Source organism: Hyperoodon ampullatus, assembly GCF_949752795.1.
Source record: "Hyperoodon ampullatus genome assembly, chromosome: 3".
Lineage (NCBI taxonomy): Eukaryota > Metazoa > Chordata > Mammalia > Artiodactyla > Ziphiidae > Hyperoodon > Hyperoodon ampullatus.
In genome coordinates, this window is record NC_136916.1 from 56,729,158 (window position 1) to 56,871,892 (window position 142,735).

Below are 142,735 nucleotides of genomic sequence, written 5' to 3' on the forward strand. Positions count from 1 at the left end.
CGCCGGGGTCCATGTAGTCGCGGGCCGAGCGCGGACTGCGGCTCGGCGTGCGCGCGTTCCCCGCCGTCCCGCCCTGGCGAGCTCCCTCATGTTGCAGCCCTGCGGCGCCCCTTCGACGACAGGCTGTGCGCGGTCTGCACGGCGCCCGGCGGCAGAGCTTCATGTGGGGCTGCGGCCCGCGCAGCCGGCGCCTCGCTGAGGAAACGGACCCCCGGTAACCGGAGACCGCCTCCCCCCCCACCCCCGGCGCCAAAGGATATCGTATGTTCAGGTCCAAACGCTCGGGGCTGGTGCGGCGACTTTGGCGAAGTCGTGTGGTCCCCGACCGGGAGGAAGGTAGTGGCGGCGGCGGCGGCGGCGGCGGCGGCGACGAGGATGGGAGCGTGGGCAGCCGAGCTGAGCCGGCCCCGCGGGCACGAGAAGGCGGAGGCTGCGGCCGCCCCGAAGTCCGCCCGGTAGCCCTGAGGCGGCCCCGGGACGCGGTGGGACAGCGAGGCGCCCAGGGCGCTGGGAGGCGCCGGCGCGCAGGGGGCCCCCCGAGGCCCATGTCGGAGCCGGGGGCCGGCTCTGGGGGCTCCCCGCTGGACGTGGCGGAGCCGGGAGGCCGGGGCTGGCTGCCCGAAAGTGACTGCGAGACGGTGACCTGCTGTCTCTTCTCGGAGCGGGACGCCGCCGGCGCGCCCCGTGACGCCGGCGACCCCCTGGCCGGGGCGGCCCTGGAGCCGACGGGCGGCGGGCGGAGTCGCGAAGCCCGCTCGCGGCTGCTGCTGCTCGAGCAGGAGCTCAAGACGGTCACGTACTCGCTGCTGAAGCGGCTCAAGGAGCGCTCGCTGGACACGCTGCTGGAGGCGGTGGAGTCCCGCGGCGGCGTGCCGGGCGGCTGCGTGCTGGTGCCGCGCGCCGACCTCCGCCTGGGCGGCCAGCCCGCGCCGCCGCAGCTGCTGCTCGGCCGCCTCTTCCGCTGGCCCGACCTGCAGCACGCCGTGGAGCTCAAGCCCCTGTGCGGCTGCCACAGCTTCGCCGCCGCCGCCGACGGCCCCACCGTGTGCTGCAACCCCTACCACTTCAGCCGGCTCTGCGGGCCAGGTGAGCGCGCCGCGCCCGGCGGGCCCTCGGGGTTCACCTCCCGCCCCCTTCCGCGCCCTCCTGTCTCTCCTTGACACCTCTGGCGGGCGGGCGGAGCTGCGGGTGCTCCCCCGGGTGCCCCTGGAGCGTGGGAGCTCCCAGTGGAGGCGCCTCACGCTGGCAGGAGAGCCGGGGAGTGGGGATGTGGGCGCACGCGGCAACTTCATCTTAAGGCTCTGGCAAACTGAGAAGGGTGCGCGTTGGAGTTTTCTCTGTGCAGCTTCAGGGACCTGAGGCAGGCTCCAGCTTTCCAGACGGTGGAAGAGGAGGGCAGGCCTAGGAAAGGCCAAAGACTTGAGTGCCACCCCCCCACCCCAAGCCCATTTACCCCCAGTCCGTGCCCCGGCCTGTAGCATTTGTGTGCATGTGCCTGTACCTACGGTATATTATGCTTTGTCGTATCCAGGTAGATATATGTCGTGAAATTGGGTGTAGGCAATTCATGACTAGAGTCCAAAGTGTTTGTAGACTGTCCCACTTGTTCCTGTCTATACTTTGGAGCAAAGCTTTTGCGGGGTAACCCTTCTCAGAGTGGAGATCACCCTCTTGCCCTTTTGCCTCTTGATTGTTGCCAGCATCCCTTGGGTGTCAAATGCCAGGACCTTCTGTCATCATCATTCTCAATCCTGTGCCCAGCTTTTCTAGAGAGCCGAGGGTCCTGGAGGTGTCTAGGTAGGGAAGGAAGCTGGATATTTTAGTACTTTTGAGAACTGCCCCCCTTCTTTGTCCTCTTGGGATTTTTCTGCACACACCATCTACCCAGTCCTGCTTACCTGAGCAGGCCCTGGGTGCTGTAGCAGAGGTGAGGACAGAAGGAGACTCCAGGCAGGCCAGAAGCTTGCATCCTCACACACACACCCCCACCGCCCCCTTCCCTTGCACTGCAGGGATCACACATTTTTAGCCTGCAGCATCTTCTGGGTGTATGCATCTTAGGTGGTACTGGGGCTTCTGCAGGGATGGGACTCTCAGAGGGTTATAGACTGTTGGGTCTGGGCAGGCTCTGAGTTCCTCCGGCCTGGCTCCTCTGGAGAGAGGCAGCACCCAGCCTGGGGGCATTTAAGAAGGTCAGATCACACAGGTCTCCTGACTCCCGGCGTGGAAGGGGAGGGTGGGGCTAGAAGCACGGATTTGTCCCAGGTGTCTTGTTGGTGTCTGGGGTGGTGGCTGGAGGGGAAGGACGGGAAGGACGGGAAGGACAGTGCCTCAGTGGTGGTTCCTGAAGAGAGAGCACTGATGGGGCCTGGGGTGGGGAGAGGCAGCATTGATCTGGCTGCCCTGCGCCCCGCATGGTCAACTCCAGGCCTGATTCTCAAGGGCTTTGGGCAGTCGCTGGCCTGTGGCCCTCTGCGGGCTTTCTGTGCTCCTTGTTCCTTTTCTGACAGCTTTCCCTGGAAGTGGCTTTCTCCCCTCTTCCACCCTGGCTCCTCCCTGCGTCTGAGGAGGAGGGCCCTGTTTGTGGTTGCCCTGTCCCTGGTCCCGTTTTCAGGGGGAGAGAATTGGTGGGGGCCCCTCTGCTCTTCTAGAAGGCCCCGCTGGGCATTTTCTCTCTCACCACATCAGTCTGCTAGCGAGTATTTGTTGAGCACTTACTCTGTGCCAGGCAGCATGCTGGGTGCTGTAGTGGGGAGAGTGGAAATATGAGTAGGATCCATGCCCTTAAGAAACAGAATCTTCGGGTTGCGGCGGGGGGAGAGTTGGGACAGAGATGGGGGAAGCAGGGCCAGGCCAGAGGGTCTGAACTCTCAGAGCACTGTGGGGTGTGCATGTAACAGGAGCACCTCTAGGAGCCTCAGAGCTCTAACCTGGAGCGGGGCCTTGGAGGATGGATGGGTAAGGGGAGGTGGGTGTCGAGGGGGAGGAGGAGAGGGCCCGCTGGGAGTCAGGGTACCAGGCAGGCTCAGGTGTGAGGGTGGGAAGGGGTGGGGTAAAGAAAACTGGAGACAGGCAGGACCCACCCTGCCCGTACTCCTTGGGTAAGTCAGCTTGGGTCTTGGTTTGAGTTTGGTGGCCTTGAGCAGTTTTAAGTTGATGGGCAAACTGCAGTGGAATGGTTCTGACCCATAGACCTGGTCCTAGGCTCTGCCCTGCCGGTATCGACAAGTTGACCTTTGAGGAGAAACCTCTCGGTCTCTCTGTGGGTCAGTGGGGGCGGCTCTAGAAACGTTCTCCACCTCAAATTCCAGACTAAGCATTGGCACTTGACTCCTCTTCTCCTCCCAGGAGGAGGCGCTGTTGCGGGGACTGAGCCTGTTCTCCTGCTACTTCGTTAGCCCAAGCCCCGCCCCCCACAGCCCGTTCAAGCCACGCCGGGGGCCGTAGGGAGGACTGGTGGTCTGGGAAGAGTTTCCGGTAGGCACCAGGCTGATCCTCTTGCTCCATCCCCTGCCTGATGGCTTGGGCCGCCAGGACTGAGGACTGGGGGAGCCCTTTGCTGTCCACCCCACCGCCGCCTCCTGGCCGCCAGCCTGGCTCCCGGAGCTGGGCGGGTGCATAGCTGGAGCTCAGCCGTGCGCGTCCTGATAAGGAGACTGCTCCTTCCCGGGCTCTGGGGGAGAGGGCTGGGGCACTGGGGCAGGTACACCCATAGAGAGTACGCTGGAACACCCAGTGGGCCAACTGAGGGACACCCACCGGCCCCCCAGTGCCCCCCTGGCCCCCACAGGGATCCCTAGTGCGACGGCCCCTTTCTGGGCAGTGCGGCCCCCTGCTGTTCAGAGCAAACCCTGCTCCATCTTTCAACTTGCTTTGGGGCATTGGGGCCAATTCCCCTCTTTGGGCCTCTTTTCTCATCTGTAAAGCGAGGGAGTGGTGAACAGAATCTCTGAGGGTCTGCTGGGAGGATTCCAGGTGACACAGGCCCGCCTTCTCCCCCATGCTTGTCTCAGAAAGTGGGGTCCTGTGTGCCCAGCTCTGCCCTGGGCTTCCCGCTCCCGTGGGAGTCAGGCCCTAGCTTTCCCTCCCTCTGGTGTATCTTTCTGTCCCTGGAAAAGCCAGTTCGCTGAGCTTGGTGCCTATGTGGACGGAAATGTGGAGAAATACTTTAATCACAGTTCTAACTTGTGTTTATAGAGCTCCTTTCTCCCGAAAGTATCCATTAACTTTGGAATAAATCTCCTGCTCTTTGCTTCACCACTTTTTTTTTTCTGTAATTATATTCAGTAAATTACTATTATCCAAATTGCGCCAGGGAAAGAGAGACAGAGCGAGAGAGAACTTCTAAACGACTGGAGGAGGCCGCCTAGGAAAACACAGGGTTCCCAGGCCAGGACTATAGGAATTAGAATGGGCTAGAAAGTTTTCCTTTTATTTGGCCTGGCATTATCCCTTTGAAATGAGATCAATTTCAAGTTGGGCTTCCAAGCCCCCGCCCCGCCCCTCTGGCGGCCCCTCTGGCGGCCCCTCGGCCCTGCCCGCCCTGCTCCTCCGAGCTCCTCCTTGGAGGTGAGGAAGGGGTGATAATGTGCAGTTTGCCTCTTGCTGGCGCCAGCCTGCCGCGCTGTTTATCTGGCTGCCGGGGGAATCTGGGCAATTAGGCTCTGCCGGCCTTAAAGCACCAGGAGCTTCTCTTCTGCGTCTCCCACCCTGGGGCTTGGGGTTGAGCCTTCAGGTCCTGGGGCTGGAGGGGACAGGCACCCAGGAGGGCACCCCTTGGGAGGGTGAAAGCTGGGAGGCACAGGGAGGCGCATGGACCTTTCCTAAGCAAGATGCTAGGCTGTACAGATAGGGGTGGAAGGTAATGTCTTCAACTGAAAGGTTACCAGGCAGTGGGAGAGGTTGTGAACTCTTCTGGCTTTAGAATTAGGGTCTAGATCCCGAAAGGCTAACTACCCCCTGGGGGCTAACCAGAGCCTCATCTCTGCTGAGCTAAGCTGAGCTGCATTGGGCTGAGAGCGCTAGCCTTCTGGTACACTCGGCCCCTGGCTGACTGCTCTCACTTATGAAGGAAGTTGGAGGAGATTCCTGAAGTTGATGCCTGAGGCTGGCTGTCTGGGGGGGCTGGAGTTTCTGATCTCTCTTTCCCTCCCCTCCTCCCTCCCGCCCGCCTATGATCATTTCTTTCTGAGGGGCCTGCAGGGCTCTAAGAGTTCTCCCCTTAAAGTTTAGAGCACGTAAGTTATTATTTAGACATCAACACAACTTTTCTAAGTACTAAGATAGCTTCTAAGACGGGAGTGTGGTGACAGAGGGCCTGGAGGCAGCCTACGCTTTCTCTTCTGACCTTTTGTCCTACCTGAGTTCATGTCCTGGGGCTCCATCCTCCCAGATCTGTGGAGGGAGGGTGGATGTGTTGGAGTGAGGCCGAGGTGCCAGTTAAAGGTTCCTCAGTATTGTTCATAGCAGCGTTATTCCTGAGAGCCAAAAGGTGGAAACGGTCTGAATGTCCATTAGCTGACAGATGGATAAACAAAATGTGTGATATAGCCACCCAGTGGAATATCATTCAGCCATAAACAAGAATGAAGTACGATAGAAGTGACAGCATGGAAGAGCCTGGAAACCAGTATGCTAAGTGAAAGAAGCCAGACACAAAAGGCCTTCTGTTGTAGGAATCCATTTGTGTGAAACGTCCAGAATAGGCAAACCCATGAGGATAGACAGTAGATTTGTGGTTGCCTGAGGTTTGGGAGTTGGGGGAATAGGGACTGACTGTGAATGGGGCAGGGTTCCTTTTGGGGTGATGAAAATGTTCTGAAATTAGTTGGTGGTATTGGTCTCACAACTCTGAATGTACTAAGAACCATTGCATTGTATATTTTAAAAGAGTAGATCTTAGGGTATGTGAATGATAACTCTGTTGTCTTTTTTAAAAAGTAACTTGATGGTGGTCCTGAACTGGCCTCCCCCTTTGTTCAGCTGAAGTAGAATAACATCTCCTGCCTCCCTGTGTGGTCTTGGGTGGGCCCTTTACCTGCCTCAACCCCACTTGCCCCATCAGTTAAAATAAGAAATTGAGTTGGGGGGGACCTCTGACATTCTAAATCTCCGTGTCTTGGGGTGCAGTCTCTTTTTTACTTGCCTAGGATGGAAGTTGGTGATGTGCCTCCAATCTCTGTGCAGATCGTTTTGCTGGAACAAAGCGGGGTGTGGGTGCTGGTTAAGTCCCTCCTGAAGGCTTTGCAGTTCCTCACTGGCTGGTGTGTCTGATGTCCCAAGTCTGTAGATATGCTTTCTGTCTCACTCATGCATTAGAGCCCCCAGCCCAGGTGTGGGCATGGGTGGTGGGTGTCACTCAAGACCCAGGCGGCTCCTGTGAGGGAGGGGGATCTTCATGAGCTCTCCCCCCACCCTTTACAGGCCCCAGGTAAGCAGCCCCAGGCAGAGATGCTGGGGTTGATTACAGTGGCTTGACTCCAGCTTCCACAGCCCATTGCTGCCAGGTTTCACTTTGGGGGACAGATCTGGGGGCAGATGTCCAGAGCTCCCTACTATGTATGGCCTGGGCCTCAGCCAATTAGATGTTTGCAAGAGGAACCCGGACACAGGAGTTGCAGACCTTCTGATAAGTTAGTGGGGTAGTGGAAAGGACATGAGGCTGGGGGTCAGGATACCTAGCCTCCGGTTCTGCTTCTACACCAGCTCCCTGTCTGGCCCTCGAGGAGTCACTTCTACTCTTCAGGCCTCAGTCTTCTCCTCTGTACAGTGGGAGCGCTGGCTTCAATTCTCTTTCCCTGTGGAGCACTAGCCCTACCTGTATTTCGCCTCTTGTCCTGAGAGTCTGGTCTCTAGCCCCTCCAAGACTGGTGGATAAGGGGGCTCCTACTGAAGGCAAATAGCCCCCCTCCTTGAGTCTTGTTTGAGGTCTCCTTTGGGTCACCCTTTTGGCCCCATAGGTCCTCTTTCTCCACACTTTTGTCCACTGATGCCCCCAACTTTACCATTATCCTTGTCACCATTGTCTTTGTCCACATCTGTTTACTGAACACTTTCTGTGCATATGATGTACCAGACCCAGCTGGGATGAAGGGGTAGAAGATAGGGTTCCTCTTGACTGCCTGTCTCATTGGGGTGTAGAGCAGAGTCAGGCCTGGGCTCAAATCCCAGCTCCACCATGATTGGCTGGGGAACAGTGGGCAAGTCAGTCTTCTCATCTGTGAAATGGGAATGATAATGGTCATCTTATTTATTTTTAAGAAAGGAGGAAATGAAAATAGGCACCCAATGAGCATGATTAACCACTCTGTACCTAAGGTCCAAAAGAATAAAATACAGTGAATGAAATGGAAAGGTCCCAGCACAGAGAGAGACAGAGGGTACACATTCAGCAAATGTTTGCTTCGCTCCCAGTGGCTAATCCATGATTCATTTTCCTTCTCCCTAACTCCAGTCCACAAAAGATTCCCTGTTTTTAGACTCCAGCGCCTTCACTTTGTTGAACTCATTTCTAGCTGGAAAAGCCGGGGTGGGGAAGAGGTGAAGCTGCCTGCTCCTGCGACTAATTGTGCCTTATTATAATTGTGAAAAACACTTATTACCCCTTGTGTCATTCCTGATACCTGCCTAATAATAGTTATTACCACTTTACTACCACTGAGAGTTTGTTTTAGTTTGCGATTTGATGGTCTTTAGTTTCTTTTAAGGAAAATGAAGGGTCATTTCATTCGTGCAAATTGTTACTTAGTTAAGCAAATTGTTACTTCCCAGAAAGCAAGAGGCCTAAGGAATTCTTCTGAAGACAAAGTATATGTTTTTAAGGACAAGTATTTTAGGCAAATGAAAGGAAACCCAAAGAAAAATACCATAGACAATAAAGAATCGCAGAGGGTCTGAGCTGGAAGGCCACGGAGATTGTGTGTTCCACTCCTTCTCTTTACAGAGCGGGAGACTGAGGCCAAGAGCTGGCAGTGACTGGTTTAAGGTCTCCCAGCCGGGGAGCTGGATTTGGCTTCCTGGGTTCCAACCAATCATGTCCTCCTCCTTGCCCTGAAGGTCATTTGCTCTAATGTAGTTTGTTTGAAAGGGATCTCCTATGTCTATGTGGGCCTCTGCAGTCAGTCAGTTCTGACTAGAGTTGCCAAACTTAGCAAAGAAGATTACAGAATGCCCTGTTAAATTTGAATTTCAGATAAATAACACATAATATTTTAGTATAAGTATGTCCCAGATATTGCAAGGGACATACTTATGCTAAAAGTTTATGCCATGTGTATCCAAAATTGAGCTTTAGCCGAGCATCCTGTATTTTAACAGGCCACCTTAGCTTTGACTTTCCCTGTACCCCTGTTTCTCTCATTATAATAATAATAGTTACTGTTTGTGGAGGTATCTTCTGCAGTACCAAGAGCTGTCCTGAGCACTTTACATACATTATTTCCTTTTGCCCTCCTGGCAAACCTGGGAGGTCTCTATGATTATTGTCCCCATTTTAGAGCCGAGGAAACAGGCTCAGAGAGGTGAGGTAACTTGCCTGAGGTCACACAGCCAAAGGTGACAGAGCAGGGATTGAGCCAAGGTCTGTACCCCAAGTTTGTGGCTTTCCCTGTTGGGCAGTGCTGTTCTAGGGGACTGGGGCAGCAGAGGTGCTGGGTTCCTGGGAGCTGGGTTTATTATTTGAGGAAACCAATAATCAAAAGCATGTAGGACCCCCATGTGTGAACTCTCCCATCCCAGCAGTGACACGTTGTCTCCTGTCTTCCAGAATCACCGCCACCCCCCTACTCTCGGCTGTCTCCTCGCGACGAGTACAAGCCACTGGGTAAGTGTGTCCTCCTTCTGACCTTTGAGGAGGTGCCTCCTTCCCAGGCTCCCACAGGGCCCTGCCTCAGTGCTGAAGGGCCAGAGAAGGAGGGGAGGGAGGGATCACCAGCCTGGTTGCCTTTGAAATGTGGTGGGTGAAGTTTTACAAACACACCCCCAGTTGGGCCAGAGCCGACCCAGCCTTTGCAGTGCCTTTGCAGCGGGCTATTTACGTCTTGAAATTCCTCGCTCATCATTAACCTCTCTGTGACCTTTAACCATGGGCCTGTGGGAGACGAATGGGTTTCAGCTTCAACATCTTGTTGATGCTGGTGGGTTGATGTTTCTGTCTCTTTTCCTCTCCTTCCCTCCCAGCCTTACGTGGTTCTCCTTTGGTGTGTATTAATTAGCACTATGACACATAGGCTGAGCACGATCACTGTTGAGACGAGCTGTATGTCCGTCCCCCCACCACCCCGTCTTTTAAGCCAAGAAGTTCACCTGGGCAGAAACAACAGCTGGAATGTTTAGAAAGCAAGTGTCTTGGTACACCAAGCCCCTGGCATGGAGGGTACCCCTCAGTGGTAGTGTCTTTGTTGGCAGGGCCCATTCAGAGGTAGAACGTGTTTTCTGTAAAGCCTTGGGGCTAGATGAGCAGCCCGTACACTGGGGTAGATGCATGTGGTTTTAAAAGTAGAAATGGCTCATTTCCTGGCCCTCCTGGTTCCTCCAGTGGAGAATCCCAGTGGTGGGGTGAGTATGGCCTGAATAGTACCGGGAGAGTGACTTTGTGACCGTGGGACTCGAGCTTTAAAAGTCAGACGGTGTGGCACTGATGCTAACACATTCCACCAGTGACCACAAAAAGTGGGTTTTGTTTTGTTTTTGGTAAAGGCCTCTTCCCGGTAGCGTGTGTCAGCATCATCTGGGAGGTCACTTCTAAGTGTCATAAACTCTGAGGCATCCAGTCCAGTCTTCCTTCCAGGTCCCCCTGTGGAGACAGGAGTGCCCACCGGGTCCCTTCAGGAGTTTGTCCTTCTCAGTCTAGGAGGACAGAGGCTGTCCCATGACGGTGTATGAGTCAGTGGCTTAACGGCGGCAACTTCCTCGTTTTTTCTGAAGTACGGTCATACCGTGGATGGAGGAGCTTCATTTAGTTCTCTGGGGAACTGGAGCAGTCATCTGGTGGGACCCTGTCACTTGGTAGACAAGGAATCAGGCCGAAGGTCAGGGAGAACCGCCCAGCTGATGAGCAGTGGGGCTGAGGCGGAAACCCAGAGCAGCCCCTGTTCAGCTCCGCGGTTCCCCATCCTTCCCTCCCAGGCCCATCTCAGCTTTTTTTGTGTGTGTGTGGTACGCGGGCCTCTCACTGTTGTGGCCTCTCCCGTTGCGGAGCACAGGCTCCTGACACGCAGGCTCAGCAGCCATGGCTCACGGGCCCAGCCGCTCCGCAGCATGTGGGATCTTCCCGGACCCGGGCACGGACCCGTGTCCCCTGCATCGGCAGGTGAACTCTCAACCACTGCGCCACCAGGGAAGCCCAGCATTTTTTATGTTAACATAATTGCACTAGTCGCTTAGAAGATCCCTCATTCTAGTAGAGGAAAAGGAAAACCCTCAAACATTCTTAGTAAATGTAGCACTTGAGCTTGAATGTCAAGGATCATTGCCCCAAGGAATCGTGGGTCGGCCGGTTATAAAGCCACAAAAATCAGGACTCCATCCAGTGGGGCAAAGTGACCATTTGGAAATCAGCAGGTGTCCCGGTTATTTTACAAATGGGACAACTGCGACGGAGAAAGAGGAAGTGACACTTGCTGGTGGTCATACAGCTCAAGGGTCCGAAAATGACAGCCCACCATTTGTTTTTGTGTGGCTCTTGAGCTAAGAATGGTTTTTACTTTTTAAAATGGTTAAGAAAAAAAAAAAAAAACCACCGAAAGCAGAAGCATGTCTTTTGTGACATGTGAAAACTATATGAAATGCAAATTTCAGAGTCCATAACAAAGTTCTTCTGGAACCCAGCTGTACTGTCTGTGGCCACTTCCTCAGGACAGCAGCAGAGGTGGATAGTTGCAATGGAGATTGTAGGGCTCACAAAGCTGAAAATATTCACTACGGGGCCCTTTGCAGGCAAAGCTGGTGACCCCTGATTTTGCTGAGTAAGAGTGGAGGTGGGACTCGAACCTGGGGCTCCAGCTTCCAGATGGGGTTCCTCCTTGGGGCTCGAGCAGTGACCAAGGTTGGGAGTGTTCTTTTTCTACAGCAGCCTCGTAGGGCCTCACTAGAAGCACTAGATGTGAACGTTTGGAGAGTGCATGGCAGGGACTTATAGGTGCGAAGGATGGAAAACACCCATCACCCCCACTCCTGGAACGTTCATAAAGCTGTCTGTGTTGGCTCTACAGCGGTTCACTAAGAAACAGGGTTCAGCCTGGGGTGTTGCTACTTCGAACAATAGTGGCAGCAAGACTTGGGGCCTGAACACTTTGGGAAGATTAGGTCTGAAAAGCAAAGAGGTTCCCACTTAGGCATTGAGGTTATTATCTTCTTTTAAAGTGATTTTCCATCTGTCCCTATTTTCCTCCAAACATATTTGACCAGCAGATAATTTTTTCAGGCCCCGATAAATAGTCCGAGTTATTTTTTGTATTATTTTCTTTTCCTTGCATTGTTAGTTTTTCATAAACAAAAAGTCAGTTCACTTCTAAGCCACTGTGATCACATGAAACCAAAAAAACAAAATAAAACCCAGAACACCCAGTCAGCATCTGGCAAGTGGGAAACGAGAAAGAAAAAGAAAGAAAGAAAGAAAGAAAAAGGCCAAATTGTTTAACGTTTCATCTTCCCGCTCCCCAAGCCACGTGGTAGAAAGAAAAAATTCCTACAGGATCGAATGGAATTCTAGCTAGCTAGGGCCTAGGCTAACGGTTTTTGTGCCAGGATTCCCCAGCTTGGAGTGACTCTGCTAAGCCAGGTGGGACCAGCCGAGCCACATCTGGGTTGTGCTGGGTGAGAAGATGAAAGATACTACAAGCCTCACAGAAAGAACATGCCTTCCAACTCCTGGACAGACGTGTCCCTTAACGGGGACAACACCCCGTTGCTGGTAGCAGTGGCAGAGGCCCAGGAAGAACTTTCCAAGTCGGCCTGCCCCCCAAGGCATCCGCTTGTCCCGCTAATAGCTCAGTGTTCAAGAGAAAACGTGCAAAAGAATTTCCCTTCCCCATCTAAGTGCACTGCAGACAGGGGAAAACAAATAGCGCACGCCATGTGAGGTACTTAAAACTATTTAAACAACAATGAACGCCTTTAAAAAAAAAAAAAGAAAAGAAAAAAATAGTCTAGACATTGAAAGTTGCTCTGGGAGTGGGTTTGGATGTGAGGGTGGGGGAGGGGAGAGAGAAAAAAGTTAATCTGGGAGCAAATGCTTGAGCCCTTAATTAGAGGGGTGTAAGCGGGACAGAGTGAGGATGGCTGGTAACTTGTTAAAACAAAGTTTCCCCAGCTCCAGAGGGAGGAAGGAAGGAAGGAAGGAAGCAAGAAGGAACAACTTCAAGAATTTTAATGGTTGTAATTAAGTACAGCAGCTATGAATTGTTTAGGGGCTTAATTTAACCTTACCCAAGAAGGCTCCAAGTTACTACTTGCTCGGTCCCCTGAACTTGGGTTATTTCTGTGGCCAGAGCAATTGGAACTTTTTCAGGTGCCAGGGCTGCAGCAGTCAGCATTTTCCAGAAGAGTTCCAGGGTTGGCTGGCCTGGTCTCATGCGATAGTGGGACGGGGAGTGGCGGAAGAAAGTTGTGAGGGTCATGCTGCCTTGAGAAAGAAGAGAGGAACACCCCATAGCCAACTTAAGTTCTCTTTCTCTTTCCTCCTGTAGATCTATCTGATTCCACATTGTCTTACACTGAAACGGAGGCCACCAACTCCCTCATCACGGCTCCGGGTGAATTCTCAGGTTGGCATTTCTTTCTTCCCTGCATGTTGCCATTGTGTTGAACTTTATAGGAGGGGGACCAGTGGCAGGGGCCTGACGGAGGTCTTGTTGATGTCCCCCCTCCTTTTCTTTTCCCTGGGCCTCCCACCCCTCGAGGAGAAGACTGCCAGGGTCTTCATCACAGGTGTTCTTGGGGTTAAGAACAATCTGTATGAATGAGGCCTAAGGATGAGAACTTTTCAGGTGCCTGGCAATCCATGTTCTGACCAGTTTTCTCTTGTGGACATGATAAAAACCCAGCCCAGTTCTCCATCCTGATTTTGCAAGGGATCCTCTCCCCAGGCTGCTGAGAGGCAGCAAAATGGACGTGTTTGTTTACATTTGTCTTCTTGGGTTTCTCCTACTGTCCCTGCTCTGGGGAAGGACCGATGCGCAGGGTCAGAAGAGGGGGAAATGGAATGGGTAGAATGGTCATGGGGGAGAATCTAGCAAGCGAGGAGTTTTCCAGAGGCTGCTGCTTTCCGTGTCTCTCCCTGAGCACTGGGTGCTGGGCTAGGAAGCAGAGAGAACCCTGATTTGGAGCCTCCCCTACTTCCCACGTTTAAGACTTGGCCATAGGGACCCTCACATTCTGGGGAATACCTAAATCAAGCTTTCCTTGAGAAATGACATGTTGGTGGTGACCCGGGGGCTTCGAGGGCCAGGAGGGGCTCAAGTGCCGAGGTCTGTGGGGCCTTTTTTGAGCATGGCGGGCGGGTAGGGTGTGCTGTGAGGACAGCTGGGGCTTGTGGCCTGGCTCTGTGCTGCGTTGGGTGACAGCCCCTCGGGAGGGAGATGCTTCCCCAGCAGGCATGGCTGGATCTCTTTGAGAAGGCCTCTGTTTGCCTGCATCTGAGCTGTCCTCCCTGGACCCCACACCCTGTCATAATGGCAACAACAGTCATTGTAGCTATCTATTGAGTGTTTACTTTGGGCCACATCCTATACTCGGCCCCCTTTAGAATCATCATCTCAGAACAGCAGTAAAATGACTTGCCCAGGATCACGTAGGAGCAGAGCCATTTGCCACCATGTCACTGTGCTTCTGACCACTGTTCTGTCCCCCACTTCTCTGCAAGGGCTGGATGTACCTCCAGTGAACTTACTTCGCATGAAGCTCTGTCATTCCTGCTGTACTCTCCCCACGACTCTACGGGTGTCCCAGTGTTGGCTGCTCAGGGCTGCCTGTCCAGTCCCCGTGTCCAGAGCCCTTCCCCATCCGTTCCATGTTCCATCACAGCCGTGGGAGATCACAAGAGTATGTCTGTTTCGAAGATAGAGAAAATAGAAACCAGAGCAGGAGGTGACTTGCCCAGGGGTACAGTAGAGCTTATGGCGCAGCTGGTACTGGGGTCTAGGTCTTTTGGGTCCCACTTGCCTTCTGGCCTCTGGTGGCCCCTCTCATTGGCCCACTTTGTTTTCATCCCTGCCTTTTGGCCCTACTTGTTAAAATGTCTTTCCCTGAAAGACCTAACCAGATGAACACAAGAAGTGGACGTTTTAATCCATTCTTCTTCCTCTGTGCCTGTGTGGTTGGAAGCCACATATAATTTTGAAGCAAGAGGCTTAAAAGTATTTCTAAATGCATGATTCCATGTCCCTGCCAACCGCCAGAGCGTATTTAATTTAGATGGATTGCGCTGGCGTTGGTTGTATAGACAGATGGGTAGTTTTTCATCATCCCTTCCCCTCATTGTTAATGGCGGAAACTGCTGTGTGTGGAGGTGCCTTACAGGTTCATGGTATGTTCTCAGGTGTGATCTCTTTTGATCTCTGTCATCTCGGAGCTGGCCTGGTGTGTGACACAGGCTGGAAAGAGCAGACCCCAGAGCACCTGCAGGAGGCCCCTCCCTACATCTGGTTCCCAGGAGAGAGCACCCTCTGGAGGCTGGAAGGTCTCCGGAGACCCTGAGGCCATTAGGTTGGGCTGCCTTTGGGGCCCAGTGGGCCTGTGTTTGGGATTCCCACCCAGCTATCTGGGTGATACTGACTGGTGAGAAGGCCCTGATGTGATGCTCTTTACCGTGGATGAGGATTGCATGGCTCTCATGAGAAAATCTGGCATCCATTGCCTTGGGATTCTAAGGGACTGAAGGAACTGGGGAGGAAGTTTGGGATTTCCTTTTGGGGGTTGATTGGTCTGGGTTGCAGGTGGTCTTGGTAGGCATTCCCCATTGTAGTCATCCAGGCCCCTCCCAGGGATGGCGTGGGTCTCCTCCCACTCTGCGGACTCACAGTTCAGCTTTTCTAGCTTACTTGTGCCGTGGGGATCCCAGGACCGATGGCTTGGCCCTGCCCCTGCCTCCTGGATGCATGTAGAGCTGGGGCTGTGTGTGGCTGTCACCTTGGAGGACAGGCTCAGGGAGGGAGGCCCTACAGGGTGAGAAGAAGGCCCAGAGCTGTCTCAGTGGATGGTGAAGCAAGACTCATCCTGCAAAGATGGGAGGCAGGGCAGGAGGTGAGGTCAGAAAGGTGAGGAGCACAGGCAGGTAGAATGCATTGGGACAGACCAGGCGTTTGATGCTCAAGGACAGATCGTGAGGATGCTGATGCTGACATTTATTTATTTAACGTTGACATTCACTACTAAGCACTTTGCTGACTGCTGGTCATTCTTCATCTCGCTGACTCCTTATCACAACCCAGTGAGACACATTTGATTCCCCCTGTTTCAGAGGTGAGGAAACGGAGGCTCATGGCCAGGCCAGCTGCCCAAATTCCCAAACCGTAAGCGGCAGGCTTGGGGTGGGAGACTGAACGGTGTGACTGCGCAGCCTTCCACAGCGAGGATCCCCATCCTCCTCCCTGAGCCACACCTGGCAAGGTGGAGTGATCAAAAGGAGGCCAGGGACAGCCTGTCCTGATTGAAGTACTAGGGACAGGGCTGGGGCCTGGCAGGAGGCACAGGGCTCTGTGCTTCTCCGTGTCCCCACCGGGTGAACCTTGCCGACCACCCGGAGACCACCCGCAGCCCCCTCTGTCTCCCTGCATCCTGCGGGGGTGGGCAGCGCTGTCCCTGAGAGCCTGGCCTCTCTCAGCGTCTTGGGAGGGGGGTTGCTGGAGCAGGGTGTCTGCAGCTCTGGGACGGAGGCTGCCCTTATTTGTTTTGAACAATGACAATCCCAGCACCCGACCTGAGGCTGGCTATTTTTATCCAGCGCCAAGGTCTCTGTTTCACTTTCCCGTCCTGTTGCTGAGGCCACTTTAGGGGAAATGGGGGGATTTTGAGGCTTAGTCACAGCCAGGGCAGTTGAGGATGCATCGGTGGGCAGGGTGGGGGGCAGCAGGACAGGAGACTGTCTTGTTTCAGCCTTCTGCTGAATGCTTAACACCCTCTCATCTGATCTCTACGTCGGCTCCAAATGTCGATATGTGATCCCCACTAAACAGACATGAAAACTGAAGCTCAGCGGGGCAAGTGACTTCACCAAGATCACCCAGTAGGGGGCCAGAACATGGAGCTTCCACTAAGTAAAGACCCTTACACCTGGAGTCTTCAGTGGGATTTGGAAAAATTGAAAGCCTAGAAGTCCCTTTTTGGGGTGCCTTCACTTCAGGTCCTCGACACTCTGGTTTCCTGGCCTAACTGCTGCCCCTTGACTGTCTAAGGGGCATCCTCTTCCTCTCTGCAACATCTCCACCCCCACCCCCCATTCCCTTTATTTTGATTTAGTTTGCGGAGGAAAGCAAGATTAGCTGGTTAAATTCATACTGAGGTGTGAGTGGCTGGTGGGCAACTCTTCTTGGCAAATTAAAGGCAGGATATGCGATAATTCAAAGAAATTGCAGGATCAAGGGCCACATGGGAACAACCTCTCTGAGGGCTGGGTTCTCTTGGCTCCAGGCTAGAGGAACAGAATAAGCGTGACACAAGGAGCTTTTTGCCCTGGATGAGGTAGGAGGAGCTAGGCCAGGCTCAGTGCTGGGTGCTGAGTGAGCTCTGGGAGTTGACCAGGGCCCGAGGTGATGGGCTGCATTTAGAAGCCAGGCCTGCCTGACTCCAGTGCTGTGGGGCTGGAGCGTGGAGCACTGGGCGGACTTCTGTAGGAACCAGTATCTCCCCTCTAGTATCCTATTCTAGTGCCTATTGGATAACCATTCAAATGCTTTATTAAGCACCCACTGTATGCAAGACGTGGTGCAAGCTGCCTGTCATGGGGACCAGACAGTCCCTTTGTCTGACTTTGGTTGTGCGTACCAGTATCTCAGTCCTTAGAGCATGCTGGTTTCTTTAGAGTGTGAGTGAGGGCGAGCCCCTCACTTTGAAGAGAAGGCCCAGGAAGAAGAGGAGCTACTCAGGACAGTGTGGAGAGTTGGGGGCTCAGCTGGATGTAGGTATCTTTCCTCCACCAGCCAAACTCTCCTTAAGCTCCTCAAGGGCACAGATCATTCTCCAGGATTCGTGCATTCTGTAGATTGGCAGAGTTTGGGAACAGAGGCTCAGAGAGGTTAAGAGAGCCGCTGAGGGCCGCCCAGCAAGCATAGGAGGTGGAGCCAGGCCATAACCTAGATGGGTCCATGCTGCCCACCCACCTGCCACTTTTCCTCTCAGTGGTCCCTGAGGAGGTTCCCCTTTGTGGAACTGTGTGCTGTCTGATGTGTGTCAGTGCTCACAGAAGCCAGGAGAGGAGTGAGTTAGCGCTGTATCATTTCCTGCTGCTTCCCGATTCTAGGGCCCAAGCTTGCTCGCCTCAGAGACCCTGGTCCAGAACGACCGTAGAGCTCCCTCATTCTCCGAGGTCCTCAATTCAGCTCCGTCAGTGTGTGCTGAGCCTCTCTAGCAAGGTGGGCTGAAGAGCATGGGCTGCGCACCATTGGGCCCTGGGCTCAAGTCCCACCTCTGCCATTTCCTAGTTGTGGGGCTTTGGGGCAGCTGCTTAACCACTCCCACCCTTGGTTTTCTCACCTGTAAAATGAGGATGAAAATAACGTGTCACCTTATAGTGAGGGTGAAATGAGATGATGCCAAGTGAATCAGCCAAGGCTTGGCACACATGTGGCAGGTGTGGCCATTATGGTGTGCCAGGCACTGTGCTTGGGCTGGAAGCACAGAGATAAAAATTACATCATCTCTGCCCTCAAGGTACTCACAGACAGGTGAAGACACAAATAGTAATAATGAGAAGTAGAATAAGAGGCAGTAAAGAGAAAGAAGGGCTTAGTGACTGACTCTTGGTATGGTGGGGAGGTGACCCAGGAAGACTCCCTGGAGGAGGTGATATCCAAGTTGGGTATTATAGAATGAATAGGAATCTACCAAAGAGGCAAGGTTTGGGGGGTGGGAGATGCGGTCCAGGTAGAAGGAATATCAAGTGCAGAGGCCTGGAAGTGTGAAAACAGCCTGATATTGAGAAACCAAAGGAGGGTAGAGGGGTTGGGAAGCAAAGTACCTGACATTAGTGGGAGATGAGGCATGAGGAGGCCAAGGCCTGGGTAATATTTAAAAACAAAAACTTTCTGCTATAATATACAGAGTACACAAGTGTCCAGCTTGGTGAATTTTTACCAACTGATCACACCTGGGTGACAGGCAGGTCACGGATAACGTTGCTGTCAGATGACTGTGCTCAGTCCCAACATGTGACAGTGCTCAGAGCCTGTGGGTCTAGGGGTGCCACGTGTTGAGTGAGTGGTTTAGAAGAGAGAGTGGGAGGGCGGAGGGATTGAGTTTTAGCTGAAAAGAGGGTTCCATTTGGCTTTGGAGAGCAGGAAGGACGTTTTACCTGGAGTTTGGGGCAGATGGTGCCCTGACACTACTCGCCTTGAACCTAGGTAGGTCCCCATGGGTTAAGAGGTGGCTTTGGGTGTGGCCCACTCCTGCTCTGCCTACCCACTGGGTCAGGCTCCAGCTTAGAAATTTGTGGATGGGTTGCAGGACTAACGCTGGGCTCTTGGGACCAGCTTACCATTTCCAATTCCGAAATAGCCCCAGACTTCTTGCCTCCTCTTGGGGCGGGGGTGGGGAGAGGGCACACTCACCTCTGGTTCCTTGCATCATATCTCTGCCGTGTGTTTTTGTTTTTGTTGTAGCTTTGGTCAACAAAAGAAAAAAAAAAAACCTTCTTCCCTCCCTAAAACCTCCCAGGTATCTCACAGGGGGACCTGTTCTTCCTGGGCTGGTTGTTTGGAGCTGGAGGAGAGGTGGTGAGGGAGTCAAGGGCAGGAATGACAGAGGACCAGGCATTTGTGGAGGAGGCCTGGCCAACTTGTTTTGCCAAGAAGCACGTAGGGTGGTGAGCAGTGCACCTACGTGGGTTCCAGGCTTGGCCTTGACCTTTACCCTATGGTAAAGGTAAGCGCCTCACTCCCTAGTCTCAGTTTGCTCAGCTGTACATTGGGGCCATTGGGCCACTGATCTCAGGGGCCCCTTGATGCTTATGTGTTCCAGGCGGAGGGTACGAGCTCCTAGGCCTTGAGGGGTTGTACAGAGAGCTGGGGCTTCTGGCCTGCAGCATCTTAGCTTCTCATCATTGTCTCGAAGCCAAACTACAGCCTGGGACAAGGCCATGCAGAGGGAGGCGGGTTGGTGTACTGCCCCCTACCCCGGCAGCCCTGGTCCCAGAGTATGAAAACTTGGGGACTAGAGTGAGGGTACACTTAACCCATGACAAATCCAAGGCCCAGAGAAGGCGACTGATTCACCAGAGATCACACAGCTTTTGCATCCTCCGGGGTCCCTGACAAAGGATCCCAGGGCTGGTGTGTTTTCTGACCATAGGCTTTGGGGTGACAAGTCAGTGTACTGAGCACGTATTAAGAGCCTACTGCATGCCAGTGCAGCTGCTACAAAGTGAAGAAAGCCAGGACCTTCCCCTTTAGGAGCTGATAGTCTAGGAGGGAGAGGTAGACAACAAGCAAAGAATGGTGAATGATTTTGCTGAGTGCTGTGGAGATGTGGGCAAGCCTTAGCACCAGCACAGAAACAAGAGCAGGGGACTCTGTTGGGGTGGGAATAAGGTGTTCAGGGAAAGCTTCAAGGAGAAAGTGATTCTGAGTTGGGTTTTGCAGGATGAGTAGGAGTTCACCAGGAGGCCAACAGGATACAGATGGCCTGTCAGATAGAAGGAATGAATAGCTTGTGCAGAAGCAGAGAGGTATGCAAATAGCACTGTGTGTTGTGAGTTTATTTGTGGCTAGAAGGTTAATACGTGAGAGATGGGGAATAGGGTAAGATGAATCCAGAGATGATGTCCTAAATCTGGAGGAATGGACTGGAACCGAGAGGTAGTGGGTACTGGGCCCAGAGGACCTCTGGGATATACTTGGTACTGAAGGGGCTCTGGACCTCGCCTAGCATCCAGCACAGGGCCTAGCCAATAGCCAGAGGTCAACGTGGGATAAATGAATGAATGAATGGATTTTTGCCTGGGACAAAGAAATCTAGAAAAGAGAGAGAACACATAAAAATAAAGACAGATCATAACACATTTAATAATCAGATTTATGAATCCTCCCAACAACTCTATGAAGTAGCCAATTTTATTAGCCAAATTAAAGGAGAAGTAACTGTGGCTCAGAGAGTTTAAGTAACTTCCTAAGGTCTCCCAGCTAGAAAGCAGTGAAACTGGGATCAGACCCAGGCAGTCTGGCCCCTGTTGGGTTCCCCAGGGTCTGGCGAGGTACCCTCTCTGCCCCCTGGAAGATACAGTACCCCAATGGTTCTTGCTCTTCCGGGGCTTTTGTGTTCCTGGGTACCCGAGATTCGGCATGAACAACTGTCACCGGGTCCTAGAGAGACTCTGCTCATCGGATGGTTGCTGGATGAATACATGAGTAAATCAGTGAGATGGTGGGTGGATGGGCTTCTGAGTGGAGGCTGCTGGGCTGAGCGGGGAGCCCTGTGCCCGTCCAGGGCCGTGTGCCTCTGAGCTGGATGCAGATGGCCCCTACCCCTCACTCTGCCTCGGGTGGCCTACATCACCGGGGGAACCGGCAGGTTTTCTGAGGAGACCTGAAATTCCAGAAAATGCACTTGGTTGCATCCAGCCTAATCACAACCATCTGTCTGCCGGGCCCCATGGCTCGCCCTCCTCCTGTCCCCACTGGCACGCTTTCCCCGGGTGTCTGTAACAATTGGGAACTGCGCTCGAAAGTTTCCTTGTCAGGGTAGAGCACCTGTTGCCAAGAGCTCCTTCTTTGATGCAGAAAATATATCCCGAAGGTACTTTGTCAGATGTTTTTATATTAAACATTCTCCCTCCGTGGCCCTTGGCTGCCAAGGGAAGCGGAGATGCATCGCTTTTCCAGTTGTCCTTTGTGGAAAGAATTCCTGGTGTTCACGGGCCCTTCCCTTAGGCCCTCCCCTCCTCCCTCCACCCCCCCTCCCCCAGTCAGGGCCTGGCACCCCTAGCCTGAGAGGGTAAGGCCTGGGGGGCTGGCACCTCTGCAAAGCAGGGGCCGCCCTGGCCCGAGGGAGGGACGCTACCCTCACTCCGTGGTAGAAGTCTCTGGAAAAACAGAGGTCTCATGTCTGGAGCAGACATCAAAGGCACTGTCCCAGACTGCAAAGGTGAATCATCGCCGAGGCTTTAATTGATCTTTAAAAGGAGAGGGGGAAACTCAGAGATAGGAGCCTGGAAGCCATTTTAATCTGAGTCGTCCAGGGTAGCACCAGCTCTGGACAGAGCAGGGAGGAGCTGGGCTGCCAGGCCTTCTGTGCCAGGTCGGGGGAGAAGGTGGAGAGGTGGGCTCCCGTCACACAGTCACACAGCCTGAAATCGGGAAGGAAAGGGGCAGAGCCGGGAGCTGCATGGCTCCTGAGCAGCCTGGGGAAGCAGCGAAGCTGGCGGGAGGAGGCTTTGCTGGGGCAGACGGGGTGTGTTGGGAGAGGGATGGGGGCAGAGTGCAGCTTCTCTGGCTCCAGCCTCTTGGGGTGAAATGGGGCACCCAGCAGGCTGTTCATGTCAGGGTGTGTGTGCCCAGTAAGTCCCAGACTGTGTCCCCCCCCACCACATTCTACCCACATCCCCCAGCCCTCCTGTCCACCGCCTTACGTCCGGCACTGAGGGGACACGCTCCCCAGCCCCGTGTTAGGTCCCAGCCTTCCGCTCAGCAGCTGTGTGGTCTTCCGCAAACTGCACATCTGCTCTGGTCAGGTTCTGCCCTGCTGAGCCGAGGGATGTGCAGGGTCGCTCCCAGAGCTACCCGCAGGGTTACAGCAAAAGAGGCGACGGTGTTTCCAAGACAAGGCTGCTCTCAGAGGGCAGACGTTGGGAATGGGGTTTGTCGGGCTTGGCTGTGAGGGCAGGGCCTGGGTCATCCCCACCTAGCACCCAGCTCAGGGCCTGGCATGTGGTAGATGCTGGGATTGTTTTGTGATTCACAGAAGGCCCCCCACCCCCCCCAAAGAGTTTAAAACAAAATGGAACAGATTTCACAGAGTGGCTATGGCTTCTCCACGTCCCTGGACCCTCGGCTCATGTTGTCTGTCTCAAGTCCAAGGAGACCCTATTTGGTCTGGGGAGAGCCTTGTTTCTGGGACCTCTGCTGCTGTTTGACCTGGGAGAGGAGCTGAGAAGGGCAGGAGAGGGTCCAGGTGCTTGGGGAGACAGACCCCGTCTCCTCCAACCTGGCTGTCCAGCTGTGTCTTAGCTCCCTGCCCTCTTCCTCACAGGGCAAAGCCAGACAGAGCCCTGGGGGCTTCCTCTGAGTTGAAAGTTAGTGACACAGCGGGCCCGGGGGCCCAGGAGACCCAGGTCCCAGTCCTGGCTCTGTCCCACATCTCTTGGTCTCAACTTGCTTCCACTCAGCTTCTTTATCTGTGAAATGGTTCACTTGGTCTCACTCATTTGTTCTCAACCCTCTTGGCACGTTAGAGTGCCCTGAAGAGTTTTTAAAAAGCTCAGGCCCCACTCTAGAAATGGTTGGGGAGAGACTGGGCATCAGGGTTTTAAAAATTCCCCAGGCGATTCTAATGTGCAACCATGGCTAAGAACGCAGATCCAAATGGACCTAGAAGGGATCTAGAGCATCTGGGCCATCTTCCCCTCAAGACAGGAGCCTTAACTTGATCACTTCTGGGATGGGCATGCCCGACATCTTAAAGCAGCTGGATCCGTTTGTTGGCTGCCCGGCTCTAGGCCCATCAGCTACCACTCGTGTTCTGGGGGTTAGTGGTGGGAGAGCACCAGTGAGGTCACGTCTGACCCTCCCTCTGAAAGTCACCAGGTACCTACTCAGCCCAGCCTGGTGAAGTGGGAGTTGTGACCTCCAGTTTTCAGGGAAGAAAACTGAGTCTGGGATGTGGTTAAAGTGATGCTCAGAGACACTCAGCTAAAGGCAAGCGTCTGACCAGTGCCTCCATGAGAAGATTGCCATTTTCATCTTGTGCAGGAAAGTGGGCTCTCTGTGGTTGCTCACGAAAGCAGGGGACAGCCCCACCTGAGCCCTGAGTCCCTCTCCTTGCCCTGATGCCTCCCTTGGGTCTGAACAGCTTTGCAAAAAAAAATAAAATAAGCCACTTAGCCCTGCCCAGGTCTGCTTCTAGACCTTGGAGTAGGATGTGGAGTGAGGAATATGAATGACAAGGGGATGCTCGTGAACTCAAGAGGGCAAGGGTGAAAAGCCCAGACCTTGGAGCCAGACAGACCTGTGACTTAAATCACTTAGCCTCGGGCTTCCTGGTGGCTCAGTGATTAAGAAGCCACCTGCCAATGCAGGGAACACAGGTTCGAGCCCTGGTCCGGGAAGATCCCACGTGCCGCGGAGCAACTAAGCCCGTGCGCCACAACTACTGACCCGTGTGCCACAGCTACAGAGCCCGCACGCCACAGCTACTGAAGACTGCATGCCTAGAGTCTGTGCTCCACAACAAGAGAAGCCACCACAATGAGAAGCCCGCACACCGCAACGAAGAGTAGCCCCCGCTCGCCACAACTAGAGAAAGCCTGCACACAGCAACGAAGACCCAACACAGTCAAAAATAAATTAATTAATTAAAAAAAAATCACTCAGCCTCCCTTTTGCAGCCTTGCCTCACTCCACTTCTGACAAGTGGGCTGGGCAGCACCTCATGGATGCCATGGAGATCCCATATGTACCACAGGTAGCAAGGTAGCTGAGGCACATTTAATTTTCTTTAAGTGGTAATTAAGTGAATTGGTAACCACGTATTAGCATGAGGGATAGGATTGTGTGAAGCGGATACCCAAGGAAGGTCCTTCCCAAGAAACTTAGAGTCTAACTGGGAAGATTGGGGGAAAAAAACACTTCCTAGAGAGGCAGGGAAAATGCTGTTTCCTAAGTGCATAGTGTGGGGCTGGGAGACAGCCGCTTTCCAGGGTGGCTGCAGGGCATGCTGGGAGGGGGGCTGGGTCAGGAGGCAGGGAGTATGTCACCAGGAGGGGGAAAGGGCACCCCAGGCCCAGGGACATGCTGGGCAAAGGCAAGGCCATGTGATGATGCTTGCTCTGGGAAGGGGAGCAATCCTGGCAGGGCAGTAAGAAGTGAGGCCCAAGGGGAAGGCCTTGAATGCCACTTCAAGGAAGGCCACACTTTTCTCTATGGTGGGCCACGGCTGTACATCCCAGAAATACTTTTGATTGCTAGGTGCTTCAGAGAATAGGTTTGCATGGCTCTACCTTGACTTGGAACACTGTTGACTAGTTTTCCTCTTTCTGGAGTTGGTGTAAACAGAAGCATACCCTGAGGGCTCTTCCTTTTTCTGTTTTCTTTTTTTTATTGAGATATAATTGGCATATAGCATTGTATTAGTTTTAGGTGTACAAGGTAATGATTTGATATATATGTGTGTATATATTGTGAAATGATTACCATATAAATTTAGTTACCATCCATCACCTCACATAGTGACAAATGTTTTTTTTCTCGTGATGAGAACTTCTAAGATTACTCTTAGGAACTTGCAAATACATAATACTGTAATGTTAACTGCAGTCACCAGGCTGTACATTACATCTCCAGGACTTGCTTATCTTATAGCTGGAAGTTTGGACCTTTTGCCCCGCTTCATCCACTCTTCCCCACCCCCACCTTTGGCAACCACCAGTCCTGTGGGCTCTTCTTCAACATAGCAGGATGTTTGTGAGGCTCACCTGCACTATCGTGAACATCTGTGATCACACATTCATTGCCGGGTAATACTCTGTGGGCACAACCATGGTTCTCCTAGGCTAATGTATCCATTTTACTCCTGAGGGGCACTTGGTCAGTTCCCAGTTTCTGGCTCCTACTGGTGATGTTACTAAGAAATATTCTTGGACAAGCCTTTCTGTGGACATAAGGAGATGCTTCTCTTGGGTATATACCTGGAAGTGGCATTGCTGGGCTCTCCATCAAACATGTGGTCAGCTTTATTCCATGCTTTACCAGACTCTTGTCCAAGACCATGACAGTCAGAAACCCTTTTAAGGGGGTTTTGGTTCATCCCACCCATTTTACAGATGAGACCAGAGAGGGACAGTGCTGGTCCTGGGCCCCACAGCTCCCAGGTGGCAGAGCCTGGTCCAGACCTGGGGTCTCCCCACTCCGTGTCCAGGCCTCTGCCCATATGGAGGTGGTGCTCAGCCCACCACTCAGACATCTGACTTCAGGTCCCATTCCCCACCTCCCCGCTTCCCCCCAGGCAGGATTCTAGGTCCATATCCTTTCTGAAGACCCTGGGCACTGCACTCTGGGAAAACAAAAAGGAGAAAAGAGTGAAAGGAAACCAAACATTGGAAAAGAAGTGTGTTTCCAATAAACTGGGCCTTTCACCAGTAGCCAAAACATTACATTCCTGTACCCCGGGAGCAGCCGGTCAGGTCTGCCTCTCCTGGCTGTAAATCTTGTGGGCGCTGGGTTGGGACTTTCGCCTCGTCCGGGGACACACAGACAGGCAGTGTCCTTGGGGGCTTTGGATCCCTGGGCTGGAGAGTTGGGGGACATGTCGCTTTTTCAGTGGGCTGGCTTGGCCACTGCAGGGCCCCTGACAGCCGGGCAGCCGGGCCTTTCTGAGGGAGTAGTGTGTGAGTTACTGTAAGAGATTTTCCTCCCCTACCCGCCCCCTCCCTTACTTGGGTGCTTTGATGGGTTGGAGGTGTTTATAGGCTTGATTCATGACCGAGTTACCAGGGTTTTCCACGGAAATAACTTATTAAAGGGGCCGTGCACACAGCGACATTGAAGTCTGGAGAGGGGCGCGCATCAAAGGCGCCCGCGGCCGGGAGCTCCAGACTGCGCGCAGGCAAGGAGGGGCAGGGAGGGAGCGGACCTGGGCTGCGGGGGAAAACACTTGGGCTAAAGCAAACACTCCCCAGACAAACCCAAATTCAGGTCCCTGGAAAAAAGTGGGGAGAAAGTGAAAGCCCAGCATCCCAGAGCAGCCCTTCATCAGACCCTTTGGCCCAGATGTGAGGACACATGTGGGTGCCCGGCTGACGCATGATACCCGGACTTTCTGCTGTCATGCCGGTACCTCCCCTTGGCTCAGGGCTGGTCCCTGGGAGGAAATGCCTTTTGCCAGGGATGGATGGGGGAGAAGTTAGGGGTAGAGGGATTTTCTGGTTCTTCCCCTTCCCGATGGCGATGGTGCCTCTACTTTGATTTAATTATATCTGGTTTGTCCTTGAAGGCTCAGTAAAATCCTTCCTTTTCCAGGAAGCCTTCAGGGATTACGTAGTCCAGCGTGGCTTCTCTCTTTTCTGAACTTCCAGTAGTTTTCATCTGTACACCACTCTCTTGCTGTGGGTTGATTTTGCACTGAGTCTGTCTGCTGTCCCCAGCCAGACTGTGAATGCCTTCTGGGCAGGGCCTGGGCCTGCCTCTGCCCCTTAGGGAAACTGGTGGCCCTGGTGCCTGGCATCACACGCCTCATGCAGGAGGATGTGGATTGAAGTCGTTCCCTGCAACTCAGTCCTTGCTCTTTGACAATAATAATAACAATAGCAGTAGGAGAAGTAATAATAATGGCTAAAATTTGAGTACTGCAAAAATGTGTGTTTTTATTCCTTAAGCTCATTCAGTCCCAATAAGGTAGGTTCTGTTATTACTTGCCCTCATTTTTCAGATGAGAAAACTGAGGCTCAGATGGGAGAAGCAATTTGCCCAGGGGCAACAAGCTAATAAGTGGCCGAGCTGAGGTCTGAACACACATCCACCTGACTGCAGAGCTTGTGTCCTTGGACAATTACTTTACCTCTCTGGGCCAGAATTACCTTCACGTTTATCTGACTGGTTGGAGAAACAAGATGAACCCTCGTGAGACTGCATGCGGTTTGTTTGGTTTGGTTTTTTAAGATACCGTCTACATACAGTAAAACTGTTTGAAAGCGGACTGTCCTGTGAATTTTGACAGTTATGTAACATTATTACATAATCAAGATACAGAACATTTCCATCACCCACCAAAAGTTCCTTGGTGCCCCTTTGTGGTCAGCCCTTACCCCAGTACCCAGCTGCTGGCACCCACCCATGTGTTTTCTCTCTAGTTTTGCCTTTTCCAGAACATCCTACAAATGTAATCATGTAGCAAGTAGCCTTTTGTATCTTTTTCTTTAACTCAGAATAATGCTTTGAGATTCATTCATGGTGTCGCATGGATGGACATTTGGGTTATTTCCAGTGTTTTTGGCTATAAACATTTGTGTTCAGGTTTTTGTGCGAACATAAGTTTTCAATTCACTTGAGTAAATACAGGAGTGGGATTATTGGGTGTAGGGCTGAAGGTATGTTTAACTTTATAAAAAATTGCCAAACTGTTTTCCAAAGTTTGTACCATTTAGCCATCTCACCAGCAGCGTATGAGAGTTCCAGTCACTCCACATCCTCACCAGCCCTTGGTATGGTCAGTTTGTTTTTGGGTTATTCTAATAGATGTGTAGTGGTATCTCATTGTGGTTTTAATTCACATTTTCCTAATGACTAGTGATGTTGAACTTCTTTTCATGTGGTTATTTGCCATCTGTATCTGTCGTGAAGTATCTGTTCAGATCTTTGCACATTTTTTATATTGGGTTGATTGCTTTTATATTGAGTTTTGAGAGTTCTTTATATATTGGTTATAAATCCTTTAAAAGATATGTGTTTCGTAAATGTTTTCTCCCAGTCTGTGGCTTGTCTTTTCCTTTTCATAATGGAGTCTTTTGAAGAAGAGAAGTTTTTATTTTTGCTGAAGTCCAGTCGGTCATTTGTTTCTTTTCATGTTTTTGTGCCATATGAAGAACCTGCCAGACCTAAGGTAACAAAGATTTTCTTCTATGTTTTCTTCTAAAAGTTGTATAGTTTTTGGTTTTACATTTAGGTTTATAGTCCATGTTGAGTTCATTTTTGTTCAAGGTGTGGGATAAGGGCCTAGTTTCTTTTTTCTTTCCTTTTTTTTTTTTTCACCTGTGGAGGTACAATTATTCTAGTAACATTTGTTGAAAAGACTACCCTTTCTCTTTACCCAAATTATGTTGGCCCCTTTGTCAAAAACCAATCGATCATTTATGTGTGTTCTCTTTCTGGACCCTGTTCTGTTTCATTGTCTGTCCTTTTACCAATACTGCACTGTCTTAACTATTGTAGCTTCATAGTAAGTTTTGAAATTGTGTAGCATGAGTCCTCCAGCTTCATTCTTTTTTTAGAGTTGTTTTGGCTATTCCAAGCATTTGCATTTCCATATTAATTTTAGAATCAGCTGTTGATTTCTACAAAATCCTGCTGGGATTTTGATTGGGATTGCATTGAATCTATAGATCAGTTTGGGCAGAATTGACATCTTGAAAATATTGTCTTCCAGTCAATGAATAGGGTATATCTCTCCATGTATTTGGGTATTTGATTTGTCTCGTTGGTGTTTTGTAGTTTTCGGAATACGGATCATGCACTGATTGTTAAATTTATACCAACGTAGTTCACGTTTCTTGGTACTGTTATAAATTGTAAAACATTTTCCAGTTATTCATTACTAGTATCTAGAAATACAATTAACTTTTATATATTGACCTGGTATGCATAAGATTTGAATGGCTTTGGTGTTTGGTGCCATGTTTCAGAGGAAGAGTTGCAAAGTGGAGAATTTTTTTCTCCTGGACTCTCAGCAACATCACCTCTGCCCCCATGACATTCCCTGAGGTAGTCAAGTGTGAATTTATCCTACCAAGACAGATGTGACATTTTGGGCGAGTTGCCTCAGACTTAGGGTGTCAGCTTCCTGTCTGTAAAATGGAAGGCAGTGGAGACAGCTGGATCGGATGACCTGGTGAGATCCTTTCCAGCTTTGAGCCTGCTGTTCACAGAAACCACAGGGTGGGAGCTTGGCAAGAGAGCTGAGTCCTTACCTCAGGGAACCCTCTCCTGATTTCGCAGAACGGAGGGGGCAGGGGACTTGCCTGGGGTTGCCCAGTAGCTGATGAGAGGACAGGTCTCCTCTTCCCAGACCCAGGCCCTCATCCCTGATTTGGACAGGGAAAGACAGCCCAGTGTGGTGACGGGAAGGTGACTCCACCTTCGGGAAGGAAGGAGAGGCTGGCGAGGCAGCTATCAGTGCCAGCCGCCAAGAGGCCGCTGGGAGCTGTGACCCTCAGAAGGGGCCAGTTCACGTTTGGCTGTTTTCAACGTTTAAAAGCACGGTGCTTGGAAATGCGGGTTTTGGCTGACCTCGCCCTGAGTGTGCAATTTAAAGGCCTTTGTAACTCTTTGGTTTGGAACCGGGTCCGGGCATGGCGAAGGGAAAACACTGGAGCCCGTGAGTACTCGTTCCAGTTGCCCTGCCTCTGGGAGAGGAAAGCAGCCTCCTTCCCTTCATCACTGCACACAGCCCAGGAGCCTAAAGGGTACAAGCAGGGAGGAGAGGACAATGGAGGGGAAGAGCATCCTTGGCCATAGAGGTCCTAGCCTGGCCTGGATGTAACAGTGCTAGGAGCAGCTCAGCACCTTATCCCCATCAGCTTTGATTTTCATGGCACCTCCCTTGAGTTCTTGTCCCTTTTTTTTTTTAAATTAATTAATGGCTGTGTTGGGTCTTCGTTTCTGTGCGAGGGCTCTCTCTAGTTGCGGCAAGTGGAGGCCACTCTTCATCGCTGTGTGCGGGCCTCTCACTGTCGCGGCCTCTCTTGTTGCGGAGCACAGGCTCCAGACGCGTAGGCTCAGTAGTTGTGGCTCACGGGCCTAGTTGCTCCGCGGCATGTGGGATCTTCCCAGACCAGGGCTCGAACCCATGTTCCCTGCATTGGCAGGCAGATTCTCAACCACTGCGCCACCAGGGAAGCCCCTCATCCCATTTTTACAGATGAAGAAACTGAGGCTCAGAGAGGTTTCAGAACTTACCTGCCAGGGTCACACAGGGAGCGAGTGAAGGAGCTGTGACTTGAACCCAAGTTTTCTCTGAACTCAGAAGCTGGTGTGAGGCGAGGGGCTGCTAATGGGCACAAGGTTTCCGTTGGGGTGATGGAGAAGATCTAGAACTAGATAGCGGTGTTGGCTACACAGCATTGTGAGTGTTCTTAATGCCACTGAATTGTATGTTTAAAAATGGTTAAAATGGTTAACTTTTATTATGTGTATTTTACCACAGTTAAAAAAAAACAAACCCTGGTGTGCCTTTCCCCCCATCCATGCTGCCTCCTGCATAGCAGACTCCTTGGCATGGCAGAGTGTGGACCCTTGCTGCTGTGCCTCCTGGTTGGTGGGACCGCCCAGGGTCCAGGTAGAAGGGGAGGTAGGGGCTTTGGCCAGCAGATAGCCATGGCTGGGTTGGCCTTTCCATGCCATCCCCTTCTTTAAGAATAGAGAGATGCTTAAACCCTGGCAGCATCCCCAAGAGGATGCTGGGACACTGTCCCAGAGCTCTTGATCCACACAAAAGAGGTGGAACCTGGGATGACCGTGGTCTGCTGGCCACCAAATCCACGCCATAGTCCAGGGCTGGGCTGGAGCCAGAGTAGATGGCCTGGTGCCCGCCTGGTTGGCCTCTGGTCTCTGTCCCTTGGCACTGCTGGGAGTTATGACTCCCCCACAAGGGCCTTCCCCTTTGGGAGGGAAATCAGGGAAGGAAGTCAGAACCTTAACTGCTCACATTTTTTTAGAGATGCATAATGAAGGATGTAGGGGGAAATGATAGGAGTTACTTTAGCCAAAACAAACAAGCAAATAAGTAAAAGGGGCTAAATGTAGCAACTTAATAGTTGTTGAATCTGAGTGAGAGTTAGCTTAGGTTGGGGGGCTCTGAGAAACAGAGCCTGAGATGGGGATTTGGACACGTGCAGCTTATGGCGGGGGGACCTTATTCTCGGGAGAAGGGAGTGAGGGAAGCAGGATGGGGCAGCAAGGATGTGGGCTTAGCTGGAGTCCAGCCTCAGCCTGGTCCACGGGGAGCTCTGGAGCGGGAACTGCACCCCAGAGTTGGTCACACCTTGAGGCAAGGGGTCAGCCTTTTGTTTCCGTGTCAGTTACGTATTGGCTGTGGGTGGGTGTGCGCACGCGCACACACACACACACACACACACACAGGGAGGGGGGACTATAATCACCTGACTAGGACAATTCTCCCAGTAAGGGGCACCTGTGAACCATTAGCAGCCCAAACCTCCCAGTAGCTGGGGACAAAGGGGACCTGGGAGGGGCATGTAACATCATCCACTCCATGGGTATATAGGAGTTTATTGTTACTATTCTTTCTACTTTTGTTGTATGCTTGAAATTTTTCATAATGGGAAAAGAATCTCTACTGAGACAAGGTTCTGAGAAGAAAGGAAGAAAAGGGTAACTTTCACCCAGCAAGTGCTGGGTTTATGCTCAGCATATCACCGCTTTCTTTCACCTGGGTTATTTCCCTGGTGCAGATGGAGGAGTTGATCTGGGACATACTTATACTAAAAGTTATTCGTGGTTTACCTGATACTCAGATTTTAAGTGGGCACCTTGTATTGTTATTTCACCTACCTAGGCACATATCTTGTAAGTGGTGGAGCTAAGATTCATACTCAAGTGGGGCAGACACCAAAGCTTAACATTTTTCATCCCGGACGGGTACAGCACTAACAAAAGATTTTTGGAGGCAGTATCGTGCTAGGGCCTCAAAAAGGTCTTGCCTGACAGCAGAGCCCAGTTAGAATCAATCAGGACAGCTTTGAAAAATATTGATGCCTCGGCCGCACCGCTTTCATTATTCACGAATGCAGAAAGGAATACCCGAGACCCAGAGGGAACCTTGGTCTGGTACCTGGGAAGTACCCAGGGTCCCTGCCCTGGCTGGGGCCCAGGAATGTGCTGGGGTGAGGTAGGGAGTCTGGGCCCCCATTCATCACCTCCCCAATTCAGCATCCTCCCACGGCTCCCTGCCACCTGCAGCGGAAGTTCAGCCTGGCACACAGGCCCTACCCCAAACTACCAGCACGCTTTCACAGCCCCCAAGCCTTCGCTGCTCCCTCCGCTTGGAAGGCACTGCCAGGCTGTTTTTTGTCCACCTGGCCAACTCCTCCGATTCCTTGCAAAGGTCCAACTCATGTCACTTCCTCTCTGGAGCCTGCCTTGGCCACCATGGCAGAACTGGTCATCCCATCCTTCATCGACTCATGGCACAGACACAGTGATAGCAGTTCACGTCTCAGCAGGGACGAATGAGGGGTCTTCTGGTCCCTTTCACTGCTAGCTCGGTGCTTCTCCATGTCCAAGGGTAGTGCCTGGCATGGGGAGGAACTTGGTCAATGGGTATTGAATTGAAGGGAGAAGGAAGGATTTTGTAGAGGGAGTGGGGTTCCAACTTTCTTCCTTACCCCGTTGTCCCCTTGGAGGGTCCCCCTTTCCTGCCCTTCCTCTTGGCTGGTACCTAAGTTCGTTTGTCTGGAGCCTGGGCCCCACGTAGCCCAAAGGTAAACAGGTTTAAATGACCTGAAGGAGGAAAAAAAAAAAATGCAAGCGAGCCAGGAAGTTGCGCAGTGCCAGCCCTGGACCTGGGTAGGTGGAAAAAGGCCCCTATGGCAAACCTGGAGCCTTGGAGCCCGGCCCCAGCCAGCCTGGGCTGAGCCTTCGCTTCCCAGAACTCCACTCTGGATAAACATGGAAGTGAGGGGCGCAGCCTCCCCACTTTTGAGATGGGCCGTGGCCCCGAAGGGGGCTAAGGAGCTGGGGAGGTGGACGGGGAGCCAGGACCCCACTTAGGAGAGGGATCCCTAAGGCACTTGCTTTTTGGCATTAAAAGAATGGTTTAAAAAAAGAAATTGTTGCAAAATACACAGAATAGAAAATTTACCATTTTAACCATTTTTAAGTGTCCCGTTCAGTGGCATCAAATACATTCACATTGTTATGCTACCATCCCCATCCCTTTGTCTCACAAAAGGAGAATGGCTTTTTAAAGCCTTGTGTTAAATTCTGTTGAAAATACACACTGAGCGGCTATTTTCACATCACTGGCTGGGGACACATATAAATAAAACAGCCACTGGCCCTTAGGGAGCTCTCTTTCTTGTGGGACAGATTGGACCAAGGATCCAAGGGAGGTGGGCAAAAGAGAGTGGTGAGGGCACGGATGAACGTGTGTGGCAGGGCGGACATTGCTGGTCTCAGGCTCCGAATGGGAAACTGGGTGATGGTGCATATGGACCACTCATAAATATATCTGTTCATGTCACTCATAAATATATCTGTTCATGTCATCCCCATGAAAATTGGGGGTGGCGGTGCATGAAAACGAGCCTCACGATAATCCAGGAAGTTCAGAAATAGAAAAAAAAAGATCACTCTCACACAATTGCCATGCTCCGTTTCCCCTCTGTCCTTCAGTGTCTTGTCTCCCGGGTATATTTTCACGCCGTCTCGGTGCAGCGGCAAAGAAGAGAATATTTTCCTTTCTGCCCTTCTTACCCAATGTCATCTTAGAACCACTTTTCCAGTGTTGCGCGCACGCGCGCACACACACACACACACACACACCCGCCCAAGGCTTCGAAATGTTTGTGAACAACCCTGCTTTCTCCAGGGAGCAGTTCTGCCATTTTCCCCTCCAAGGGGTAGGGTGGGGTGAGGGTGCTGGCTCCATTTGGGACCAGAGAACAGGTTCAGGTGGAGGGGCTGAAATGTAGAAGGAGTAGCCCAGGCACTTCAGCAGCTTGTGGGGCACCCACTTTTTTGAGGAAGTTCGTGGACAGTGCACGCTGGGACTATTCATGCAGCATCTTTGAGTCCATGCATTGCACTCGCAGGCATCTCTCTCTTGGTCCTGTATCACCTGTGAGGGGGGCCAAGGCCCTCGCCTAGCTGCACACAGGACCCAGGTGTGGATTGCTCAACCCGGCAGCCTTCCGGACACTAGAGGTGGCCGGGGAACATGCGGCATTATGTATCCATCTTCCCAGGGTGCGGATTCTCACACCCAGGGCCTCCAGGAGGAGAGAGCCTCAGCCAGGCCTGTCTGTCTCCCAGAGCAGCTCCCTCATTCTCTGCACAGAGGGATGGGGGACAGGAGGTTGGGGGTCAGCAGTGGTGTTGTTTGGGTTCACTTAAAACACACCCATTTGCTTTTGTTTTTCAAAGAAGCATATGGCTCATTAATGGAAAATGTGGAAAGCATAGAAGAGCCCAAAGAGGTAATCCTCCCCCGCCAGAGATAACCACTGGGAACATTTTGGCTTATTCTGTTTAAATTGTTTTTCTGTTAAAAAAATACAACTTTGTATCCTGCCTTTCCCCCCTCAGCATTAGTAAATATTTCCCTGCCTAGTTAACACTTTTCGTAAACATTGTTTTTGATGACTGCCTTCTCTTCCAGCCTATGGATCTCCCAGGGCTGATTCACTCAATCGTAAGCTGGACACCTGGCCTCCCAGGTGGGAAGATGAACCCCATGCGTGTGGAGGGCTCTTGCTTCTTACCCACCGCTCCTCTGGGTTGTGTTGCTCCCTGCCTGAGCCTGGCCCAGGGAGGTGGACACTCCGAGTGGGTGGTGCTGACCACCCCCTCCTTTGAGCTTCGGCAGCCCTGAGCACAAATAGTGTGGCTCTCCCAGGTCACCTTCTTGGAAGCCTTCTCAGGCCACCCCAGCTTGGGGTGACAAATGGGTGTTTGCCCTCCTCCGTCAACTCCCAGGAAGGAGGATACTTTGCACATCCTGCCTAGATTGTGTGTGCTTACAGGGTGGCCATCGCCCCTGCCACGTCTGCCCTCTTTTTTTTTGGATGCACCGCACAGCATGTGAGATCTTAGTTCCCTGACCAGGGATCGAACCTGTGCCCCCTGCAGTGGAAGCGCAGAGTTTTAACCACTGGACCACCAGGGAAGTCCCTTGGTCTCTTTTCTTGCTTGCTTCGCAAAGTACTGGCTTTAGAGGAGGCCTTAGTATTCACTAGCTGTGTACTTTGGGGCAAGTTCCTTAATCTCTCTGAGTCTTCGTTTCTTCATCTGTAAACGCGAGTGGTAATAAGGTCCTGTTTGCCTTGCTGTTGTGTAAATGAAAAGAGATCACATACGCCAGGTGCCTGGTATTGTCCGGGGGCCTGCTGGGTGCTTGATAAGTGGTGGGGTTGTTTTGAGTGACACCTTGAGGTTGTACTGTCCTGCCATCTCCCCACTAACCCGCAGGAGTGAGCAGCCCAGTGGGGAATGGTTGACCTCGACTGTGGTTGACTCGGCTACAGTTGAATGAACTACCTTTGTTCCCTTTTCTTCTGCCCACACTTTGGTTGGGGAAACTGAGGCCACCCTGAAATTCCGCCTACACTCCATGACTCTTGGCAGATCCCCTGAGGGTGGCTTAGGAAATGTCTTTGAAGATTCAGGAACACACTGGATATATCCGTTGGTGAGCCAGGGAAATTAGCAGTAACGAGCTCATTTTGATAGCAATGAGCTGAGTCTCCCTCCAGCTGCCAGACATTTACAAGGCTGGCTGGGTGCCGGCGGCCGGAGGCCTCCAGTGGCCCTCACCCCTCTGCCTTCCGGCTGGAAATAATTCGTATTTAAAAAATAACAAAAATAAATTAAAAAAATCTCCATCTCCTCTGGCCTTCTGGTTCCTTTGGGTCCAGGTGGGGAGATGGTAGATGCCTTTGCCCTGTGAACTCTGTATGGGACAGTCAGACAGGAAAGGATCCTGCACAGGGTCCTCTGCAGCCCCAGTGTCTGTGGTCTCAGCGCCCCACGGGGTGTCCAGCCAGCCCTTTGGGCAGTAATTGGTAGTCCCAAGAATGGGACTCGGCCATGATGCTCTTGCTGGTTGACCCTTCCCCCGGGGGAAGGAGTGACTGGTGGGCTCTTTGCCCCCTCCTTGATGCAGCTGGTGGTTCTCAGGCCGCACCTGGCATTTCTGACCCTGTCCACCATTGGTGCCCCTTCCGGAGCCCCAGCCTTACTTAAGGAAGTCCAGTGGGTCGGTGGACATGGCCTTTCCTCTGGGCTGCCTACTCGGCTCTCTGGCCTGAGACCTGGCTCTGCTTCTGGCCTTGGGTGGGTGCGTTTACTGAGTTCTTGCCTGAGTCCTCAGCGCTGAAATTCTTTTCCCTGGAGCCCCCACACTTGGAAGTCCTGCATTCCAGAGCGGCTGCCCCTCCACGGTCAGCATGTGGTAGTCCACACCCTGACAGTGTGACTTTTCCTTCTGTGGGCCTCAGTTTCCACATCGGGACATAACCATGCCCTGCCCTTCCATGAGTCACTCCTGCCTTGGCTGTGGCAGCTGCCCAGAGAAGGCTGAGCGGGTGGATGGATGCACCCACCAGCCAGAGACCCTGCAGGGCCTATTCCTGTGGGATTCTGCGAGTCCCCTGCAGTGTGCAGTGAGAATGTGGCAGCTGAGAGTTTGCTTTCTTAGAAGCGTTGGTGGCTCTGTGGTGGCACAGGTTTTTCCCAGCTTCCCACCCAACCCCCTCCACTCCCAGCCAATCCCACAAGGTTGCCGTGGGCTGCGTTCTCTTGGGGTGGCTGGCGGTGGGGCTTGGTGAGCAGAGGCCTCTGGGCTGGCATGGAGTCAGTTTCTGCATCTGTAAAGTGGGTATCTACCTGAAAGGGCTTTTGTGAGTGTGGAATGGGGAGGATGTACGACACCTGTGCAGGTATTGTCTTTCTAGCTATCAATGTCACTGATGTCCTTGTTAGATGAGCAAAGGAGGCTCCTACAGACATTAGATGGCCCAAGCCCCACCCCAATAGCATTTCCTCTTTCTTCCTTTTTTAAAGTAATACATGATTAATGCAGAACGTTTAGAAAACAAGAAAAGCACTAAGAAAAACAAATTACCCTTAAGTCTACCACGCTGAAAGGAAATTATTATTATTATCTAACTAGCTTGGAATATTATTTTTCATGTCATCCTCTGTCTAAGCAAAAAATGGGAAGTAGAAATCTGCTGAATATATAGATATACATACTGCCAAATGAAAAGAAGGGAGTTATTAAAAGTATATATAGCTGTTTGTAGTGCTCGGTTTTGCTCTTAGCAATATTGAGAACAGTTGCTTAATTCACCACATATTCAGTGTGCTTTTTAATGTCTGCTTAGCATTCCATTTCATGGATGTGCCATATTTACTTACCAATCTCCCGGGGCCTGGACATTTAGGTTGTTGCAGTGATTGTTTTTTTAAATTCAGGAACATTGCCTCCTGGTAAGCATCCTTGTACATACATCTTTGTGCGCATCACTGGGTATTTCCTTAGGATAAATTCCTAGAAGTGGGACTGCTAGGTCAAAGGCCATGCACATTTAAGGTCAGAGTGCTCTCCGGAAAGGCTGTATCCGTTTTCTCTCCCAGCAGCGGTGGAGGAGAGGGCCCGGATCTTGTAATTCACAACCCTTTGCTACTTCCAAACCACGAGCCCAGAAAGAGTTGAAAAAAAAAAAACCACCGTGCTGGGAGCGACTTCCTGCCAGAGGAAGGGAGGCATTTGGTAAATAGTCCACTCCCAGTTTTTGAGTGGATGCTCTGTGGCCTGCCTCTGGCCAGGCCGTTTGGGAGCAGAGAAGAGAGCCAAGACCTGGTCCATGTCTCAGGTGGCTTCCCATCCACCTGGATGGGGAAGATGATGACTACCTGAAAGGCCACAGGAGCGTGAGCGCGGGACGTGTGACAAGTTCAGGCTAAGGGCAGGGCCACAGTGCCTTGGCCGCCCTTGGCGTCTGGTTCGGGGCTCACGTGGACTAGACCTACGGTGAATGTTTGTTGAATAACAAAAAGCAGCTTGTTACCAGCGGAAGCTGATATGAGCTCTTTGAAGTAGGGTTTGAGTCTTGTTCACAGCTGGCTACACCCCGAGCCTAGAACCATGTCCCTTCTCTATGAACACCGGCTGGGTGAACCAAGGCTCCAGGGGACAGGCGAATCCAAGAACATGGTGGAGGATTGGTCCAGATCTCCACAAGAAAACGGATGAGCCATCCATCCCCCACCCCTCTCGTAGGTGCTGGAAAGTGCCGGACAGGGAGTCTGGGTGCCAGTTTCATGCCCCCAATCCTGTGTGACTGGGGGCAATTGCCTCACTGACTGAGCCTCAGTTTCTTGAGGGACTAGACTTTGTTCTCGGGGCCCCCTTCTGGCTTTCAGGCCAGGAATCTGGGTGCCCGTGGTCAGGATGGGGGCAAGGAGGGTGTTAGTTGGCAAGACTCTTGCCCCACACGTCCAGCAAGATGGGGGGTCCCCAGGTGACCTCTGGATGGATGGCAGCTGCTGCCCAACCCTGGTCCCTGCCGCTGCCTCCCACCCCACCCCACCGGTCTGAGGGCCCTCGAGGTAGCTGGTGGCACTCCCCTGGAGGGAGGGGATATGGAAATAAGGTGACCAGGCCCTTCCCCAGTGTGCCCCTCTGTTTTGAATAAGGTTGTGGATTGTTTATTTGGAGAGGAGAGGCCCCAGCCAAACATCCTGCTTTTCAAGTCCGGAGCTCCAGCCCCAGGCCGTCCAGCCCCACCACTGACCCGGGAGGCCCCTCTTGCAGCACCCAGGCTGGCATGCCCTCTGCCCCTCAACTTGACTCCCCCACCCCCTCCCCACCTCTCATCTCCCTTCCTGGGCCCCTGCAATAAAATAGATTTTGGTGACTCCCTTTTCCCTCCTGTTCTGTTCCCCTCCACTCCTTTCCCTAAACTTCCCCTTTACTCAGGCTAAGAGAAGGGCTTCCTACTCCAGGAGGGCACTTTTGTTTTGGCAAAACACTTTCCCATCTTGGACTTGAATCTTCAAGGTCTGAGTGCTGAATCCATTTTGTTAGTGAGGACACTAGGAAAAGCGAAGCCCCTTGCTCAGGGCACACGGCCTGTCAGCGGCCTAGCACAAGACAGAGAGGCTGGGAAAGCTGGGACTCCAGCCCAGCCTCTGCCTCCAGCTTGCTGTGTGACATTGGACAAGTCTCATTCCCTCTCTGGACCTCAGCTTGCTCATACACAGCGTGGGTGGATGGTCTCTTGAGTTCTTTTCCACCTCTGCTTCTCTGTCTCTAGGTGAGGATCATGTGACATCAGGTGGGGAGGCCCCTTGCAGTGCCTCCGGGGCCTTGTGGCACCCCTGCCCCTCCCTTGCGCCCCACTTCCTGCAGCCAGTTTGGAGCCAGAGACAAAGGCGTGCTCCAGGCGGAAGGTGCAGCCAGTGGGGATGTGTGCTGGTGCCTGGCTGGCGGGCCCTGATAAGAGGCCGAGGCTCCCGGTGAATCAGCTGGAGGTGCTGGAGGTGGGGGGAGATAGAGCAGGCTGGCACCGGTCTCGCCAGCCTCTACCCACACCCTCTGGGGCCTCAGACAGGTGAAGGTTTCAGGGCACATGCAGAGAGACAGGTACCCCAGCAGCTGTGCAACTGTGATGACTCTTGTCCTATTATGTGTTTGCAAGCCTGGGGGTTTTCTGGCCCCAACAAACCTGGGATCTTCCAAAGGCCACGTGACCCTGGGGCTCTCTCCTGGTCGCGGGACGTGTGGGATGGGACGTGTGTGATTTCTGGAAGTTAAAGGTCTCCCCTTCCGGCGAGCCAGCTCTTTGTTCCACATCCTCAAGGACCCTGACTTCAGCCTATTGTTCCTGCTGCTGACACAGAGGCTCCAAGTTCCTCTCTGGACTTGTGCTGGGGTGGGGGGTTCCTGGTGTTGGCGGTGGGTGGCTGGGGGTTGGGATCTGCGCGTACCTGCTTATGAAAAGTCATCCGCTCGTTCAGGGAAAGCGTCATTTGGGGACACCCTCTGGCTGTGTGGGAGGCTGAGACAGCGACTGCCAGGCTTTTATGTCTTGAGTTTTGTCAAACTGAGGCTCGGCCACTTCTGGCTGTGGCTGATTTCATGCCCTTGGTGGGCGTGATAATTAAACTGCTCAGGTGGCCAGTCAAGGACGAGGTTCAGTTTGACGGTAGCTGACGGAGGCAGTGCAGAGAGGGCTCACTTCCAGATGTGAACGGTTACGATGACCCGCTAGTGAATCCAGCAAGTCCCCCCAGTGTGCCTTCATGGGACATTGGAGTCAGACTTCAGTGTGAAGAACTGAATTCTCCAGAGTTGGGAGGATGATCTCAGAATGCAAAGACATTGGCTCTGTAGGGTTAATTTTGTTTGAACGCGTAAGGAAGGGAAAGGGGTATTTAAGCTACTTTTGGAGAATGCTGTGCAGTTGGATGTTTATTATGTCAGTTATTTGTATAACAGGCCTAATACAAAATTCCTTCTGGCCTGATTTTCCACTTACAAAGAACAACCCAACTGATCCAGTAGATCTTGCACGAGAGGATCCAGCCAGGAAGACAGAGCTTCTTAGCTCCACTTGGCAGGTGGGGAGACTGAGGCTTGGCAGGAGTTGCAGTTTGCTGTCGGGATGTGGATGGGCCCTGCGTCTCTGGCTGCCAAGGCCTGACCCTTGCCACCATACCTGCCCTTCACTTGAGAGCCTGATCTGCTCCGGCTAACAAGCTCGTCCTTGATTTGGGCCCCTTTGGTCAGTGGGAAGTTCTGGCCAGACTCCTCAGCGCCCCCGTGGGGAACCCAGCCTGCCCATCCCAGCTGGTCTTTGAGGGTCCCTGGCCCCATCCTCTTGGCTGTCCCTTGGGAATAGAGAGGTTTCATGGTGGGGGGCTGGAGATGCCCCCGTTGACAGAGCCCACTGGGCCAATGGTACCTCCTCATCTGTCCACCAGCATGGCTTCTTCACCTGAAGATTATTCACAGATACAGTAGATCTTAATTCCAGATTAGCTTTCCCTTGCCACCATGGTTTCCCCCGTAGTCATGTATACTTAGTGAAAGTTGAAAAGTGAGCAGCGTAAATTTGATAGAGGTTGAACAAAACACCCCACCTGAGAATGAACGGCAAACAGAGGTGACCTGGGGATCATCAGACGTGGGGGATGTCTGTGGAGGCTACTTCTGCTCCAGCCACCATTTCCTCAGAGGGCAGACCGCAGCCACCTGTGCTGTGTAGGAGCCACCAACTCACCCTTTTCACCCCTGCAGAGATGGCCTAAAGTTTCCCCCTGAGAGCCCCTTGGTGCCCCCACATCTCCCCCCCCACAAGGCGGTGTTGGGGGGGGCATACACAGCTGCCCCCATATCCTAACTTGCCCCGCTGCAGCCAGCTGCCCCCTGCCCGAATCATGAATCCTGCCTGGGCTCCATAAATCACCCTAAGAGCACATTCCTTGGGGGATTTGTAAAATAATCAAAATATTTGGGGAAAAGACCTTAAGATTACTTATGGCTATTAGTGGGATCCATATATTTTGGCACCAAGCATGGCCTAATTGAAAAAATATGTGTGCTTGGTGATTTCTTTCTTTCCATCTTTTTCTTTTTTTTTTTTCTTTTCATAAGGAGTAGGCCCAGAGAGAAGAGTGGTTAGGGAAAAAAAACAGGGAGGAATTGAATATCAAAAAGGTTTGTGTGGAGGAGCTGTTTACAGAATTATGGAAAATATAATGCTAAATGGAAAGTAAGCCCTGCCTATATAGTCCGGGATTATTAATAGAACCGAGTTACCAGGCACATAATGAACCTTTTAAGAGACCTGGGACAACTTTCCCCGTTGCAAAACAAGTTTCCTTCGAATAGCACCATTCACGCAGCTAAGGGCATTGGGTTACAACAATAAATAAAAATGAACAGTGCCCTGAGAAATTCAAGGAATGCACCAACGATTCAGTGATTTAGTATGAGAAAACACTACTTAAACATTTAATTGAATCGCATACTTTCATCTTTAAAACGCAAGCGTTTGAACTGCCACCTGAATCTTTCTCTTTGCTTCATTAGATGGCAAGGCTCCTTGGGGGAGGGGTCACGCTCCCACCCCCTCCCCAGATTTTTCCGCTTCCCTGCTGCGCCCTAACTCACTCTTGCCCGAGATCATCATCGGGAAAAGGAGACAGGACAGGAGCTTCCTTGCAAAGCTATAGGGAGAGGCCTGTGTGGGATGCGCTTTTCCAAAAGCTTTACTTGCGGGGATTTGGTCTTAGCTTTGGAGCCCTGGGTCAGTCACCGCCCCTCCCGGAGACTCAGTTTCCCCTCTGTTTAATGAGGGGCTTGGATTAGAGCCTCTGATTGGAGGTCTTTGTCACAGCACACGTGCCTGATGGCCAGTCTGATTCAGCGGGCTCCCTCGCTGCTCACTTCGTGCCTTCCTGGTTAAAAATTGCTGGAATAGGGGCTTCCCTGGTGGCGCAGTGGTTGAGAGTCCGCCTGCCGATGCAGGGGACACGGGTTCATGCCCCGGTCCAGGAAGATCCTACATGCCGCGGAGTGGCTGGGCCCGTGAGCCATGGCCGCTGAGCCTGCGCGTCCGGAGCCTGTGCTCTGCAACGGGAGAGGCCACAGCAGTGAGAGGCCCGCGTACCGCAAAAAAAAAAAAAAAAAAAAAAATTCCTGGAATAGAAGCTCCTGAGGGCCCTTCCAGTTCTAGGAAATCAGAGGGCAGGGACGCAGTGACCACTGGGCACTTCTTGAGACCAGGCCTGCTGAACGCTGCCTCACTCAATCCTCCTGGGTCTAGAGACTTCACGATTTTAATGGTGGGAGGTGGGCTGGGCTGATACCGGCCGCAGGAGGCCTGGCCCCAGGCCGAGTCCTGGAGTCCAGTCTGTGTGTGTGGACAGTGGTTCTGAGATGCTGGGACAGCAGAACCGGCCAGGGCCTGCTGACGATTGGGTTTGGCGTCCAAGAGAGTGAGGAGAGACCACGGGTCTGCAGCACATCTTCCAGACTTGGCTGGGTGCTGTCATCCAAGGTTAGTGTGTACACATGGGACACACATACGGGTACTTCCTCAAATGTTCACTGTGGCCGGGGCGCCTGGTCTTTCCGTAAAGATTAACCAGTGGCCCTTTACTGATTCCCTGCCTCGTCCAGCGCACGCTCTGAGCTGCCGTGGCGGGGACACAGAGGGCTTCTCTCAACCCTGCCCTTGAGGAGCTTGTAATCTGTTTTCACACCAAGACAGAAGAGCCACGTGACCTTGGGTAAGTCAGTTCTCAGTAAGACTCGTGACCTTTATCTAGACACCTAGGAAACCCCCTGCTATCACACTCTTCTTTTTGTGTGAACAGCTTCACAAACTGTTTTGTCTTATTTCCCAGCTAGACTGGGGCCTTCGCTGGACAAGGACGAGTGTTCCATGTGATGACCCAGTGAATGAGCCATCTCATGTTCATTTCGCTCTATTTATGGGCACCTCCCCGCAGCTCAGCTCGTCCTGGGGCCTCCTGTAGGGGCACAAAGCAGAGGAGACCCAACTCTGGTTCCCACAGAACTTCCCGTCTCTCTAGGAACTTGGGCCTGGGAACAGCTACTGTAGCTACGATTTGTTTGGGGCCAAGGCAAGGTTTTCTCAGTTTGGGGGTTCCCAGAGCAGACCCTGAGACAGAAGTTCAATTGCAAAGTTTATTGGGGCAGGGGGTTGACCCAGGAAACAGCAGTGGAGCGTGGAGAAGGGACAGGGGGTGGGGAGGCCAGGGCAGGGAGCGTTGTATGAAGCCAGTTACCTCTGTGGGTAGGAGCAGAATCCTGCCAGGGACTTTGGGAAACAATATGGAGCTCACCTCAGAGTTATCCCAGCCGAGGGGAGAGGGAGCTGGGGCACCAATCCACCACTCCTTGGGTGTTCATTCCTGGTGCTTCCAGCTCTCAAGCAGAGTAAGGCCCCAGCAACCTCTCGGGCACATCCTGGGACAAGAGCTGGTGCTGGCATTTAGAAGCTGGGTCGTGCCCTGAACTGGTGCAGGCTGAGGGGACGTGGGCAGAACACCAGCAGTGTTGGTTGGACGCCCTCCGTGGGTCAGGCCACCGGTGGCCCCGAGACCCCGCCCTTGGCCGAAGTTTGTTCTCAGCAAAGGCGAGTCCGACAAGCCCCCCTGCCCTTTGGGGAGGAAGCGCTGAGACAGGCCCTGTGTTTGAGGTTCTCTGGGTGAAAGTACTCTGCACCTTGTTGAGTTCTGTTCTGCGGCGGGGGGGGGGTGGTCGGAGGAGGATGGTGGTGATCGGGTGATGGTGGTGATTGTAGCTCTGCATAGAGGGCTCAGACCATCTTACTCCAGAATCAGAAGGCAGGGCCAGTCGGTACCCTATGGCCTTGGAGAAGCCACTGAACCCACCTTGCCCACTTACCGTGAGCCTTAAATTAAATGGTAGCCAAGTACAGTGCTCAGCCTGCTGCCTGGCACAAAGATACTCAAGAAAAGGTCACTCCCACTCGCATCCTTCACAGGCTGTTAGCACGTGCCTTTCTGCAGCCCTTCCTACACGCTGTGCGGTGGCCGGCGGGAAGGGTTCTGTCACTGCCTCTTTCACAATAGGAAACTGAGGCTCATAAGAATTAAGACCGAACCCAGGACTTCTGAGCCCCCTGGGCCACACTGTTTTCCTGACATGACAGGTGTGTGTCGAGGTCAAAGCAAATCACAAAGCCAGCCTGGGAGCGGGGAGGAGATAGGCCGGGCACGTGCTCTGGCTGTACTCACCTGTCTCGAGCAGGTCTTGGCATCAGGATATTCAAGGCTCCCTGGGACTCGAGCCCCTGATTTGTGCATGCTGCATCCTCAGCGCCTTGATCGTGCTGGGCATAGAGCAGGTTATTAGTGCTAGAGGGGCTTTGGCGGTCAGCCAGCCCAAACCTTTGTTTTGTTGGGAAGAGGAAACGGTCCCAGAGACACCAGTGACTTCCCCGAGTCACAGTGACTTCTTGACGACCAGACTGCAGCCAGGTCCCAGATGGCTAGCATGCTTTCTTCCTACTCCTTCCGTAGGAAGCTGCTATGTAAGGTATGTTTTATTATAGTTGCTTATAAACATAATAAATATCCCTTACATTTAATAGTGCCTTTAAAAAAATGCAGCTTACAACCCAGCTTTTCACTTGCTCCTTAGGAAACCCATTGAGAGGCAAACAGGCATTACCCATTTTCAAGCTGCAGTAACTGAGGCTTGGGAAGCTTACTGGGGTCTTGAGATCCCCAGGGCAGTGATCTTTCGGCCATACACAGATTTTAGTGGGTCAGGACGGCCAGGGGCAGTGTCGGAAGTCTTGACTGTGAGGTGCCCTCCCTGCCTTCTGACAGACCATAGACATTTTGGGGCGGAGGGCTTCTGGGAGAGAGCCCCGGGCTGGTGCCCGGAAGGCTGGGCTTCAAGGCCACCTCTGGCTTGGCTTGCTGTATCACTACAGGGAGTCACATCACCTCTGCGCTTTGACTTCTTTCACTTGGCTAGATGGTCACATCACCCTGCCAGCTCTAGCCTCTTCCCTTAAGGCTCACAGTTTGATGGAAGCAGACACCTAATTTAAAAATTACATACAGAAATCTTTTTTATAAAGATGTGAACAGATCGCTCTGGGATCCCAGTGGGGGTTGCCTAGGCAAGTTTTGGAAGGCTTCATGGTGGAGGTGACCTTTAGCCCTGGCAGGGGACAGTGAGGGACATTCCAGGGAGAAGGTGCAGGGGGATGACAGTAGCATTTGCCAAACATGTACCACATGCACTGAGCTTTACATGTATTGTCTTGTTGAATTCTCACAGCAGGCCGCCCTGGGAAGGTTGTTTAATTATTTTCATTTGGCAGATGAGGTCATTGGGAGACAGAGAGGGGAGGTAGCTTATTTGGGGCCACGTGAAGCAGGTTTTAAAGCCCCTCGTCTTCCTTCCACCTCTCTGAAGCCTCCCATGTCACTGCCACAAAGGCCCCGAGGCCCAATCAGAGTTTCCCATCACTTTCAGGATCTGAGATCTGCAAAAGGTGCTGAGGCTGAGTGGTCCTGTAAGACAATGTGCCCAGGCTGGGAGTGGTGATGCCAGTGCCCACCTCAGTGCCAGCAGTTTCATCCCCCAGCCTGCCCATGTATCATCCCAGCTGCGGGATCTGGGCACAGTTGGGCCTTCTGTGAGTCAGGCGTCTCCAAGGAGCCCCCAGGGTTCCTCTCTGCTCCCAGACCCCTCAACACTGCCCCTTGGGCACCATCTCTCCACTTCTGCCCTCCTCCTGCCTCAGCTCCCTTAGGAGGCCTCCGACTTCCATCAGGGGCAAGCAAGTATGGCCACGGTGGCCTCCACATGCCTGCCCCCCTCCCAGCTCTCTGGGTGGCCTTTTTTTTTTTTTTTTTTGGCGGTACGCGGGCCTCTCACTGTGGTGGCCTCTCCCGTTGCGGAGCACAGGCTCCAGACGTGCAGGCTCAGCGGCCATGGCTCATGGGCCCAGCCGCTCCACGGCATGTGGGATCCTCCCAGACTGGGGCACGAACCCGTGCCCCCTGCATTGGCAGGCGGACTCTCAACCACTGTACCGCCAGGGAAGCCCCTGGGTGGCCTTTTTTAAGGATCCTTCCTCATGGGTGTGAAACATCAGGGGTCACTCAGCTCAAGATTTCCTTGTGCAGATGGGGTAGCCGAGGCTCTGAGAAGGGAAGTGACTTGCTCAAAGTCACACTGCATTAGGGGCTGGGCCAGACCTCCTGGTGATCCCTGGTGGGGAGTGACTGTGGTGGACCCTGCAGCCCTCCGCCATGATAGGATGGCTAATGGGATCCAGTATGTGTTCCTCGCCTGACACAACTCAGGCCCCCCATCCCAGAGAGCCTCATGAACTTGAGAAGGAAACTTAGAATTCTTTTCTCCTCTTGCTGCAAGGGTTTCCTTAGTCTTTTGGAGAATTGTGGGGACATGTCTTGCTGAGGGAAAGAGCCCCAGCCAGGTGATGCTGAGGCTCCATTTCCTCACCCAGCTTCGTGGCACTGCCTGCCTTCACCATCAGAGGGCCTGAAAGGCAGCATGTAGGGTGCTTGGGGATTGAAGCTCTGGGGTCAAATGTCAGCCCCACCACGCTCACCGTGGGTGGTCATGGGCTCATTTGTCCTCCTCTGTAAGAGTGGGGATAATGGGAGCCCTACCTCAGGGGCCTGAGTTAATAACAGGCATGTAGGAAGTGCTCCATGAATGGGCGATATTGTTATCTGGTCCTGGGAGACAAGGGGGCATTTCTCATCCTTCCTCTCTCTGCATCTGACTCTTGTGTTCTCCAGACTCGCTCAGTCACTCTTACACAGTGGCCTCTTGCTTGTGCTCTCTTTAAATCAAGGCAGGGGTCGCACTCAAACTCACACTTGCAAAAAGGTCAGCCCGGCTCCAGGTGACGCTGCCTGGGGAGTTGGCTCATTGCACTGCTGAGAGATGTGGCTGCAGTTTGCAATATGCAGGGGTTCATACTCACTTCTTCCCTATCTTCCACTGGCGCACAAACACACACACACACACACACACACACACACACACACGGTTCACCCAAACCCTCGTGTGAAGTACAACCGGTGGTACTTTGTATGAGATCAGTAAATGCATGTGCCCGTTTTATTTTCTGTCCGTCAGTGATGATGTTACCAGGTAGGTACCTTTTGTGCTAGGCATTATAGGGTTGCGCAGAGTAAGTGCCTACTAGCTGTTCAGCACAGAGTTGGGCATTTTAATAGAGTGTCTCCCATAATCCTTATAATCATTGGGTGTAGGAGGAGTATAGTTCATTATAATCCCCATTTTATAGGTGGGTTCACTGAGGCTTAGAGAAAAGGCACATGTGAACTTAAGGTAACAGCACAGGGGTTAAAAGTCCATTTAATGATACAAATGCACTTATTTACAGAATAGCAGTAGACTCAATTTATGGTTACCAAAGGTGAAGGGGTGGAGAGGGATAAATTGGGAATTTGGGATTAACAGATACACACTACTATATGTAAAACAGATAAACAACCACGACCTAATGTATAGCACTAGGGAAGTATATTCAATATCTTGTAATAACCTATAATGGAAAAGAATCTGAAAAAGAGTATGTGTGTATATATGAGTCACTTTGCTGTACACCTGAAACACTGTAAATCAACTATACTTCAATTAAAAAAAACTCATGTTAAAAAAAATGATCTCTTTAAAAAAAAAAAGTCCATTTAAGACAAGAGGGCACAAAGGACAAGATGAGCCTTATGGCTGCCTTCAGAGCAGCAGTGAGGAGCTGGGGGAGGGAAGGGGGAGCTCTGTGGTTTGGGGGTGCAGTGTGTCTCACCTCATCAAAGAGGTAAGACTTCACTTGGAGCTAGGGATAGGCTGCTTTGTTCTTGTCCCAAGTCCCCCCTCTGCTGTTTGCCTGCTGTGTGACCTTAGGCAAGTCCCTTTCCCTCTCTGGGCCTATAAGGACTGCACATTCATTCAGTCTGTCTTTGGATTTTCTGGAAGCTCTGGCAGCCAATCAAACGTATTCAGAAAGGGGCTGTCTCTGTTGGTTCCAGTGCTGTCCTTACTCTTCAAAAACTCCTTAGGACTGTGGAGGTCATGGCCCAGCTCTGAGGGTGACCTTCATGTTGAGGAGTCACAACCAGACTGGGAAGCTGTCAGAAATTTGTTTGCTCACAGGAAGGTCCCAAGCATGCCCTCATGGATTCATAGGCCTCGTCAGCATGCCTGCAGGGCCACACTTCCCAGAGGCCCCACCCTCCGTGAAATAACAAACCATGGTCACTGACTGTTGCTGAGCCTCAGTTCCCCTTTTTGTACCAGGAGAGGAGAGGAGACAGCTTGGATCTGTGCTTTTCAAACTTTTTCAGGTACTGCTCCAAAGCATGAGGAATGGAGTAGCTGTACCTTTACTATTTTAGATCCTGGGATTAACAGTAAGATTCTATATGGGGGGAAAAGGGCAGTGGGTATTCCATTGCTAAATAAGAAAACAAATGTTAAGAACCAAGTAGATGATTTCTTCTGGCTCAAGTCTCTTGTGATGAGAATATTATTATGCTAAGGTCATCCTTGGATGATGCCCCAGGGCCATGAAATTGCCACTGCAGCCTTCTGCTTACCTGTAGAAATGGCCCTACCTGGGCTCCAGGTGGAAGAGCCCATAGCATGTCCCTGGGCTTTGTGGGTTCTCTGTGGCTTACAAGGTGCTCACCACTGATCTCCCAGCACTAGCCTGGGCAGGGCAGCTGCTGTTACCACCCCATTTTAAGGATGAGGAACTGAGGCTCAGGGCAGGAGGAGTCTGCCCAAGGTGAGGGGCTGGGTGAGTGGCAGGGCCATCGCAGTGGGGTCCGGGTGGTAATCTCCCCCTCCCTGGGCAGGGCTGGGCTTGGCCTCCACCTCTGCATGGGGCTTCCAGCCAGGGGAACCCACAGTGGGGTTAAACAGAAAGGCCTCCTGGAGGAAGGAAAAGATTCCCAGAGTTCTGTGCTTTAAGCCATTTTGGTAAAAAAAAAAACCTAATTAGAGGTGACAATGGTGACTTTGTCTGTGTGCTCACTTTTTCCTCCCTCTTCCCCACACCTCCCCCTTCTCTCTGTCCCTCATTTGTTATATCCATGGGAAAACTAGGTAATGTTATAATTACTGAAAATATTGTGGGTCCTTGGAAGCTAGGGGGAGGGGCATGCCTGGGCGTGCAGGAGGCCCTTTTTTCCAAAAAAAAAAAAAAATTTTTTTTTTTAGGCTTTATTTTATTTTTTTCCTTTCGTTTGGAAATGGAGCCCTTTGCAGTCATGCTGTCACAGTTAAAATAAGGTTTAAATTACAGGCCAGCCCGTGGCTTTTCCCCTTTCTTTCAGAATTTTTGCCAACTTGCAATTTACTTAATGAAATCCTGCTATTCCGTTTAACGGGGATATTTTTTGCAGATGTTGATTTAACTTAGCTTTGCAAAATATGTGAACTGTACCGTTTCTTTTCCTATTTTTAACGGTTTCAGGATTCTAGTTCAGCAACTCCACCGGCGCTGCCATGCCAGCAGTGGTGTTTACTCCCATCCTCGAAAATATTTGTTTTCCATTGCTCTGTTTGCCCTCCCCTCCATCCCACATACCCACAAAGGGGAGGGGTCCCATACACAGCAGATTCTTCCAGAGGAGGCTCAAGCAGGTTTAGTAATGGATGGAATTGGACTGAAGGGACATCAGAGTTTCTTATGGTCCAACCCCCTTGTTTTGAGGGAATGGAGGCTCAGAGTGGGGAAGTGACTTGCCTAAAGTCACACAGCAAATTAGGAGCATAGTGACTTGAGGCATCAGCTGGGTTCTCTGGACAGAGGTGAGAGTGGGGAGCAGGGGGTTCTTGCCTTGTGGCTATTTTGGCTGATGCTTCTCCCTAGGAAGAGACCCACCACCACCACCCCTGCCCCAGGAGCCTTGGGCTTGACCTTCACGTGCTGGGAGGGAAGTTCTGCTTCATGTCTCCCTGAGGCACTGTGGCTAGTGGAGAAAAACCCCACCAAGAGTTCTGAGACTTGGAGTTGTGGGGAAGGGCTTCTGCTGCTTGACTGTCTTCCGTGACCTGGGTAAATTGCTTCCTCTGCCCGAGCCTCAGTTTCCCCATCTGTACGGTGTAGGTGAGAGTCCTCGTCTCCTCTCCTGTTGTCAGGATCTAATGGAGGAGGTCGGTGTGAGAAGGTCTGGCCTGAAGCCCAGCAGGTGTTCAGCGAATGCTTTTATAACATCCTCACGCACTGCCAACTCTGGTCCCCATGGGAGGACACGGGAGGAGAGGTGTGACATGCGAGTGAACCTGGTGTCTTTGGGTACCAGGATCCGGGTCAGACATAGCAGGACACACCCCTTCCCTTCGATGGGGGACCTCCTCCAGCCACCCTTTCTTTAATGACAGGGACTCCCATGGAGTCAGGAGAGAGCAGGCAGAGGCCCAGACTGGCGTGGGACTTGCCAGGGGCAGAGTCTGAATCCGGGCCATCACTCCTGGTGGCTCCCGATGTACAGTCCAGCCCCCTGAGGATGAGTCTTTGCCTGAGTCCCCAGGTTGGGGGCTGGTGCATCTTGATCCCAGCCCCTTTCAGGGCCTCGCCCCCAGTCTCTTGGAGGGTTCGCCTGCTTCTAGTGTTCTGGAGCATGCTGGAGGGGGCTAAAGGAAATTCTGGAGGTGGGGCCAGCTGGGAGCACGGGGTCGGGGGGAGCAGTTCAGTGCTGGAGGGGGCTGGGCTGGGCCTTCCCCATCACTGCATTCCGCACACACGCCCTGGATGCTGGAATGGCCACTGAGCTGCGAAGGAAGTGCTGGCAGGACAACAGAGCCGAGGGCGGGCGGAACGCGATGGGCCCGGGCACTGGGGATCGGGCCCTCTGCAGACGTGGAGATGACAGGGCTGGGGCCAGGGAGGGAGGGACGGCCACCTTGGCAGGCCGGGTGACCTCAAGGAGCAGTTTCCCATGGCTCTGAGGGGCTGGTTTCTGGTTAAGCTGACGGAGAGGGCCAGGGACCCTCCTTGAAGCCTACTCCACATTATACAGACCCCGTTTATATAAAGTTGTTGTCTTTGTGTATGTCTGCGGATGGAGGTGGTGGGAGGGAAGTGTATCTGGAACTTTTGTTGCCTGAAGAATTCATCACACGGATCCTTCTATAGTCATGACCCTTGGTTCCTTAACACTCTCCTTTTTATTACTAAATATAAAGTAGCATGTCATCACACAGTCATTATAGTTATAGTCTCTTTATATAACATTCGAAATACACTGGTAAAGCAGAAGTCTCCCTTTCTTCCCCATCCCACTTTCCTCCTGAGAGTTAACTACTCTTTTTTTTTTTTTTTGCCACACTGGGTCCTCGTTGCTGCGCACAGGCTTTCTCTAGTCCCGGCGAGCGGGGGCTACTCTTCGTTGCAGTGCGTGGGCTTCTCACTGTGGTGGCTTCTCTTGTTGCGGAGCACCGGCTCTAGGCATGTGGGCTTCAGTAGTTACAGCACGCAGGCTCAGTAGTTGTGGCATGTGGGCCCCAGAGTGCGCGAGCTTCAGTAGTTGCTGTGCGTAGGCTCAGTAGTTGTGGCCCATGGGCTCTAGAGCACAGGCTTGGTAGTTGTGGCGCATGGGCTTAGTTGCTCCGCGGCATGTGGGATCTTCCCGGACCAGGGATCAAACCCGTGCCCCCTGCATTGGCAGGCGGATTCTTAACCACTGGACCACCAGGGAAGTCCAGTTAACTACTCTTAAGCTGAGCAGGATGAAAACAGCAACGGAACAGAGTAGATTACTTTTTAATCACGGCAAGTCCGAACTCTGGTGACAGTAAACTTCACAAAAGCTCTCAGACTGTTTTTATAAACGCAGCTACATGCTGGATTTTCAGGAGAGACACATCTAAACAAAATCGTATAGGCAGGTTGAAACTGAAGAGAACTGGTGGGGAAAGATACACTAAGTCAGTGCTAAACAGAGAGAAAGTAAGTGCAGCAGTATTAATATGAGGTAACATAATTCCAGACAAAAGGGCATTAGAAGGAACAAAGCGGCAAATTTTACAAAGATCAAGGGTTGGCAGACTTTTCTGTAAAGGGCCAGATAAATATTTTCGGCTTTGCAGGCTGTTCGGTCTCTGTCCCACTGCTTAACTCTGCCGTTGTGGCATACACAGACAACATATAACACAATGCCTGTGATTGTGTTCCAGTAAAACTGTAGTGCCCAGAACAAGGGGCGGGCCACATTTGGCGTTTGCTGACGCCTGACATAGATCAAAGATAAATTATTATATCTCATGGAGATATAATAATCAAGGATCTTTATACACCTTACAACATAGCTTTGAAATCTCTAAATGAAAAGACAGATAGAAATAAGGGAATTTGACAAACCCCCAGGAGAATGGGACTTTAAAACACAGTGCTTTCAGAAGCTGACAGATCCAGTAGACAGAATTTTATGAACAACACTGCAAATATGTTGCAATATGTGTATTTGTGTATTTACAGGTGCTTGTCCCATGGTACCATGCCAGGTCCCTGTTCACCCCTTGGATTTTTTAAACTAGAGTGGTCTGTCTTGTCTCTAAATGGGCTGGACAAATCAAGATGAGGTAAAAAAAAAAGCTCTGCAACTTCAGCATTGGGTGCTTCCTGTAGTCCTAGAATTCCCACTTATAATGTCCACCTGTCTCTCAGTATTAATCACACCCAGTTGTAGGCGGGGTCCCCACCCTGAATGAGCTAGTAGTCTGTGGGGTGTAGGGATGTATGCCCATGAAACAGTGGAGAACCAGTCAGGCCGTGACCCTCCTTGCCCACCACCTTCCCGTGGCTACCCGTGCCCACAACACACCCCAGGTGCTCAGCCCTAGCCAACCCCTATAGACTCTTTTCTCCACGAGCCCTTCCGTGTTCTGTCATCTGGCCTTAGGAGACTGCTCTCACCTTGACTTCTGCCCGTGTGCCTTCGCCCAGGCCATCCCTCAGCCCTGGAGCGCCTGGCCATCCTCCCCACCCCTTCCACCCCTCCAGGGTACCAGTCAGCATCCTCCTTCCCTAGGAGGATTTGGTGGCCCGACCTTCTTTGCCTCGCTGCCCCTCATTTATGATGTTCTTGGTGGTCCTGTCCTCTCTTCCCCTGGCTTGGAGCTCCGAGGGCAGAGGTGTGCCTGGTCCCCTGGCCCCACAGGAGACCAGCGTTGTGCCCTATGGGGGCTCTGGGCAGTGCTTGTGCGTGGAAGGGGGCATCTGTGGAGAGAGCGCCTCCCTGCCTGCTGCACGCCCCCTGGGAGCAGAGGTTGGACTGCCTCTTTGTGAATCCCAGCACCACCCCTTACCCGTGGGTGACCTTGGATGGGTCAGGAGGCCTCAGTTTCCTCCTCGTCCATCAAATGGGCAATTAATAATATTTATACCCCAGGGTTATTGTGGGAAATAGGTGCCTGGCACATGGTGAGCTGGCAGGACATGTCAGCTCCTAGCACAGTCGTTCCCTGTCCGCCGATTCTTTGTCTTGGCTGCTCTTGATCCCATTTCACATATGGGGAACCCAAGGCCCAGAGAGACTAAGGCCATTCGTCCCTAATACACAGCTAGGAAGTGGCAGAGCTGGGATTGGAGCCGAGGCCCTTGATGCTGGATCCCATGAGGAGGTGCACGCTGTCCCAAGGGCCTGTCCTCAGACACGCCCAGGTGCACTGAGTCGGGGCCATCCGCGGTGGCTCCAGAGTGTCGCCTTCCCTGCTGGTGTCCCGGCCTGGCGCTGGGACCGCCACGTCCGTGTAATGCTAGGAAGTCCATTTGGTTTGGTCTCCTTCCTGCCCCTGTCATCCCTCCCTCGGGGAAGCCAGCTCTGTCACTACTGTGCCAGGCTTCTGAACCCTCTGCTCGCGGGATAGTGACATATCAGCCAGAAAAGAGGCCTCTTAAATCTTGTGAAAAACATAGATTCCTGGGCTCCACCCAGGACCCATGAATCAGAATGTCCAGGGGCGGGGCCTGGGAATCTGGACATAAGGGCCCAAAGCAGGGGAAACACTGGCTCTTTTAACCCTTTTGTTTTTCGGTTGAAGAAGCCGGCCTTCGGAGAGGGGTCTGCGTTGCAGGGAGGCCCAGGGAGCCTGAAAAGCCCTCCCTGGACTCTAACCTGAGTCACACTGCTGCCCCTTCCCAGCACTGTCCCCCCGCCCCATCCCCCAGCCTCGAATCTCTAGGAACCCTGTACAATGGAAGTGGTTGCGAATGGGTGTGCAGAGACCTTCTGGAAACTCAGGCTCTGCTCGGAGACTTCCTGTGTCTTACAATGTTATCTTCAGAATAGGAAACTTTGCCCCATTTTTGCAACGCACATCCTTTGCCTGAGAGTCTGTGGTGGTGCCGGCCAGCCGGGGCGGGTCACTTCTCAGGCAGAGGCGGGGAGTTGTTCTGACAGCCATTCGAGGAAGGACTCTCTCCCTGCAACTCACAAGAACAAACAAACAGACCCTTTTGCAAAAATAATTCATGTTGGCCAGACTCATCAGGAGTATTTGTTCCTTGTGCCCAGTGGTATTGATAGAACCAAGTCATTCCTTAGAGACAAGAGCGCTAGCTGTGAGACCCGGCTCTGCTGCTGCCTAACCTCCAGCAAGTGATTGCTGCTCTCTGAGCCTCAGTTTCCTCTTCTGTAAAGGCAGGAGGTTGGGCTGAATAAGTTCTAACGCTGACAATGAGCAGCTCCCCAAGAATCCTTTAGATACCCCTGCTTCCTCCAAGTTTCTCTTTGAAATAAGCATGCTTTTGCTGTTAGTATGTTCCAGAGCACCCTATAATTTTCCGAGTTTCCACCAATCCAAGACTGATATGGCCTCCCCCACCCTCAACTCTCAGACATTCACATGACCCACCAGGGCAGTGGGTGGATTTCCCAAGTGACAGGTTCCATTTTGAATTGGGAGCAGGGAAATGCCCCTCAGAACTCACAGGGAGTGGGACTTTTTCTGCAGGCTTGCAGTTAGTTACACGCCCGGGCTAGTGCGCACCTCCTGTGGGCCAGCTGCAAAGAATGTTTATGCTGTTTCTTTTATTCCCCTCAGACTGGAGTCTTAGGGAGGGCTCTTTTGGTTTGAGGGAAAAAACATGTGTGTGTAGCCCACTAAATAGCTTGGAACTGACCAGAACGAGCGATGTTTACAGAAACAAGAGCCTCTCTGATTTCCTTTGACATCGCCATTATTCTCTCCTCCCTCCAGCCTCCAGCACGCCCCTTGCTGCAGAATTGATTATTCCTTCTTCCAGGGAGTCCGGGTTGGTGCACCCTCACACACAGTAGGCATTTAGTGAGCGTGAGAGAGGAGCCCTACCTCGTAAGCAAATGCTGCTCATGCCTCTCCGTGGCACTTCTCTTGGCTGGACCCCAAACCCACAATGAGTGGTTCTTGAAAACATCCTTCCCACTCTTTCCCCTCAGGGAATTTGCTTTCAGGGTTTCAGGGTGGGGCCCTCCATGTTCCAGGCCTGGGCAGGGCAGCTCTCGTGGCTGGGTGGGAGCGGTCAGGAGGGGCACCTTGGGAAGGTAGAGATGGTCAGACGGGCGTGAGTGACCTACTAGGATGTGGTTCTTTAGTGGGTCTTTATAAGTAAGTGAGTCGGTCTGCCTGTTTTACGGTAAAGGCCATGAGGAGGGAGAGGGTTAAACCAAGTGGATGCCCAGATTCCAAACATATGGGTGAAGATCCTTCTGGTCAACCTGCAGGTCAACTACAGAACCCATGGTGTCTGTGGCAGGCCGTCCATCTGGGGGCAGATGCATGCGTATGGCAGGTCCCAGCCTTCATATTTTTGTTGGTCTTACCTGATAGCAGTATGTGAAGCCCAAGGAGGCGGGTGCAAAGGAATTGGTAGGGAGAGGAGAAAAAGCGTCCGCCAGCACACCTGGCTTCCCTGCCCCACAAGACACAAGATGAGTCTTCCCCATTCATCTTGTGTCATAGCATAGCAGAGAGGCATAGCAGAGAGGCCCCTGCTAGCCTAGGGAGCACCTCTGAGGCGGGCTCCATCACCCAGTGGGTCCCACAGGGTCTTGGTGATCCAGAAGATGTCTGGAATGCTCAGAGGGCAGGAGCCGCAGAGCGGTGGTCTCGGGGTGGGAGTGGGGCTCTGCTGGGCAGCTCTGGAACTAGGAGATGGAGGGTGCAGGGAGAAGGACCATCTTCCGACCTCGAAGCTGAACCTGAGGTCAGTGCCACTCGGAGGGGCTCTGCCTTCCTCTGGGCTCCACAGGCAGGCGGTCTCCGGGGTAGCGCCGGGACAGGGGCACCCGGGGAGGCTGGCGGCTCCGGGTCTCCTTGGCACAGCTCCAGCCCCCACGTGCCCAGAGACACAGGCGGCTGCTCCTGACTCAGTGGCCTTGCGGACCCGCCTGGCCGGAATCTGCCTTTCGCCTGTCAGTGCCGCCTCCCCAACTTGGCAGGGCCATCTCCTCGAGCTGGAGCAGCCCCCGGTGTTTCCAGCTTGGCCCTCTGCCCGCCTCTCTGGGGCCTCACAGTCTGTCCTCCCGGGCCAGGACCAACACACCCTCTCAGCTTGATGGCTTCCCGGCCTTGCCCGGGCCTCTTCCTGCCACCCCAGACTCCCTGCACTGAATCTGCGGTCCCCTCACCTTGCCTGCTTCTCAGAAAACATCAGTGACCACCACAGCCGGCCCCCGGAGGTGAAATGCGCTTCCTCCCAGGGAGAAAACATGGGGCCTGGCTCATTAGACATCACCAAGGAGGCCGTAAACATCCCGAGTTCCCCTACTGCAGTTGACGCCTGAGGGGTTTCCACATGGGGTGGGGCCCCTCCCCACCCTCTCTCACGTGGAAACGCCCCAGTTGGCTGGGTCCCCTGGCCATACGCCCTAGGAAACGCTGCTTCTTTCAGATGGGCACGGAAATAACTGGCATGTTGGCCTGCGGGAGCCAAGGGCTACCTCTCCTTCCTGGACGGCCGCTGAGGGACCTGGGGGTGCTGGAGGTACAGTCGCCCAAGTGGCCTCCTTTCCAGTTGCACAGAAAGGGAACACTGACAACTCAGGGACTCACCAATTCAGGCGATTGGATGGTGGCTGATTGGAAAGGTTACTGTCTAGAAACCAAATTGTGTGATGTTCGAATACCATAGACGGTGATGCAAACCGGATAATGTTTCCCGTTAGAGGTCAGTCAGAGATCTGCTTTAGTGCACAGATAAGAGCGATTTGTAATTGGTATGCCAGTTGTTTATACAGTGCTAGTAGGATAAACAGTTCTCCTGAACCTTATTTATATTTTGCATTTGTTTATCAAAACTTTTTTTTTTTTTTAACTTCAATCCAGCTGCTTTCGGAATTATTACAAACTCTGGATTTATGGGTCCTAATGAATGGTACTTTATGTATGTGCATCATAATTTATCTTGCATGCTTTAACCAAGAGCCTCAGTGCTCAGGGTAAGGGAAGCCAAAAGTGTCCCTTCCTCCCCAGAATGTCAATGTTATAGGAAGGCTTGGGGGACAAATCATTTGTTTTATCTGATCGGAAGCAGACATGTCATGGAGTAGAAAGCATGAGATCTCAAAGAGCTTTCCTAGACTACACCCTAAGGGATTAAGTCCCTGGAGCTTGATGGGGACACACTGGGACACTGCGGGTGAGTGAGGTTGACATACTGTGGGGTGTGTATGGGGCCAGTGGGGGATGGAGGAGAGGAGGTGACCAAAGGATACTTGACAGCAATTTCCAGCAACAACAGATGTTTATCCCTTTTTATGACCTGATATGTTCCCTCTATCATTTTTGTCTTTCACCGGTCTTATTACAGCTTACCTTTGACATTCATCCCAGTAGCATTGGCGTCAACTCTTCAGCATTACTTCTAATCAGGAATTAATGGTCCCACTTGGCCCAAGGCTTCGGCACTGATCTCAAGAGAGCCGTGATCTGATTTCATAATTGGACCTCACTGTCACAGGGGGCTACCTTTCACACCAAGGTTGGTCACCTTGCTCTGTTTGATCCCCACATTTCTTGGGGTGTTTGTCCATGCAGAGACCTCCCAAAGACTTGACGCAGACAAAGAGAGGCTCACACTTCCATCCTCTTCCTCACGCCCAAAGTCGCCTGAACCACTTGAATAAACCTGAACTCGGCTGTAGCCTCTCCTGCTTTCTGCTCACCCAGCTGCCTATCAGTTTTCTTCATCCAGTGAGGATAAAGCGAGCAGGTGAAGTCAGCAGCAGCACCTTCCCCTGCCCAGCCTCTGGATTGCCTCTTAGCTTGTTTTAAGTCTTGGTGTCTCTCTTTCTGGCTAGTGAGAATTCTCAGAGGGAAGGGCTCCCCAGCTACCCCCTTCCTACACACACACACACACACACATACGCGCACACGCACGCAGCGGTTTGCGTGTTATGGGAGACGATGTGGTCCCATTTCACACCTGAGCAACTGAGGCACGCTTTGCTTTTGCACACAGGTAGGGCTGGCACTGTGGGATGGAGTTGGGAAAGGGGACTTCTGGGTGTTTGGGTTTTCTCCTGTTATTTTTAACCCTGGTTTTAAGCGTCCTTTCTTAGGCAGCTATGGCCACAAGATAGGGCTGGGATGTTGTGAGGTGCTTGATGTAACTAAAAGGCCTGGCCTGTGAGTTCCTGACCGAGGAGGAAGTGGTTAGGTGGCCAAGAATGCAACCTGCGCCTCCCAGATTAATTAATAATTGAGCGCTGGCCCCCGGCCAGGCAGAGCCAGACGCGAGAGATACAGTGAACCAAGAGTGGTTAACTACAGTGGGGGAAGGAAGAGTTTGACTTGGCCTGTGGCTAAAAGGGAAATTCACAATGGCCATGATTTATGGGCTGAATTACTTCAGGTCCTCCTTAGTGGGCCCAACTTGGGCATGTGCTCCAGGAAAGCAGACGCTGGTGGCCTGCAGGGCCATTTGTGCCCACGGGGAAGGGAGACAGTAGAGGTGCAGGGGGGCTGGGGGCGGGGCACGGTGGTGGAGGAGGTACAGGTCTCAAGTGGAGGAGATGGCCGGGAGAGAGACTGCACTATCTGGTGGAACCAGTATAGGCTAGAAATTGAGTGCCCCTTGGGTCACACTCTGCAAGGAGGGATGGAAGGAAGAGTGGGTGTGGAGTCTGGCTCCCCTGGGTTCAAATTCTGGCTAATTGGCTTTGTGACCTTGGGCAGAGGACTTAACCTCCATTTCCTCCTCTGTAAGATTCTACCCACCTCCTAGGATTGTTCTCAGGGTTAAATGAGACGGGGTATGTGGACGGACAGTGGCCAATAGCAGCTGGATTCCCATAGGCTGACGGGAGACGAGGCCTCAGTAGCGACCCAGCGATGGCAGGATCATTACTTAGCAAAGCTCTGCTAATGTTTGCTGAGCCCATGCATGCCAGGTGTGTGCTGCTTGCTAAGGTAGACACGATTATTCAGTTCCCTTCCCCAAGAGCCCCTTCAGGCTTCCCCATGATTCAGGAAAGGCACTCCTTCCTAATCACACAGGTCCCTGTGGCTGCAAACAGCCCTCAGGAGAGGGAGGCAGTTCTAGAAGGCACTTGGGCATTGCCATCAGTTGGGTTCTGCCCATAGGTCTCCCTGGTCCCCTTGTCTTTCCTTGAAGACAATTAAGGATTATGAATTGGATCATGGCAAACAAGCCTTGTGCCCCTCTTGGCTGAAAAGTTAGCCTTGGGAATAGGAGACCAAACAGAAGCCCAGTTGACAGTTGTGACAATTGCGCTCACATTATTGCTGCATTGACTTGAGTCGTGCAGCGTGTGCCCTTGTGTACCTGGACACAGACTAAAGAATTACTCTGAGAAACTGTTACTGAGCTGATGACTCATTTTCCCAAGATGCTTGGCGGGGGATGAGCCGGGGTGGGGCACCGCACAGACAGTGGAAGGAGCACCTTTGGCCTCCGAAGACCTGGATGAGCTCTGGTCCTCCTTCCTCGTTAACCCCCTGTGGGCAGTCACCCAACCTGTCTGAGCTTTATATTCCATAACCTAAAATGGGCTTGGAGAATTGGAAGACCCTCCACAGTTAGAAACAGTATTCCACCATCACTATCAATGGGGGTAGATCCACCTTCTTGGCTTGGGCTACAGGGGCTGTGAGAACCAAGCTTGGCCTCCTTCTGCTTTGGAAACGGGTCCTGGACTTGGGGCTGAGGCATGGGGTGCAAGTCTGTGGGGCTGTGTCCACCCGCTGGCCTGATGTGATGGATGGACCGCCTGGCGCGCTCCCTTCTCTGCACCTCTAGCCCCATATCAAACAAGCCATCCCTTTCCAGGCAGCTTGGAGCTTGGGTACGGCTGCTGCTGAGCAGCTTCAGCTGCTTCAGTTTTATGCAGTAGCACAACCACAGACAGGAGGTCAGCTTGCAGGGGTGAGCTTCTGCCAAGCCCTAGGTCATCTTGCAACATTTTTACAGAGAACCTTTAAAGCTCATGTTACTGTGCTCTTTACAGCAGATATTAGTATTTAATTAGGGCTTAATGGCCTCTCCAGTCAGTATTAGCTTTTTGCTTATTATAAAGCACTCTCGTTTGTTCCAGAAATGTATGTGATCCAGGCAACCCTCACTTTAAGAAAATCCAGTATGTAGGAACCTGTGTTCACTAAAGAGGTGTGGATCATGTACCTTTGTGTTACAAAAGGATATTTTTAAGGGAAGGATTTAATGCAAGGATTTAATTTGAATGCCCCCACCCCGGGACTTTAATTTGGGGGTGTTTATCCCAAAGTGCATCTTTAATGTAAATAAGGCAGGTGTATTTAACTTGCAAAGGTCACATGATACTGGCTCGTTGGTAAACACCACCAGGCTGGTGTTAGATGAGGCTTATTTTTGAGAGCTTTGCAAATAAGAAAACCAGCTCCCCATCCTATTCTTTGGCTCTTCCATTGACAGCCATGCCCCCTGTTCCATTCACCGTCATAGACTTAGCAAGTCTGAGAAATTAAATCCACCCCCATTGCCAGACAATTGTAGGCTTTAGGCAATTTTTTTTTTCTTTTTGAGCCACTGAAACAAGTGTGGCACATAGCGAGCTCATCTGGCATTCCATTGGTGGGGCTGCATCATGAGGATCAGCAAGTAGGGATGCTGCTTCTCCCTCCCCCGCTCAGTGTCCTGGCTTCTGAGCCTCAGTGGTGTCATCTGTTCAATGGGAATGGTACAGCTGCTGCATCTTTTTCAGACCTGGGGAAAACCCGATGATTTCCCAAGTGCCCTCCCAGCTCTTGGATGTGAAATTCCATTCAGCACCCATTGTTGACAGTGCCCTGGTCCAGTGGCAGGGTGCCACGTCTCAGGGGGAGGAGGGGCAGAGATGAGTGACGCCTCATGCCAGGCCAGCCAGCTTGCAGGTGGGTGCGGTGGAGACACACGCCCTCCTGATGATGGCATCAAAGAGTGTCATGGAGGAGGGGCCGTGCAGTTCAGACGCAGGGACTGAGGAAGGCTGTTCAAAGGAGGTGACATCGGGGTCTTGATGGTTGAATAAGAGTCCGACAAACTTTGGGGAAGGGAGGAGGAAACTCATGTTCATCAAGTGCCAGTTACCGTTGTTAGGCCCGTCATGAACCTGCCCCCCGCCCTTGACCCCTTTGAGTGAGTTATTATGCTGGCTTCATGGGTGTCCAGTGTGTGCCCTACTCAGGGCCCGTGCTCAGAAGGGGCCTCAGCTCAATTTAAGGCTATGCTTTCACCACTGAAATTCTGAATACTTTTTGAACAAGGAGCCCTGCATTTTCACTTTGCACTGGGCCCCCCAAATTCTGTAGCTGGTCCTGGCCCTCAGAGACATAGTCGCCTGCCCACAGTAACCCAGCTGTTAAGATCTGCACTAGTTCACCTCTCTGCTGCCTGTGGTCTCAGGGAATCTTCCAGATCAAGAGAGAGTGGGATGGACAAAGTACACACAGAGTGGGGTGTTCAAAGCACAGGAAACTAAGGGATCCCTGTAGCAGGGGTGCCTCCCCTGATTACCCCCTGGGATGTTTCTGCACCAGGGCAGGTTCCTGCCCCACAGAGCTGCTGAGACAGGCTGATTGAGGGCAGTTTTAAGGTACTTTACATTTATGGCTTTACATTGGGTCCAAGTAGAAGTTTAAGGCAGGAGTTTTGCCAATAAAACTCAAATTGTATTTGGGAAATAAAAGAGAGATGGAGGTGTCCTGAATTCCCCCAGCTCTGGTAGCCTGCAGGGCAGGAAAGTACCCCCAAATGGTCTTCCTTGAAGCACACCGCCAACTGCCACAGATCGCGCCCTCCAACGCACCTCTGACACATGCCCAGGCTGTCCCCATCTGAACCCCCAAAGGGCCGATTTTCTTCAACAGGGAAGTCAAGGTTGGGCTGAGTCAATGAACTTTGGCACTTGAAGCCTAAGGTGTGAAAACCCACACTCCGCCAAGACAGGAACCCAGAAGAGCAGCCAGGGGCCTGGTTCTTGTGTGAATTCAGGAGTTTGGCCATCAGCAGGGCAGACCCGCAGCCAGGGAGGATGGGGGGGCCCCTTCCCTTCTCACAACCGCCTTCTCTTTCCTGGGGACTGAGGTACCCAGCTTCATTATCGTGCATAGTGTGTTTTTAGAATCTTTCCAGGGGCAATATGAAAAGCCAGGCTTTCCCATCCCAGGGGGTCTCTGGCTAAGAAAACAAACAAACACACTCAGGGTCTGACTTTGTGATAAAACAAAAGAAGACCTGGAATGGGAGCAAAGTTCAGAGACTTTTGCTGCAGAAACTGGTTCCTTCTGGAAAATGTGGGGCTGATTTTATAAGCCGCTTATCGCCAGCTCTCCCCTCCCCTCGAAGACACATGCTTTTCACCGTCCTTCCCTCCAGGGCGCAGGAAACCAGAATTCTCCCACCCGGACTTGGTTCCCTGTTAGAAGTCTGAGTGGTTCCCCTGCCCTGCCTCCTTGGGGTCTTGTCTTTTCTGGCTTAGGGTGTTGGGCTTTCCTTTAGGAGTATCGGGCCAGGCCAGGGAGGCACACCAGTGTTTCTGGGGTAGAGTCTGAATGCTCAGCTCTGATTGAGAGTGATCTGATGGCGGCCTCAGTGTGGCTCTCAGAAGCTGGAGCTGCCTGCAGAGTGTTTTTAAGAAGGGAGCTTGGACCACAGAGCACTGAGGTCTGGGGAGAAAAGCCACTGCCCACTGGGCCCAGGGAATCTGGAACAATCTTGCCAGGGAGACAGGGCGAGAAGAATGCTGATAGAAGTCATAGGTCCTGGTAGGTGCCAGGGAAACTACCTGTGGAGGAGACTGAGCAGGCCTGTATGTATTAGGGCCCAGGTGAAAGCTTGTTTTATGTCAGGGTTGCAAGAGGAGTTGGTCTTTTCAGGATCTGTTTTGACTACTGCACAAGATAGATGAATGGAAACCTTCCCCACCTCAGTCCAGGCCGCCACTTTATTCAACCAGAGACGTGGGGCCGAGCAGGCTGGGGTCAGGGCGCCAAGGCCAGAAGAAAGGCCTTCCTGCCGGGCCCCACAGGCCTCTCTCTAGAGAAGGCCAGTTACGACTCAGCTGGGCGGCCACTGACTATCCTCATACTCACATCCCTCTAAACCCCTCAGGGCGGGGGTTCCATGGACTCCCCAAAAGAGCAGAGGGAGCAGATGAGGCAGCACAAAGGGCACAGCAGAGGGGAGCTGGGCTCAGAGGCCGTCGGTCAGGGTTCCCGAGCTGCATTGCTGTGTGGCCTCTGTCCCTGGGGTCTGTCCTCTGAGAATGGAGGTGATTCTGCTTCTTGGACTTGGTGCAAGCACAGAGCACCCGGCAGCTCCCACACTCCAGTTACTCAGCCAGGGTCAGCAGCCCTTTCCCAAGGTCATCCTCCGTTATTGCAGTGCATTTAGAAAATGCTCGTTGTGTTGAGGAGGGGTGGTGGGAGTGCATGGGAGAAACTGTACTTAAAAACCAAAAAAGTGTATGTGTTTGCAGGGCTGCATAGGGGACCATAGATAGCTGTTATATGGCATGGTTTCTGAAAACCCCCAGTCTTCCTAGAAGGTGGGCACCGTGTGGTGGGGTCCCCACATTGCCACATCCAAGGGCCACTTTTAACATCCAGTCTTTATAGAGTCTCCACGTGCCAGCTTGGAGTGGACACGGGTGGGTTATTATGGCACAGTCCCTGTGCCATTACCCAGCAGGCCTCTGGAGGTTTGGAGCCCATAGGTTGCAACCATGAGAGAGTAATGCAAAGCCCCCGGTCTCTAGGTAGATGTGAGCTTGAATCCCAGCTTTGCAACTTCCTAGCTGAGGACTGTGGACACACTACCTGACATTCAGGCCTCAGCTGCATCTTAAAATGGGAATTACTGAGAGGAGTGACAGTATGTTGAGATACTGCATTTAAAGTGCTTCATGCTCTGCTTGGCACTTGGTAAAGGTTCATTAAATGTTGGCTGGTAAATCATCATCATTACTACTACTACTACTACTACTACTACTACTACTACTACTACTACTGGCTGGCTTATTTTATTGTTTTTATTACTACTACTACTAGTACTCCTCCTCTTATTTCCCCTTGGTTCTCAATTCCATTGGCACATTGCAGGTATTATTATTACCTAATATGAATACCCTTATGAACTGTACAGGCTGAGTCAACCTATTAAATAATTTATGCAAATAACATATAGAGATAAGATAGTGGTAATAATACTAGTAAAAAATAATAGCTGTTACTTATGGAGTGCTTATTTTGAACCAGGGATTATTCAATACACTTCAAATTAATCCCAGCAGCCTGAGGCAGTAAACTCTGATTGCATCCCCATTTTACAGATTAGGAAACTGAGGCCCAGCGGGTGAAGTCACTTACCCAAGATTTCACCACTAGTGAGTGGCAGAGCTGAGATTCACATGCAGGCAGCTTTGCTTCCGGGCCCTGTGCAGGAGACACACAACTGGTCCTAGCCACTGTATTGCGAATTTTCTTTTCCTTTTTTTTTTTTTAATTAAGGGTACTTTAATTAATTAATTTATTTATTTATTTATTTATTTATTTATGGCTGTGTTGGGTCTTCGTTTCTGTGCGAGGGCTTTCTCTAGTTGTGGCAAGTGGGGGCCACTCTTCATCGTGGTGCGCAGGCCTCTCACTATCGCGGCCTCTCTTGTTGTGGAGCACGGGCTCCAGAGGCGCAGGCTCAGTAGTTGTGGCTCACGGGTCTAGTTGCTCCGTGGCATGTGGGATCTTCCCAGACCAGGGCTCAAACCCGTGTCCCCTGCATTAGCAGGCAGATTCTCAACCACTGCGCCACCAGGGAAGCCCCTGTATTGCGAATTTTCCCTGTAACCTTGGCAAGTTCCCTTCCCTCTTCGGGCCTCAGTTTTTGCATCTGCAGAATCATGAATTTTGGCCACATGGATCACGCATTTCCTGGCCTCCCTCCTCCCCTTGCTGTCATTCTCCTTTTGCACCACACACAACACGCGCGCACACACACACAGAGCAGAGAGGCTGGTCAGCTGTCTGGAAAGTGGTGGCAAAGCACAGTCCTTGGCCCCAGAGACCAGTGGCTGAAAGAGCCCCCAAGGTGGACCCCGTGCAGGCAGTGGCGGTGGCTAGACCGCCCGTGATGTAATGACCGATTAGGAACTTCCTCTTGGAAGCCTGGCTTCCTCCGGGGGCCAAAGGTGCTGGAGCTGAGGTGGGGGTGGGGAGGGGCGGGTGGGAGCGAATAAGAGGAAACTCCTGTCAGCTGGGCCCTGCTTTTGGAAAGCGTTCAGCAGAGAGGCTTGTTCTAAGCTGTTGACCATTAACATGGCCCTGTGCACATTCCTTCTCTGCTTTTACTGCCGGATCCCAGTGGATAAAGGACTGGTCTCCCCCTCCCTTAACAAAGAAAAAAAAAAAAAGAGCTTCTAATTAATGCTGTATCTCTGGACTTGTTTCAAAACCTGAAGCCATTTCTGTAGCTTAAAATGACAAAGGAAGGTTAAGTGGAAACTTCTTTTTCCCTCTTTAGTTTGATAACAAAAACTACTTATCTAATGGGCAAACAAGGCTTTTAAAGGGGTGTTAGGTTAACCAGATGCAGGGCCACGTAATTACTCCCAGGCCTGGGAGCCTCAGATGAAAAAGCTGCTGGTTGGATGGGAACTTAAAGCCACAGGCATGACATGGGACAGAAGAAAGGAGTTTTCCAGGAGGGTAGGAGGCCCCAGTGGGGCCCTGTGCAAAGGGGATTGGAAAAGCCAGCCCTAGGCTCCTCTCCGGCTCTGCCACCAACTTGCTCGGTGACCCTGGGCAAGTCACTTAACTTCTCTGAGTCTCTGAGTCTCCCTTCCCAGCTCTCGATGGGGTCTGCCCATGTTTCATCGCTCATTGAGGTGTGGCTGGGCCAGCCCCAGGAGAGGCAGGGAGGCTGCTAAGGCCCAAGGGGGTGTGAAGCAGCAGCAAAAGCTTTGAACATGGAGGAGCATGAGCGGCCCAGCCAGGCCCTGGAGACCGGGGGACTCAGGGTCCAGCTTCCTGCGAATGCTCTGAGCCTCCACACATCCAGCTTCCTTAGAGTCTAAGGGATCGGAGACTTTAATCTGGGCATGTCTCTGGTTTGCCTCCCAGGATGGGTGAGTCCAAGGCGGTCTGGCCCAGTGGAAAGGGGGGAATCACAAGGAAAACAAGCTGCGTTGCGTATGCTCAGGCTTTTGGAGCGTGCGGCCCACGGGGGAGCACACAGGAACGTTCCTGCCCTTTGTTTTGACAGAAAACTGCTGATTCGAAGAAGCTAAAGGCTTGCTTGGGATTTCAGCTCTCCCTGCCTCCCCTAGACGCAGTTGGCCCCCTTGGTGCCCCAGCACCCCAACAGAATTACACGTTGGGCTCGAAGCACCCTTGCTGGGCAGAGAGTCCAAGAGGAAGGAACGCCAGCCGTCGGAGGGGCCGGCTTCAGTGCAGGGGACCTACTGTCAGGCCAGTCTCCTCCTGCCCGCCGCAGGCATCACCACCCTCTGGTGGCAGGAATGTGGGTGCCACCGGGCGGTCCGGCCGGGAAACACAGGGCTTGTCCCTTGGACCACCTGGGAGCCCTGCTGGGACCACTCCAGGCTGGCCACAGAGGGCTGGCCTAGCAGCACATTTCCACTATCTTCGTTGTAATTCTTTCAAGGCACCATACGTACAATGAAAGGCACAGCTCTCTAGTGCATAGGTTACGATTTTTGACAATGTCTGCACCTGAGTTCCCACTGTACCAATCAAGATATCAAACATTTCCAGCACCCAAGAAAGTGCCCTCATCCCCTCTCCCCAGAAGTAATCCCTGTTCTGATTTCTATCATTGTAGGTTAGTTTTATCTCCTCAAGAATTTTGTATCAATGGAAACAAACAGCACGTCTTCTGTGTCTGGCTTCTTTCACTCAGCCGGATGCATCTGAGATTCACGCACATTGTGGTGTGTTTCAGTAGTTTGTTCGTTTTTATTGGTGAGTCGTATTCCACTGTATGGATGAGCCTTATTTTTGTCTATCCATTATCGTAGTCTGTTTCGGCTGCTATAATAACGATACCATAAATTGGTGGCTTAAATAATGCATATTTATTTCTCACAGTTTTGGAGTCTGGGAAGTCCAAGATCAAGGGGCCGGTAGATCTGGTGTCTAGTGAGAGCCATTTCCTGGTTCATAAATGGCTGTATTCTTGCTATGTCCTCACACGGTGGAATGAGGGAGCTCTCTGGGGTCTCTTTTTTTTTTTTTTGCGGTACACGGGCCTCTCGCTATCGTGGCCTCTCCCGTTGCAGAGCACAGGCTCCGGACGCGCAGGCTCAGCGGCCATGGCTCATGGGCCCAGCCGCTCCGCGGCATGTGGGATCTTCCCGGACCGGGGCACGAACCCGCGTCGCCTGCATCGGCAGGCGGACTCTCAACCACTGCGCCACCAGGGAAGCCCTGGGGTCTCTTTTAAAGGGCACTAATCCCATTCATGACCTAATCACTTCCCAAAGACCCTACCTTCTAATGCTGTCACATTGGGGGTTAAGATTTCCAACATGAATTTGGGGCGGGGGGACACACGCAAACATTTAGTCCATAACATCCATCCTCCTGTTGATGGACATCTGAGCTGCTTTCCAAGTTTGGGTGATTACGAGTAGAGCTGCTGTGGACATGCATGAAATCACAGAAATGTAGAGCTCATTATTCAGAAAGGAAGACTGAGGCCAGGAGAAGGGAGATGGTCTGCCTGATGAGGGCCAGGAGGCTGGACACCGGGCTGCAGGCCTCCTGACCCCCAGCCTGGTGCCGCTCCACCAGATCTGCCCCAGACATCGTGCCAGACCGCGCCTCTCCTCTCCCCCTCCCCCTGGAACCCTTCCAGCTGGGACCCAGAGTCTGGCTGGGAACTAGGCCAGGCCTTGAGCAGGGGGTAGCGAGCAGGAGTTTCGGTCAGAGCGCGGTCATCTTTGATGTTGTTCACTCGGGTCTGACTCCGCGGTATTTATTTGCAATTAAGGAGCTGGTTCCTAATTAGGCTGATGGCAGGACCACAGACCTGGAGCCACGAGAAGCAAAAGATCTTCTGCAAGAGACTGTCCCCTCGCGGCCTGAGTGGCAGCCCAGGCCGCAGACGGAGGTGTGGTGGGTCGGGTGGGGCTCTGTGTCTGTGAGGAGTGGAGAGGTGACCCTGGGTTTGGGGGTGCCTGCCTTCTCACAGAGGGCGGGTCAGCTTGTTCTGAACACACGGCATGAGATCTGAATACACGTGTGTGTGCAAGCGCGCACACGTGTGCGCGTGTGTGTATGTAAATAGAACCCCAGGAGCACTCACCTGTGTCCCCCACGTTCAGTTATTCATTGCTTCACCCTTCATTCCTTCGCTTACTGGGCATCTCTTTGCATCTCAGGTACCAGGCTGGGAGCTAAACCTTAACATTTGTAAAGTGCTTTACCGTTTGCAAAGGGCATTGCCGTCCATTGTCCTGTCACCGTGCTGGTGACCCTGGGTCATGACCCGCGACACCCCTAAGGAGCCCTGGCCTTGGAAGGGTTAGGCCAGCGCTGGGACGGATAAACAGACAGCTGCTTTTTTCTGCTCCCAATTGGTCTGCTGCCAGAGTTGCCAGAAAATCCAAAGATGGACTGTGCAAATGAGGTGCTCAGTTATGAATAAGTCCGTTTTACAAATGGGGAGACTGAGGGTTGGGGACATTCAGTGGCTTGTTCATGGCCACATATCCAGTCAGTGGTGAGAGCTTAGGTCTGTCTCACTAGGAAACCTTTTAGATCATGTGACAAGCATTAGGTTAGAATCTGGGGTCTCTAGTTCTGGTCCCACTTCTGCCACCCACTGCTGTGTGTCCTTGGGCAAGTCACCCGGTACCCCCGGGGGTGCCATCTTGGAGGCACAAGGACATTGGACTCAATTGATGGTTCCCACAGGCCAGCCTCAGGACTAAGTTTTCATTGGCCCATGGTGAAAGAAATAAGAAAATTTCTTATAATCTAAATGTATTAATTTAAAATTTTCTGATTTAGGTCCTACCTGTTTTGTGAGTATCAAATTACTTTCTTTTGTGCTAGTGGTAGTAGATGGTCTTGGGGTTTTTAATAAGTCTGTATGTGACAAAATAAAACCGTGGTAACCTTATGACATTCCCAACCCCTCCATTAAACAGTGTATTGGTTTGTGAAAGCCCAAAGCATCGGGGCTCCCTGGATGAGATGATGCTGGGGGGACCCTCCAGCTCTGGAGCCCAGAGACCCTGAGAGCTAGGTGGGGACGGGGAGGCCCCAAGCATGGTGATGGGCTCACCTGCCGGGCTGCTCTTTCAGGATCAGACCTGAGACCCCAGTCCTTGCCCAGCACCCCCTTGGGCCTGAGGGCATCGGCCCCACCTGCTGGGCAGGATTCCTGTGGGGGGTAGGTAGGGGTGAGGGCAGTGTGCCAACACTTGGGATCTATTTTATTTCCTTCCTTCTTCCCTTGCAGGTGTTCCAAGAGCACCCTGGGGATACATGCAGACTTGGGACAGATGCAGAAAGGACTAAGACCCACCCCTTCCTCCTTGAGAGTTGAGGCCGGCCAGGGGCACAGACACCTGCTCAGGCCAAGGGAGGGACCGCATTTAAGGCTCTAGGCGCACAGGAGGGAGAGGTCAGAGAGGGCTTCTCAGAGGCGGCAGTCCATCCCCTGGAATTTGGAAGACCTGGCCTGGAGCCCAGGCCTGATGAGTTGTTACCCAGTCTGCTCAACAAAAGAAGCCGCGGAAAGTGAGGCCTGGCCCGGACAGTGTCCCTGAGCGCCACGGATGGGGCAGGCTGGGCCCTAGTGCAGCTCCGGGGCGGGGGGGTGAGGGGCTGGGGTTCATCCCCACTCACAGGGTCCCATCCCCCTGCGAGGAGCGCTGACTGGGGCAAGGCCAGGGACACAGGTGTTGATGAGATGGGGGTAGAGGGTTGAGGGTGCATTTGGCTCGGCTGGGGTGGGAGGTACTGAGAGGAGGGGGACAGGAAGGCCCACTTGGCCTTGAATTGAAAGCCTTTTAGGAGCTGGGAGGGAGGAATTACCCCACCCCCTCAATCCCATTACCCCCACTCCCTGACTGTTAAACTGCTTCTTTGCCTTTTACAACAGAGTGGCTCCCTCCTGGGGCAGAGCTGCCGCTTTATGACTAGGGTGGCCCTCTCTGAGCTTATCTGTAGAGGGGATGGCAGTACTCCCTCACTCAGTGGGACTGGGTGAGTCTTCAGGGAATGAAGACCTTTCGTTTCTGGGGCGGGCAGTGACTCACCAGCTTGTGGGTGAGCACCTCTAGGACTCACAGACCACGAGAGCAGTCATGGTTACAAACGGGGTGAGGTTTCGAGAAGGGGGGCATTTGCTTGGTGCATGGGTTTTGGGGGGTGTCTGCCTGGAGTATGGAGAAGAGCTCCCCTCGGGAGTGTGGCCTGGCACTGATGCTGGCTCCACCACTCACTAGTGTGTGCCCTTGACTGGTTATGGCACCTCCCTGGGCCTCAGTTACCACACCTGTGAACTGGGGTGATAACAGGTGCAACCAAGGCCGTTGTGCAGAAGGTGCCTGGCTCGTGCTAGGCACTCAGGGATGCCTGTTGTCTGTCTTGTCACCCGACGTTCTCCAGGCATAGCTTCTTTGCTTCCCCGCCTCTCTGTGCCTAGTGCACTAATGGAGTTCTTGTTGCTTGGTGAGAAGGTTGGTGTTGGAGTTTCATGGCCAGGCTGGGATGGTGCTGCTCTCCTGGCTCTTGGAAACTCTCAGACCAGTGCTGGATGGATGGATGGATCGATTGATGGAGAAAGGGGCAATGGCTTGGGGTGTTCCTAGCTGTCCACCTGCTGGGGCTGGCCTAGTGCCCGCAGTTGTGTCACCTACCACGGGCTAGAGCTGTCTCTCTGCCCACTGGCTAAGGGGCAAGTCAGCTGAGGGCAGGGAGCAAGGCCTCTTTCCCCCATCCCGACCATCAGCTAGAACCACGAGGGGCCTGGATGGGGACTGTGAGACAAAATGATATGTCCTCAGGGGCTGGCCTGGGGACCTGTGGCTGGGATCTTAATGCCAGGCAGAGGGTAAGGGGCATGCCCTTTGGGACTGTGCCCAGCCCCAGGCCACAGCAGAGCAGGCAGCCCACAGGAGGCCCCTCAGGTGGTCGTTTTCCTGCTAGGTGGGCCTCCTAGCACATAAGAGAATGTCAGGAGCCCTGTCACCTGGCTGCTCTGGGGCTTCTAGGCGGGGCTGGGCTGAAGGCAGACAGAGTTGACCTCACCCAGGCTCCTGACTGAAGTTGTTGGCAGTGCTTTCTCCCTCAGGTTTGATTGGACTTTGATCTGTTTCTTTTGGAGAAGCCGAGCCATAAAGGGCCTCAGTGTGTCCTCATCAGGCCTCCAGCAGACCTTCTCCCTCTGCAAAAGCCCCAGCCAGGGGCCTGTATGGGAACACATAACCCCACCGGGCAGTCATGGGTGCCCACCTGCTTGTCAGAGCCCTGAGCTCAAAGGAGAGACCAGATGTCAAAACGCTCCAGAATCTGAGAAGCCGGCCACACCCGAGAGCAGTGAGGAGGGGGCTGCCCTGCAAGATGGGTCCCTTGCCTATACCTGGTATTACGCCTGGTCTCAGAAAATTGTTAAATTCATGCAGACATGTAGAGATGCCCCAAGCTGGAGTGCGGAGGGATCCCAGTCATCATCCAGGCCACCCCTTTGCCGTCTATGGAGAAACTGAGGCCCGGAGAGGAGCTGCTGGCAAACTGGAGCCCTTGAGAAGCAATTTCCTTTTGCACTTAGAGACCCTGTGCTTCTCTGTCTCACAGAGGTGGCTACAGTTCTGGTGAAAAGCTGCACTTCCTGCCCAGAGAGTCAACTTGAGGGGCCGGGGGTGGGGGTTACTGGGAGACCCTGTGTAATGCTCCAGGCTGAGGCTGGGCGCTGTCGGGCAGCTGCAATTCCCATTCTGGGCCAGAAGAGATCCTGGGGGCCACATTCCCCACTGCACCACGCCTTCCTATGTCTGAGTCCCCTCTGGGGGGCGGTTTATGCCCTCTGATAGCTTCACCCCACTCTGTTCAGGTTGAGGCTTGGACTGACCGGGTTCAAATCCCGGTGGTGCCACTCGCCGGCTGAGTGGCCTTGGGCAGGCTGCTGGTGGCTGCCAAGTCTTGGACGCTCATCTGTAAAGTGAGAAGGTGGCCTCCGCACAGTTATGGGAGGACCCAGGGAGTCACGTACGGAGTGAGGAGTGCAGAGCACAGCACCCGGAACAATGTAGGTGCTCACCAGTCAGTCCCTCCCTTGGGTGTGTGGGTGTGTGTCCCTCTCCTGCTGGCTTGTAAAGTTCTACAGGCAGGAGCCGGGTGTGGTTCGTGTTTGGGTACCCACGGGCACCTGGCACAGTAGGTGCCTTGCCTTCGTGTGTGTCTGGGGATGGGGTGGGCGGTGAGGTCCTGCTGTGGGTTAAATCTGAGGACGGCCTGGCCCGCAGTAGTGCTCCCCATGTCTGTTGGGCGCCAGAGACCCCCCTCAAACCCCACCGGCCAGGCGGCAGTGCCACTTCCGCTGCCCTGGAATAACACCCGCGTGCCCTGTGCTTGCCCCGCAGACGCCAGCATGTCTCCGGATGCCACCAAGCCGAGCCACTGGTGCAGCGTGGCCTACTGGGAGCACCGGACACGGGTGGGCCGCCTCTACGCGGTGTATGACCAGGCCGTCAGCATCTTCTACGACCTACCTCAGGGCAGCGGCTTCTGCCTGGGCCAGCTCAACCTGGAGCAGCGCAGCGAGTCGGTGCGGCGCACGCGCAGCAAGATCGGCTTCGGCATCCTGCTCAGCAAGGAGCCGGACGGCGTGTGGGCCTACAACCGCGGCGAGCACCCCATCTTCGTCAACTCCCCCACGCTGGACGCGCCCGGTGGCCGCGCCCTGGTGGTCCGCAAGGTGCCCCCTGGCTACTCCATCAAGGTGTTTGACTTCGAGCGCTCCGGCCTGCTCCAGCACGGGCCCGAGCCCGATGCCGCCGACGGCCCCTACGACCCCAACAGCGTCCGCATCAGCTTCGCCAAGGGCTGGGGTCCCTGCTATTCCCGGCAGTTCATCACCTCCTGCCCCTGCTGGCTTGAGATCCTCCTCAACAACCACAGATAGCGGCCCTCCACCCACCCCACCAACGGGGGCCCCGTGCCCAGAGACACAGCCCCCACGGACGAACCCCCCCAGATATCATCTACCTAGATTTAATATAAAGTTTTATATATTATATGGAAATATATATTATACTTGTAATTATGGAGTCATTTTTACAATGTAATTATTTATGTATGGTGCAATGTGTGTATATGGACAAAACAAGAAAGACGCACTTTGGCTTATAATACAGATATATTTTCTTTCTTCTCCTCCTTCCTCTTCTTTATGGTTTTTTTTGTTGTTGTTGTTTGTTTTTTTAAAGAAAATGATACAGCAGAGCTAGGTGGAAGAGCCTGGGTTTGGTGTATGGTTTTTGAAATATTAATGCCCAGACAAAAAGCTAATACCAGTCACTCATTGATAATAAAGTATTCGCATTATAGTTTTTTTTTTTTTTTTAACTGTCTTCTTTTTAACAAAGAGGAACATGCAGGGCTTCTGTGGGTTTCTGACCCATCAGGCATCCCGAAACTTGATTTCAGTCTTTTACCGGTTAAAGAGTAGAGGGGGGCTTCCCTGGTGGCGCAGTGGTTTGGAGTCCACCTGGGGACGCGGGTTCGTGCCCTGGTCCGGGGAGATCCCACATGCCGCAGAGCGGCTGGGCCTGTGAGCCATGGCCGCTGAGCCTGCGCGTCCGGAGCCTGTGCTCCGCAACGGGAGAGGCCACAGCAGTGAGAGGCCCGCGTACTGCAAAAAAAAAAAAAAAAAAAAAAGAGTAGAGGGAATTACATTGAAAAGGGAGGAAGGACATATGTTTGCTCTTAAGGCCAGAGAAGTTTCTGTTGTTCCTTCCCACCCATGACTGTAGTGTGTCCACAGGATTCAGGGGGAGGAGGGAGAGTACATGGGCCATCCATCCTAGGTAAGCTCTTCCAGTCTGATGGGGGAGGCTCATGCTCTGGCCTAGAGGAACTCTCAGCCTGATGGGGAAGACTTGGGTCCATGCCTCTCATATCTGAGCTGTCTGCAAGCTAGAAAACATTAATTCTCACCACTTTGGGGAAATGGCCTGTGGAAGAAAGACTGAGATGGTGGGTCTTGAACCCACCTACCACCTCACAGAAGCCACCTGAGCCCCAGGGTGAAACTCCTTTTAGGACCTAGATAAGCTACCCTCCCATCCCCCCACCAAGTAGCTCAGAACCTGCCCATCTGGAACTGTAGTCATGATTGACACAAAGGCAGGTGGTTTCTTTCTACTCTACAAAAGGGAAAAGTTAAGGTTCTGGAAGGGTAAATGACAAGCTCATGAGACAGATCAAGGTTAGAAGTTAACCAGAGCCCTATCAATTAAATCAGTTTCCTCTCTTGAGAAAACTCAAAAAAGAAGGCCTTGGCCAAATAACTAAGGGGAATGTTACATTGTATATCTTCTTTCTTGGAGATTTACATTAGCCTATTAAATGCTCTGAGAAGTCCTGTGTGTTATCTATTGCTGCGTAATAAATGATCCTAAAACTTGGCAGCTTGAAACAACTCACATTTATTATCACACAGTTTCTGTGCTCAGGAATGCAGGAGCAGCTTAGCTGGGTGGATCTGGTTCAGGGTCTCGTGAGGCTGCAATCAAGCTGTCTGCCAGGGCTGTAGTCATCTGAAGCTTAACTGGGGCTGGAGGACCCACTTCCAAGCTCGCTCACGTGGCTGTTGGCTGGAGGCCTCAGTTCCTTGCCACATAGGCCTCTCCATTGGACCACTCATGACGTGGCAACCGATCCAAAAGAGAGAGACCAAGTGTGAAGCTGCTGTCTTTCCCAACCTTATCTCAAAAGCGTCCTGCCATCACTTCTGCCATATTCTGTTGATCACACAAACCATTCTTGCTACAGTGTGTGGGGGGCAGGGGTGGGGCGGATCACACAAGAGTGTGACTGCCAGGAGGTGGGAATCATGGCCACCACATTCTCCAAGGACTACACTCTTTCACTTGGTTTCCCAAAGTTATATGCCAGTGGACTCTTTCCCCACCCCTGCTAATTCTGTCCCCATACCCAGGCCAGCCAGCCCAGACCCTTTCACTCCACTCTGCCACCCTCAGACCCGAGCTTCCCGGGAGGCCCTACTCTTTCTGCTGTCCCCACTATCCAGGCCTTGGTCCTCCTGGGGCGCAGTGAGCAGAGCTAGGCTGTGCTGTGTGAGGATGGGCTAGGAGTCACTGTATCTGTCTTGTTATCAAGTCAGTGACAACTGACACTAACTCACTGTTTGTGAGTCTGTCCTACTCGTGAAGTGACTTTGATGCGTCCTGTCTTCACAAGAACCTCTGTGGGGGTGTTCTCTAGCATTCTCCTTTTCCAGATGGAGGAATGGATTCTTACACAAATACTGTCATTTGCCCAAGCTCCCTGGGGGGGAAAGGAACAAACCTCTGTCTCAGATGTTGGCTGGGTGTCCTCTTATGTGCTGGTTATGATCGGCTTTGCTGGAGTGGGCCTGCCCCTTGGGGACGGTCTGTGAGCCTGAAGGGCTGAACTCTGGGGGCCCAGGGGCCTCAACCTTGCAGCAATCTTGCTCCAAGGCCTGCCCTGTCCTGAGGCTGAGGACCTCCCTAAGGTCCTTGGGTGGCCTCGAGTGTTAGGGAGAAGGCCTGGTGGCTGCCTTTCTTTGTGGGGGTCTGAGACTCCACTTCTAGCCCCTCAGTTCACACAGGGAAACCAAGTCGCAGACAGAACAGGCTGAGTTGCTGAGGGCACAAGTGGCGCTAGGACCTGCTGTCCTCTCCCTTTCCCGGTTGTGGTGCTGGCAGAAACTCTGTGGTTCCCCCAGACCACCCAGGGATCCAGTGACTCAGGCTCCAAAGAAGATACTTTCTAAACAAGGCCCCGTCTCTGGAGAGCGTCGTGGGAGCCTGGTCCCTGCAGGCCCTGGGAAGCGAGGTGGGTGGGGCTTACTGCTCCCAAACCCAAGCCCAGGCCTGGGGTGAGGGCGGAGAGGGAATGGATTTCCTTCTATTGACTAGGTTCTTTGAGAGGCCTTAGTGCCTCCATTGCTCCTTCCTCTCAGCTTCACAGCCCACCCCCATGTCCAGTCCCTTCCCTGCTTAGTCTCTGGGAATGTCTGGGGGTAGGGGCTGTGGAGGGATGGATCTACGAGTGAGGGAAGCACAGCTGGGAGAGGGAGTGCCTGGAGATCTTGTGTTCATGCTTCAGGTGAGAACACCCAAGGCTCAGAGAGGACCATGAGGAGCCCAAGGTCACACAGCAAGTACAGGGCAGAGCTGAGCCTGACACCCATGTCTCGAGACTCCTGGTCTGGCTGCTTCCTCTGTGTCTGGGCATAGATTCCCCCCGTGCTCTGGAGGGCATGCACACACCCCTGTTCACCTCTGTGAACTCCCCCCATCCCCCGCCACCTGTCCTGGAAGCTTCCGTCCCACACACACATTTCAGGGGACTTCGTTGTTCCGGCTGCCTCTGGCTGCAGCTGCCTGTTCTAATCTAGACTCTGCTACTTACCAGATAGGTGATCTGAGGCAAGTTATATACTTAACCTCTCTGGGCCTGAGTTGCCTCATTGGAATAACAGTAAAGAGTATTTGGGACTTCCCTGGCGATCCAGTGGTTAAGACTTCGCCTTCCAAAGCAGGGAGTATGGTTCGATCCCTGGTCAGGGAGCTAAGAACCCACATGCCTTGCGGCCAAAAAACCAAAACATAAAAAACAGAAGCAATATTGTAACGAAGTCGATAAAGACTTTAAAAATGGTCCACATCAAAAAAAAATCTTAAAAAAAACAAAACACAATAAGAGTGTTTATATCCTAAGGTTGTCAGGAGGATTAACTGAATTAATGTGTTAAGCACTCACAACTGGCAAGTATTAAGCTGTCAGCAAGTGCCCCGTAGTATTATCTTGGGGCCTGGAAGGTAGCTCAGGTTGGTGAAGAAAGCTTGGGTTGGGGTCTCAGCAGGTATGAGGACTCAAATCCAGATCTCCTAAGTCGCTGTTGCCTTGGGCCATCAGCTGACCTGTGTGAACCTCAGTTTCCCCAGCAGGAATAGAGTCAGTGACCCACTGGGACATCCCTCATTGGGGACGCCAGGGCCTCCCCCTGACAGCTGCTGTGGCCTCTTACTGGGCTTCCATCCCTCTCCCACCCCCTCCAATCCACTGTTCACCCAGAGTCATGGTCTGCACCCAAATCTGGCAGTGTGGGTGTCACTGTCAAATCTGTCAGTCCTCCGAGTGACAATGACCTCTCTGGTGACTGCCTGTGCTCTCAGGATACAGAGAGCCTGCCCATGCTCCCTCCTGCCCAATCCAAGATCTGCCCACGCTGCTGTCCCCTCTCTCCTCCCTGGGAGTCTCTTAGGAGCCAGAGATGTCTTATGTCCCTTTGACCCCCCGGCCCTGGTCCAGCCCAGTGCCGGGCACAGAGGATAGGCTCCCTGGATGTTTGTGGAATGAAAGGGTCATGGAGGTAATAGATGTGGGTGTGTTTTATAAACTCTACAGGAACGAGCAGTCATCCAGAGGGGGGTGTGTTTATTAGTATCATGTGTCTCCATGACAACCCCAGCTGGCTTCTCCTTACAGGACCCTAAGAACCCTCATCTCCTCCCCTAGCCTCAGGCCCCAGGTCCTGTAGTCTTATTCTACCCTCCTGGGGATGTGGTAGCAAGAATTCCTGATTTGGGAGGGGGTGTGTTCCTTTGATGATTTAGAACACAGACTCAGAGAACCACTAAGCTGGGAGGGCCCTTAGAGGACATCTAGTTCCATCACTGTCATAGAACTGAGGCTCAGAGAGGTCAGGGTGGTGACCAGGGTCACACACCAAGGCAGTGGCCAATGGGGGCCAAACCCTTGACTTGGGGCTCCTTCCAGAGCTGATTTCTCAGAGATGCTCCAAAGGCTTCTGTGAAGACAGGATCAGCCTGAGCAAAGCAGTCAAGAGGCAAGAAGTGGAGGGGCACAGATCATTTTTCGGTTTTGTTTGTTTTTAATTGTGGTTAAAAAAATTATATATATATATATGGCATAAAATTGACCAGTTTAATCATTTTTTTTTTTTTTTTTTTTTTTTTTTTTTTTTTTTTTTTTGCGGTATGCGGGCCTCTCACTGTTGTGGCCTCTCCCATTGCGGAGCACAGGTTCTGGACGCGCAGGCTCAGCGGCCATGGCTCACGGGCCCAGCCGCTCCGCGGCATGTGGGATCCTCCCGGACCGGGGCACGAACCCGTGTTCCCTGCATCGGCAGGCGGACTCTCAACCACTGCGCCACCAGGGAAGCCCAGTTTAATCATTTTTAAGGGTACAACTCAGTGGCATTAAGTACATTTGCATTGTTGTACAACTGTCACCACCATCCATCCCTAGACCTTTTTCATCTTCCCTATGCTTTTGTTGTTGGTGGTGCTATTGTGGTAAAATACACATAACATAAAATTTGTCATTTTAACCATTTTTCAGTGTGCAGATCTGTGGCATTAAGTGCATTCTCATTGTTGTGTATGCTTTTTAATAAAAAGCATATGGAGGCAAAGTTTTACAATTCTTCACCCCGGGATCGTGAGGCCTTTGCTGACTTCTGGCAACCTGGATAACCCAGGGGAAGTTGTGTGTCACCTTGGCCTGGCCGGGGGTTTGGTGGAGAATGCTGGGGAAGGGGGTGTCCAGTCTAGGCTGAGTGTCACCCGGGATAAAGGCTAGAACAGCCTCTCAGCCTTGCTGTTTTCAACGCAGGTCACAGCGAGGCTAGTGCAGTATAAATGAAATGCCTAGAATTTCTGTGGGTGAGACTGGGAGCTCATGTGATGAGTAGAGAACACAGGTGGTTTTTAATGTGACCTCCTTGGACTCCCTAGGGGCACCGTGGGAGACCTGGCTGAGTGATGCTGAGAGAGACCCCTCTTACTGGGCTTTAACTTCCCTTCAAAAATGAAAGGTCTAAACCAGATGGCTTGATGGTGCTTTTGGGGGAGCCCAGGGGCTCTAGAGAGCCCCTGATGCTCACTCCAAAATTTAGGGTGGGCTTTCCTATTGGATCTGCTGAGAGGAGCTGAGACAATTGCTAGTAACAGAACCCTTACTTTGTTTAGCAATAATCATAACAGTTATCATTTACTGAGGGACTTGTTATGTACTAGGCACTTTGTATCATCTCATTTAATCCTTATTTCTGTTTTATAGGTGAGGCTCAGTGGAGTTAAGTAAGTTGCCCAAGGTCACACAGCTAGGAAGTATCAGATGGAGGATTCCCACCCAGATCTCTCTGGTTCCAGAGCTGGTGTTCCTACCCACCCTCACCCCCAATCCTGCTAATGAATGGCAGCAGTTCTGAACTTGACTTTCCATGGCTGCTGAGCACACAAGCTTTGGAGGCAACGCCCAGGGCTCCAGGCCCAGCTCTGCCTCCAGCTAAGTGACCTTGGGTAAGTTACCTAAGGTCTCTGAGCCTCAGTTTCCTTATTTGTTAGAATGGACACCTCCTAGGATAGTTTAGAAGATGAAATTAAATGGGTTTATATTTGTAAAGCAGTTAGAATAGGGCCTGCTTGTAGTCACATTTAGCATTTGTTGAATTTTTAAAATACTGTGTTTATTGCCAGCTTTTTGAGGTCCGTTTTGTTTGAACCAGCAAATTAATTGGAAATGTTTATTTGTAATAGTTTCACTTTCTATTTCTCATCTTTGAGCAGTGAACAAAATGGAGCTTTAGGAATGCCTAGAAAAACACACACATAAACAACACTGTGTACATGCATGCAGTCTAAGATGTGCTTTCCTTAACATTTCAACAGAAACACATCTATTCATAAGTTTTTGTAGAGAAGGGGAAAAAAATCTTCTCCATAGGCCATAGAATGTTGGCCAAGTTCCTTAAATTGTCTAAAATGGGCAGCATATCGGTGCTTTCTAAGTGTGTGTATTGGAAGCAGACACTTTGGCAATGGTGACCCCACTCCCACCCCTGCTCCCTCTTCCCTTTCCTCGTCCACCCATGGAGGGAGGATGGTTGCTGTTCCTGGACCTGACGAAAACTATTTTGACTCTTTAAGAATCCCATGCTTTGTGTTGCTCAACATATAATGTCAATACATGTCAAAAACCACATCAGATCCCCAGAAAGCCGAGTGGCGCCGTGGTGACAGGGCTTGGCTGGCTCCTAGGCTCTCTTCACTCTGGGGCTCCAGGGGGTTGAGGTCTGACCCTTGGGGCCACTTGGCCCCATCCGGGCCCACAGCCAGGATCTCTGCCAGGCCCTGGCTTTGCTGAGGGGTGTCCCTGCCACGACTCACAGGGAAGAAGAACCAGCTTGAGCCACACAAGGTTTTAAATTGAGGAATTGTCAGTTTGTATACTTGGGATCCCATTCTGTCTGATTCTGAGCCTGGAGATTCCAGGGGTGCCCCGCTAGGGAGCAGGCAATGTCATCTAACACCTTCTGTGACAGTTTCTAGGCTTCAGGGGTGGGCTCCCAAGTGACCGGGAGAAGCCAAAGGCCTTTGAGGTGAGTCTCTTCTGGAATGTGCCATGGCTGGGGAGAGAGGGGACACAGAGCCACTGAAAATCATCTTTGAACAAGAGATTTTGCCACCTTCTCCATCAAGCCTTATGCCCGAGCTGCTGCTGCTGAGGATGCAGGGCCAGCTTTGGAGAAAAGTGAAAGCGTGTGGATGTTTGAATCTTGGCTCCACCATTTTCCAGTCTCTGTGAACCTGGTCTTTTCATGTGTTTCCTCTGGGCTGTGATTTTCTCATACATAAAATGCAGATGATACCCTCTACCACATAGGGACCAGATGAGAAAGTTTGTAGTGTTGGGCGACAACTCTCCATGGGTCTCTCTGAGAATCTTGCAAGCAAAGGCACTGACTGCCTTCTAGACTCTCTTCAAGGATATATGATAGCCAACAGACTTAGAAGATAGAGATCGTGTCTCCCTCTTGTGCAAAGCACAACCATTTTACTGCCCATTATAAAAGATTTGGGTTCCCTAAGCTCAGGATTCCTCTCCTGTAAAGCACCCCACTGAGTGTGAAGGTGTCACTTGTCTCTCTTTGCACCGCAAGAAAACCAGTACTGCTCACATTGCCAGTGGTGCTGTGAGTAATAAAAGTCTGTTGTCTCTGACCCAGGAGTCTCGTGTCTTCCACCAGCATCCAGGAAACAGGGCAAGCTAACTTATTGTCTTACAAATAGGCTAAAATCTCAGATCCTTCATAGATCTTGACAGTGATGAGAATGGGATGCTGAGAGAGACATGGCTCTCTGAAAGAGGAAAAAGGAGGGGCTTGCAAGCCAATTAATGGGATTTTGAGGGAAGTCCATGGAAATCACTAGCAAATAGGTTGACCAAGTTGTATGGCCAAGTGGGCAATAGATGGCCCTCTATTTTATGGCCTTCTAATGAGGAGGAATCGGGGAGGTGGTTGCAGGCTGAGTACTAGGAAGGAGGTTCAAAGACAGCTACCAAAACACTGCCCTGGTCGTGGCTAACTCTCCGGGTGGTGGGACTTCCTTGTCAATCTAGTGCTCAGCCTCCATTCCTCCCCACTGAAAACAACCACCACTAGGATTTCTCCTGTGTGGGCTGAGGTCACTCTTGCCTTTCAGATAGCAGTTAGGGAGATGGGCACTTATGCCGAGAAAGGAGGGAAATTCACCACTGCTATGGGGAGAAACCAGTGGGATTCTTAGAACTTTGGCTCGTTCACTTGGAGACAAGAGGGTGGGACAGGTCACACTCGCTAGGGAAGAATGATGACTCAGCCCCTCATGCAGTCTGTCATACCAACTTTAGATCCAGGCAGAGACCACAGTCAAAGGCCTGTGAGTCCTAGCTGCTCTAAGGAAGTTTTGACCTTCTTGGGGAAATTTCCCTGAGGCAGACAAACTCCCAGAGGAAACCATAGGTGGAGGATGGACTGGTATCAGGGCTCTTACCGCTGCAGGTTGGGTTTGTCCCAATGGTGTCTATTGGGCGGCTGCAGCTACTCTGCCTCAGTGGGCAGATTTCAAGACTGTTCTCACAGCTGCAGCCAGCACTGCTCTTGATGGAGCTTGCTGTAGTTTTACTGTCTCTTAGATTTAGTCAATGACCTAGCTGTTTCATCTACTGCTTGGAAAACTACAAGCTGGCAGATTAAAGACACTTCTCTATAGGGTCACAAACTGTCACGACAAATTGAGGCTATTGATTGAACTTTGTGGGTCACTCCTGCAGATGCCTATGGGAAAGGTCTGTTCTCTGATGAGACCGACTGGCATGCCTGCCCTACCCAGCCTGCCCCCACTGCTGCCTGGACATATCATCCTAGTAGACACGACTACCCTCAGAGGCCTGAGCAAGTAAAGGATGCCATGTTCCTACACTGCACACCGACCTGTGACTGCTGCCCAAAGTTGACCTGGCTGTCTCACAGTGGGCATGGCTCCTGACTGCTTTTGGGAGATTGACTGCCCTGGACCTTTGACCCTGTCTTGGGGCTGTGGGTGGGTGCCTCCCTGCTGCTGACACATTTTCAGGTTATGGTGTTGCTGTTCCAGTCTAATCAGCCAATTCCGGTCACAATGTCATGGCACCTGAAACTGATCTGGGTCATGTTTTCAGCTTTCGGGACCACTTACAGTTTAATAATGGTGCAACTGTATTGCAGAAGGCACTTGACAGTGGGCTGATGGTCAAGGGGTTCATGACTGTCCCTACTCCCTGCCATCCATAGGGATGGTCTTGTCGAGTCAACATTCCCAACTTTATGTCCCTTCCCTTCCCTTCACTTGGTCCATACGCCTGAGTAAGGCAGTTTGGTCTTTGATTGTGGCTGCCCCCAGAAAGGGATCATCCACTCTGGGCCACCTCCTGGGTGATAACCAGAATGAAAAGTGTGGGGGGTTATATCGAGATTCTGCCCTAACCATTCCTGGGCAGGCTACTTCTTACTTTCCCTGAAAGGCCAGCCTAGTTAATGCAACCTATGCTTGGTAGTCTGACCAAAGGGGATTCAAATGGAATTCCAGTAAAATTTTATTAAAATGCCCTGTCACTCGTGTACCTGGCCCTTATGGGAGAAAGGTCTGGGTACAAGTAGGGGAAGAGTGGGGAAAAGATGAAAATATAGACACTGGGAGAGAACATGCAGCTTTCCTGGCAGTGGAGGAAGAGCAGCAACCCAGCACCTGGGAAGGGAACACCTTGGACATCAGGATCTTCTTCACGATGGACAGCACCCTGTACAACCCTCCCACACAGATGTGCATGCCTTAAATTTACTGCTTGGTTAGCCATCTGCTGCCAGATAGCTCTGACCATAATTTGATCGCCATTTCCCTTAACCTTCCCAAACCAAGAAGTTATAAGAAACGGCATGAGATAGCCCCAACACCTGCACCTCCCATGCAGAACACCTGTCAGCACCTCTGAATGTCTGCTCCCATCAGTCAGGCATCTGGTCAGGCTGATAAATGCCATCTAACTGGTGGTCTTGACAAACGGGACAGGTTGGACTGACTAGTTCGGGGAGATAGTCTCTCTAAAAACAAGGCAATTTGTTAGACAGCAGTAAATAACTAATACACCACCAGTTCTCTCATTTCATGCCCACGACAGTGCTTCAGCATCTGTAGGATGATGCCTGCTTTATAGATGAGAACCAAAAGCTCTGAGAGGTCAAGCGATCACCTAAAGGTCACACAGCCAACTGGTGGTGCTGGGTTGTTACTGGGTCTATCTGATTCTTGTTCCAGTGCTCACTAGCTTTCCCTCATCCAAGGCACTGGGATTCTTTCATGTGCCTCACAGACCCTGGCTCATAGCATTTCATGCCTCTCAGCCTGTGCCCTGGCTCTGGACACCATTCTTGGGAGGTTAAGAAGACTAGGGGAGCATGGGGTAGCCAAGGGGCTCGCTAACACCTCCTCCCCATATGGGGATGGTCTCAGTTTCTTCATCTGTGAAATGGGTCTAAGGCCTGCTTTGACAGTGTGGTTGCAAGGAACCAATGAACTCAGGAGCAGGAAAGTGCTTTGGAAAACTAGAGGTACTGATGGGAGCATTGATGTGGTCTGAGACGTGACTTAGGAGAGAATATGGGCTTGATAGAGGGCTGGGATGGAAAGAAAGCAGAGTGGAAAGGGCTAGTCAGACACAGAAACTGGGCCAGTGTTCTTTTATAAGCTGTAGTTTGTCGGCTGCGATGCCACCTGCCTTCCTGTGCCTGAAATCCTGGACATTCCTTTGGGTTAAGCAGGGCCTTTTCTAAGCTCTCGTTTTAAAACACTTGTCTTCTTTAGGGCAGTGGTGTACTGACATAAACTGAGCCTCTCCCACAGGCAAGGACCTTACATACACGGTCTAATGGAATATTCACACTGGACTCTCACACTACCACTTTTTATAGGTATGGCTGTCCCATTTTACATATATGGAAGAATGAGGCTAGGAAGAGCTCAGTATTTTGCCTAAGGTCTCACGGGAGGTAAGGGGTAGAGCTAGGGTTCGACTGAGATTGCTCTTGCTTCAGACTCTGGTTGCCTTTGGGCTCCGTGGTTTTATATCCTTGACCTTCACCCCCAGAGAAGCCAAGCACGCTGAGTCTGGGGCCTGGGCCAAGGGGGCCCAGAATCCTCCCTCATGGGTGGGATCTCATAGTGACTGAAGGCCTGGTGTGCACAGGCTGAACTTGTTCAAGGACAGACTTCCAGGCTGGAAGGGGCAGCCCCAGACCACCATGGCTCTGGCACATTGTAATCTTTCTGTGACATTGCCACAGCCGCCTCAAAATGGGTCCCTCCACAGGCCTCCAGGAGCTCCTTTTGTTCCCCTCTCTACACTGCGGCCAGATGGATCTTCCTAAAATGCAGCTTGGCAAGTCATTCCTCTGCCTAAAGCCATCCATTGGCTGCCCATCAAAGTCCAAGCCCCTTATGGGATGTATCAGGCCCTTTTTGGTCCCCTCACGCTCCCAAGGCTGAACCAACAATTGTCCCTAAATAGGCCAAACTGATTTGTGACTCCAAGCCTTTGCTTATGCTGTTCCCTCTTCCTAGATACCCTTCACCCGCTCCAGTGCTTAATTGTCAAACTCCTTTCCTATCATTTAGAGTATTAACCTTATGAGTGTTTAATGTATGTATTAGGAGATACACACATGTGTTACAAATGGATGGTGGGAATCATCTTCTCCCACCCAGGCCCCCTTGGGTCACCTGTTTGTTGGGTGATTTTATGTCCTTTAATATGTTCACTTCTCAATGCTCCAGCTCACTGTCGGTTCCTCTGGGACCCATCCCTTAACAGCCATCCCTTCACCTGGCCCAGGTAAACCCTGCCTGCTGAGACTCACACAGCACCCAGATGTCCATCCTTGTCTGTTGATTGGCCTGTTTTCTCTCTACTTGTGAGCTGCTTGAGGGTGGTAACGGTGCTCTGGTGGTTTCTGTGTCCCCAGTGGGGGACAGAGAGCCCTGGTGCCTGGTGTATATACGTTAAAGGTATTGCTAGAGGACTGGGGGTGTCTTCGGGTGGTGACGGCCCAGTGCCTAGGGCTGCTACACTTCACAGAGTCCCCTAGAAAGGAAGGTTTGCTTCCTGAGTGGTGCTGGGGAAAACAAGGAGATAGAGGAGGGGGGAGGGGAAGAGAGTGAATAGCTCCATTTTCACCTCACCCTATAGAGCAGAATAAATTCCAGGCGGATGAGACTGCAAAATGTGAAAACAATGAAACCATGAAATAGCTAGAATAAAATGTTTATGATTTTGATCTCTGGATGGGAAGGGCCTCTTTAAGCACAGCAGTAATGGAAGAAATAATAAAGAAAAAGATGTATATATTTGTGTGCTTAAAATTGGAAACTTCTGTACATCAAAACATCCCATAAATATAATTAAGATAACAACACATATGTAAAGAGCACTTGCAAATCAAAAAGAAAAAAAAATTTAAGAACCTCAATAGAAAAAAAAAAGGGCAGCAGACACAAAAAGAAAATTAACAAAAGGAAAAACAGTGACTAAGTTTATGTTTATGTTTAAAAGTAAGTGACTAAGAATATGTTTAAACTCATCAGAAAACAAAACCTCAATTAAAACTGCGAGATGTTCTTTTTCACTTATCACCTTGGCAGGACTATAAAAAACAAATAGTGCTCAATGGGGCTGAGATGAAGTGAGATGAATAAGATGAATGTTCTCTTTCTATGCTGAAGGGCCTGCAAACAGGGGCAGTTTTCAGGAAATCAGTTTCTCAATATGGATCAAAAGGCTTAAAGATGTTTATGCCCTCTGTTCCAGCAGTTCTGCCTCTGGGGATCTTTCCTGAGAAATACTCATTTTTTATGGCAGCAAAATTTCTAAAACAGTCTAACTGTCCAAAAATAAGGAATGACAGAAATGATGGCACATCTGTGTGACAAAATGCTATGCAGCCTTTAAAAATCATGTTTAATTGTTGATGACACTTGTGCCTGAGAAAATGGGAGGGGAGATCAAAGTGCATTTGGAGAGTTTTTTCTTTCCACTTTCTATTTTTCTGAATTATTTACCCTACCATAAGCATATGTTGTTTTGTTTTTTTTTTTGCGGTACGCGGGCCACTCACTGTTGTGGCCTCTCCCGTTGCGGAGCACAGGCTCCAGACGCGCAGGCTCAGCAGCCATGGCTCACGGGCCCAGCCGCTCCACGGCATGTGGGATCTTCCCGGACCGGGGCACGAACCCATGTCCCCTGCATCGGCAGGCGGACTCTCAACCACTGCGCCACCAGGGAAGCCCCATATGTTATTTTTATAAAGAAAAATGATCATGTTTTAGAATATTTTCAATTATTTGGAAAAGTTATGATATAATGCCAAATGGAAAAAAGCAGGTGATACATCTACATATATGTAAAATACTTCATTTACATATATATACACATAAGTAATGCAGTAAGCACTGAAGTCGGTCCCTGGCACATATAAAGTGCTGACTATATACATACATATCAATATTGTGATATTAATGCATATACATGTATATAAAATGTAACCAGTGAATATTTCTGGGTTGTGGACTTAGGGGTGATTTCTGCATTCTTTTTTTTTTTTTAATACTTTCTCACATTTTTAAAATTTTCTACAATAAGCATGCATTATCTTTATTATATTAAACTTTATTATAAATTATAATTATAAAAAAGACTCTCCACTATAAATGTTGAACCAAAGGGATTTGGTGTTAAGTCTTTTTTTTTTTGCAGTACACGGGCCTCTCACTGTTGTGGCCTCTTCCGTTGCGGAGCACAGGCTTTGGAAGCGCAGGCTCAGCGGCCATGGCTCACGGGCCCAGCCGCTCTGCGGCATGTGGGATCTTCCCGGACCGGGACACAAACCCGTGTCCCCTGCATCGGCAGGTGGACTCTCAACCACTGCGCCACCAGGGAAGCCCTGGTGTTAAGTCTTAATTAAACATTTCTATCTGCCAGTGTTCTGCTTAGTTGAAGTTTGACTGTATTAAATGACAATAAATGACCCTTACATTTGTATAGTGTACTTCCACTGTTTCAACTGGCTCCCTTGACCCCTGTAGCACCTCTGGAAGGTCCTGAGATTAAGGGAACTCGACAAGACATAATGGGAAATGTGGACATACATACACATACATGCACACAATCTTCTGTGACCTTGGGTGAGTCACAGTCTCAAGGGCTCCAATCTCATATAAGCCTCACGCTGTGGCTTTAGATGACCAGGCCACAGCATGGCTTTCTAACTGGGCTTCCTGGACTCGCTGCCATCTGGCAGGCACAGGTGGGAGCTGGCAGGGCAGGAGGGGAGGAGAGGAGCATGCCCACAGTTCCCAGAGGGGTGATGGGGTGCATCTCCCCTTTCACTTGACTTTCAGAGAAGACCTCCTGGCTACTGTTCCTGGGAGACCCCACCCTGATGAACAAGGCTCCTATCCCTCCGGATGCCCCACAGACCCACCCTTCTCAGCCCAACAGTGGGTTTGGCAAAGAGAGGATATTTCCTTGGAAGAACAGAAGACCATGTCCTGCAGATGCTTCCAGGGTAACTGCTTTCCGTTCTTTCAGTCATTGGATTCATGTGTGATTTGTTTCTGGTGTGCTCAGGATACAGAGGGTTCTCAGAGCCTCAGTGCAGAAATAGTTCACAGATAGACTAAGAAGTCTTTGGGGGAAAGGGGACACAGCTCGAGCAAGATTATGGGACAGCATTGCACTATACTTGTTGTTCCTACACGCTGGAGGCCATGCCATAGAAGAGAGTTTAGGAAGAGAATAATGATGATGATGATGAAATAACTGTCATTTATTGAGCACCATCTATTATGTACCATCTGTTATCTCATTTAATTATCCCATCATCCTGTGAAACAGGTAATGTTGTGTCCAATTTACAGATGGTGAAACTGAGACTCGGGGAGGTGAAATAACCTGTCCAGATACTCAGCAAGTAAATGGCAGAGTTGGAATTCAAAGCTAGGTGGTTCTCCCTCCTAAACTAATTTCCAAAACTTACCTGGCATGTGGTATTCTCAGTGAGAATTGTTTGAAATAGAAGGGTTTAAGGAGTATCTGCTGAACGCCAAGCCCTGGCTTAGGTGCTTTTTATATGGTATCTCCTTTAATCTCCAGAACGGCGTTTGTGGGGTATGTGTAATTATTCCCATTTTACAAATGAGAAAACTGAGGTTCAGATGTTTGTCCAAGGTCACACTGAGCCAGATAAAGGTCTTTATAGGGAAGCAGTCCCGGGGAGAATGAATCAGGAGCAACCTGGACCCAGGATCAGAGCCCAGGAGCCAGAAAGGAGTAGGGAATTGGGGTGGTGGGGGTGCAGCTAATTGGATGCTGTCTCCACCTGCAGAAGGCAGCAGAGGGTCCAGGGGTAACTGTGATTTTGGACAAGCCACCCCAACCTCAATTTCCTTATTTGAAAAATGGGGCCACCAATACCTTACTGTACAGGGTTGTCAAGAGGATTAAATGAGATAATGCACATGACATTCTCAGAGCAATGCCAAGCTGACAAATATGAGATCCCACTACTTCTACCCACTTTCCCTTCTCTACTGGTTTCTGTCAGTTGGTCAACATTCCTGGCATCTGTAAGACCGGCCCGGCATCCCACCCTACCCGTCCCCATCCCGGACCCAGCACCAGTGTGTCATAAGGGTTTATGGAACGAGAGCCAGCTGAGCTACTCCCTGACTATTTGAGCTTATGCAGCTCAGTTATCCTCTCTGGGCTGCAAGGGTGGGCTGGGGGCAGGGGGTGCCGACTGGATCATCTCTGGGGCCCCCATCGTACCCAGGTAAGCCCGTTACCCCCCGGCTCTCCCTCCCCTTCACCCGACCCTGCACACGAAGGCTCTGGGGGCCGAGCCAGCTACCCACTCCGCAGGGACCATCCCTGAAGGCATCTCCAGAGAGTGATGCACGTGCCAGGTGACAGACATGTCACCTACACGTGCCAGGTGACAGACCCATCCTTCTTTCTCCCACAGCTCCTGGTGGGGCCCTGCCACTGCAGCAGGGGACAGGAAAGCAACTCAGCCTTCAAAACCCCTCCTCAGACTCACACACTCGCAGCCTTGCTTTGGGAAAAGGGTGGTTTTTATTTCTTTCCCTTTTTTTTTTTTTTGTCTTCAAGCACTCTTACTCGTCTGTCCCTGGGCTGTCTCTCCCACAGGCCTCTGTGGTCTGGGCCAGGAGTCTGTGGCCAGCCCTTCTTCATCCTCTCCCGGCGGAAGGTCCCACCATCAGGGCGGGCTGTGTGGCCCTACTGTGCGTGGTGGGAAAGAGGCTGGCCTCTGGAGGCCCCAGCTGGCCCCTTATTATATTGGCTTCTATTAAATTGAAACACATAGCACATCTATTACACAATAAACCACAGCTATTTCATGGATCAAATTAAGTTTTATTTGGGCAAATTACAACCTTTCCTACAGTCGTGCCTTTGTGAGGCCATTCCTTTTTAATAAAAGCAAGCATTTCTGGGGCTGGCCCTCCTGGACCAAAGCTCCATGGTGGGTTGGGGGCTCAGGCCAGGGCTGGCAAGAGAGTGTGTGTGTGTGTGTGTGTGTGTGTGTGTGTGTGTGAGTGTGAGTGAGAGATGGGAATTCTTGGGGCCCCTCTTGGGAATGGATTTATCCACCTTCTCCCCCTGCCTTCCCATCCTGAGGTTGCCATGGAAGTCTGCAGAGAACTTCTCATTAAGCAAGAAAAAAGCAGCAGCAGCAACAGGAGGAAAGCATTTCCCGGAATCTGGGAGGAAGTGTGAGTCACTGGGACTGCTAAGTGAGCCCTGCGTGGCCACTGCAGCGCCTGCCCAGGAGGCCTGGAGCGCAGGGCCAGCCATCAGGACTGTGCCAGGCCTGCCCGCATAGACATGCCCGCTGCCCTGTCTGACGCAGGCTCCAGGAATGCAAACAAAGCCGGATGGAGGGGCCTTCTGAGGGCTGGGGCGCTGGGCCAGGCAGGAGGGAATGGGCCTGGAGGAGAGGCCTGCGGAGGGGCCTTGGGCCTCACATGAGCCCCTCTCTGGTGTCCCTGGAGCCCAGGCTGCCGGGAGGGCTCCTACCTCTCAGCGTGACCTGCCCTGGCACTGCCAGCTCTGGCCTGGCCTCTAGGCTTCCCGTCATGGGGCAGGGGCAGGAGTTCCCCTAGATCAGAGGGTCTCAAAATTGGTGCCTGGATCAGCATCACCTGGGGACTGGTCAGAAATGCGGGTTCTCAGGCCCCCCAGCCCTACTAAATCAGAAACTCTCGGGGGTGGAGTCCAGAGATCTGTGGTTTAACAAGCCCTCCAGGTGATTCTGATGCACACTCAAGTTTGAGGACCGCTGCACTTCATTATCGGTAAGTCAACTTCAAGCCCACATTTGCTGGTTATTTATTGACAAAATTCAGAGGTAACGCTTAAGGAGTGCCTCTTGTGTGCCAGATTCCAGGCTAACCGCTTTCCACGTGCTAACTCATTTAATCCCCACATCAACCCTGTGAGGTCAGGTTGTCATCATTTCTCCATCTTACAGGTGACATAAGCGCTGCTTTTCAGCCAGAAGCCAGTGTTCTGGGACCTCAGAGGTGATGGGAGATGCTGGGCCCAACTCACATTTGGCCCATGTTGATTAACTAGTTTACGAGGCTGACCTTTCCCTGGGTAGCTTTTTCATAAATGCCTTTCAGAGGCTGCCCTGCCTCATAAGAGGTGGCGGTGGGGAGAACTCTCACTCCAGAACTGGGAGTACAGGGGGAATCAGGCAGGTGGAGTGTGAGAAATAAGAATGATGAAAGAAGATGAGCCTGAGATGCAGGGTCCTGTAGAATCTCGTTTCTTCAGATGTGGTCCCTGGAACAGCAGTATCAAACTTCCCCGGGAGACTGTTAGAAATTCAGAATCTAGGATCCTGCCCCAGACCTGCTGAATCCAAATCTGCATTTTTAACAAGATCCCTCTGGCTTTGTGTGCACATTCAGGTTGAAGAAGCACGGGGTGGGGCACACAGGCATGTGCCCCAGCCTCTTCCTGCCACATAGAGGGACAGGATAACAGGATCTGGGATCTGCACCAGCCTCAGCCCAGCTCCTGTGGGGCTCCGGCTCCCGTGTTAGCACAAGCATCCCCTGAGGACCCTGGAGGGAGCCTCCAGCCCTTAAAACCCACAGCCAAAGTATCAATAATACAGTGGAAGGGACTCTCCCTCTGATGAGCCCTCTTCTCAAGTTCCAGGATCTTCACTCCTTTCCCCTCTCTTCCTAGAATGTGCACTCTGGGTTCAAACCCAGGCTCCGCCACTTACTGGGATTATTGTTGTAAACTTCTCAGTGCCTTGATTTTTCTTTTCTGTAAAATAGGGTAACAATATTTCCTAGATCATACAATTTTGTATGTGCAGATTAAATCTGTGAATACACATAAAGTACTAGGAACAGTGCCTGGTACATAACTCCATGAACAGTAGCTACTTGCTTCCAGCCTGCCTTCTTTCCCTCCTCTGGCTGGCCCTTGGGCTGGAGTGGGATGGAGGAAAGGTGGGGCTGACCTGTGAGGTGTCAGTGCCAAGGCAGGGCTACTGGATTGGCTTCTGAAGGTGACAGGGGCTCCTGTGGGGGGGAAGAAGGAAATGTGTTTGTATGATACCTGTGATATGCCAGGCTCAGTGCCAGGCATTTCCCTCCTCTCCACAGTTGTACCAGGGAAGTACGGTTATTAGCTTACAGAAAGGATTGAGGCCCCAGAAGTGCAGTGACCAACCCAAGCTCACAGTTAGTGAAGGATAGAGCTAGTGCCTGATGGGTTTGCCTGGCCAGCCTGACCTCAGTCCCATACCCACTTCACATGACCCCATGCTTCCACCTCCACTACAGCTCAAGCTGGTCCCTCAAGGAGATAGGGGCATCCAGCAGGTCAGAGCTGGCAGAGGGATGAGGAGGCAGATGGGTCCTGGGGATGTGGTTCATGACTCTTTCCCCAGAACCTCAGTTGCCCCTGGTGTTACCTCACTCTTGCAAGGAGCAGGGAGGGTCTTCTGAGTGGACCTGTAGTGAGGTTAGCTGCTCCAGGCTTTGCCCCCCACACTGCCCCCAAAACAGTTTGCCCTTCCTTCTGTTCCATGACTGGAAGGCAGGCTTTTGGCAAATCTGTTAAGACCCCAGGAGGGGAGACTTCTGGTTTCAGCGCCCACGTATAAAGCGCTTGGAAGTTGTCCCTCCCATCCTCACAACAAGAAAAAGCTGAACAAACTGGAAGTCAACAACTTTTAGATCCATCAGAGAATTAAGGTCCCAGGGCAGACTGCCACTCTGAAATCTGGAGAAGCAGGTGAATACAGAGAATCACAGCTAAGATCAGCTTACTGAAAGCAAAAGCTACCAAAGCTAGTAACTGTTAGGAACACTTAAATTGTAAGTTTTTTAATAAAAAAATTTTTTAATTGAAGTATAGTTGATTTACAGTGTTGTGTTAGTTGCTGGTATATAGCAAAGTGATTCAGTTATATCCATACATATATACGTATATATATTCTTTTTCATATTCTTTTTTTTAGTTTTTTTAATTTTTAAAATTTTATTGAAATACAGTTGATTTACAATGTTAAGTTCTGCTGTACAGCAAAGTGATTCAGTTGTACATATGCTTTTTTTAATATTCTTTTCTTTAATGGTTTATCACAGGATATTGAATATATTGTAGTTCCCTGTGCTACACAGTAGGACCTTGTTGTTTATCCATTCTATATGGATAGTGTGCATCTGCCAGCCCCAACATTCTGCTCCACCCCTCTCCCAAACCCCTCCCCCTTGGCAACCACAAATCTGTTCCCTATGTCTGTGAGTCTGTTTCTGTTTTGTAGATAAGTTCATTTGTGTTATATTTTAGGTTCTGCATTAAGTGATATTATCTGGTATTTGTTTTTCTTTGACTTACTTCACTTAGTGTGGTAATCTCTAGGTCCATCCATGTTGCTGCAGATGGCATTATTTCATTCTTTTTTTAAAAAATAAATTTATTTATTTATGGCTGCCTTGGGTCTTCGTTGCTGCGCACGGGCTTTTCTCTAGTTGTGGCGACTGGGGGCTACTCTTTGTTGCGGTGCATGGGCTTCTCATTGCAGTGGCTTCTCTTGTTGTGGAGCACGGGCTCTAGGCACGCAGGCTTCAGTAGTTGTGGCACGTGGGCTCAGTAGTTGTGGCTTGCGGGCTCTGGAGCGCAGGCTCAGTAGTTGTGGCGCACGGGCTTGGTTGTTCCGTGGCATGTGGGATCTTCCCGGACCAGGGCTCGAACCCGTGTCCCCTGCATTGCCGGGCAGATTCGTAACCACTGCACCACCAGGGAAGTCCCTATTTTATTCTTTGTTATGGCTGAGTAATATTCCATTATACATATGTACCACATCTTCTTTATCCCTTCCTTTGTCAATGGACATTTAGGTTGCTTCCATGTCCTGGCTATTGTAAATAGTGCTGCAATGAACACTGGGGTGCATGTATATTTTCGAATTATGGTTTTCTCCAGATATATGCCCATGAGCACGATTGCTGGATCATATGGTAGTTCTATTTTTAGTTTTTTAAGGAACCTCCGTACTGTTCTCCATAGTGGTTGTACCAATTTACATTCCCACCAACAGTGTAGGAGGGTTCCCTTTTCTCCACACCCTCTCCAGCATTTATTGTTTGTAGACTTTTTAATAATGCCCTTTCTGACTGGTGTGAGGTAGTATCTCACTGTAGTTTTGATTTGCATTTCCCTAATAATCAGCGATATTGAGCATCTTTTCATGATTTTTTGGCCATCTCTATGTCTTCTTTGGAAAATGTCTATTTAGATCATCTGCCCATTTTTCTTTCTTTTTTTTTTTTTTTTTGCGGTAGGCGGGCCTCTCACTGTTGTGGCCTCTCCCCTTGCGGAGCACAGGCTCCGGAGCACAGGCTCAGTGGCCATGGCTCACGGGCCCAGCCGCTCCGCGGCATGTGGGATCTTCCCAGACCGGGGCACGAACCCGTGTCCCCTGCATCGGCAGGCGGACTCTCAACCACTGCGCCACCAGGGAAGCCCTCTTTCTTTTTTTTAAAATTAATTTTTATTGGAGTATAGTTGCTTTACAATGTTGTATTAGTTTCTGCTCTACAGCAAAGTGAATCAGTTATAGGTATACATATATCCACTCTTTTTTAGATTTCCTTCCCATTTAGGTCACCACAGATCATTAAGTAGGGTTCCCTGTGCTAAACAGTAGGTTCTCATTAGTTATCTATTTTATACATAGTAGTGTATATATGTCAATCCCAATCTCCCAGTTCGTCCCACCCCCCTTCGCCTTTTGGTAACCATAAGTTTGTTCTCTACATCTGTGACTCTGTTTCTGCTTTGCCAATAAGTTCATCTGTACCATTCTTATAGATTCTACATATAAGTGATATTATACGATATTTGTTTTTCTCTTTCTGACTTACTTCACTCTGCATGACAATCTCTAGATCCATCCATGTCTCTGCAAATGGCACTATTTCATTCCTTTTTATGGCTGAGTAATATTCCACTGTATATATATACCATATCTTCTTTATCTATTCCTCTGCCGATGGACATTTAGGTTACTTCCATGTCCTGGCTATTGTAAATAGTGCTGCAGTGAACATCAGCATGCATTCCCCCTTTCAAATTATGGTTTTCTCCAGATATATCCCTAGGAGTGGGATTGCTGAGTCATATGGTAGTTCTATTTTTAGTTTTTTAAGGAACCTCCATACTGTTCTCCACAGTGGCTGTACCAACTTACATTCCCACCAACAGTGTAGGAGGGTTCCCTTTTCTCCATACCCTCTCCAGCACTTATTGTTTGTAGATTTTTTGATGATGGCCTCTTTGTAGTTTTGATTTGCATTTCTCTAATAATTAGTGATGTCAAGCATCTTTTCATGTGTTTGTTGGCCATCTGTATGTCTTCTCTGGAGAAATGTCTATTTAGATCTCCTGCCAATTTTTTGATTGAGTTGTTTGGTTTTTTGTTGTTGAGTTGTATCAGCTGTTTGTATATTTTGGAGATTAAGTCATTGTCGGTTACATTAAATGGTAATTTTTATAACTGCTCCTTTGAGTTATGATTGACATACAAAAAGCTGTACATATTTAATGTATACAACTTGATTAGTTTGTATATACATATATATCCATGAAAACATCACCACAATCTATGCCGTAAACTTATCCATCACCTCCCAATGTTTCCTCCCTCCCTCTTTATTTTTTTATTATTTTTTTAAATTTTATTATTATTATCTTTATTTTTTTAATTTTTCTTTATTTTTTAATTATTATTAAACAGAAATTTTGATGAACTGCCGGAAGCTGAGGGTGGACTAGCTTGAAAGTTAAAAACTAATAGGGAGGGGGGCTTCCCTGGTGGCACAGTGGTTGAGAGTCCGCCTGCCGATGCAGGGGATGCGGGTTCGTGCCCCTGTCTGGGAAGATCCCACATGCCGCGGAGCGGCTGGGCCCTTGAGCCATGGCCGCTGAGCCTGCACATCCGGAGCCTGTGCTCCGCAATGGGAGAGGCCACAACAGTGAGAGGCCCGCGTACCGCAAAAAAAAAAACAAAAAAAAACCTAATAGGGGGGACCTCCCTGGTGGTCCAGTGGTTAAGAATCCATCTTCCAATGCAGGGGACGTGGGTTTGATCCCTGGTCGGGGAACTAAGATCCCATATGCTGTGGAGCAACTAAGCCCGCACACGACAACTACTGAGCATGCGAGCCACAACTACAGCGCCCACTTGCTCTGGAGCCCATACGCTGCAACTACTTAGCCTGTGCACCACAACTAGAGAGAAGCCCGTGCACCGCAATGAAGGGCCCGTGTACCACAACTAAGACCCGACGCAGCCAAAAATAAAAATAAATAAATATTAAAGACAAAACAAAAACAAACAAACAAAAAAACAAATAGAGGCCCAGTCTTACCTACCAGGTTCACATGGTAAAGATCAGAGAAAAATCCCCTCTCTTTTGGGCAGGAGAAATAGACCTTTGAAATATGCCCAGAGCTTTTTCCATAACAAAGGCCTATCCCTCCGAGAAACTACTTTACCAGAGCCTTGTCTGACCTGGAGGAAGGGCAGTTAAACAACTGCAGCCCTCTTTAGCCATACTGTCTCATTTAAGGGGAGAAAAAAATAAGGACTAAGATATGCTTCTAGAGGTCACAGGCCAGGGACTCAGACCAACTAAAAATCTGAGATTTAATAATAAGAATATAGAATGTTTTCCCTCCCCAACATCTTACTGCTAATACAGCAGGTCTTCAGTATAATAACAGTGGATTACAGCTGAAAGAGCTGCAGGACACAGGCTCTTTCTAAGAAAGGGTTCTTAGGGAAACCCAAAGATAACAGGGGAGGAAAAAACAAACAAACAAGGAAATTCTAGGGAACTGAAGCCTCTGATACCTACAGCTACAGCAAACCTTAAACACAGATCAACTCCTAGCCAGATTAACATAAAGCCTCACACTAAAAGTCTCATTACCTCAGTACCCATAACCTGATATATCATGTCTGGCTTTCAACAAAAAATTAAATGGCATGCTAAAAGACAAGAAAAAACATTCTGAAGAGACAAAGCAAATGTTAGAACCAGACTCAGCTATCACAAAGATTTATGGAATTAAACAGATAGAGGATTTAAAATAACTTTGGTTAGTATTCCAGTGGAAAAAGTAAATAACATGCAAGAATACATGGGGAATGTAAATAAAGTGGTGGAAACTCTAAGAAAAGATCGAAAGGAAATGTGAGAAATCAAAAACATTGTACCAAAATGAAGAATGTCTTTAATGGGCTCATCAGTAGACTGGACATGGCCAAGGCAAGAATCACTGAACATGAAGATATGTCATTAGAAACTTCCCAAACTGAAATGCAAAGAGAAAAAAGAATGGAAAAAAACAAAAAGAACTGTGGGACAATTACAAAAGATGTAACATATGCATAATGGGAATACCAGAAGGAGAAGAAAGAGAAGAAGAAGCAGAAGAAATATTTGAAGTAATAATGGTTGGTAATTTTCCAAAATTAATGACAGACACCAAACTATAGGTCTAGGAGGCTTAGGGAATACCAAGTAGGCAAAAATATAAAAATATCTACACCTAAGCATATCCTGTTCAAACTGCAGAAAACCAAAGACAAAGAGAAAATCCTGAAAGAAGCCAGAGGAAAAATACACTTTACCCACAGAGGGATACATCGGGCTTCTTTTCAGAAGCCATGCAAACAAGAGGAGAATGAAGTGAAGATTTTAAAGTATTGAAAGAAAATAAAACCCCATCAACCTAGAATTCTGTATCCCGGAAAATTATACTTCAAAAGTGAAAGAGAAGTAAAAATTTCTCAAACAAAAACTGAGGGAATTTGTTACCAGTCGGCCTGCCCTCCAAGGTATATTAAAAGAAGTTCTTCAAAGAGAAGGAAAATTATGTAGGTCAGAAACTGAGATCTACATAAGCAAAGGAAGAATATCAGAGAAGGAGTAATGAAGATAAAATAAAATCTTTTATTTTTCTTATTCTTAATTGATCTAATAGACAACTGTTCAAAGTAAAAATAGCAAAAATAATAGCAAAAACCCAGCAACCTAAGTATTGGGTGATTATAGTATATGGATAGGTGAAATGAATACCAGCTATGTTATAAGGGATGGGAAGAAAAATTGGGAATACTCCGCTATAAGGTACCATGAAGCAATATAGTTATTGAAAGTGGACTTAGATTAGTTGTAAATGTTTATTGTAAACTCTAGGGCAACAACTAAAAAAATTTTTAAAGAAATTTAATTGATGTGCTAAAAGCAGGGAGAAAATGGAATCATATAAAACAAGATAAGGCAGGAGAAGAAGGGAAGATTAAAAAAAAGAAACAAATGCAACAAGTAGAAAACAATTATAAACATGGTAAATATTAATCCAACTATATTAGTAATTACCTTAAATATCAATGGTATAAACATACCAGTTAAAAAACAGACACTATCAGAGGCATAACAGAACAGGACTCAATTATCTTTTGTCTACAAGAAGCCCACTTTAAAAATAAACAGATGAAAAATAAAGGGATAAAAAAAAGTAAAGGGATAGGGAAAGATAGACCATGCTAACACTAATCAGAGAAAGCTGTAATTTCAGACAAAGCAGACTTCAAAACAAGAAAGGTGATCAGGGATAAAGTGGAGCATCACATAATGATAAAAGGATGAATTCTCCAAGAAAGTGTAACAATCCTTAATGTATATGCACCTAACAAGAGAACATCAAAGTACATGAGGCCAAAAACTGATAGAACTGCAAGGAGAAACAGACAAAACCATTATTATATTTGGAGACTTCAACACCCCTCTATCATTCATGGACAGATCCAGTAGGCAGAAAATCAGTAAGGATGTAGTTGAACTAAACAGCACCAACCGGATCTAATTTATAGAATACATCATCCGACAACAGCAGACTACACAATCTTCTCAAGTTCACATGGAACATTCACCAAGACAGACCACATACTGGGCCACATAACCCACCTTAACAAATTGAAAAGAATGATATCTGGGGGATGGGCATTTGGTTCTGTTTCCCAAGAGACCAAGTTTGTTTAGGGAACAGGGCCTCTGAAGCCTGACAGACGTGGGGAACAATCCTAGGTCCATCACTTACCTGCTGTGTGACCTTGGGCCAGTCATTTAATCTCTTCATCTATAGAGTGAGGACAATAATAGTAACTACTTCATGGGTAGATGTTACAAGCATGAAATAAGACACCCCATGAAAAGTGATTTAAACCCTCCCCGGCTCAAGGTAAGACCTCAATAAACTTTCCCTGCTCACTCATGGTGTTAGTAAGGGAGAAGGAACACAGTCTGAGCCCCTGTGCACAATCTGTGCACCACCCCCTGCTGGTCATGGGAGACTCAGACCTCAAACTTGGGCTCCCCATTAGTCCTGGAGGTATGTCACCTTACCACCCTCAGGGAGCAGGTGCCACCAGCTCCTGGCAGGTGGGAGTACAATGTGAGGCGGGCTTAGCTCAACTGAATTCAGGGGCACAGGGTGGGAAGCGTTCCTGAGATGGAGCATTTGAGGAAGGTCTCAAAGATGGGAGTCCATTCCAAACTGAGGACACAGCCTGAGCGAGGCTTGGAGGGTGGCTAAATCACAGTGCGTTCCAGGCCTGATGAACAGGCTGGAGTGGATCATGGACCCCAGAGATGGTCAGGGTGCAGAGGTCACTTGGCCCAGTCATCTTGCCTTGGAGATGAGGAAACTGAGGCCCAGAGAGGTTACTAATGCTTCCTCAGTGCTTTTAGGATTTTAGCAAACACCACTCACTGCCTCGTCCACATCCACCCCGGCATTTCTCCCTTGCTGGCAGAGCAACCACACTGTTCCTCTGTCCCTGTATCCCACAACTGCAGCTTCAGGAGAGGCCTGCTCCAGGGGAGGCTCTTCACTGGCCTCAGCCACTTATGATGGTCCACTCCTCCTGCGAGAGATTGATTCAGGGACAGGCATGGGATGCTTTCTGTCCTGTTAGAAGTGGAGGGAAGTTAGGGGAATTCTGGAAGGAGATTTTTTTTTTTGCGGTACGAGGGCCTCTCACTGTTGTGGCCTCTCCCGTTGCGAAGCACAGGCTCCGGACGCGCAGGCTCAGCGGCCATGGCTCATGGGCCTAGCCGCTCCGCGGCATGTGGGATCTTCCCAGACCAGGGCACAAACCCGTGTCCCCTGCATCAGCAGGCGGACTCTCAACCACTGCGCCACCAGGGAAGCCCTGGAAGGAGATTCTTGATTGTAAAAGGGAGAGAGAGAGACCCATGGAACATATAATGGCCTCTCTTCCATCTCTGGACATTGTGGTGTCTACATGTGATCTTGGAACAATGGCAGCCACATTAGGTCCATAAGGGGACAAGTCTGAGAATAATCTGACACACTGAGGATGGCAGAGTAGAGGCAGGTATTAATGGGGTTCTTGAAGAGGTGGATGAGCTGCTGAGTTAACTAAGCCAGGATGCCCTACCTCTCATCTCCTTGACACATGAGCGCTTACATCTCTTATTTGCTAAGCTGGTTGCATCAGTGTTTTCTTCTCCTTGCAGCTGAAAGCATTTTTGTTGGTGCAAGGATGAACCCCAAACCTCTTCAAATGTCATTCAAGACTCAGAATCCCGGCAGCTTTGTTCCTCATCAGCATCTGCTGTTCTAGCCAGAGTCGAAGACTGACTAATCCCAGGATGGGCCATGTTCTCCAGGGCCTTCAGGTCTTTGCCTTTGCCGTTTCCTCTGCTGGAGGTGCCCTACCATGTGTCGGGCACACACACCCTCTCCTCTGCTGAACCAGTGGCTCTGTCACCTTCTGTGCAGCCCCACAGCACCGGTCTGTGTGGCCACCATCACTCTCGTCACCCAAGTTCTCCCCTGTCAGTTTATATATCTTCCCTCTTTCCTGGACTGAGCTCTGGACCAAGGGCAGACCCTGGTCACATTCATTTCTGTGCCCTTGTCACCCAGTACAGCACACACACCCTCTAAGGGAATACGGAATAAATAAAGGTGTGGGAGCTCTCTGGGTCCACTGGAGCTCCCGAGGGAGACTGGGGAGGCAGAGCCCAGGACACCAGCAATAGTAATAGCCATCATCAGTGAGCCAATGAGTCTCCTGTGCTCTCCACGAGATCACCAGTCTTCTTTTTTTTGTTTTGTTTTGTTTTTTTGTGGTACACGGGCCTCTCACTGCTGTGGCCTCTCCCGTTGTGGAGCACATGCTCCGTACGTGCAGGCCCAGCCGCTCTGCGGCATGTGGGATCCTCCCTGACCAGGGCACGAACCCGTGTCCCCTGCATCGGCAGGCGGACTCTCAACCACTGCACCACCAGGGAAGCCCCCAGTCTTCTTGTTTTATAGATGAGGAAACCGAGGCGCAGAGGGCTAAAGTGACGTGCCCAGAGCTGGGATTTAAATGCGAGTCTGTTGGTCTTCAGCAAAGTGAAAAAAGATATATATTGAATTGTACATATATGATTGTGTATGGGAGCGTGTGTGTGTATAATGTGTGTTTAATTGCCTTATGATAGTAGGAATATCAGCAATTGACTTTTCCAATTTTCTCAATATTTCTAATTTTGTTTCAGAAGCATAATGGGGAAAATTTTTAAATATACAGCCAAAGGTTTAGGGAATTAATGTTAGGTTGGGCTATGTGCCCTGAGGACTTCATTTTCTTAAAGATTCTGTGGTGGAACAGGAAACCCACATCATTCTGTGTTCCCCAGATGCTATCTGAACCGTGTAATGTCAAGATTTCCTGATCCCCTATTCTCTAATCTGTGCACTTATGAATCTGGGGACGTTTTCATTTGTTTTTTCTTCCCTCCTTCCTTCCTCTTTCTTCCTTCCTTCCTCTTCCTCTTTCTTTTCTTTCTTTTCTTTTCTTTTTTTTTTTGGCCAGAAAGTGAGGATAAAGAATAAACACTGGGCTTCCCTGGTGGTGCAGTGGTTAAGAACCCACCTGCCAATGCAGGGGACACGGGTTCGAGCCCTGGTCCTGGAAGGTCCCACATGCCGCGGAGCAACTAAGCCCGTGCGCCACAACTAGAGAAAGCCTGCGTGCAGCAACGAAGACCCAACACAGCCAAAAATAAATAAAATAAATAAGTTTATATTAAAAAAAAAGAATAAGCATTGTTGACATTTTTCTAGCACAACTTAAATTTTTTGCACTTAGAAAAGGTTAAATCATTAGGTTGTTGGCCTGTGGATGGGGAGGTAGGAGAAAACTCATCTCTTTTCTTTCTTATTTATATGAAACTTTGTTCTGAAGGCTTCTCAGGGGCCAAAGAACAAGCACACAAACAAAGTCAGGTCATCACCATTCTGCTCTCTGCCCCTCACCCAGCTGGACCAGCTGGACCCTGGGTGGAACCCCAGGACAAAGTTATGGGGGGCACCAGGAAGCAGAGCCAGTGCACCCCAGGAGGGAGGCCCCGCGTGCCCTGCTCAGCCTCAGAAGTGGAGATAAGCAGTTGGAATGAGCAGCCAGGCCCCCCATCCCAGCAGAGGGTCCGTGCTCAGAGAGGGGAGGCCCCAGTTCCCGCCTCTATGAGATGCGACTGTTGTGAAAACCCAGTGGGATGAAACAGGCGCCCGGTGGGAGGGAGGACCAGGCTGGGCCGGGAGCTCAGGCAGTGTGGGCGGGAACCCGGTCTGTGAAGATGGCCTGGGTGGAGGGAGTTTTTGCAAGTCAAAAAGCATGTGTTTTGAGAACCCCTTGTTCTGTTCTCCACTTGGGGATCTCATGCCCCTGTGAATCACTTCATCTTGCGGCACTGGTGTTTTCCTCATCTCGCATCAAAGTCACATGAATCCTTAGCGCCCCTTTCTGCTTCCCGCTGGCTGGCCGCCAGTAGCTGCCTGTCTTTGCTGTCTTGAGGCCGCGTGAGGGTCAGACGCGGAGGCTGCAGGGCAATGTCCCCGTCCCGGGAGAAGGCCTTGCCCTGGACTTGCCAGGTGTTAAGCATCTAGCGTGGGGCAGTGGAAAGAACTCTTGATTTAATCAGATTTAATCCCTCTCAGTCCCGCCATGAAGCTGCCTGTGCCACCTCAGACCTCAGCTGCCACCCTCCGAAATGGGACGTCTGGCCTCAGCGTCGGGAAGGGCCTGCTCAGCTCTGTGGCCCTAAGGGAAGGGCTGGGGTGGCTGGAGGGGAGGCTGGCAGGGAGCTGAGCCGCTTCTCGTGGGGCCCCCCTCTCCATCCGGCCCTGGTCCCCGACAGAGCTCGAGGCAGTGGCAGCTACTGGGTAACGCAGATCAGATGCAGCCCCTTCCTGGGCCATGCTCGGCAGCCTTCCTCCTCCAAGGCCTTGGGGATATTTGAAACTCCGTGGAGTTTGGCTTCAGAGCCTGGAGTGGAAACCACAGCTCCATTACGTGAGCACATGTGATCTCCCTGGGAGAAGAGAGGCAACCGGCCTCAGAAAATGAGAGACGAGCTGGAGGTCGCTGGCTCCGGAGGACACTTAGGACGGTGTCTGGGAGCCCCGGGGAGGGCAAGTCCAGTGCGCTTGGCCAGGCCACCCTGATGTGACCTTGGAGGTGGTGGGCTCCCTGATACCAGAGGATGGAGCAAAGGCCAGGGCCCCTTAGAGGGGAGACTTGAACCCTGAATGAGAGCTGGACGTGCACCAAGGAATCATTCTATCTCCCCCACCCCAATCGCATATTTTGAAAGCCTTTATGTTTGCCAGACAAATTGTTGAGGAAGAAAAATTCCTTTGAAAGAGAATGACCTCCCCCTCCCCCTCCCCCTCGTCCAGGGCAGACCAAGCAACTAAGTTTACACAAATGAGTGGGAAATGATTCCAAAGTCACTGCCAGTTAAGATACCCCAGCTTCTACCACTGCCTGGTTGGGGTAACTTTGGGCCAATAATTTTTTTTCTTTTCTTTCTGGCTGCACGGCACGCAGGGATCTTAATTCCCCAACCAGGGGTCAAACCCATGCCCCCTGCAGTGGAAGCGTGGCGTCTTAACCATTGGATCGCCAGGGATGTCCCTGGGCCAATAATTTAATACCTCCAGCCTCAGATTCTCATCTGCCCAGTAGAAATACTGAGCCTTACCTCAGGGGGCTCTGAGATGTGCATGAAGGGTCCAAGCAGAGGCTCACAGAGACAGGTGGGTGTTACTCCCAAATGACATCGATTAACCCTCACTTCCCATTTCTAAGTAATCCGAGACCATCATAACTGCTCATCAGCACTGTGGTTGGCAAAAATAACTGAGACACCCCTTGACGGTGATGGTGGTCCAGGCTGAGGCGGCCAGTCGGTGGCCTCAGAGTAGCACCTCCTGGCTGGAGTGATGGTTGGGGATGGGCACTTTGAACACTGCTGATGCTTGGCCATCATGACTCTTAAGGGCGGAAACCAGGGCTGAGACCATCTCTGCCGGCCCCTCCAGCCTGAGGTTCTTTCTCTCCAGGGGTGGAAGCTCAGGCAGGGTACTGGGTCCCCAGGCTTTGGTTCTGCTCAACATCCGCTCACCTGGGGTGCTCTGGGCTGGTTACTTGGCTTTTTCTGTGTGGTACAGAACTGACTTGCTAGGTCACTTAGCAACCTCAGTTTCCTCCTCTGTGAAATGGGAATAGCAGTCATGACAGCTCCCTGGCAGGGTATTGTGAGGGGTAGGGAGAGCGGTCAGTGGGTTTGGTCGTGTGATCCTTTCCACCATGCAGGGGAGACCTCAACACTTCAGGGCACCAAGGAACCAGAATGCAGAGTGGGTGGCTCCCCTCAGGGATCAACTCCTAGGAGAAGGTATACTCCTGGCACAGGGTCTGGGAGTGGGTGGGGCAGGTTCTCAGTAAATCGAAGATTTTTGGAAGGAAAGAGATTGGACTTGGTAATGGACTTTGAAACAGGCCACCCAGGCCTGATAATGCAGGCTTTTCTACCCCTGCCAAACTGTGCCTTTCCTCATCCTTGTCCTCATCCATCTCTTCATTCATGCAGCTACTCATTCCACAAATACTTCCAAGGCACTCTCTCTGTGTCCTGCACTGGGATACAACACTGAGCATGGTGCCTGCCCCCATGGAGCTCCCACTCCACATGGGGGAGAAAGACCTTAAACAAATAGCTGCACACATCAGTACAAAGTTACAACACTTAACAGGAGCTAGGAAGGAAGAGAGGGGATATTGCAAGTGCGTAGCAAAGACCAACTCCTCCTGAAGGCTAGTACTTGCTACCTGCCTGGCAGGGCCCTAATCCCTTGACACTGACTCACTGAATCCTTGCCACGTCCCTGTGGGGTGGGAGCCATCATTACCTCCATTTACAGAAGCGGAAACTGGGCAGAGCCCAGATCTCAATTGTTCCCCCTAATTCTGTGCCCTAGGAGGGCAGGCTTTCATCTTCCTTTTTCCACAAATGAGGAAACTGAGACTTTGGCCGGAGTCAAATAATTTTCTCAAGGTCACAGATAGGAATAGCTGAGTTCCCTGGTCCTTCTCCTCCTACCAAAGTCCAATCAACCTAGGACAGAATTTTTAGCCCAGTGAAGAGAAATCCTCCCTCGAGGAATGAACACATGGTCTAGTAGGAAAGACGGACATTGTGGAAGATCAATTGTATTCATAGTCCCATAATTCTTCACCCCTCCCTGTATCTACATCCTTCACCCAGTAACTCCACAATGCCCTCCAACCCGGGATAGAATGTTCTGCCCAATCTTTGATGCTGGACTCAGCTCTGTGACTTGCTTTGGCCAGTAGGATGTTAGCCCACTTGGTGCAGAGGCTTGACAAAGCACTCTCAAGTTTCCTCTTTTGCTCTTTCTCTTCTGCTGTGGTCATGAGAACATAACAGCTAACTTGCTGAGTGACTAAGACATGTGGCCCTGGGCCAAGTCACCCCATCATCCCAGCCGAGGCCATTGTAGGTCAGCAGCTGAGCCCAGCTAGGATCAGCTGAGCTAAATGAATGAACCAACTCATGAGCTGAGAGAATGTTTGTCACTGAGGTTCTGGGTTGTTTGTTATGCAGCATTACTGTGGCAGTCAATGACAGATGCAGACGTGTATGCCACCAGTTCGACGGTAGATGCAGGTGCTAAGGGCTCTGCACAAAGCAGGGGAGGAACAAAAAATTCTGAGCTGAGAGGTCAGAAATGAGTCATAGAAGCGCAACACAAAGCTGAATCTTGAAGAAGTAAGAAAGTGTCGCAGGCAAATAAAGCAGGCACAGGCATGAGGTGTACAACTACAAGGCGTGTTTGGGGAAGGGCTGTTTGTGGCTGGTACATGTAGGGCAACGTGGGAAGTAAGCCTGGGCTGCTCCATCAAGGAGCCCGATGGTGGCAAACCCTGAATGCCAACATGGCAATGCTAAGTGGGCAACAGAGAGCTATGGAAGGTTGACAAGCTGTGAGGGAGTGCAATGGACTGAATATTTGTGTCCCCTCAAAATCCATATGTTGAAATCCTAACCCCCCAATGTGATCATATTAGGAGGTGGAGCCTTGGGGAGGTGATTAGGTCATGATGGATAAACCCTCATGTATGGGATTAGTGCCTCATAAAAGAGGCCCCAGAGAACTCTCGCTCCCTTTCTGCCATATGGGGACACAACAAGAAGTAGGCCACCTGCAACCCTGAAGAAGGCTGTCACCAGAACCCAGTCATGCCAGCACCTTGATCTTCCACCCTCCAGAACTGTGAGATGTAAACTTCTGTTGTTTTTAAGTCACCCCGTCTATGATACTTTTTTATTTTTAAATAAATTTATTTATTTATTTTTGTTTTTTGGCTGCGTTGGGTCTTCGTTGCTGTGCGCGGGCTTTCTTTAGTTGCAGTGAGCAGGGGCTACTCTTCGTTGCGGTGTGCGGGCTTCTCATTGCGGTGGCTTCTCTTGTTGCGGAGCACGGGCTCTAGACACGTGGGCTCAGTAGTTGTGGCACGTGGGCTCAGTAGTTGTGGCTCACGGGCTCTAGAGCGCAGGCTCGGTAGTTGTGGCGCACGGGCTTAGTTGCTCCGCAGCATGTGGGATCTTCCCAGACCAGGGCTTGAACCCGTGCCCCCTGCATTAGCAGGCGGATTCTTAACCACTGCACCACCAGGGAAGCCCTGTGATCCTTTGTTATAGCAGCTCTGACTCAGACAGGGAGGTTGACGCTTGTTTTGTTTTGCCCCTCTATTCAGGTGCCAAGCCCTGTCCTTCCCTAGAAAAAGGTTAATTAGAACTTCCATCTCACAAGAGCCTTTTCTAGCATTAAAGTCAAGGAATTCATTTTTGAAGCTCCTCTAGGACAGGCCTTTGCAGCTGGGAAGGCCGTGACCTTTGGAGTCTGAGATGACCTGGGTTCCAAGGCTATGTCACCATGTACTGAGGGCATGACCCTGGGAAGTCCCACCCCCTCTCAGAGCTCTCCTAGCCCTCACTGCCTTGAATCCTCACTATGCCCTGGAAGGCCAGTATCCCTGAAACTTAGAGGCTCAGAGAGGTGGGGTGATCTACCCAGGGTCACATAGCTAGAATGCAGCCCAGGCAGGATGGGACCTAGTCTTTGTGTCCAGGTGCCATGTCCTTCTGGGACTCCTTCCTGAAATCCTGTGAGGTAGGATGGTACATTTTCTCCAAAGGCAGTTGCCGAGAATTTCTCCCTACCTGAACACATAGGATGCTCCTCCCGGAAAGAGGAAGGCCTGTTCCCCCAACTCCCTCCCCCGCCACCCCTCCCCCACCCCACGCCACCCAACCCCCGCCTTGAATCTCGACTGGCCCTGTGACTCTCTTTGACAAAGAGAATATGGCAGAAGTGACTCTGCCAGTTCCAGGCCTAGCCTTAAATGGCCTAGGCCTTCTGCTTTCTCCCTCTCTTTTGGAGGCCAGCTGCCATGCACAGCAGCCTGGGCAGACTAGAGTGATGGGAGCCATGTGGAAAGAAAGGCCATGTGGAGGGGAGCTGAGGCACCCCAGCACAGGCATGTGAGGGAGGCCTTGTAGACGTTTCAGCCCAGCCACGCTCCCAGCTGGACCCAGCCATGCTGACTCCACGTGGAGCGGGGGATCCACCCAGCTGGCCCACGGACTGTGAGAAGTAGTAAATCACCATTATTTCAAGCCACTAAGCTATGGGGTGGTTTGTTACACAGCAGAGATAACTGAAACACGTGGCCCGGTGGCTGCCTGGGTTCTATAAGTCCCCGGGGACCTCTAACCCCCTCCAGAGCCCTGAACCCTGGTTGCCATTGTTTCCAGGCAGATGGTGAGTGTTTCCTCCTGTTTTACTCTTTCTAAGGAAGGTGAGGTGAGTTGTGTGGTTCCCCCCACATCCCATTTGAAGGCGTGCCTATGACAAGCTAATGGAGCTCCTATGACAAAAATGACAAGCTAAGAACTTGAACTCTGCGGTCAGACTCTTGAGATTTAAGTCCCAGATCTGCCACTTTCTAGCTGTGTGACCTCGGGCAATTTACTTACCCTCTCTGTGCCTTGGTTTTCTCATCTGGAAAATGAGGTTAATGCTCATGCCTATCTCATAGAGTTCCTATGAGGATTAAATGCGATAATATACACAAACTCAAAATAGTGCCTGACTCATTGTAAACCCTCAATAAATATTATCTGTTGTTTCACTTCTACTAGTATTACTAGGCTCCAGGGATTCTGAGCTGGATATTTCAGTATTCTGGTAACTGACACCTAAACAGGAAAGTTGTAATACAGAGGGATAAAAATAAAAATAGGAACATGGTCAAGTCTGGGAGGGATTTCTTCTACCTGGGAATTAGGAAGTCTTCCTGAGGGAGGTGACAATTGAGCTGGGTTTTAAAGACTGACAAGGAGTTTGCTGGCTTTATCAGTTAGGTTTACACTTGGCTCTGAAGAAAAACATAAACACAAAATAACAGTGGCTTAAACAAGATGGAAGCTTATGTCTGACTCAAGTAGAAGTCTGGTGGTGGGAGGCCCAGGGCTCATAGGGTGCTCCACGGTGACAGGTACCCAGGTTCCTCCTATCTTCTTGTTCCATGTGCTTGAGCTCTAGCCCAGGCTCTCCTCCTGGTGCAAGGTGGCTGCTGGAGCTCCAGCAACCATGTCTCTTTAAGGACACTCCTGAAAGTTGTACACTGCACTTGGAAGGCTCTGTCCCATGGCCAATCTAACTGCAAGGGAGACTGAGAAACATATTCTTTATTTTGGGTGGCCATGTGCCCAGCTAGCTAAGACTTGGGGGTTCCATTGCTAAGGAAGACTTGGGGAACAGACATTGGAGGTCATGACTGGCCAAGTTTGCCACACAGAGGACAGATGATAGGAAAGGATTCCTACTAGAAGGAACGGCATATGCAGAGGCCTGTGTACATGAAGCACATGGCTGGTTCTGTCTCCACAGGGCCTTTGAGGATCTTCACTCCTTCTCTTCTAAGGCAGTCACTGCTTCAATGTGACTGCTTCCATGGACTTGCCTTTAGATCAGCTTCTTGTCAGTCAGACACGTCCCACTCCCAGCTCTCCTGTTACTCTGGAACCTCCCACCTACCCAGTGTGTCCATGGGAGAAACTGAGATGCCCGGAGGAGCTTATGGTCACTGGGGAGACAGAGCTGTGAGTGGAGGGGCCACAGGGAGAACGGCCCGAGCTCTCCTCGGCCTTCTGACCTAGGCCAGGACAGGGGCGGGCCCATTCCCAGGGCCGCCAGGCCAGGGGAATGATGTAAACGAAGGCCAGGAGGTGGCTCTTAAGGCACTAAGGGGGCCCTTGAAGGGAGCTCTCGGGGAACAAAAGCCCACGTGCCTACAGGTCACATCACACGGATGTGCCGGTCAGTCATGGTGGGCTGGGACCATGGAGTCAGTGCTGTCGGAGGAGATTGGGAGGCACAAAGGACAGGATACTGAAGCGAGCAAAGGGAAGCACAGGCCTCACTCCCAGCCCCCCTCTGGGGCTGGAGGCAAAGAGTGGGAGATCCACCTGGCACAGGTCTTTGTGTGGAATTCCAGTTCTGCCTTGGACATGCCGGGTGACTTGAAGCCTCAGTTTTCTCATCTGTAAAATGGCGCCTGCTTCTCAAGGGCATGATGAGGGTTCCAAATGATGGATAGGACAGGCCTGTGTGAGAGCTCAGGTGCTGTGCACAGTGCCAGTTACTGTGGAAACTTCCGAAAGAAGGGCTGGGCTTTCAATGAGGCAGGGTTGCCTGGCCTCCAGGACCTAGCTGAGGCCTTGGTTTCTCAGGCAGCCGCCCTTGACCGCCTGTGCACCCCTGCCCTCACCTCCTAACCTTTCATAGCCTCTGGCTCCAGGAGCTCCAAATGCAGACTCGAGCCTGCAGCCCAGTCCCCGCTAACAGGCCATCTTCCAAGAGCCTGGAGACTCAGGCAACGGTGGCCTGGTGGCTAGAAAACCCCAGTACTAAAGTGAATACTCACCCAGCGAGGACTCACTGCTCACACGCCACAGCGACTAGGCAGGCAACCCATGTGGAAAGAGGCTCAGGTGGGTGGCAGGCAGCCTCTTTCAGACTGGGGGAGGGTGTGCCCACCCAGCTCAGAGGAAATGTCTTTATACACTGTACTCAAAGCACCAGCACTAAAAAGGCAGAACTGCAGACTGGAAGCTTTGTGATCTGGATTCCCAGTCACAAATGTCTGCTCTGTATGTATTAGGGGGCAGGGAGGGCTTTTTTTTTTTTTTAAACAAACCGGTAAAATCAGCCAGCCTGGAAGAGAGCAGTACCCATTTGCTTTGCTTCTGTGATGGAGGTGGGGTGGGGGTCCTGGGTCTGACTGGGGGGTAGGGTCTGAAGCATGCAAGAGATGCCTATTGTTTTGTTTGCTGAGTGTTGCCCCCTTGCGGGAGCTGCTCTCCCTCATCATTGGCCACAGGTTTGCGGCGGGATTTGCCATATTGATTCTCCCCAGGTGGGGATCACCTGACCACACCGAGCCAATCACTGACTTCTGCAGAGAATTTGGAATCAGAACCAAAAGACTTCAGCTAAGGCCGGCTGTCTTCACATCTAGAGGCTCGGGGGCTGTTGACAGCCGTGCTTTCTACTACTGGCTGGAGAGGTGGACGGAGCCAGGGGCTCTGAGGAGGATGAAGAGACAACAGCAAGGTAAGAGAAGTGGGGGAGCCCCGCTGGGCACCCGCAGGGCTCTTAGCCCTGGCTGCACCCTTTCCTGAGGCCGACTATGTCCTGGTCTGCTGGTCTGGGGTTCCAGAAGGTACACCCCGGCTCCTTTCAACAACTTCCATGCCCCCATCCCACCCCTCACCCCCTGCCAGTATCTTCCTTCTCTTGCTGTAGCTAGTTTAGGTGAGTTTGTGCTTCTACTCAAATAATCCCACCGATATGAAGAAAAGCAGAATAAGCCCCGTTTTTCTATGACGGCCACTCACTGAGCCAGCTGCTTCACCTGCATTATTTCATTAAATCCTTATGATGACTCTGTGAGGTAGGTATTGTTCTTATTTCCATTTGGCAGTTGAGAACATTGAGGCCCAGAGAGGCTAAGCAATGTGTCCAGAGTCACACAGCAGACAGGAATGAGTCTGGGCCGGCTGATTCTAGAGGCCGAGTAGGAGTCTTCCTGTGCACTTACCCTCCCTGCTGGAGGGGGTTGCATTTGAAAGTCACTGGCCTAGAGGGTTCTGTTGGGCCTCATGCAGAGCCTATGATTCTCTGGGCTTGTTCGACTCTGTTTTCTTAAATAAGTTTGAACATCTTGAGAAAGAGCCAACCTGGTTGGGCTTTAAGTTTTCAGTACTGGGCTGGAGGTGGCCTCCTTGGGGAGCCCAGCCAGGGCCTGGCCGAGCCCCCAGACCAGGCCGCCTGTGGATGCTGACATCATGTCCTGCCACAGCTTTGAGGCCCACCTCTGAGCCACAGAGGTGGTCCTCCCCCAGACCCCAAACCTAAGTCACCCCCTCCAGGAGGCCTTTCAGGGCCCAGGTGGCCATGACCTTTCCCCTGTTCTCCCTGACACTCATTTTGCCGTGGTCCCGTCTCAGGACTCCGGAACCTTTGGCTGGGTTCTCCTGCTGAAGAGTTGTGTTGGACAAAGCCGACACCTGGGATAAGCTTGGCCCCTGCCCCAACCTTGGGGGGCGGGGGAGCTGTTTGTCCTTGGAGCAGAGAGAGAAGACCCAGCACTGGCTGGGCCATGGGAAGCCATGGGGTCCTGGAAGAAATACCAGGGGACCTGGCAGCTCCAGGAGGCTCAGGGGAGACTCTCAGGGGCCTGGCCGTGTGTAGACAGGGGGAGACAGAGACAAAGACCAGCTGCCCCCACCCTTTAAAAATCTTTAAAATTTGCTCATTTGAATTCTATGAATGTATAGTTTTCAAAGTAAATGGGATCATATGATATGTTTTATATCCATCCATCTATATCTATCTATCAGTAGATAACGGACATCCTTCCAAATGAACAGAGATCTATGTCATTCTCATTATGGAATGGGCAGCTCAAAGAAAACTCAGGACTGGTTGCATTGTGAATGTAGATAAAAGAGTTCTAAGCAATATATTAGCAAAAGAAATCTAGCACTGTAGTCAATTAAAAGAATAATACCTCATGACCCAATAGGAGTAGACTTCAGGGATGCCAAGATTGTCGTTCTTGGGAACTCCACCAGCAGTGTTCACGGCACTGACGGATAGTGGAGGGAAGCCATATGATTCTCTCAGTAGATAGTAGAAAAGGTTTGCCTGCTGATTGGCAGCCCGTCCTGATAAAGCAGTGAGAAAGAATCCTAAACATAGCCAGAAGTATTTACCAAACCCTAACACCAAACAGAGGGGCAGGTGTATTAAAGGCATCCTTGTTTAAGCCCAGAGCAGACAAGGCTCAGGGTCCAGCCCATGATTGTTATTCCATGTTGTCCCAACTAGAGACCCAGGTAGAGTGGAGGTGAGTGGGGACCAAGGGCAGTGGTGGAGGAGCTGGTGCCAGTGGCCTCTGGGCTTTCCTCTCTCTGGAGTCCCTTTTGCCAGAGGTGAATGTACCCTGAAGCTAAAGCAGTTTCAACCTCAGGGCCCCTCACTTGCAGCAGCCCTTCCAAGGCTCTGTAACCAATTCTATATTCATAATTTGGTATTCTTGTTCTTTTTTTTATTATTATTATTTTTTTTGGTATTCTTGTTCTTAAAACAGTCCTTGAGCTGTTTCAAGCCTCAGACCCTCACACCTGGACCCTCTTCTGACTCCAGCTCAGCTCTTTCCCCCTGGATTTTAGTCACTGTGCCACCTTGAGTCCCCAGCACCCAGCCCAGTCCTGGCCAGGTGTGTAGACAGGTTGTGGAGTGAATGAATGAGGAAAGCAGAAGAACATGATTTGTCCAAGGTCACTCTGCTGTCAGTGGCAGAGCCAGAGACCAGAGCCCGGCTCTCTACCCACCCTGTGCAGGGACCCGCCCACCTCACCAGGTGGCAGCTTGGCTTGGGTTTTGCCCTCATGATGTCCAGGAGGTGCTGGAAGCGTAAAGAGGGTTGAGTTCTGACCTTGGGTAACCAGAGAGAGACCCAACTGTGGGAAGATACCCAGGCTGCCCATTGCATGTGGCTGTGGGGCTGGCACCTGTGTTCCTGACCCTCCATCCGCCATCCCCTTAGGGTCCCTGTAGCCAAGCATTCTGGGAGCCACCCTCGAGACAAGCCTAATCCCTGAGTCCTCTCCCTCCCTGGGTCCTTCAAGCCATGTTGAGTTCCTGTCACTTCTGGGACAGCCTTGAGGAGGGGGTGAAACAGAGAACAGACAATAAACATGGCCGTGTGCCTTCCCCACTCAGGCTGTACTGTATTAAATGAAAACAGCAGCTTGGACAACAAGATGATCCCATTTTTGTGAAAATAAGTATATATTGATATGTGTGTATTCACATGGGGGGAAATCTAGAAAGACATACACCCAAAACTTTAACAAAAGTGATCTCCAGGTAATGGAATCCCAGTGGTTTCTCCTTTTTCTTTTAGCTTTTCTGTATTTTCCAATTTTTCTATCATTATTATGTATTACTTGAGGAGAGGCAGCATAGTGCAGTGTTTAAGAGTCAGAATGGAGTTCGCATCCGAGCCCTCCCTTATTCTAGCTGTCTGTGTGTGTGCGTGCAGGTCACTTGATGTCTCTGAGCTTCAGGCTGTTCGTCTACTAGATGAAGTGGAGGTGAACATTGAGCCTAACTTATTACAATGCAAAAACCTGCTGGACCCCACCCGGTGATGAAATTTAACACCACTAGTAATGGGGCAAACCCACCCGAGAAGCATACAGCACCCAGGTTCCTGCTGGAAATAATGACCCTGGATCTAGTCTTGAGGAAACGTCAGACAAATCAAATAGGGTAACACGATGTGAGGCATCTGGCCTGGACTTTTCAAAAAAAAAGTCTGGAGAACTATTCGAGGTTAAAGGAGATGCAAAAGGTGATGCTTGATTGGATCCTGAGTAGGATGGGGAGGCTACGAAGGGCATTATTGAGACAATTGGACAAATTTGCATATGGAGAGTACATTAGATAATAGTATGACAATGTTAAATTTCCTAAGTGTCATCACCATATAGGAACGGTGTAGGGAAATGTCCTCATTCTGAAGAGATATTTGCTGAAATAGTTAGGGAAGAGTACAATGATGTCTGCAGCTAACTCTCCAATGGTTCAGAGATAAAGTAAATGTAGCAAAATTGAATCAAACAGAATGCCCAGCACAGGGCAGATCTCAATCCTGGCGAGCCACTACTCCACCCGGCCTAGAGCTCCCTCCGCCCTGTCTCCTTTTCCTTCCACCCCCTCCCCTGAGCCCCCTTTCCCAGAGGAGGTGGCCACAGGGGACACTCTGGGAGAACGGCAGGGTGCAGGCCACAAGCCATCTCCCTGATATTCAAGGCTTCCCCAGACTCATGCTCCAAAGAGCCTCATTCCACCTCTGCCCACACGCCCTGGACCCTCATTCATTACAGACACACGTGGGCCATCCCCCTCCTCCAGTCTGCTCACAGTGTTCCCTTAGCCTAGAAAGCCACCCTTCCCTTTCCTGTCAGTAAAATCCAACTTACCCTTCAAAGAAAGCCCACTTATGTGCTCAAAGGGCTACCTCTTTCCCAACCCAAGGAAGAAGCAGGCTTTCCTGGAATGGCCCCCCTTGGGCTGTTATCCCACGCTGCGATGCCCAAGTTGATCGGTCACCTCCACGAGCCTGGGAGCTCCAGTTCGCAGGGACCAGGTTGCAACCACCCCTGTGTCTCTAGGACATATCGAGGGCCTGAGTCATAGGAGACACTCTCCATGTGTTTACTGCCAAAGGGTTAGGTGCCAGTACGAATCCGCTGCCATTTTGGAGACTAGTTAAATACACGTTGGTATGTTCATATAATAGAGTTACTATGCCGGTATCAAAAGAATGACTTGGATTGGTATGGAATAATCCAAGATATAACAATAAGTGAATGCAGTGAGCTACTTACTATTTGTGTAAGAAAAAAAGCACGTATACTTGTAGTAGCAAAGGTTGCCTCAGGAGAGAGGCAGCGGGGGCTAGGGGGACGGGGAGGGAGTGAGAGTTTTTGAGTTTGTGTCTTGCATATGTGAACCTATTTAACAAATCTACATGATTTAGATTTATAATAGAGCACCCACTCTTTGGGGGAGGTTCAGGGAACCCCAGAAGTTGGGTGCTGAGGCAAGAGGGGAGAAGCAGGTGAGCATTGCCCCCAGTGGAGGAGGAGTCTGGGCTGCTTGCCTGCGGCTCTTGCTGGAGGACCCTGACCTTGAGCCCCGAGGCAGCAGAGGCGGGCAGCAGCCTCCCAGAATCCTCAGCGCCATAGGCATTTCTCACTTATTCGAGTGCCATCCTCTGGGCCCTGCAGCATCTTATGCCATGACTTCACTGGAAATGTCCTGCCTCCATTTTCATGTGTGGAATCCTACACCCACCCAGTTCCTGCCTCTGGCCCAGTGTTCCCCTAAGGCCCCCGTCAGAGTCCTCCCTCTCGCCATCTTGCTCCGCGACGTCCTCAGTGTTTGCTCCGAAGTCCTCAGAGCTGAGGGGGCCCAACTGAGAAGGAAAAGGAGGGAAGGCCATCTAGAGATTTTGGCCCTGCTGGCCTTTCTCAGGCCCAAGGCTTCCTGCTGCCCAAGCCCTTTGCTTGTTTGCGTGTTGGGACAAAGGGCTACCCACCCCAAGCCCACACTCCCCTTTCAGTACCGGGAAGCAGTGGGAATTTCATGCCTCCTGGGACCCCTTTGCACGGGGAAGGGACTGGAACGTGTATATAATAGGATGCATGGTTAAAGGAAAGTTATTCTGCCATTTGTTAAAATGCTTAAAACACGTAAGGAAGACTTTATTCAGGACTATTGCTATAGGTGTCAAGACTATCACAATAGCGGGGAGAGATGAGGCTCGACACTGGGTACAGGAAAGACAGCCAGGGTTTATAGCCAACAAGCAGAACGAGGGGTCAGTGGATGGAAAATTACTAAGAGGAGACATCAAGGGGAGGGGCGATTCTTACTAAACCAACTTAACAGGATTCTTGCTGAAGGCAGGCCAGGGTGATCAGATACCAAGGGTGGAGGAGTCTCACTAAACTGAATTAGCAGGATTCTTGCTAACATTGGGCGAGGTAGGCCAAAGACAAGGCCCAAGGACAAGGCCTAGTTGAAAAGAGGGCTCAGAGGAGCCCGTCTGAAGTTTGGTCAAGGAGAGAGTCTTTGTCACATATTATAGGATCTGGGGAAAATTCCCCTTTTTACAGCTGAGGAATGGAGGCCCGGAGCAGTCATTTGCCTGGGGTCTGCTTTAATCCCCCTCACTCCCAGCAAGCTCAGCCCCAAGACTCCTGCTGCATCTGCCCCTGGCCCACGAGCTGTGGGTAAAAGGGCCTGAGCTCCAGCCCCGCTGTGGCTGCCAACTCATTGCTGTGTGACCCTGGTTTAGTCTGGCCCATCTCTGGGCCTCGCAATGGGACCCAAGAACAAAGCCACCAGAGCACTCTGGCCAAGCCATGGGAGCTCAGGGGAGCCGGGTGGTCCAGGCCTAGGACGGGCAAGGCAATAATTAGCTGAGAGCTCCTCTGGAATGTTAAGTACCCAGCCCTGGAATGCAGCTCCTGCTGGCTGCAAATACCCCCCACCATCAGACAGGCCCTGCAGTGAAGATAAAAATCAGGGTGGGCAGGCACTGGGGACCCTGTCTTGGGAGCCCTCCCCTACGTTTCTCTGGCCTCTCCCAGGATCTCCTCCATTTGGAATTCCCTCCATCTTAGGGCTCACTTGGAACAAGCCTTTGCAGATGTGGTAGGGGCTTCTAAGATGACCCCTGCCTCCTGGATCAGTATAATCCCCTCTCCTTCAGTGCAGGCTAGACCTAGTGACCGATCCTGACAAACGGAGGACAGCAAAGTGATGGAATGTCACTTCTGATATTAGGTTACAAAAGGACCACGCCTTTCATCTGGGGCATGCTTTTGCTCTCTCTGAGGGAAGCCAGCTGCCAAGCTGTGAGCTGCCCAACAGAGAGGCCCATGCAGCAGGGCTCCGGCCAACAGCCAGCGGGACCAGCGAGGCCAGCAAGGAACTGAGGTCTGCAGTCCAGCAACCCACGAGGCACCAAATCCTGCCAATAAGCACGTGAGTGAGCTTGGATGTGGAGCCATCCCCAGATGAGCTCAGATGACTGCAGGCCTGGCTGACAGCTTGACTGTAGCCTGTGAGAGACCACGAGGCAGAGGGCCAGCTAGGCTGTGCCCAGACTCCTGACCCACAGAAACTGACTTGCCCAAGGTCACAGAGCCTGGGACTGCCAGGTCCAGGATTGGAACCAAGGTTTTCCAACTCTCAGCCCAGTGTGCAGGGCCCTAGGCCAGTGGTTCTCAAACTTTAGTTTACATCAGAATCATCTGGAGGGCTTGTGAAAACCAAGAGCTGGGCCCCATCCTTGGAGTTTCTGATTCTGTAGGCCTGGGTGGGGCCTGAGAATTTGCATTTCTGACAAGTTTCAGGTGGTGCTGATGTGGCTGGCGGAGGACCACATTTTGAGAACCAGCGCTCTAGACTCTCTGTCTCCCACATCACTCTCCTGATGGGCCCCCAAAGCACCGACCAAGGGCGATTTGCCACGTTCCGAATACCTGTCTAGGCACCATTTCCTCTGAGGGAGTGGGGTGTGGTTGAAAGAACCACAGAGGGCAGTGCCCTGTCTTGTTCATCTTTGCAACTGTTTCTGACCCATAAAACCCACAGATACATGTGACATTCCACAATTTTATAAGGTTACATTTTGGGAAAAAATTAATTTCTTTTTATCAAAACCATACCAAAAATATTTTATTTTGTTCAGATGATCAAGTATTATATGCAGGAATAGTTTTGTTAAGGAAACTACCAATAGGACATCAATAGGAAGTGAAATAATTCTCTCTCTGCTGTAATGTTTTCCATGTTTTGCCACTAGGGGCTGGCTTTATCCATCATCGTATTTTACCTTTTGGGCACTAAACCTTCTTAAAGCTGTTGCTTTGGATACTAGCTAATTGGTAGATCTATTGATATAGATATAGATTCATATGTGGAGGTGGATTCAAATACAGATACAGATGAAGATGTAGCAGTGATGTTCCCTAAGGAGAAAGGACATGCTCTCTCCCTCTGCTTCCCTCTGCCCAGAACGGGGATGGGGGGGCAGCCAACTTGGACACATCAAGATGGCAGAGCAATAAGGTGGAAGGGGCCTGGATGCCTGGACAAGCTCGCGGAGTAGGATCACCATTCCCGTCCTAGACAATCTACCCCTAGGTCATCATAGGAGAGAGAAGTAAACTCCATTCTGCCATGGCTCTAATACATCACACGCATGTGTCCCCCCAGCAGACCACAAGCTCCTTGAGAGTAGGGCTAGAGCCTCCATCTTTCTTCCTACGGCTCTCAGAACAGGGCCTATCACAGTTCAGTTCTGGTTCTGCCCCTTAGTAGCAGGCAACCTGGCGCAAGTGACCTCCCTGGCCTCTTCTACAAAATGGGGCTAAAAAACATTCTCATAAGAGTCTCATCAAGCTTAGTGAGATGATGTGCATAAAACACTGAGCCCTGTACACCTAATAGGAGCTAAATAAATGGTGGATATTATCAGCTACAAGTTTTCAGAAATCGGATCCTGTCCCCTCCCACCCTGCTTTAAACCCCGACTTCCCTTAAGATAACATCTAACCTCCCTCCCATGGCCCTAAGACCTTTTATGCTTCAATCCTGACCACCTCCCTAGTCTTATCACTCATACCGTGAACTCTACAGCCAGATAGAGTTGCTCTGGCATCCCGTCTTTTCCAGGGACTTGTCCTAAGGTCAGAGTAAAAGGTGAGAAATGGAAAGGAAAAAAAAAAAAAAGTGAGAAACGTACCAAGTCCAAATGACCCTTGAAAATCCCTTAAACTGCGCAATAGGTACAGTATCCAGACGTAGTACCTCTCAGCAAGGCAAGTCCAAAACAGGTTTCCTCCAGTGTAGAAACAGGGGGCTGTATCTTCAGTTGAGCCCCAGATGAAGTAGCTGGCTTGTGTTTAGGGGCCTCATGAGACCAAAAGTATGTCTTTCATCAGTATCACATTCAGAATGAAGCGTTCGTTGATTCTTCTCTCCTGTACTCCCAGTCCTTGTAACGTGCACTGCCTCTTACGTCCAAGCCTTTGCACATGCTGTTCCTTTTGCCACCAACCCCCCAACCTCCCTGCCTCCCCCTCCACTTGGCCTGGCCAATCCTCATTCCTCTTTCAGGCCTCTGTGCAGGTGCCACTTCCTCAGGGAAGCTTTTCCTAACTTCCATCCCCTGAAGCTCCTCTGTCCTGTGCAGCAGGCCTCCCACTATACAGTCAGCCCTCCCTCATCCATGGTGTCTGCCTCTGCAATTCAATCAACCCTGGATGGAAAATATTCGGAAAAAAACTCCAGAAAGCTCTAAAAAGCAAAACTTGAATTTGCTGTTGGCCCGGCAACTATTTACATAGCATTTACATTGTATTTACAACTGTTTACATGGCGTTGTATTAGGTATTATAAGTAGTCTAGAGATTATTTAAAGTACACTGGAGGACGTGCGTTTGTTATTTTGGAACTACTACCCCATCTTATATAAGGGACTTGAGCACCCCTGGATTTCAGTATCAATGGGGGTCCTGGAACTAATCCCCCCAGCCCTCACACGGGAGCGATGACTGTGTATTTCTGCGTGGCTGCCCGTGGGTCTTTTCTAAGCAGTCTTTCCTTCTTTTTTGTTCAGTGCTCGGTCCCCAGCGCCTAGCACAGAATTTGGCGCACAGGCGATGCCCGATAAATGCTCACGGAATGAATGGGCCCATGAGGAAACGGGTGGCAGTAGTCCGGGATGCCTTTGCCTCCATCAGCCAGCATCCTGGGGAGGGCAGGAAGGGGGAAGGGAGCACTGCGGGGGCCTCTCCTTCCCCATCATCCTCCCAGACCCCTTCCCTGCCCAACAGGGCGCCACTGGCCTGTCCCACACCCTCTCTGCCGCCTGCCCAGTGACCTAATTATTGTTTTTTCTTCCAGCCCCGCGGAGGGGAAAACAGAAATTCCTGGTGGATGACACAGGCCCGGCGGCCGCCTGAGAGCCGAGCACGGGACCGGCTGGGCCGGCTTCGCCCGCCCTGAACCCACCGCCCGCCCCGCCACCAGGGCCGCGGGAACCCGTCATCAGCCTAAGTACAGAGCGGGCGGCCGGGCGGGCGGCCGGGAAATTGCCGGTTCCCGCTGACCCGCGGGGCCTGCGGGCGCCCCGAGTCTGGGGGCCCGGAGCAGGCGGGCCGGGGGACCCCAGGGGTCACGAGCGCCCGGGCTGGGTTGGCCCATCCTCACTACCCGACGCCTGGCAGGCCCGCGGAAGGGGAAGAGCGGGGCTCGCAGGGGCGCGCTCGGGCAGCTGGGGTGGCAGGGGGCAGCGGGAGGCGCCAGCGCGGGGGCGGGAGGGGAGGAATTTGAGCGGCTCGGCCCAGGGTGCGGCCCCGGCGCGAGGCCAGGGCCCTGCGGCGCACAGCACAGCCCAGAGTGCTCTGCGAGGGCTGGGGGGCCCTCAGCACCCCTTCCCCCTTCTGGGCGCCGCCCCCACTCTTACAAGGAGCATTGGGCTCGGAGCCAGACTCGTGGGGTCGCGCATCCCCACCCCAACGGGCTGCTTCATCTGCCATGTGCCATCTTTCCGTCCGTGGGCCCTTGATGCTGGAGGGAGCCTCAGTTCCCCCATCTGTGAAATGGGTTAACATCTAGGGATGACTGAGATGTGCGCGGGTTCACTCTCCTCTATGCCTAGCAGATAAGAGATGCTTCATTTTCTTTCAGTTATTAGGGGAAAAGGCACTCCATCTCTCATGCCCTCCCTCAACAAATACCCATTGAACACCTACTTGGTGCTGTGTTAGGCTTTGGGTTATAGTGATGAACAAGACAGATAAAATCTTACATTCTCAGAGGAGACAAACAACAAGCAAACAATAAATGAATATGCACATCAGATAAGATAGTGCTTCAGATGGTGATAGGTGTTACTCTAATGGGCTAAGGAGAGTGGGAGGAGTTGTTCAATTTAGACTCAGTGGTCCTAGAAGGAAGGTCTTCTTGGTCACGTGCCCTTTGAGCTGAGATCTGAGTGAAGTGTGGGAGTGAGCAAGGCAGTTATCTAGGGGAAGGCTTTTTGGATAAAGCAAACAGCAGGTGCAAAGGCCCTGGCTCCCCCACCCACCCCTTGTTGGGTAGATTCTACCTTGTTGGCAGAACCCATCTCTCAGGTTCCTGGGCTTCTGAAGCACAAAATAGTCCCCTTTCTACCTCAGTCCACGGGAAGGAAGCATGGAGAGCAGATGTGGAGTCAGACCTGGTTTTAAATCCTGGCCCTGCTACTCCCAGCTTTGTGACCTTACATAAGTCACTTAACCTCTCTGGGTGGTAGTAGTTCTTCCATCTGTCAAATGGGGAGAATAATGGCATGTTTCTTACAGGCTTGTGTGCGGTGTCAGTGAGGTAACACTGACACGCGGCAAGCCCAGACTTGGGCGTATGTATGTGCTCGAATGAATGGTCTGTGGGATCCCTAGGAAGACCTTGGTTTTCTTCATCTGAAAATTAGGTCTCTGACTTGGAGTGAAAAATTTGGGCTAAACTTTTCCTGGTCTTGGTGGTGATGGGGAGACGTGGTAGAATTGTGAGCAGCTTGGGCAATCTCTCGGAGACAGTTCGTAGCTGTGGTCTGGTGTTGGTCACCCTCTGGGACTCAGAGAACTGTTTACAGAGAGAGAAGCAGGACACAGCTCCCCCACTCACCTGCCCAGATTATCCAAAGCCCAGCCAGGCATTCAGTGGAGTTCAGAGAGGAAACGTCTAGCAAGCCCAGGTCAGAGCAAAGGTGTAACACTGGCAAAGTTCATATTTTATGTCATCACCCTCTTCATTGGCTCCCTCTCCCTATATCCCTGGATAAACTTGTCCTTCCTTGGGAAAGAACAGGAGGTCAGTCATACCTGAGGGAGGATTTCAGTCTTTGGAGATAGTTCTGCCACAGTCCTGCATTTGACACATGGGAATCTGAAGCCCAGAGAGGGCAGGACTTTGCCAGAGAATACACAGCAGTCCTGAGGTATAAGAATTCATGCCAGCAGACCTTTGATCTAGGGCTGTTTCTTCACTGTACTTCATGGCCAAATTCCACCCATTTTATAGAAGGAAGAAATGAGGCCCAGGGTTGTAATGTGAATCAGCAAAGGCTTCCCAGACCAGCAAGTGGCAGTAGGGAATGAAAAATGTATTCTAGGCTAGGGTGGAAGGAGGTGGGAACCTTCCTGGACCCCTTAAATCATTCATTCCCAGACCCATCTTTTTTGAAGATGATCTCTAAGACCCCCTAAGGGAAAAGTCATTTGGGGAGATCTGTGGCCACTGGCTCCCTCTTCTTACCCAGGAATCCTAAATTCCCCCATCCTGAAGGGCCAGCCCAACAGGTACCCAAGTGCACATTGGTGCCCTTGTCCATCTGGCTCCACTGAGAGCTGGCCGTGATGGCTGAGTTGCCACAGTGCCTGGAGGCCACCAGGGCACCGCCCCACCCCAGCCAATGGCTCTAGACCAGTGCCCTGGCCTACGGGAGCTTTATCTCAGAACGTGAACATGGCAGCCGGATCTGGCACCAAAAACCCCTGCTGGCCTGTGACTTGCCACCAGCTGCTCCTGGGGGTTGCTTTTCTTTCATTCATTCATTCATTCATTCATTCATTCATTCATTCAACACGTATTTCTGGAGGGCCTATCAGGTGCCAGGCACTGCGCCACATATTGAAGGTGGAGCGGGCACATAAGATGGTGAGGCCTGGCCCTCTGGAGGTCACATTCTAAGGTAGGGGGCAGGCAATAAACAAATATACACAAAATATTAGGTCAGATGGAGGGGACAGCGTGTAATAGGGGTGCTCTTTTCAACTGGGAAATGAAGCAGAGGCCCAAAGAAGTGGGGGAGAGGCCACGTGGCTGTCTGAGGCAGGAACAGTTCTGAAAGTGGGAGCTGAAGGTGGAAAGGCCAGTGAGGCGGGACCCCGGCTGGCACTTTCAGGGTGTAGCAAGGAAGGCAGTGTGGCTGGAATGAGTGGGAAGGGAGAGGGAGGGTATGAGACCTGAGAGTGGAGGGGCCAGACCCTGCGTGTTCTTTACAGCTCGGAGTTGCTGTGCTTATTCTGTGTCTGCCTGGGAGTGGAGCTGTGCCCTCCCAAGGCGGCTTGGACATGCCAGGAGCCGATTACAGAGCAGGCTATCGGAGTCACCCCTTTGCTCCCCCTCTCTTTTGGCTCCCTCCACCCTTGCACCCCCTTCACCTGTTCTAAAAAGCAGGATTAGAAAGAATTTGGAGTCAGAAATCTCTGGATTCCAGACCAGGCTCCATGACTTAGTAATTGTGTGAGCTTGGTGAGTGATTTAAACTCTCTGACCCTTGGCCTCTATGTCTGTAAAATGGGGCTGAACATACCTACTGCCTAAATAGCTATGAAAGCTAAGCATCCACCCACCCCTGACCCTGTGGGTGTGCTCCTAGGTACTTAACCGAGGGAGGTAAATGTGCATGTCCAAAAGGCACGGGCAGGGTGATCCTGCGGGTTGGTCACAATAGCCCCGAAATGGAATCAACTCTGGCGTCCATCAGCAGAAGAATGGCTAAATGAGGTGTGGTATCACCCTGCAACGGAATAATACACAACAACATAAAGACACTGCGGAGAGACGGATGCAGCAACATGAATGAATCTGACATGCTGTTGAGTGAAAGAAGCCAGGCGCAAAGAATAGGTACGTGTTATTCCATTAATAAGAAGTTCAAGAACAGGTAAAGCTAATCCATGGTGAGAGAGGGTAAGATAGTGGTTGTCCTTAGGGGTTGTAGACTGGAAGGGGGCTTGAGAGAATCTTCTGGCATGTTGGAACTGTTTTTTGTCTTGATCTGGTTGTCACACAGGTTGATACGCGTGTCAAAGTTCATTGAACTTGAGCTCCATGAACGATTTGAGATTCACGTGCATCATGCTATGTATATTTCAATTAAAAGGTAAAAAGAAAAAAGTGCACTACCTGGAAAGCTGGTGAAGAGTAAATGAGATGGAGAATGTAGTTGTGCGTGTCTCAGAATCGGCACCTGCGGACCTTCCCTGCTTCCCAGTGCCACTCTGAGGGGCAAGGACTGCCTTCCAGCACCCGTGTCCTGTCATGGACCAAGCATTAGCTAGGCTCAAATGACACCGTGCTGTTAGAATTGAGGGATGGAAGGGGACTGGGTCTTTTTTTTCTGTTGCTTTGCTTTGCGATGAGAAGATTATGGTCTTTATCATTAAATGTGGTAACTCGCTGGTGCTCAGGTCCCCAGGGCTGGTATGCAGTGGAGACCCTGAAGCGGGGAGCGCTCGGCTTTCCTGGTCGGGGGCTGATGAGATGGCATTGAGAGCATCCCCTCTATTTGAAGATGGGCAAGATTCCCCAGAGAGAGCCTTGAGGAACCCAGGTTCACCCAGCAATGGAGTGGCAGAGCCCCACCCTCACCTCTCATTGGCCCACATCCAAAATGCCCTCAGGATCAACTGGCTGGGGACAACTGTACCACTTCCATCCTTCCACCCTGTCCCGAGGTCACTGTCCCAAGCCCAGGGAGGGGAGTGACATCCCCAAGGCCACACAGGAAGTGTGCAGCAGAGCCAGGCAAGGCCATGGGCAGAGGGGAGAGTGAGAGGCTGAAGGCTTGGGCCGCCAATCGAGCTTTTCCTTTATGCCCGTGGGGACATGGCCCTTCCTGAGCAGAGGCTGGGGGTGTGTTCCTTCTGCTCTGAAGAGGGAGTGCATCTATAGTATTAATGCGGGGAGTACTTGGCATGAGGGGGGCTTCTCTGCCAGGTACTGTGGAGGGTGAACCCCAGCCCCTCAGCCCTTCCTATCTTGGGGTCGCAATCCAGGATCCACTTCCCCTTGGTGCCACTCCTTTGCCTGCTTCCAGCAGAAATGTCACAGACTGGCCCTGTTTTCAACCTGCATGAACTTGGTCTGACACAGGCACCGCGGTAGGTGTGAGGCGGGGGCAGCTGGAGGGAGATTCCAGAGATGAGTGACCCAGCCCAGGACCAGCCCGGGACTCATCTCTCACTTCTCACCTGCCTCCAAGTGTCAGTTTCAGTGTCACCTCCTCAGAAGGGCCTTCCCTCCCTGACCGTATGTCCGGCTTCCCACCCTCTCTCACAGCCCGTTCTGCTTCTTCACCACCCTTGTCACTCACCTGTAGTTCTCTCTTCAGAGGTCTGTTTCGCCCCACAGGACTGTAAGCTCGTCCAGGGCAGGAGCTGGGTCTGTCTCATTCACCGCTAGGCCCCTGTGCCTGGCAAATATGTGTAGCAGTAGATGTTTGAGGGAAGAATAAATGAATGCAGGAGGAAGAACTGCCGTGGCAGGGATGTAGACACCAGGGGAGGGAGGGCCAGGGAAGGAAGGGTTTGTTCTGTGTGTGTGTGTGTGTGTGTGTGTGTGTGTTTGTGTTTGTGTTTGTGTTTGTGTGTGGTGGAGAGGGCCACTTGGGCTGAGCCTGTGTGACTGCAGGGGTTTCAGAGGGAGCTGCCATAGGTGGGGGAGGGCAGGAGGCCTCTCTTGCAACCTCTGGAACTCAGGTCCTTCCTTTATGAGCCAGAGGCCCCCTGCGAAGCTATGCGGAGTCCCTGCATCCGGGAGAGGCAGCGCCTGGGTCCACAGATGCAGGAAACCTGGGTCCCCTCCCTCCACAGCACTCCAAACAAGCGGAGCTGGAGAGACATTCCTCCTCCTGGGGGAGGGGAGGCAGCCCAGGCCTTCTCCCGCTGGACACACTGGCCCTTGGACAGGGACTCTCCCTTGGGGCTTCTCTCCCTGGGTGGCCTTAGAGGGCCCCTAGCCCAATCCTCAGAGAGGGCCAGAGGCCTGCCCTGGGTCACACAGGGAGGAGAAGTCGAGCTGAGACTCACTTCCGGCCTAGGATCTCCAGCTCCCACCCTCTGTGTTGTGTAAGGGTCTCATTCCGCTTGGTCAGCACAGAGCAGGCAGCTCTCTGCAGTCAAACTGGGAGCCCAGTGTCCCCACATGGTCTCGGGGAGCAGGGCCGCTGCCGTCGGGGGGCATCTTCTCTGGCAGTGCCCCCAGCCCATACCTGCTCACCCGCACCATGCTCAGGACGCAGTGAGGGCTGACTTCAGAAATGCCTGTGCTCTGGGCCTTGTCTTCTGACCCCCAGGGTGGGACCTGTGCCTCCTCCACCAGATCCAAGACTCAAGATCCCAATTCTCTGGCCCTTTGGCAGTGAGTCTCACCCAAGACTGGCTAGGACCCCCTCACATACCTCCTACTCCAGGCCAGACCCCTCTATAGGCTGGGGGTGCAGGCCTGGGTCAGGTCAGGGTGGGGTAGATCTTCCAGCGCCCTCTTCCTGGAAGCTCCTATACTCGTGGACCATGTCGTATTTGTTCCTGTGCCCCCTGTATCCATCCTAGAGCCCGGCATAGAGTGGGCTCATGTGACATGAAAGAGGTGACTCGGGATATCATTTGAGGGGCTCTAGGAAGAGATTCCAGGCTCCCCCCAATCCCCCTCCCCCAACTCCCCAGGAGCCACAGTCTGGAATTCCACTGAGAGAGGCACATGGCTTGACATTCTGTTCATGGGAGTAAATGAGAAGATTAGTTTATTCTGCTCCTGGGCCCAAAGGCCTCAGGAACTTCTGAGAGCCAGACTGAAGATACGGGTGGGCAGGGGTCTGCCAGCCTGGAAGAGAAGGGCTGAGACCCCAGGGAGGGGCGGACCTGTGGAGACAGGCCTGGGCGGCAGGGGCCCTTGGGGCTGGCGGGAACAGCAGGGCCCGTCTGGGAGGCAGCCTCTGACAGACGCTTTATCAGGCCCTGTCGCCAGCGTTATCTGTGGCTTCTCAGCAAAGAAGGAGCCACAGTCCTCAGCCACCCTCAGACCACTCCAGGCCTGGAACAAAGCAGCCGAGTCAGCTGGCAGCCCCATGGCTCCACTGTTAGACCGTGGGTTCTGCAGCCCTGGGGCCCACGTGGGGTGTTCAGGCAGGCGGCTGACCCGGCCTGGCGACGGCCCGTCTACTGGGACTCCCCCGCCAAGTACTGGCTGCCACAGGGACCCCCTCCCTGGAGCCTGTCTGCAGAATGGGGATAGGGCACCGGGTCACCCCAGCCCCTGCAGGGCCCGGCTGAAATGTCAGCCACAAAGGACAGGACACAGAGGGGCCTGTCCAGGAACAAGGGCCAAGTGTTGGCATGGGATGATGGCCGGGGCTGAGCTGGTCAAATGTTTACTTGGAACGGTTCAAGTGGACACCCTCCGGCCACGGGGGCAGCTGGCGTCTGGCACGGGGCCCTTCTACCCACCACCACAGGGCACTGCAAGAGTTCAGACCCATCCCAGATGGGCTCGACTCCCAAAGCACCCAGAGGGGGCTGCCAGTCTAGGCCTTGGCATTGTCACTCCCCCGCCCATCCCTACCCACTGTGGGGGAGAGAAAGAGCTGGGAGGGCAGGTTCAACCTCCCTCACTCTGCACGCACCCGCTTCTCTGGCCTCCTGCAGGGCTGCCGTAAATGGTCGGGCAGGTTGTGCTCTGCAACAGGACACCTTTGCCACCGAAGCAAGTGGACCTGAAATCCTTGCAGCTGGGCGAGGAGCTGCATCAGCCCAGGGGGTGCTTTTTTGCAACTGTCTGCTAGGAGGGGGCACCTTTGTGTGCCGAGCATTGTGGACTTTAAGATGACAACATGCTTCTTTTGGTAGGACTAGCTCATAGTCTGTTACAGATAGGGTCGCCTGATACAATACAGGATGCCCAGTTGCAATTGAATTTCAGGTAACCAGCAAATACTTTTTAAAATGTATAATTGTGTCCCATGCCATATTGTAATGTCTGAATGTAATGGGTGAGTAAAGTCTGGTCAAATCAGACTCCCCCTCAGCACATAGGGTTCTAGGGGTCATGAAGGAGACTGTGGGAGGCTGAAGAGAGGCCAGTGTGGCTGGAGAGGAGCCTGAGAGGTAGCAGGGGCGAGGTGGCGTGGACTTGGAGGCTGGGGTTCTCTGAGACGAGGACACAAGAGGGTTGGAGCAGGGGACTCACGTTGTAACAGGCTCCCTCTGGTGGTGGTGTTGAGAATCGTCTGGAGGGGCCCGGCCGATGCAGGCTGACCTGTGAGGTGATCGCAACCATCCAGGCCAGATGACCAGGGCAGTGATCGTGAAGCTGGACAGAAATGGCTGATTCTGGACACAGGAACTTTTTGTTATGGAAAACAGCAAACATGTACAGAAGTAGTGAGAATAGTACAAAGAATAATACAAGGATGTCCCCATCCCCCACTTTAACCATCATCAGCTCACAGCCAATTTTGTTTCAGGCAAACCTTTCACCCCTCTTGACAACTGGATTATTTTGAAACAAATCCCAGATATCATATTATTTCATCCATAAATATGTCAGTGTATATCACTGAAAGATAAGGCCTGGATATATTTTGAGGCAGGAGCCACCAGGAATTTGCCCCAAGACCTCAAGCAGCTATTAAGAGAGAAGAGGCCCCTGACCTCATGAAACCCATTGCTGTGCAGTTAGTTCCCCGGTCTTAAGACCACCTCTCCTAAAGCTTTCTCATGTTTTCCTCCTCAGGCACCCTGTCTCCCATCCTCCTGTCTGCGTGCACTCCTAGCATGATGCTCCTTAGGCTGGGGTCTTGGGACGCTGGCATGGACTCCCTGTTGAAAACTCCTGCCTTTTCCCCAGACCTCACAGCAGCCTGAAGCCTCTCCTCTTTCTGGTCTCTTGATAACAGGACTGTACAGTGTCTGGAACTGAGGCTCCCTACGAACTCAGGAAATGCAGGCACTCCGGGCGAATGCGAGGGAATCACTGGGAAGTCACAGAGTGAGGGACAAGGACAGAGATTCAGACATCAAGTAAGTTCAGAGAGGCTCTTTGCTTTCAGAAGGCCACCCCCCAGGAAGCAGCCTGGCTTTACCTGTAATTTACTTGGAGATTTTGCTTGGGTTCCTTCCCCTCTCTGGGCCTGGGCATGCAGGGCTTCTTTTCTTTTAAATTATTTTAATTTTAATTTTATTTTATTTTATTTACTTTTGGCTGCATTGGGTCTTCGTTGCTGTGCGCAGGCTTTCTCTAGTTGTGGTGAGCGGGGGCTACTCTTCGTTGCGGTGCGGAGGCTTCCCATTGCAGTGGCTTCTCTTGTTACGGAGCATGGGCTCTAGGCGCATGGGCTTTAGTAGTTGTGGCTCGCGGGCTTTAGAGAGCAGGCTCAGTAGTTGTGGCACATGGGCTTAGTTGTTCCGCGGCATGTGGGATCTTCCTGGACCAGGGCTCGAACACATGTCCCCTGCATTGGCAGGCAGATTCCTAACCACTGCACCACCAGGGAAGCCCCCATGCAGGGCTTCTACCTTCTCCCCTCCTCTCAGGTTCTGCTCCCCAAAGTCCCTGGGATGGGAGGAGTTGAGGGGCAAAGCTGGACTTGGGGAGAGGATGCTGAGAACATGCTAACTTTGGACCCAGCCACACACACATTGAACCCTGTGATGCAGGCACAGTAGCCCCACTTTACAGAAGAGAAAAGTGAGGTGCAGAGAAGTAAAGACACTTGACTAGGATCCCCTAGTTTGTAGGCAGCACGACCGGGACTTGGGTCCAAGGCCAAATGCTCAGTGTTGGTGCCCAGGTGCCCCCATGTTTTTTGAGGCCCCAACCCCAGGGCAGGGCCCTCCTCAGTAGGCCTAGTTCCTCTAGTGCAATCCAGATTCTGGCCATTCTGCCACCTCTGAGCCTCCTGAAGCCTGGTGCTCCTCCCAGCCTCCTCATGGTGACACTGGGAGGCTGACCCACCTTCCTACTCCGATCATTTTCACTCACTGAGCCCTGCTGAGAGCTGTATTCCATGGACACCAGATACACCAACACGTTTCTCTCATTTCATCCTCACAGCAACTGAGTGGGGTGTTATGCCCATTTTACAGATGTGGAAACTGATACCCAGAGAGGAGCAGAGGCCTGCCCGAAGCCACACAGCCCCACTGTGGTAGAGCCAGGATTGAGACCAGAGTTCTCTGACTCCACGTGCTCCATCCACTGCATTGCAAGGAACTGGCTCAGAACAGTAACCCAGTGCCATTTTGTTGTCCTGGCTTCCGGCAGCCTTTTTTTTCTTCCCCAAATAACTCCCCTGTCTTAGTTTCACCTACGTAATCACACTCCATCTTTCTAATAATTGTGGGAGGCAGGTATGATGACTGGGTTTTATAGGTGAAGTGCCACACGTGTCTCCAGGGAGACTGTGTTCTGAAACTTCCTGAAATTTCCCCAAGGCTTGAGTTGCTCCCTTGAACTGCCCACGGATGCTTATGTTCTTCTAGCACCCCCTGCAGTCTTTCAACGACATTGACTCACCCTGCTGGGTCATTTAGAAAGCTTTTCCTGCAAAGTTATCTTTCCCCTTTTAAGTCAATACCTCCCACTGTTGCCACATCTGGGCCTTCCCCTCACAACTTTGGACCCACCTTGTCCCTCCTTGGTCCCCATATTCAGCAACAGTTAAAACACATGTGCCTTCTGTAACTCCATCTTCAAGAAACTAGGATATTAACAAAGGCTTAACAAACTACGGAGGTTGTCAAGCTTGAGAATCACAAAAGTGAATCTGCGTTTCCACCTACCTGAGAGCTCTTTGGGGTGAGATCTGTGTTCTCCCATCAGATGAGACTAATTGTCTTCCAGGGAAGGGACGGTGTCTCCTGCAGGGTCCCCATGCCCTGGGTCGAGGCCCTGCAGAGCAATGACTCTGGCTGTGGGTGGAGAGAGGTGTCTCTGGGCTCTGCCCACCACCAAGCACGTGGGTGGCACTCCATGCCCAAAGCAGAAGGATGAGAGCCCTGTGTTTCCTGAGGCTCAGTCAGGACATAGGAAGGGCAGGAAAGACCTGGTGGGGAGCCACTTTTGGCCCCTCTCTGAGCACCCGCCTGCCTCAGAACTCAGAGGAACTTGAACTTGGGCAGCAGTGGGACTGAATCCTTCCACGAGTGAGCAGGTTTAGATTGAAGCTATTGTTCCTTTAGGTGGCAGCCAGGGACTGGGCATTCACTGTGGGGAAAGGACAGGGTCAGGAAAGGGGAGGAGGAAAAAGGTCAGCTGATGTCAAAGGCCCGTGGTCTTGGGGACTACATCCTGCATGTCCTGCTGCCCGTGGTCCCCCCCACTCCGGGCTCCCATAGGTCCCCCAACCTCCATCTCAAACAGGCCCAGTCCCACTCTCACGTACTGCTCTTTCTGGGTTCTCTTTGTTCACTCATTCATCCGGCATTCAATCAGCATTTAATCCATCATCTACCAAGTGCCCGGTTTTTGTCTGTTTGGGGGAGAGTTTATTGAGGTCTAATCCACATATTGTATATTCACCCCTTTTTAGTGTATGAGGTTTGGCAAATGTTTAACAGTAGTGTAAACGCCACCATAATTAAGCTGTTGAATATATCCACCAATATTTCCTTCCTGCTCCTTTGTTGTCAACACCTGCTCCCACTCCTGGTCCCTGACAGCCTCTGATCTATTTTCTGTCCCTATAGTTTTGCCTTTTCCAGAATGCCACGTAAATGGAATCACACAGCAGGCAACCTTTTGCATCTGGCTTCTTGTACTCAGCATAAATGCTTTTGAGAGTCATTTGTGTTGTTCTGTGTATTCGTAGTTGGTTCCTTTTTTATTGCCCAGTGAGTTGTATTTCCATTGTATAGATGTACGCAGTGTATTTATCTGTTCACCCATTGATGAACATTTGGATTGTTTCCAGTGTTTGGCAATTATGCATAATGCCACTGTAAACACTCCATGTGTAGGTTTTTGTGCAGACATGAATTTTCATTTTGGGGAGGAAACTACCTAGAAGTGGGATTGCTGAGTCATATGTAAGTGTATGTTTTAACTTTAGAGGAATCTGCCCAACTGTTATCTGGAATGACTGTACTATTTTCAAAGTAATAATAAACTTAAAGTCTAAACTCTAACTTGAGTTGTCAAGACTGACAAGCGCCAGGAGGAATTCTATTCCTAACTGGAAACATCCCTTTTGGGGCAAGTGTCAGTTTTCATTTCTCCAGGTAAATATCCAAGAGTGTGGTTGCTGGATCGTAGGTAAAGTGTATCATAAGACACGGCCAGACAGCTTTCCAAGATGCCTGCACCATTCTGCGTTACCACCAGTAATGTATGAGTTTCAGTTTTTCCACTTCCTTACCAAGTGCCAGATTTGGGTTTTTTTAAACATTTTATCATGAAAATTTCTAACATCTAAGAAAGTACAAAGAATAGTACTTTAATGACCCTCCACTTACTCACCAGCAGCCTTCAGCTACCTCCTCATCAGCCTTAGATCTTGTTTCCTCACCCCTCCCCAACAATGACCAAATTATTTTTGAAGCAAATCCCAGATGTTATTTCATTTTATTCATAAATACTCAATAGTATCTTTCCTGGAGAAAAAGGAACCCTCTCGCACTGTTGGTGGGAATGTAAATTGATACAGCCACTATGGAGAACAGTATGGAGCTTCCTTAAAAAACTAAAAATAGAACTACCATATGACCCAGCAATCCCACTACTGGGCGTATACCCTGAGAAAACCATAATTCAAAAAGAGTCATGTACCACAGTGTTCATTGCAGCTCTATTTACAATAGCCAGGACATGGAAGCAACCTAAGTGTCCATCGACAGATGAATGGATAAAGAAGATGTGGCACATATATACAATGGAATATTACTCAGCCATAAAAAGAAATGACATTGAGTTATTTGTAGTGAGGTGGATGGACCTAGAGTCTGTCATACAGAGTGAAGTACGTCAGAAAGAGAAAAACAAATACCGTATGATAACACATATATATGGAATCTAAAAAAAAAAAAACGTTCTGAAGAACCTAAGGGCAGGACAGGAATAAAGACTCAGACGTAGAGAATGGACTTGAGGACACGGGGAGGGGGAAGGGTAAGCTGAGAAGAAGTGAGAGAGTGGCATGGACTTATAAATACTACCAAATGTAAAATAGATAGCTAGTGGGAAGAAGCCACATAGCACATGCAGATCAGCTCGGTGCTTTGTGACCATCTAGAGGGGTGGGGTAGGGAGGGTGGGAGGGAGACGCAAGAGGGAGGAGATATGGGGATATATGTATATGTATAGCTGATTCACTTTGTTATAAAGCAGAAACTAACACACCATTGTAAAGCAATTATACTCCAATAAAGATGTTAAAAAAAACACATTAACGATGTCCCACCTAGCCAATCATTTTTAAAAATAAATTTATTTATTTATTTTTTAAAATATTATCTTTCCATGGTACTGTTATCACACCTAAAATGTGTGCCATTATCCCAGTTAAAATCATCATATGTCTAGTCAGGTCTCCCATTTTCCTGATTGTCTCCTGAATGTCATCATTTTTCTTTTTTTTTTTTATAACTTGGGTGTTTGAATCAGGATGCAGATAAGGTTCAGACATTGTGATTGGTTCATGTGTCTTTTTTTTTAATTTTTTTAAAAAAATTATTTATTATTTTTTAATATTTTTTTAGGTTCATGTGTCTTTAAGTTACTTTTTTTGGAAGTCATTTGGAATAGTTCTTCTCTTTGTGGTTATATCACTAACTTAATGTATAGACTTGGTTGCTTCATTTTACTTGCAGTTTTTATGTATTTATTTAAATTTTTTAAATTTTATCTATAGTTCCAAAGTCTATCATACAGAATATATTTACAAAGGTCTAACTTTTATTTGTGCCCTCCTCAGTCAATCCCCCCTTCCTAGAACTATTAATTTTAAAAAATTATGCTTTATCCTTACATTGATTTTCATATATACACACACATATGTGTGTTCCTTACATTGATTTATATATATATATGTATACACACACGTGTGTGTGTATGTACATATAACACACACAGATGTCTACACATATATTTGTATCCCTCCCTCCTTTTCTTAGTTAAGTGTGGCACACTTTCCTCCACCTTGTTTGATTCATTGTACATCTCGCCCTGCGATCTCACCCACAGTGGTCTGTTGAGATCTCCCCTGGTCTTTGCCGCCAGAATCTTCCTTTGTGCTGAAAACCACAGTCCCCTGCTGGGGGACATTTTCCTTCTTTCCAGTCCTTTGCTGTTACAAATAGAGTTGCAGTAAAAAGCCTCACGCTTCCATCTTTCGCTGTACTGGTTGGAGTCGATTCCCAGCAGTGGGATTCCCGAGTCCCAGCTTGAACACACATAGTGATTTTGCTAGCTTTTGCCCAATTCCTCTGCAAAGGGATCATACCGTTTTGCATTCCCGTTAGCTGCACAGGGCTTGTTTCCCCATGGCCTCCCCAGAAGACTGTGTTGCCAAACTTTTGGATTTTTGCCCATCTGATAAGTGGGAAACAGTATCTCAGAGTGGTTTCAATTTGCATTTCTTTTATTTGATTGAGGTTGATCATCTTTTCATATGGCTATGGGCCATTTGCATTTCTTTTTCTGTGAACTGTCTGGTAATATTTTTAGCCCATTTTTTCTAGAAGGTTGTTGGTTTATTCCTTCTCTACTTTTATTTATTTATTTATTTATTTTTTATACCTTCTAATTACTGTACCTTTTTAAAAATATACATTTATTTATTTATTTTATTTTTGGCTACGTTGGGTTTTCGTTGGTGCGCACGGGCTTTCTCCAGTTGCGGCGAGTGGGGGCTACTCTTCGTTGCAGTGCGCGGGCTTCTCATTGCAGTGGCTTCTCTTGTTGTGGAGCACGGGCTCTAGGCGTGCGGGCTTCTGTAGTTGTGGTTTGCGGGCTCTAGAGCACAGGCTCAGTAGTTGTGGCACACGGGCTTAGTTGCTCTGCAGCATGTGGGATCTTCCCGGACCAGGGATTGAACCCATATCCCCTGCATTGGCAGGCAGATTCTTAACCACTGCGCACCAGGAAAGCCCTCCTTCTCTACTTTTAGAAGCTGTTTATAAATTAGAGACATTAATCCCTTGTCTATGATAAAGGTTCAGGTACTTTCCCCACTTCATCATTGGTCTTATTTGTTCATTCATTCATTCATTCACCAATCTCAAGCCACCTGATGCTGGGGATGCAACAGCTGTGAACAGGGTGATCCTGAGGGACTCCACTGCCATGTGATGCCCAAGCCAGACCCTTGGACTGATCCTGGACAGTCCCTGTCCCTCCCCATGCTGTCCTTTCTGCCCCCTGACCCCTCTCCTGCCGCCCAGCGACCACCCTTCCTGAGTCCTGACCTGATCAGGCCCTCAGCACCTTGTAGTCTGTGCTCAGTGGGGGCCAGAAAGGGAACTGAGTATCTCTCTATCTCCCCCAACATGCCTGGCACCTGATGAGTGAGGGAGTGAAGAAAGAGCAAGTCAGTGAATGAATGACTCTTAGGAGGATGAAACAGCCTCTCAGCCCAGGAAGCCAAGTCAGAGGGGAGCTTGGAAGAGCACCTTTAGGGTCAAGGTTTCTTAACCCCTCACATTCTCTTCAGACCTAATTCAGATCAGAATTGCTACTCTCAAATTGCTCTCAGCCAATATATAATACTGCTGCATTTCATGATTTAAAAACATGTCTGCTTATTGTAGAAAATGTGGAAAATACAGAGAGGTACAACAAAGAAAATAGAAATCACCCATTACCCAGAGTAAACCACTGTGGACATTTCATTCAACTATCTTTTTTTTTTTTTTTTTTTTTGCAGTATGCAGGCCTCTCACTGTTGTGGCCTCTCCCGTTGCGGAGCACAGGCTCCGGACGCGCCAGCTCAGCGGCCATGGCTCACGGGCCCAGCCGCTACGCGGCATGTGGTATCTTCCCAGACCGGGGCACGAACCCGTGTCCCCTGCATCTGCAGGCGGACTCTCAACCACTGCGCCACCAGGGAAGCCCTCAACTATCTTTTTTTACATATTTTATTTTTACATCTCTATATTTACATGTTTTACATATTATGTTTTTTACTTTTTTTTTTTTTTTTTTTTTTGTGGTACGCGGGCCTCTCACTGTTGTGGCCTCTCCCGTTGCGGAGCACAGGCTCCGGATGCGCAGGCCCAGCGGCCATGGCTTACGGGCCCAGCCACTCCGCAGCATGTGGGATCTTCCCGGACCAGGGCACGAACCGGCGTCCCCTGCATCGGCAGGCGGACTCTTAACCACTGCGCCACCGGGAAGCCCTGTTTTTTACATATTTTATATTTATATATACATGCACAGACACACGATACCCCTTAACAGTATAACGTACATATTTCCTCATGGCATTAATCTTCAGCACATCATCATGATTTTAAATGATCGTATAATATGCCGTGAAATGAATGTATCATATCCCATTACCATTACTTAACCTCTCTGTGTCTCAGTTTCCTCATCTATAAAATGGAGATAATAGTTGCTTCCTCGTAAGTTCCTTGTGAGGGTTAATTGTGATTCTATTCGTGGTAAGCACTCAGGGGGTGTTAGACAATGCCATTATTATTATTACTATTATTTCCTAATTGTGGACATTTAAATTCTAATTTTATTCTATTGCAAGTAACACAGTAATGAACCTCTCTGCTCATGGGAGCATATGAGGGGGTGCGCCACTCCCACCTCCAGACTAAGCACCCCAGTGACAGAGTGTGAGCAAGGCTTGCTGGGGAGACCCCTTGGCTGAAAGTTAGGACAGCAAGCATTTGCTACTGGAAGCCTGGGGACAGGGCAGTCCAAGCAGGGGAACAGCATTGGTAAAGGCTCAGAAGCTTGAAAGTGGGAGCTCTGATGTGCTCGGTTTGGCCACAGTTCTTGTCCCCATTTTACTCCTTTCTGGAGTAGCGGTGGTGTGAATGCTGTGTGTGCTGGCCCAGGGGGCACCTCTTTCTCGGGCTTAATCCTGTTGATTTTCAAATTGAAGTTTATGAGCCATCTGCTCACATCCAGCTGTTGAGGTGGCCACTTCCTCCTCCTTCCCCTTGACCACATCACTCTGCTCTCTGAGCCTGGGTTTCCTCGTAAGTAAAACAAGGCAGGTGGACTCGTTGGTTTCTACCCTCCCTTCTGCCTGGGGTGGGTGCTTAAGACCACTCTGGGCTCTCTCTTTGCTGGGATGCTGGAGGCGCCCTCTGGTGGCCAATATTGGCCATGCAACCCAGAAATGGGCTTGGCAACCTGCCTGGCCCTCTGAGTGGGTTTTAAGTGTGCATGTGCGTGTGAGTGTGCCTGTGTATTGGAATGGTACACAGGGGGTATGTGACAGCCTCATGATACATAAAATTCAGAGCTTTTCTAACTCTCTGATGGCAAAAGATGGCGAAAATTTTCTGGGGCCTGCCAGGGACACCCGGGGTTGCAAAATTCCCTGGGGCACCCATCTCGCTAGAACACATTGAGAACATTACTCCTCTGCTCAAAATCTCATCCTTAAAACAAAACAAAACAAAACCAAATCTCATCCTTGTCCCTCTGATGAGCAGGGTAAATATCAAACTCCTGGCCAGGATGTTTAGAGTCCTTCAGAAGCTGACCCCTGCTTGTTACCAATGGCCCCTGTGGCCCCATTTTTCACTCTTGTCTTTCTTTCCTGTCCCACTCCAGGCAAGCTACCTGACCCATTCCCATCTCCTAGTCTCTGCTCATGCTGGTTCTTTTTTCCCAGAGTGTCCTACCCTCTCCTTTAGTCCCCATAGCATCTTTCAATACTTGGCTAAATGCAACCTCCTCTAGGAAGACCTCTTGGATTTTTCCACTTGGATCTGAGCTCTCCTTCCTCTGAACCTCCCAGTAAATACATCTGTCTCCTGGTATACAGAGAACTAGGGCTTACCCAGGTAACTCGGGTTGAAGATATCCAGTTCAATAGACCCTCAGATATGGCGCAGATTCCATGTCTACCCCATGTCTGAGTCCTTCCAAACATTGGTATCCAGGCTGCCCTCTGCAGAGCCCTGACTCCCATCGTCTCCTCCACCTCCTCTGAGCCCTTGGCTTTAACCAGGAGGGGCAGCTTTCGTGGAAGGAGGTCTGGTGGTAGAGGACAAAGACATGAACCTTGGGCCAGACTCCTATCGGACACTGCCGTTCAGAAGGCAGATGGCTGCCCAGCACACAGCCTCCAGCTGCTGAGCTGTGTGTGGGAGGCTGGTCTCTGAGTGAACGAAGGGTCAGATCCAGTCACTGCCCAGCTGTTTCCTTCAAGGACAGAAGTCATAACTGCAGCCCTAGCAATAATACTCTTGGTTATTTGTAGAAGTCTGCTATTGTCAGTTTTTTGTGCTCTCTAACATGAGATTCTCATACAACCCATTTGTAGATGAGGAAACAGGGGATCAGAGAGGCTAAGTAACTTGCTCAAGGTCACACAGCTCTGAGTGTGAATGCTCAAACTCAGTCTCTGCTTTCCAAGCATCTCCAAATCCTGTGCAGTTCCTAGAATACTCTGCTGTCACCATGTCTTGCACAGAGTAGGTGATTAATGAATTCCTGGATAACAAAACATGGACATAATGAACATATAGCTATCCCTTTCTACTTCCAGGCTGCCTCAGGTCCACATATTCACCTTTGTGTGTGGGAAGAGTTCCAGAACTGGGATTGTCCAAGAGGGGAGTGGCTCCAAGGGGCTGAAGGGGTGGTGGTACCTGGATCCCAGGAGGGGTGAATTCCCTGCGTCTGGGTTTTAGGGGTAGTAGGTCTTGGGCATGGCGAGGACTGGCACCTGCTGGCCCACTGGCCCAGCTAGTGTATGGCCCATGGATGTTGCATAACTTCAGAAGCCACAGAACGGTGCTGTGGGCCAGGACTGGCCTACAAGGTAAGGACCTGGAATTAATCCAAATTCCCTGAGGAGGGAGATACCAAGACAGACGAGATGTGCAAGAGATTTATTAGGGGACATATCTGTAAGGGGAAACGGGGAGGGAGCCAGGGGAGCCTGGGAAAGCATCCAACCTTGATGCGGATCTGACCCCGATGTGAAGGAGGAAGGGAAGGGAAGAAGGCTAAAAGGAAGCATTTTTGACTGTAGAGGATTCTAAGAAAGTTCTCAAGGCCAGTGGGAGTCTTCTAGCCAAGATGCCTGTCAGAGGAGTCCCACCTCCCCTCAAAATGGGTCTCCTTTGTATTCCTGCCACGCGCAGTCACTGGTGTGTGGGAAGCACAGCCTCCGCAGGCACGACTCATGATGTGCCTAGTGGTGGAAAGGCAGGCATCATAAGTGATGGTGAGAAAACCCTTTCTGGAGTGGTGCTGGTGTGAATGCTGTGTGTGCTGGCCTGGGGGTTCCTCTCTCTCAGCCTTAATACTACTGACTTTCAAACTGAAGTTTAAGAGCAATTTGTTCATGTCCAACTGTTGAGGTGACCCTCCCTCCCCTTGACCACGTCATCCTCTTCTATGAGTCTTGGCTTCCCACATGTAAAATGGTCATTAAGGCCTAGAGCGCAGCTGCTGAAGCCATTGGTCAGTTATGTTCCCCAGGTAGAGATCTGAGAGGGGCTTTCTCACGGCCACCACACTGGCCTCCCGGGTCCTCCTGTCACCAGCCTGGCCTGGATAACAGCCACAGGTGCCCACGGCTGGAGGGAAGGGGAATTTGGGCCCCTAGAAACCCAGGAGAGAAGCTGATTGGCCCAGCCTGGGTCAGGGGTCTGGCTCTGGTCCAATCAGCTATGGCCAGCGGGTGGAGCCACTTGCCAGGCTGCCCATTCTGTAGGGCCTCGGGAGCCTGCTCTGTGAGGTGCAGGTGTCATTCATGGGGCAAGGGCACTGGCAGGGCAGGTGAGGCAGTGCAAGGTGTTGGTGGCATTCTCTTGCTGAATGTGTCAGTGTGACACACCCGGTGGCTCCATGAGGCCAGGAGCTGGACTTTTTATTTATTATTTTTTTTATTTTAGGTTACGTTGGGTTCCACATTGCTGCGCACGGGCTCTCCCTAGTTGCAGTGAGCGGGGGCCACTCTTTGTGTCGGTGCATGGGCTTCTTACTGCAGTGGCTTCTCTTGTTGTGGAGCACGGGCTCCAAGTGTGCGGACTTCAGTAGTTGTGGCACGCGGGCTCAGTAGTTGTAGCTCGCGGGCTCTAGAGCACAGGCTCAGTAGTTGTGGCACGCAGGCCTAGTTGCTCCATGGCACGTGGGATCCTCCCGGACCAGGGCTCGAACCCGTGTCCCCTGCATTGGCAGGCGGATTCTTAACCACTGCGCCACCAGGGAAGCCCCAGGAGCTGGACTTTTGTTTGTCGTGGTGCTGGGGCCTGTGCTCTGCCTCCCCCCAGGAGGGTGTGGGCTGGCCTGACCCGCTCTTGCCCACCCTGAGTGGCTGACCTCTGCTGGCCAGGACAGGCACTATGCCTACCTGATGGCCACCACCCCAGGGAAGGAACTTCAGGATCTGTCTTCCCATTAGCCTGGAAGCCCCAGGTAGGCAGGGAACACTGAGATTAAACAGCCCAAGCTGTATAGTCTTGGGTTTGGGTCTGGCTCTTCTACTAACTTGAGCAAGTTCCTTCTCTCCTCTGGCCTCAGTTCCCTCATCTGCGAAGTGGGTATCATCACACTGAGCTTGTGGAGAAGAAGCTGTGTGGTGTGGAGGTTTGGGGCTCAATGTTCAAGCCAATTTGAATTCAGCTTATCCAGTTACTTGCTTTGTGACCTTGGGCAAATTCATCACTCTCTAGAAGCCTCAATTTTCCCATTTGTAAAATGGGAATGAAGAATCTCTCTTTTTTTCTTCAAAAGGTAACGTGCTCTACACCAGCTGGGGGTACTCTCACTCATTTCTTATCCTCTCCTCTTCCCAGACCCCAGCCCTCACAGCTCCCTGGCTAATGAGTCAAGAAGTGATCCGTGTCAGGCCCACTCTAGGGACTCAACCATGCAGGAAGTGTGGGAATGTACTGCAGAGCTCCTGCCCGGGTGGACGCCCCATCATCCATTCAGAGTTTATGGAGTACTTCCTGCCTGGCAGGTAAGTCCTGGCCCTGAGGGGTTCCCGGGCACTTCTGCACAGGGCAGGCTGTGTCCTTCTGTGTGAACACTCACTGCAGGCTTGAGAGGAGCCTGTCTTGGATGTCTGGAC

The 142,735-nt window shown here is 51.1% G+C and overlaps 1 protein-coding gene across 1 annotated transcript; it reads left to right on the forward strand.

Annotated features, from left to right (window-relative positions):
* Nucleotides 1–263: 263 nt before the first annotated feature.
* SMAD6 (SMAD family member 6) lies at nucleotides 264–74,256 on the forward strand (the record flags this gene model as incomplete). Its single annotated transcript, XM_079701008.1, has 4 exons — nucleotides 264–1,086; nucleotides 8,765–8,821; nucleotides 12,687–12,764; nucleotides 73,464–74,256. The coding sequence occupies 4 exons, from the start codon at nucleotides 264–266 to the stop codon at nucleotides 74,003–74,005; spliced, it is 1,500 nt and encodes a 499-aa protein (XP_079557134.1). The 3' UTR covers nucleotides 74,006–74,256.
* Between the last annotated feature and the right edge of the window lie 68,479 nt (nucleotides 74,257–142,735).